The 130,916-nt window shown below is 40.9% G+C and overlaps 3 protein-coding genes and 3 non-coding genes across 17 annotated transcripts; all 6 read left to right on the forward strand.

Moving 5' to 3' along the window:
• The first annotated feature begins 19,622 nt into the window (after positions 1-19,622).
• sparc (secreted protein, acidic, cysteine-rich (osteonectin)) lies at positions 19,623-44,873 on the forward strand. 2 transcript variants are annotated; one of them, XM_034118089.1, is made up of 11 exons: positions 19,623-19,733; positions 31,180-31,245; positions 31,806-31,859; positions 36,200-36,293; positions 38,420-38,541; positions 39,044-39,164; positions 40,981-41,114; positions 41,540-41,688; positions 43,353-43,501; positions 44,237-44,310; positions 44,718-44,873. In XM_034118089.1, the coding sequence occupies exons 2-10, from the start codon at positions 31,189-31,191 to the stop codon at positions 44,263-44,265; spliced, it is 909 nt and encodes a 302-aa protein (XP_033973980.1). In that variant the 5' UTR covers positions 19,623-19,733; positions 31,180-31,188; the 3' UTR covers positions 44,266-44,310; positions 44,718-44,873. The 2 variants fall into 2 exon arrangements, with proteins under 2 accessions (XP_033973980.1, XP_033973972.1); XM_034118081.1 differs by lacking the exon at positions 44,718-44,873 and having other exon boundaries at positions 44,237-44,652.
• Positions 44,874-51,992: 7,119 nt separating this feature from the next.
• Positions 51,993-71,007, forward strand: g3bp1 (GTPase activating protein (SH3 domain) binding protein 1). The gene is given in 13 exon segments (XM_034118101.1): positions 51,993-52,119; positions 56,363-56,479; positions 58,603-58,684; positions 63,109-63,282; positions 64,274-64,364; positions 65,699-65,792; positions 65,892-66,063; positions 66,065-66,124; positions 66,862-66,960; positions 67,729-67,849; positions 68,205-68,330; positions 68,460-68,569; positions 69,835-71,007. Coding segments are annotated over 12 exon segments (1,491 nt in total). The 5' UTR covers positions 51,993-52,119; positions 56,363-56,384; the 3' UTR covers positions 70,102-71,007.
• Positions 56,675-56,801, forward strand: LOC117472777. The gene has a single exon (XR_004554958.1). It is a non-coding gene; the product is annotated as a small nucleolar RNA SNORA71 (small nucleolar RNA).
• LOC117472784 lies at positions 60,078-60,204 on the forward strand. Its single transcript, XR_004554959.1, has one exon. It is a non-coding gene; the product is annotated as a small nucleolar RNA SNORA71 (small nucleolar RNA).
• LOC117472791 lies at positions 64,671-64,805 on the forward strand. The gene has a single exon (XR_004554960.1). It is a non-coding gene; the product is annotated as a small nucleolar RNA SNORA70 (small nucleolar RNA).
• Positions 71,008-79,527: 8,520 nt separating the features above from the next.
• LOC117472452 (girdin-like) lies at positions 79,528-130,401 on the forward strand. Of its 11 annotated transcripts, XM_034117635.1 has the most exons (18): positions 79,528-79,772; positions 79,886-79,927; positions 80,114-80,148; positions 80,249-80,276; positions 80,455-80,496; positions 80,730-80,792; positions 89,534-89,596; positions 103,909-103,950; positions 112,649-112,711; positions 114,622-114,663; positions 114,897-114,959; positions 125,945-125,986; positions 126,223-126,285; positions 127,069-127,131; positions 127,310-127,351; positions 127,591-127,653; positions 129,485-129,613; positions 130,044-130,401. In XM_034117635.1, the coding sequence occupies exons 1-18, from the start codon at positions 79,535-79,537 to the stop codon at positions 130,325-130,327; spliced, it is 1,407 nt and encodes a 468-aa protein (XP_033973526.1). In that variant the 5' UTR covers positions 79,528-79,534; the 3' UTR covers positions 130,328-130,401. The 11 variants fall into 11 exon arrangements, with proteins under 11 accessions (XP_033973526.1, XP_033973552.1, XP_033973543.1 ...); XM_034117661.1 differs by lacking the exon at positions 127,069-127,131; XM_034117652.1 differs by lacking the exon at positions 80,730-80,792.
• Positions 130,402-130,916: the final 515 nt, after the last annotated feature.

Below are 130,916 nucleotides of genomic sequence, written 5' to 3' on the forward strand. Positions count from 1 at the left end.
CTTTAGAGAAGACCAGGAAATGATGGATACACGGATCGTGTTCAAATCAATAGGCACGCAATGACTCTAAATAATAATGATCACGCCACCAAACACACATTCAAACTAAAGGAACCAGCCTGTTTGGGAAATGTGAGAAGTAGAAAGTACAGGTATTTGTGTTCAACATGTAAGAAGTAGAAAGTACAGGTATTTGTGTTCAACATGTAAGAAGTAGAAAGTACAGGTATTTGGGTTCAACATGTAAGAAGTAGAGAGTACAGGTATTTGAGTTCAACATGTAAGAAGTAGAAAGTACAGGTATTTGTGTTCAACATGTAAGAAGTAGAAAGTACAGGTATTTGGGTTCAAAATGTAAGAAGTAGAAAGTACAGGTATTTGTGTTCAACATGTAAGAAGTAGAAAGTACAGGTATTTGTGTTCAACATGTAAGAAGTAGAAAGTACAGGTATTTGGGTTCAACATGTGAGAAGTAGAAAGTACAGGTATTTGAGTTCAAAATGTAAGAAGTAGAAAGTACAGGTATTTGTGTTCAACATGTAAGAAGTAGAAAGTACAGGTATTTGGGTTCAAAATGTAAGAAGTAGAAAGTACAGGTATTTGTGTTCAACATGTAAGAAGTAGAAAGTACAGGTATTTGTGTTCAACATGTAAGAAGTAGAAAGTACAGGTATTTGTGTTCAACATGTAAGAAGTAGAAAGTACAGGTATTTGTGTTCAACATGTAAGAAGTAGAAGTACAGGTATTTGTGTTCAACATGTGAGAAGTAGAAAGTACAGGTATTTGTGTTCAACATGTAAGAAGTAGAAAGTACAGGTATTTGGGTTCAACATGTGAGAAGTAGAAAGTACAGGTATTTGGGTTCAAAATGTAAGAAGTAGAAAGTACAGGTATTTGAGTTCAACATGTAAGAAGTAGAAAGTACAGGTATTTGTGTTCAACATGTAAGAAGTAGAAAGTACAGGTATTTGTGTTCAACATGTAAGAAGTAGAAAGTACAGGTATTTGTGTTCAACATGTGAGAAGTAGAAAGTACAGGTATTTGTGTTCAACATGTAAGAAGTAGAAAGTACAGGTATTTGGGTTCAACATGTAAGAAGTAGAAAGTACAGGTATTTGTGTTCAAAATGTAAGAAGTAGAAAGTACAGGTATTTGTGTTCAACATGTGAGAAGTAGAAAGTACAGGTATTTGTGTTCAACATGTAAGAAGTAGAAAGTACAGGTATTTGGGTTCAACATGTGAGAAGTAGAAAGTACAGGTATTTGGGTTCAAAATGTAAGAAGTAGAAAGTACAGGTATTTGAGTTCAACATGTAAGAAGTAGAAAGTACAGGTATTTGTGTTCAACATGTAAGAAGTAGAAAGTACAGGTATTTGTGTTCAACATGTAAGAAGTAGAAAGTACAGGTATTTGTGTTCAACATGTAAGAAGTAGAAAGTACAGGTATTTGTGTTCAACATGTGAGAAGTAGAAAGTACAGGTATTTGTGTTCAACATGTAAGAAGTAGAAAGTACAGGTATTTGGGTTCAACATGTAAGAAGTAGAAAGTACAGGTATTTGGGTTCAACATGTAAGAAGTAGAAAGTACAGGTATTTGTGTTCAAAATGTAAGAAGTCAAAGTAGAGGGGAAACAGTCCCTCTCCGGCCCCTCATCCTGCAGGAGAACAGAGGCTCATTGTGAACAGAAACAAACTCCACAGATAACAGTACAGTCACTGGATTCCTCATAGTATCCTCCCACACACACACACACACAAACACACTGCCTCTCTTCAGCGTATCTCATGGGTAATGTCCGTTTACTCTCCTCTGATGGAAGAGTCGTGGAGTTTTGTTGCTCCGGGAGAGTTTAAGTGCAGAAATCAAAACAGTCTTTGAGCAAGGCAGGTAATCCAAGGAAAGATGGTGTGTGTCTCACAGGCAGGTGCATCTGTGTCTTACTCTGCTTTAAATACACATCATTTCCTTGAATACAGACACACACCATGAGATACTATGCATACAAATATTGGCTATACAGTTGATATAATTAAATAAATATATTAAAGCAAATAGAGCGTGTTTGCTTCTTTTGCATGTGGTTGATTTGATTTTAATTATACTTGAATTTTAAACAAATCATGTGCACAGTTTATTAACATATCCTGGAAAAAGTGAACAGATGTCACTTCATTTTGATGTTAAGCCGATAAGGATGCATTCATAAGCTCACATCTAGTACATTTTAATCTAACTTTGTTGCGGTTCTTATAGGATACTCTGGTTTAGACCAAAAGAACGTATCCGGACTGTTTGCTCTCTACTTTCTACTTCTTACATGTTGAACCCAAATACCTGTACTTTCTACTTCTTACATGTTGAACCCAAATACCTGTACTTTCTACTTCTTACATGTTGAACACAAATACCTGTACTTTCTACTTCTTACATGTTGAACACAAATACCTGTACTTTCTACTTCTTACATGTTGAACCCAAATACCTGTACTTTCTACTTCTTACATGTTGAACCCAAATACCTGTACTTTCTACTTCTTACATGTTGAACACAAATACCTGTACTTTCTACTTCTTACATGTTGAACACAAATACCTGTACTTTCTACTTCTTACATGTTGAACCCAAATACCTGTACTTTCTACTTCTTACATGTTGAACACAAATACCTGTACTTTCTACTTCTTACATGTTGAACACAAATACCTGTACTTTCTACTTCTTACATGTTGAACACAAATACCTGTACTTTCTACTTCTTAGATTTTGAACACAAATACCTGTACTTTCTACTTCTTACATGTTGAACACAAATACCTGTACTTTCTACTTCTTACATTTTCCAAACAGGCTGGTTCCTTTAGTTTTAATGTGTGTTTGGTGGCGTGATCATTATTATTTAGAGTATTTTTAAACACGAGTATCTGTACTTCTACTTGAGTAAAGGATGTGTGTACTTTTGCCTTTTCTGCCCGGTGGGGAAATGTGCAGTTTGAGTGACGAGAGCAAACTCTCTGAGGCTTCCCTTCTCTCCTGGAGATTTCCTCTCAGTTTGGTGGGACTTTGGGTTTTCCACATCACTGGAAATGTTATCACGCAAATGCAAAACTTTGATGCAATCACATCGCCCTGTTCTGTCATGGAGCAGAAAGTATATACAGGTTTACTTTATCTGTACAAACACTGGTAAAAGAGATGGAAGTGCAATAACGTGGACAAAATCACAACATTAGGTAATAACGATGAAGTCATGACATTACTCAGAGGTGGAAAGTAGCTAGTTTTAGGGTACCTGTACGTTATTTACATTTTCTGCTGCATTAAACTTCTACACAGCTTAAATTCAGACGTAATTCATCTGCTTTTTACTGAACTAGATTGATTGAATAACTTAAGGTTGGATTTGCACCTTAGTGTTATTTTATTCTTTTTATATTTGCATTCTTCCCACTTTATTTTGCATCTCTGCACAGCTATTTCACTGTGGATAAATACAGTTGTATCTTATCTCATCTTTTCTTAAACTCATAAAGTGGATGTCTGATAGAGGAAACACTTTAACGGGATTATAGGATTTGATTTGAAGCTTGATAGCCACCATGATAACAGCCCTTTGTGATGCTACACATGAAAAAACTAATAAATAATCTTTTGTAACTCTTCATTTGACCTTTTGAAAAATTGTAAACTAGAAGCTGTGACGCTTATTTGCCATCAGAGACCCTTTTCATCAGAAACACATCTTATTCCTCAAAAGAACACATTTATCCTTTTTGCAATTGCTTCAGACTTATTGTCGTGGCTCCCTCTTTGTAGTATATTTAAAACCTTGCCACATTAACAGGGCCCCGCTTCTTGACTCACACGTTAAAACCGTCACAAAATAAAACTCTCTATGTGCTGATTTTTTTGCCTTCCTTTGGCTGATTTATTCACGTCTTCCATAAAATTAAACAAACATTATCGGTGTAACGTGAGGTCAAAGACTGCATCCCTTACACACAAAATGTTTCTAACACTTATTGTTAAATATTTTGTATTTGGACATGATCTTGCAATTCCCACTGTGGCCACTATGAGGCCATAAACCTCCGTACAGGTCAATCTCCCAAATGAAGTTAAACCCTCGTAGCAGGTGCAACAAAACTAACCAACATGTTCGTTGGGGAAAGATGTCGATCGAACAACAGGCTCACACAAGCCCTGAAGAGGAAAATCTGGCTGAATGAGATCCAGGAGCTGAACCACGACTTCATGGAGGCTGGTAATGTTCTCCAGCTCTGCAGGTACACGTGGCATGAAGACGTTCAGACATGTTGAAGAAAACACCAACAACACAGAGCCTTGTGATAATTGTTGTTTTTTGCCCATCTCAGCAGCGAGTACACAGACGATTCCAGCTTTGATTTGCAGTCCAAAACTTAAAGGAATACCTCAATGTGGATCAGATATGTCCGAATAGGAAGAAGAAAAAGATCAGATTGGTATGTGATAAGAAACATCTAGACTTTCTGCTATCAATATCATCTTGTCTTCACTCTGCACCTGCAAAGAGATGCATGTAATGTAGACACATTCAAACGCAGAACAGGAAGTAGACAGAGCCTGAAAAATAGATTAAAGCAGACGAAAACAGACCCTCAGGATCACATGAAAACAAACACGTATATGTGGTTTCATCTGATTAAAAAGTGAAGAAACAAGGTTGTGCTGGCGGGCTCAGTTGCAGTAGCTAAAAGACATTGTGATACGACAAAGATACCACATGGAAAAGAGTCATTACTATAATAATTAGAGCCTTTAATGTCAGGTTTTGCTGCGGGCTAATACTGCACAGTCATGATTGATGAACCTGCTAAACGGTTGTTCTTCACAATTCTGTTCCCTGCACATTAAAATAATGTGACATTTAACATCCTGTTGGCATTTAGTAGCATTACGATTAGCATGAGTCGCCCATTGTGCCTGTGTGCCTCTACAGTAGGAGATTAAACGCTCAGATAGCTATTTAGGGTTTTTGCTGAATTTGCAGATGCATGCATGAACTTGAATGAGTGAAGGCAGGGAAAAGGTGTTCTGAAATCACATTTTTAAAGAGCCATACAAAAACCCAGGGCTATCCCTCGAAGTAATCTCCTATGACTACCTGAGGATGTCATCTTTCAGGTGATATTTCAGGTGTAAGTCCATGGGACCTTAAGGCAATGGAGCTAACATTAGAAAAGGCAGCAGTAGTAAGATGGAGATTATTATACAACTAAAAGACCCAGTTTAAAAGAATGGTGCGATTTTGACCAACCCAGAAGTTAGCATCGCAAGGGCTACATCGATTTTTCCATGTGATTTTAGATTATTGCAGAAAATAACAAACACAAGTTATACACATTGTGTTCAGCAGGATAATCTCCACATAACACCACTTTATGATTTTTGAAGTTAAAAGCTAACGTTAGGCTATAACGGAACTAGAGCACGGTCACATGACTTCACGTCACCACCGCTAAGCTAAAGGTGGCTAATGTTGGGCTATAGAGTGGCGAAGTCCCTCCCCTTCCGGTGGACCTCCATGGGACCTTATTTCGGAAAAATTATGTATTGAAGTCAATGGAGAGAGAAAGATTATCTTTCGATCCCGTTTGAATTGTGCCACGAATTACACATATGATGTTTGTCAATTTAAAAGATAATTTTGCAAGTCAAAACTGTGAAGTAACACATTTGTTTGTGTGAAACGCTCAATGAACTACATCTCTGGTCAACAACACACGTCACCAAGATGGCCGTCACTACTGTCTTGTCAACAAAACGATTGACTACCCTCACTATCACCACAATGAAACACGTCCTGAAGAATGTCATGCAAAGCTGCCTGCCTGCCTTCCTTTGATTCTCTCTGAACTGCCTGGTCGTTTTAATGTTTAATGTCAACCATTTGTGCAGATAGCATGAAGTAGAGAAGATCGCTAGCGTTAGCGTTAGCATTTCTCCCCCGGGCTTAAATTGTGTATTATAGAATGATCACACCGGTGACAGTACTCTTCAAAGGGTTCACGAAATATGACTACTACTCTTACTGTTTAACATTTTGGGTTACTTAATGTTACTTCATGTTAAGGCTAATAAAAATGACAAGGCTGTAATGCTAACTAACGTGCTAGCTACTAGCTAGCTTGATCCAGACACTCCTAGTCCTTTCATCAGACGGGAAGCAAAAGAACGAGCAAGACCCATTGCTGGTATGATAACAACCTGGTACTAAGCACACAGGCATCTTGTTAAAGTTATCTTATCTTAGCCAGCGCCATATAGATAGATTATATCTATATGGCGCTGATCTTAGCTATCTCTTAGTGGAGGAAAACAATTGTGACATCACTTACGCGACTCTGGGATTTGTAGTCTTTCTAGGTACGTATTTTTCATAGTCTTATATTTCAACAGTTTTACGACAAACTGTGACTTTTTTGACATGGAAATCATTTTTTAAGATTGACAAACATCATATGTGTAATTCATGGCACAATTCAAACGGGATCGAAAGATACGTTTTCTCTCTCCATTGACTTCAATGCATCATTTTTCCGAAATAAGGTCCCATTACCCGGAAGTAAGTGGGCGTGACTTCGCCACTCTATAAAGGAAATACAGCACGGTCACATGACTTCACGTCACCACCGCTAAGCTAAAGGCGGCTAATGTTGGGCTATAAAGGAACTACAGCACGGTCACATGACTTCACGTCACCACCGCTAAGCTAAAGGCGGCTAATGTTGGGCTATAAAAGAACTACAGCACGATCACATGACTTCACGTCTCCACCGCTAAGCTAAAGGCGGCTAATGTTGGGCTATAAAGGAACTACAGCACGATCACATGACTTCACGTCTCCACCGCTAAGCTAAAGGTGGCTAATGTTGGGCTATAAAGGAACTACAGCACGGTCACATGACTTCACGTCACCACCGCTAAGCTAAAGGCGGCTAATGTTGGGCTATAAAGGAACTACAGCACGGTCACATGACTTCACGTCTCCACCGCTAAGCTAAAGGAGGCTAATGTTGGGCTATAAAGGAACTACAGCACGGTCACATGACTTCACGTCACCACCGCTAAGCTAAAGGTGGCTAATGTTGGGTGTGATGACGTTTAGTTGTCTCATTTAGACACTTGTTAGCAACCTCTGTTTTTAAATTCACCAGTGGGGTATTTACTGACGTTCTTTATGTCGTAGAACAAAACTTTAAAATCTCTTCAGCTTGTGTTAACCACAGACCTTATTTCAGGATAACATAACAACCAAACAAACATACAAAAATCCTTGACTTCGAGACGAGGGAGTTCTAAAATGTTGAGTCATTTCCGGGGCTAAGGACTCATTCCTGCAAAGCCACTCCCTGGAAATGATCAAGAATATAAAAAAGCGAACATGGCTATTATTAGTCCAACTCGATTATCATTTGTTGAGGAGCAGACTGAAGATCATTTACTTGCTCACTTGTTATAATCTAATAAAATATAAAGTTAATGGCTTCTGTTTTCCTAGTGCTTCTGCCAACTCCTCAGCTCATAAAGTACTTTCTGTTCTGCAGGAAGTGAATGAGTTTGCAAAGTAATGAGACGAAGCAGAAATGAAGATCTGCCCTGCATCAATCCACGCTGCAGCGCAACAATACACGCATTATGAGCTGAGAGCTGAAAACTGTTTGACTGCACCGCCTGCAGTGTGTGTGTGTGTGTGTGTGTGTGTGTGTGTGTGTGTGTGTGTGTGTGTGTGTGTGTGTGTGTGTGTGTGTGTGTGTGTGTGTGTGTGTGTGTGTGTGTGTGTGTGTGTGTGTGTGTGTGTGTGTGTGTGTGTGTGTGTGTGTGTGTGTGTGTGTGTGTGTGTGTGTGTTGTGTGTGTGTGTGTGTGTGTGTGTGTGTGTGTGTGTGTGTGTGTGTGTGTGTGTGTCTGATGTCAGTACACTATGTCCAAGCTGCAGGTTTTCTTCTTTTTTTTTTACACGTCACCAAAATGTCTGCAGCTGCTGCTTTGTTTCAATCCAGAGTTTCATCCTCTGTTTAAAACCCAAAATATGCTATCTTACTTTTCACTGTGTGGCAATATCAGTTTTTATTCTCTATCAGCTTCTTCCAGCTTTTATTAAACCTTAATTATGTTTTCTCCGGGTGGGAAATACAAACCAAAAGACCTCTGTTTTGAATGGATGAACATATTCATAAGACACCTTGTGCATTAAACACATTTACCCCAAATTCAACATGACATAGTTGATATCTTTGGAAATGTTGGGACCTGCAGTACAAAAGGGCTCCATTCAAGTCATGATAGTCCAAATTTACCACATCTCTCACATCATACATTACATTCCAGTTTAGTTGTATGAAAACGTGATTTAGCAAGAGACAGAATTGGCCATTTTGAGATTAAAAACGAACTTTTCAGTTCCCATTTGACTCACATCTGTATGGTCTAGGACTAAATCCATTTCTCCCAGGCTGTACACATTTTCTAACATCTCTATCCCTGAAAAACAGTATATTTGTTGTCTAGTAACTAAAATGTGCCTTCATCTGTTTGCATCTGTGGATATCTAACCACATGCAACAACAACACGGTATGTACAGATCTTGCCTTTCTGGATAATCATGTCATCCACTGAGGTTGATTTTGGACACGTATTGTGGGCGACAGCTTGTCCTTTACAAATCCCTACAAACCTGTCCAGAAGAGAGGCAGTGAGCTCATCTGCTGTGCTGTGTGCCGCAGTAATTACAGCCTGTAACCCTCCATCAGGGTTAGTTTCTGTGTGGAGACTCAGACCGACTGTTTTTGAGGAACCACCAAATCTTCCCTCGAACGCATAAACAGTCTTGCTCTGACACGTTTGAGACTTTCAACGTTGATGATACTTACACATTTTGTTCAGCAGGTTAATCTCCACATATTAACACCACTTTATGATTTTTGAAGTGAAATGTTTGGCTATGGAACTACAGCACGGTTACATGACTTCACGTAAATATGATGAATTGGAAATGGGGGACCCTGATGTAAACAAGACGAAAGTCTTTCTCTGGTCTGCATCCCCTTAACAATTGTATGTTTTGAGCTGTACTGTACTGTACCCAATATACAAGCTGTTAATAAACTTTTCAATCAATCAATCAATCACGTCACCACCGCTAAGCTAAAGGTGGCTAATGTTGGGCTATAAAGGAACTACAGCACGGTCACATGACTTCACGTCACCACCGCTAAGCTAAAGGAGGCTAATGTTGGGCTATAAAGGAACTACAGCACGGTCACATGACTTCACGTCACCACCGCTAAGCTAAAGGTGGCTAATGTTGGGCTATAAAGGAACTACAGCACGGTCACATGACTTCACGTCACCACCGCTAAGCTAAAGGTGGCTAATGTTGGGCTATAAAGGAACTACAGCACGGTCACATGACTTCACGTCACCACCGCTAAGCTAAAGGTGGCTAATGTTGGGCTATAAAGGAACTACAGCACGGTCACATGACTTCACGTCACCACCGCTAAGCTAAAGGAGGCTAATGTTGGGCTATAAAGGAACTACAGCACGGTCACATGACTTCACGTCACCACCGCTAAGCTAAAGGTGGCTAATGTTGGGCTATAAAGGAGCTACAGCACAGTCACATGACTTCACGTCACCACCGCTAAGCTAAAGGTGGCTAATGTTGGGCTATAAAGGAACTACAGACTACAGAATTCCCCTTAATGGATGTTTTACTGTATGTGTCTGTTGGCCAGCAGCAAACTGTCTGCAGCTCTGTTTAAAATGTCTGGCTGGATAAACGTCAGCCAGTAAACATGTTGGCAGATTAGCTCTGCAGTGTTAGCTGAACTAATGAATGTTGGAGACCTGACCTTTGTCTTGCAGGTCAAAGCACTCCTTGAAGAATGTCTGGCATTAAATTGAACGTGAAGAAATATAACTTCTGTGTCCAAGAAACTAAATCATGCTACCAATTATGTCTTTTATTTGGATCTTATTTAGTTGCATTCTTATGGCCGTTATGAAGTTTTCTATTTCAAATTTAACCGTACTTTGTCTGAGAGGCAATGCACAACAAACATGTCATTAACACCTTAAAAAATGTTCATATGAACAAACAAAAAAGCCCTATAAGGTAAATTGGGTGTGTGTTTATATCTTGTGTGCTGTGCAGCAGGAGGAAGCCCAGTTTAACTGAAGGCAAAACATCCATCAAAGTGAAAAGGCTCCCTGTCCCTCGGCGTACAGAAGTAATCATTTTAAGAGACGCTGTTTATAGGGGAAATAGCACTTAGAAAAAGAAGCTTTGATGTGTATTATTCGTATATATAACACACACACACACACGCACGCACGCACGCACGCACACATGCACGCATACACACACACACACACACACACACACACTCCTGTTTAAAATCCTGTGCAACATTAGAAAAGTGCTTTTTAGTTGAATCTGTTTCAGCTTGTGTGCTGCTCCTTCATTTTTAGACCTAACTCAGAAATGAGTCAGCATTTAACCACTCCCTGTGCCATTGGCTGGAAGTCAATGATTTTCAGAACGTGTTTTTAGTTGTTAGCCTGAAATATGGTCTTTGGTGAACACAAGCTGAAGAGATTTTTACGTTTTGTTCTACGACATTGTTGATAAATCGTGATCTTCTCGCTCCCAGGAAAGAAACTTAAAATAATGAGACTAATGGAGTCTCTGAAAAGGTTCAAATGGGTAGTTTAATTAAGTAACGTGGTTAAAGAGCAAGCATGGGTAAAGAATAGACAAAGCCGGTGATGTCTTCAGGGTGGCTGCAGCGAAGGAAAAAGGGCTGAGTTGTCCTCCCTCCTCTCTTTTTATCCACGTCTCGTTGTCTCCCGCTGTGCAGATAGTGGGGCTTCTGCTGGTTCGATATCGCGAGAGAACAGATGATTTCGACATTGGTATTCTCTGCCTACTTCCTTAAGCCTTTTCTCCTCCTTATCTCTGTGATGACTTTCTATTTAATACCTTATAAACAGCTGTTTATATATATTTCAGAAAACGTAATATTAGCCACATGATAACTGCTAACCGGATATGAAGGATTTTCAGAATAAAAGCTTGGCATTGATTTCCTGAGAACTTCCGGGTTTTTCCACAGTAAAACAGCTTTAAACTGACGATATGTTTTAGACTGAATTATGCTGTTTAACATTGATTTTAATTTCTAACAACATAAAACACCTTTAGCTTAGCGGTGGTGACGTGAAGTCATGTGACCGTGCTGTAGTTCCTTTATAGCCCAACATTAGCCACCTTTAGCTTAGCGGTGGTGACGTGAAGTCATGTGACCGAGCTGTAGTTGCTTTATAGCCCAACATTAGCCGCCTTTAGCTTAGCGGTGTTGACGTGAAGTCATGTGACCGTGCTGTAGTTCCTTTATAGCCCAACATTAGCCACCTTTAGCTTAGCGGTGGTGACGTGAAGTCATGTGACCGTGCTGTAGTTCCTTTATAGCCCAACATTAGCCTCCTTTAGCTTAGCGGTGTTGACGTGAAGTCATGTGACCGTGCTGTAGTTCCTTTATAGCCCAACATTAGCCACCTTTAGCTTAGCGGTGTTGACGTGAAGTCATGTGACCGAGCTGTAGTTCCTTTATAGCCCAACATTAGCCACCTTTAGCTTAGCGGTGGTGACGTGAAGTCATGTGACTGTGCTGTAGTTCCTTTATAGCCCAACGTTAGCTTTTTACTTTAGAAATCATAAAGTGGTGTTAATGTGTGGAGATTATCCTGCTGAAAGAAATTATTTGACACCCAAACAATTGAATCCCATTGGATTGGAACTTCTGGGTCAGCCTATAAAAATAGTTTATCACTGCACCACTGTATATCCAAACAAAGTCATGTTTTTGAGTGTATAATGTGGCACAGAGAAGGACATAAAACCGCAATGGTATTCGTACAAAATAATAATGTTGTTCCTTAACTTTAAGTGCACATAAGTGATTAATGGTCTTTCAGATCTCAGCCTGCAGATTGAGAAGAAAAAAACATAATTGTAGCTCCTTGTGAAACACTCAAATATACAGAGACACTACTGCCACGTTTACAGAGAGAGGAGAGAGAGAGGAGAGAGAGGGGAGGGGAGAGGGGAAGCAGACAGAAAAGGGTGTGAGAGGAGAGAGGGGGAGAATAAAAGAAAGAGTAGAGAAACAGGGAGGAAGAGAGAGGATAAGTGATGTGGGAGGAGGGTGGGTCTCACCTCCTATTCTGGTGGGAAGTAGTGGAGTACAAATACTGTGTTACTGTACTTAAGTATCAGTACTTTACTCCACTACTTATTTTTCTGAAGACTTTTTACTTTGACTTCTTACATGTTGAACACAAATACCTGTACTTTCTACTTCTTACATGTTGAACACAAATACCTGTACTTTCTACTTCTCACATTTTGAACACAAATACCTGTACTTTCTACTTCTTACATGTTGAACACAAATACCTGTACTTTCTACTTCTCACATTTCCCAAACAGGCTGGTTCCTTTAGTTTGAATGTGTGTCTGGTGGCGTGATCATTATTATTTAGAGTCATTGCGTGCCTATTGATTTGAACACGATCCGTGTATCCATCATTTCCTGGTCTTCTCTAAAGAAGAGGGACCAATGAAAACGTTGTCATGTTGCCGTTGTTCAGCATGGAAACATTCATTAGCTAACAATGACATTATTGTTCTATTAATATAAAGGGAGGTCAGGTACTCTTTAAAACAGCTGCTAGTTATGGGTACTTTTTACTGAAGTACATTTCAAAGCCCTCTTTACTTTGACTTGAGTAAAGAAGTTTAGTCAGTACTTCTACTTTCACCAGAGTATTTTTAAACATGAGTATCTGTACTTCTACTTGAGTAAAGGATGTGTGTACTTTTGCCATCTTGTTCTTCCTCCTTTTCTCTTCATCATCGGCTGGATTTGCAGACAGAATGGAAAATGCCACGTTGCCACGTTTCTTTTTTATTTCTCCCCTCCTTCCCTCCCTCCTCTCATCCAGTTGTTGTTCACATCAGCTCTGCACTGTGGGAACAGACAGAAGCAATCGAATTGTGCATGAAAGTGCATGAAAGAGAAGAGTGAGTGATGGATCTGGAGCTCGATTGCTTCTGTCTGTCAGCAGGTGTTGAATCATGACTCCTGGATGTGATGATGAAGATGTTCCACAGGGCAACGATTTAGTTGGACTTGATATTGAATATTCCTGTACATTGTGTAATCGACAAGAAGAAACTATTGGCCATTTGTTTTATGAAAGCGTGTATTGTAGAATATTGTGGTATGATGTAGAATGTTTTATTAGAAGAAAGACGGGACAAAAGGTTCAACTCCAGGATAGAGACATTCTTATGTACTTCAGGGATGATAGTATGGACACAGATCTTGTCTTTTTTGTGCAGTTAATTGTATTTTTAGGGAAATGTCATATCCATAAAAAGAAATGGGCTGACTCCAAACCAAACTTTGTACATTTCTATCAAGAATTTAAACAATATATTAGCACTATTAAAAGCATTAGGAACAAGAAGGCAATCAAAACTAATTTGATATTTAAAACACATTTAATCTGAAATATCAAAATGTATTTCTCTTTCCTTTTTTCTTTATTTACTGTATGTAATGTCTTGTTACTTTGTATGTCTGCCCCTGGACTTTGTTGTAGAATGATGTTCATGTCTCTACTTTAAAGAGTCCTCTCCTGCTGATGTTCAGGTGTATATCAGTATGTAGTGTCTCTACTTTAAAGAGTCCTCTCCTGCTGATGTTCAGGTGTATATCAGTATGTAGTGTCTCTACTTTAAAGAGTCCTCTCCTGCTGATGTTCAGGTGTATATCAGTATGTAGTGTCTCTACTATAAAGAGTCCTATCCTGCTGATGTTCAGGTGTATATCAGTATGTAGTGTCTCTACTTTAAAGAGTTCTCTCCTGCTGATGTTCAGGTGTGTATCAGTATGTAGTGTCTCTACTTTAAAGAGTCCTCTCCTGCTGATGTTCAGGTGTATATCAGTATGTAGTGTCTCTACTTTAAAGAGTCCTCTCCTGCTGATGTTCAGGTGTATATCAGTATGTAGTGTCTCTACTTTAAAGAGTCCTCTCCTACTGATGTTCAGGTGTATATCAGTATGTAGTGTCTCTACTTTAAAGAGTCCTCTCCTGCTGATGTTCAGGTGTATATCAGTATGTAGTGTCTCTACTTTAAAGAGTCCTCTCCTGCTGATGTTCAGGTGTATATCAGTATGTAGTGTCTCTACTTTAAAGAGTCCTCTCCTACTGATGTTCAGGTGTATATCAGTATGTAGTGTCTCTACTTTAAAGAGTCCTCTCCTGCTGATGTTCAGGTGTATATCAGTATGTAGTGTCTCTACTTTAAAGAGTCCTCTCCTGCTGATGTTCAGGTGTATATCAGTATGTAGTGTCTCTACTTTAAAGAGTCCTCTCCTGCTGATGTTCAGGTGTATATCAGTATGTAGTGTCTCTACTTTAAAGAGTCCTCTCCTACTGATGTTCAGGTGTATATCAGTATGTAGTGTCTCTACTTTAAAGAGTCCTCTCCTGCTGATGTTCAGGTGTATATCAGTATGTAGTGTCTCTACTTTAAAGAGTCCTCTCCTGCTGATGTTCAGGTGTATATCAGTATGTAGTGTCTCTACTTTAAAGAGTCCTCTCCTGCTGATGTTCAGGTGTATATCAGTATGTAGTGCCTCTACTTTAAAGAGTCCTCTCCTACTGATGTTCAGGTGTATATCAGTATGTAGTGTCTCTACTTTAAAGAGTCCTCTCCTGCTGATGTTCAGGTGTATATCAGTATGTAGTGTCTCTACTTTAAAGAGTCCTCTCCTGCTGATGTTCAGGTGTATATCAGTATGTAGTGTCTCTACTTTAAAGAGTCCTCTCCTGCTGATGTTCAGGTGTATATCAGTATGTAGTGTCTCTACTTTAAAGAGTCCTCTCCTGCTGATGTTCAGGTGTATATCAGTATGTAGTGTCTCTACTTTAAAGAGTCCTCTCCTACTGATGTTCAGGTGTATATCAGTATGTAGTGTCTCTACTTTAAAGAGTCCTCTCCTGCTGATGTTCAGGTGTATATCAGTATGTAGTGTCTCTACTTTAAAGAGTCCTCTCCTGCTGATGTTCAGGTGTATATCAGTATGTAGTGTCTCTACTTTAAAGAGTCCTCTCCTGCTGATGTTCAGGTGTATATCAGTATGTAGTGTCTCTACTTTAAAGAGTCCTCTCCTGCTGATGTTCAGGTGTATATCAGTATGTAGTGTCTCTACTTTAAAGAGTCCTCTCCTGCTGATGTTCAGGTGTGTATCAGTATGTAGTGTCTCTACTTTAAAGAGTCCTCTCCTGCTGATGTTCAGGTGTATATCAGTATGTAGTGTCTCTACTTTAAAGAGTTCTCTCCTGCTGATGTTCAGGTGTATATCAGTATGTAGTGTCTCTACTTTAAAGAGTCCTCTCCTGCTGATGTTCAGGTGTATATCAGTATGTAGTGTCTCTACTTTAAAGAGTCCTCTCCTGCTGATGTTCAGGTGTATATCAGTATGTAGTGTCTCTACTTTAAAGAGTCCTCTCCTGCTGATGATCAGGTGTATATCAGTATGTAGTGTCTCTACTTTAAAGAGTCCTCTCCTGCTGATGTTCAGGTGTATATCAGTATGTAGTGTCTCTACTGAAAAAGATGTTCCACAAGATGAAGGATTACTGTGAGCTCCCCTGAGGACTGAAGGTATTCCCTGGGTTCAGACTTACAGGAACTCGGGCAAATGGATATGAGTGATGAAGTAAAAATGCAAGACTCAGAGTCTAGTCATCATAAGACTTCCACTGACACATACTGAATACATGAAGACTTTACATTTATTTAATCACATTTTCATTTATTTGTATTTATTTACAATATCTTTATTTATTTTATTATTTAGTTATTCCCCTGCGTTGTCCAACAAATATCAAGCTAGCTTAAGGAAATCGTGGTTTAGGTTAAAATAAATAAGGAATTTTCCTCTAACCACAAAACTGATTCCCCTCCAGCTCCATGACTGCTGTCCGGTCTCAGCTTGACCTCTGACCTTTGACCTCTAAAAGTAGGAATAGAGAAGTGAAACAGAGGGTCTCGGGGTCAGAGAGGTGAACATCAAAGACTTTCTCCTTAAATTAGAGACCCATGAACTGCTCTCTCCTGCAGGGTATGTTTGTTTTCAACTCAAAACCTCTACTTCCTATTCTGGAAGTTGTGTGACGTCTTTATGGCCGCAATAAGACAGGTGGTGAAAAGTGTTGCTGTTTGACTTCAATACTGCTGTCTTTTATCCGGTCTAATGCCCTGAATCAGTGCCGATGTATTCAGGATTTAACATCCCAAAATACAGTAAACATGTGTAATTTGGCACGAGTGGTAGTTGTTATTAACTTTGTGATTGATAAAAACACCTAAAACCCAAAACACAGTACTGAATCAATTAAATACATCAATAAAATAACAATTAAAATACATTTTTAAATAGGTGAGTCTCTCTACCTCTCACTATATCATACAATACTGTAACGGCATGCACTTTATCTCCCCTTGGCACTGTCTAGTTGGATGCAAACTGCAATAATCTCCCAGTTTACGATACGATACGATACGATAACACTTTAATGGTCAGATCAAGTCTGAAATGCTCCTTGCATCACAGCAGCTCCATGTGTAACATCAACATAAATAAATATCAAGACACAATACATGAAAAACAATAAACAAACATTGAACATACCAGCAGGATCAGTGAGAGAAAACATGCTCAAAGAGCCTTCAGCGTGCATCTGATCTGGATTCTAACATTTCGTTGTACTTTAAAGGTCACTTATTGTGCAAAATCCTCTTCTTCATGTCTCTTCTACATCAACATGTGTCCCCTCTTCTTCATGTCTCTTCTACATCAACATGTGTCCCCTCTTCTTCATGTCTCTTCTACATCAACATGTGTCCCCTCTCTTTCATGTCTCTTCTACATCAACATGTGTCCCCTCTTCTTCATGTCTCTTCTACATCAACATGTGTCCCCTCTTCTCATGTCTCTTCTTCATCAACATGTGTCCCCTCTTCTTCATGTCTCTTCTTCATCAACATGTGTCCCCTCTTCTTCATGTCTCTTCTTCATCAACATTTGTCCCCTCTTCTTCATGTCTCTTCTTACATCAACATGTGTCCCCTCTTCTTCATGTCCTCTTCTACATCAACATGTGTCCCCTCTTCTTCATGTCTCTTCTACATCAACATGTGTCCCCTCTTCTTCATGTCTCTTCTTCATCAACATGTGTCCCCTCTTCTTCATGTCTCTTCTTCATCAAACATGTGTCCCCTCTTCTTCATGTCTCTTCTTACATCAACATGTTGTCCCCTCTTCTTCATGTCTCTTTCTACATCAACATGTGTCCCCTCTTCTTCATGTCTCTTCTACATCAACATGTGTCCCCTCTTCTTCATGTCTCTTCTACATCAACATGTGTCCCCTCTTCTTCATGTCTCTTCTACATCAACATGTGTCCCTCTTCTTCATGTCTCTTCTACATCAACATGTGTCCCCTCTTCTTCATGTCTCTTCTACATCAACATGTGTCCCCCTCTTCTTCATGTCTCTTCTACATCAACATGTGTCCCTCTTCTTCATGTCTCTTCTACATCAACATGTGTCCCCTCTTCTTCATGTCTCTTCTTCATCAACATGTGTTCCCTCTTCTTCATGTCTCTTCTACATCAACATGTGTCCCCTCTTCTTCATGTCTCTTCTTCATCAACATGTGTCCCCTCTTCTTCATGTCTCTTCTACATCAACATGTGTCCCCTCTTCTTCATGTCTCTTCTACATCAACATGTGTCCCCTCTTCTTCATGTCTCTTCTACATCAACATGTGTCCCCTCTTCTTCATGTCTCTTCTACATCAACATGTGTCCCCTCTTCTTCATGTCTCTTCTACATCAACATGTGTCCCCTCTTCTTCATGTCTCTTCTACATCAACATGTGTCCCCTCTTCTTCATGTCTCTTCTTCATCAACATGTGTTCCCTCTTCTTCATGTCTCTTCTACATCAACATGTGTCCCCTCTTCTTCATGTCTCTTCTTCATCAACATGTGTCCCCTCTTCTTCATGTCTCTTCTACATCAACATGTGTCCCCTCTTCTTCATGTCTCTTCTACATCAACATGTGTCCCCTCTTCTTCATGTCTCTTCTTCATCAACATGTGTCCCCTCTGTGTAAAGAGATTCTGAAAGTTTCAGAAACAAAGATTCTCTCTCTTTTTGTCCTGATCCATTTCTATAAAAACCTGTCTGAAAATGAGCTGATCAGATTTTGGCCACTTTATGATGTCATAACATAAAAAGCGTGACCACATCACCCCAATTCTGGCCTCACTGCACTGGCTTCCAGTTCGGTTCAGAATTGATTTTAAAATCCTTTTATTTGTTTTTAAAGCACTAAATGGGCTGGCTCTGGCCTATATAGCTGAACTCCTCCAGCGCTACACCCCAGCCAGAGCTTTAAGGTCTGCTGACCAGCTGCTGCTGGTAGTGCCCAAGACCAGGCTAAAAACCCGAGGGCACCGAGCCTTCGCAGCAGCTGGCCCTAGGCTCTGGAACACTCTGCCCCTCCATGTGAGGTCGGCCCAGACCCTAGGGGTTTTTAAATCTAAACTAAAAACACACTTCTTCTCTCTGGCCTTCTAGTCAGAGCGGAGCACGACTCCTGACTTTTCCCTGTGTTTTTTTAATTTAATTTTTTATATATATCTGTTGTAATTTATTGTCTTTTATTGTGATTGTAGTAATGTGTTTTTATTACATGTACAGCACTTTGGCTCGACCAAAAATCGCTTTTAAATGTGCTTTATAAATAAAACCTGATTTGATTTGATAACGATTTTTTGTCGTTCATTCTTTGTAACCAAATGTCTCTCAGAGGGGCGTGGGGAGGGGCTCCTTATTTTCATCTAAAGTAACAGACAGAGAATCAGCACTTTGGAAACAGGGCTGAAACAGAGGGGATTATGGGATGCTGCAATGATCTGTTTGGTGTTTCAGCCAATCAGAGACAGGCTCTGGATATATCTGAGACCTGTGATATATTGATGATAAACAGTATAATAGGGAACCTTTAAACAATAACCATTAAGTTGAATCTGATCTATTTAAAAATCGGCTATAGCATGTATATCTTTTCCTAACTTTTACATATTACATGTCACTTGTTAGACGCTTTTTTTATCCAAAGCGACTTACATACTCCATACTGTGGACAATCCCCACAGGAGCAATTTGGGGTGAAGTGTCTCAGGGACACAACGACATGCTGACTGTAGTGGGGTTTGAACCTGTGCTCCCCTGATCCAACCAACGCTCTATCCACTGCGCCACACGTCTCCTATATCATACAGCCAGTGAAAAAACGTGTTGGAAAACTTTCTAACTGCAGTTTCCAGTGCTTTCCCTGAGACATTAGACCACTCCCACCAGAGTAGAGAGAGAGAGAGAGAAAGTGGGAGTAATGGGAGGGGGGGGGGGGTAATGGAGGGGAATGTGTCTGAAACTGGGACGTCCCACTGGTAATGTCTTCTGAGTGAACAGTTGAAGCTCTTAGATCGCCCTGAACTCTGAACACTGCTGACTTCTTCTCTGCAAAGCTAACGGTAAGAGCGCTCACTCTGCAACACATCTACAGACTCTTTTAGTTTAGTTTTTCATCACACTGTGGAAACACTTTAGAAATGCCTTACTGATCTGCTCAATACTTAATGTTTGATAAGATAAAAAGCACAATAACTACAAACCTATAACACATATAGAACATATTGTATAGATAACATAGAACTGCAAGATTAACCCTGACCCTAACCCTAACCCCTAACCCTAGGTTTACTTTTTGGGGGATTTCTCTTCTGGAAAACAACCATTTTTATATATTCTTTTAAGGTATGTGTTGCCCTTAAATGACATATATTTGTCAAACAATCACATGTCTTTGCCAGTTGCAATAAATCAAGTAAAATATTCTTTTTCTGCAAGTCTGACCAAAGCAAAATCCAATCTTTTCTTGCTACAAACTGAACGCAGAATGCAACAGATTATCCAGCTTTGCTGTCCGTGGTAATTTCCCAATTGTCCACCTGGTTGAACTTATTCTTAAATGACTGACATCTGGTTTAACGAGCACCTCAGAGAGCGATCCGCCTCTGTCATTACGGCCAAAACAGCTGCGAGGGAAATCACGCCCTGCAGGTAAACAAGCTGCCATTAGGTATTGTGTGCCACATCGACAAATAGGGGAGGGGGAGGAGGCTGTGGGGTTAATGCTTTGGGGGGAGGAGGGTGAATCAGACAGAGACTCATATGCTGCTTTATTTGACATTTGAGTTGATCATCAGCTGAAGAAACTGCTGCTGTTTCTTTGTTTTTGAGCAATTTCCAGTTTTTGTTCACCCTTTCTTTAGGGTTTACCTCCATGAGCGAGGAAAAGATTAAAGAAAGACATAAATACAAGTGGAAAGAAGACTGGGTTGATGTGTTGCTGTATTTATCTTGCTTTGAGTTGATTATCTGCTGTCAAACAATGAAGAAACTGCGGCTGTTTCTCAGTTTTTGAGCATTTTCCAGTTTTTGTTCACCCTTTCTAGACGGTTAACTTCAATGAAAGTGAAATAACTGAAATACATAAATACATAAATACAAGTGGAAAGACGATTGGGTTGCTTATTTATCTTGCTTTGAGTTGATTATAGCTGTCAAACAATGACAGTTTTTGAGCATTTCCTAGTTTTTCTTAATGCATTCTGCAGGGTTTACCTCTGAGGGAATAAAGTAACTGATAGAGAGACATACGCGTGTGCATGGGATTCCAACAAAGAGCAATAGGAGTGTTTTTTCTCCCACAAATATCTCCCTCCCTGTGACTCCCCCCTCTCTCTCTGATTACTCCCGTGTTCAGGAATGTGTGTTTCCATGGGAATCGGTTACCAGCTGTTTCAGGCTCGCTGTTCGTTAGTTCAGATGCCCTCAAGTGTCGGGACGTCACTTTTAAGCTCAGCCACGGGGGAAAGGGGATTTGCTGACAAGAACGAGGAGAACAATTCCTGCTTTGGGGCCTTTTTTCTGAAAGTTTGTGCCTTTTAGTTTGAAGAAAAATGTTAATCTGACAGCAGACGAAGTGTCAAGAGTTTGTGTTTGGGCCTTTTTCCTGTTTCAACATGACAACACCAAGCACAAGCTGCAAAGAGAAATGGATTTTATAGTTTTATTCTAGCCTCAATCCCATCCAGCACTTCTAGGAGCCAGAGCTAATCAGTTTTGCGACCCACAAAAGCTCAAATTGTGGCTGAATTTGAGCAAATATATGCAAATATTGGTGTTTAAACTGAATTCAGAAGAGAATTAAGGGTAGGGTGTGTCAATGAGTAAAAAAACACCACTTTCCGAACCTGCTTTGGAAGGTTCTCCACCCCAAAAACCTAATTAATGATAAGTTAAAAGACAAAATGCTAATTTTTAAGTCCTTATCCTTTTAGATCTGATTATATTCAACCTTATTGTAATTGCCCGTCCAACCAGAAACTGCAATGAGTTGATATTTGGGTGTTTGAGCTTCTTTGATTTGCAGAATCATAACTCAAGAAGTCTTTTGATTTATATTCATCTGCTGAAGTAGGGACGTTTCTCTGACCTCCAATTAAAGAGTTTCAACACATGGAGGTACGACTTTGTAAACATTAGACCTTGGAAACAAATCCCAGTTAAAGCCTCCTGAGAAAGGACTTTAAAGCCAAGGGTCCATATTGGCATCTTTTCCTGAGTTGTTATGCATTAATGCCAAAAGTCTTCTTGTTCCAACCCTTTATTATCAATGCCATATGATGCTTGAATTGCGTAACATATTTAAATCAGAGACACTTTGTTTACTCAAGTTTGAAAAGATGGAAATACTCGATGCAGGATCTTTGGAAACGAGCATTTTAAGTAATTATGTCACTACTAGTAATTAAGTGTCTTGAGTCCAATCTGAAGCGCCTCAAAAACTCATTAGACCTTTTACTTTCCACGCTTCACACTGACTGATATGTTTGAAAGACTGTTTAAGAAAGAAAAGTGGTGTTATCTCCGTCTTTTGATTCCAGATCAGATTGGTTTTTTTGTCCCGCCTTTCAAGGAAGACTGGAGGACAAAAAGCGTCTGCTTCGGTTTGATTGAGGTAGAGAAAAGGCTGCCTAATTGTTGAGGTGGCAGGTCTGGACCAAGGAGGAGGAGGAGGAGGAGGGAGGAGGAGGGAGGAAGGGGAGGGGGAGCTGAGGATTCTGGGAAATACCGTGCCAGCTTGGCAATCTCCAGAAAAGCTCTAATCCCCCGACAGGAAGTTAGGATTGCGCTGCTGTCCAAACTTGACGTGGAGAAGAAGAGTCTGGAGTGTGAAGAGAAAGGGGACATGACATGGAAAACACTATATAACAGATATACATATAAAAGAGATGAAGTTGTGAGCCAAAAGTGAAGAAGGTGGAAAGACTGACTAAATGAGAGGGAAGCTAAAGGTGACTCAGTCCAGAAACCTCTCAGTGGCTTCAAGGCTTTTCCTTCAGGAACACCTTTGTTTGTGTTAGACATCACAACTTCACAGTTCTTCTATATATTTCAAGCCAGAGCTTTGAAAACACATCAGTTCCTGTGTGGAAGTTGGAAGTGAACACACAGCTGAAGTCAAATCATTCTTAAGGCATGTTATTAGGATGAAAAAGCTGCATTTATATGACTAGTTCATGGTTGCATTTTTCTTCACACACTGACTTGCTGGCTGGCTGCCACACTGACTTCATAAAGATGACGACGTTAAGCCTCTCACTGTTTACATACAGCAAGAAGACAGACACAGGTCGCTGGAGAGGACAAAATAAAGGCAAACCACAGATTTGAGACGTTGAATGATAACATCTAAGCAGACAAATGTGCGTTGAATAATTTCATCATAGCATAGAGGCAGGGGACGTCTGATAGCATGAGCATCAAGGTGTACAAATAGTCGTTTCATACTTTTAGCCGTAATCACAACAATGTTAAGACACGATAAAACTAGAAAGACACATGGAGAGCGCCGACTTACGCCAATGCTGTTTCCATTTGTGGAAAATTACATGATTTTCTGCCTTGCTGTTGGGATCCGCTCCAAAATGAAATACTTGGTTTGGGTTGATACACCCTTCCACCAAGTTTAATGTAAATCAGTCAGGATTTTGTTCCTAATCCTGCTGACAAACCCACCAAAACAATCAAAACAAACTCTTAAGATATAGCTGGCTTTTATTTTTAAGCAACAAAACCATATTTCCAACCTAGAGAACTCAGAGAAAGGATAGAAATACTAATATCTTCGAGGTAAACTGGCTCGGAGCAGAACGTTTTCCACCCTACAGTGTGAGATTCTTTGAAAGAAAGCAATGAGAAAGGAAAGGGGGAAGGGAGTCAACTCAGGTTACATATATCCTGACTTCGTGTTCCCTTTAAAACGCTCTTCCACTATCCTCTTCTGGCTTGGCTCTTTGTGCTCAGTTTCCTAAATGATAGGGATGGCTGGTGGTCTCTGAGACTGCTCTTTGTCCAGGAGATGTAAAGGGTTTCCCTCTGAACTCTGCAGGGGCAGACTGAATATGGCAGGTGTCTTGTTGCCAGTTGAGGCAGGCTTCATTCATTGTTCGTCTGTACGCCTTTGAAAGGTAAACGCACTATTATGTGAGTATAATCCAGACATGCAGGTGTGCCTCTAAGGAACAGGTGGCCCTCAATTTGAGCAAATACCTGCAAATATTGGTGTTTAAACTGAATTCAGAAGAGAATTAAGGGTAGGGTGTGTCAATGAGTAAAAAAACATGACTTTCCGAACCTGCTATGGAAGTTTCTCCACCCCAAAAAATCAATTAATGATAGGTTAAAAGACAAAATGCTCATCCATTAGATTGGATTACATTCAACTTCAATGTCATTGCACATACTACGAGGAAATGCAATTTGCATCCAACCAGAAACTGCATATAGATATAATAAGATAAGGAAGTAGAATAAAAAGCAACAAAGTCCATGTAGGAAAACGGTCTGAATAAAGCAAACAAGCACAGGACTTTCACCCAGAAAACTGCCATTGAACATCGAGTTATTTAGCTATTACGCCATATAAGCAAGTTACGTAACAAACGTACTTCTTTAATCCAAACCAAGATATTCTCCTGAAGCTAACCAAGAAGTTTTGTAGTCATCCCACGTTCTGAACATTGATTGCTTGTGTTGATGGAAATGTGTAGAAGTACTCACGAAAAACTCCAACATCGCTATTCGTTATATATCGTACAAATACTGTAAGTGGGCTTTTGAAGGATGCAGCTTGAATTGAAGGAGTAACACAATAGTTGCTGCAGGTTGTTAAGATAACCCTAACTCCTCAAAAATAACTTAACCGGAAAATCTGGCAATAACTTTTTACTGGTTTACATTTGCTGAGCCCGTTTTTAGAAAGTCTTTACGGCCAAACTAAGATCTCTTGACATTGTTTCTAGCACCTGTTTGGCCTCTTACATTCCTGTTAGGTCCCAAAAAGATCACTCCACCAATAAAAAACCAAATGGTCTAGAAGAGTTTCCTTTCCCAGCTAGTTGTTTTGTCAAACCACCGTAATAGACGTGCTTTGACAGAAAGACGTAAAGAAAACCCTAGTTGGCTCAAGTTCTTGGAAAATCAACCCAACCACAGTGAAATACTTCAAAACGGTTCTAATAACTTCACATTTTTAGTGAGTTTCAGTCCTTCTTTGGGTTAGAAAAACAGAGGAGTCTATGGTGCCTTAAGAAGGTATTTCATAAGCTACAAGATTCCTCCACCATGAAAGAAACGGTCCGTCTACAGAGCCCAACACAGACAGAGGAAATCACTGTCTCCTCTCAGAGTCTTTCCTTACTTATATATTGGCCTCTCCGCAGCCCTTAGCATGCCAGTGTTGTTTGTCTGCACTGTTTGCTGGCACACAGACTGCTACAGGTTGTTTTTCCAGGCCTTCATACCCGCCTGTTATGTCACCTTGGCGAGGAAGAAAGAATTCCTCTAAATCTGCTGCCTTTAAAGAGCATGAGAAGCAGGGAAAAGAGCTGGAGAAAGTGAGGGAGGTATCTGTATGAGCGGCACTGAGCAGGTTGTTTTCCTCCGTAGAGAGTTTACACTTGCTTACCTAAATAACCTACTAAATTAAATATATCTGAGGGGAAAAAGGCCCCCTTTATGAGCCTGAAGTTTCCCTCTTAGCCTCGGCCCTGTTTGATTATGAGAGCAGCTTTCCAAATCAAATAATTTGTTTTGCTGTTACGTCAGTCCGTCCTTCCTCTTCTTCCTGCATTTCGGACATCAAGTACCTCTTGTTTTTTTGCAGGTGACCTCCTCTCTTTGCGATCTGCTTCCAGTCAGACACGCTATTTTTTATTTTTGTGTGTCAGAAATCCCTTTAACGAAACTTCCCGTCAGCAGAACACCTTTTTTTTTTTTTAGTACAGAGATGTTTCCTTGTGTGCAGGTTATTTGGAGACGTCACGATCTTCGTCCTCTGCCAGGGTTTCTGTATTTTTCCACGTCTAAGCCGTAACTCATGACTTCTAGTCCCTGCAAATCCACGAAACAGTGGTCACCGTTGTCTTACCTTGAATCTGAATTTACAACTGACGGATTTGTACTTTCCTTTGACAGATGCTTCAATAATCGTGTTGGTTTTTATCACCATCTTGCTAAATACCTAAGAAGACACATTTAAAAGCAGCTCTTGTTCTGTTTAAGCCACCTTTCTCTTAATAATCTTGGTTTCTTCCAACATCTCAGGCACCATCTCTACATCAAAACATCTGCGCAGATCCTTGATGTGATATATAACTGGCAAAAATCAAAGAAAACCCCGGAAATTAAAGAACAAAAGTAGGACATAGAACAACAGATCATTTAGCCTTCAAAATAAAAACCTTAAATTTCCTAGAATCTTAAAGACATTGGTTTTCTAATTGATCCTGACATAAAATAGTGATTTCAAACAAATAATTTCAGCCTCGGAGATGACTTGGATTTTTTGTATTATCGTCCAACACATGCTTGCTTTACATCAATTACAAAACTCAAATTTGACCTTAAGTTAGCAGTACCTTATGAGCCAAAATGTCCATCTGCAGTCGTGTTGTGATGATAACACTTGCACAAACTTGCTCTCAAGAAAGAATGCTACATCTTATATAACTGGATAACACATCTGAACATGCTCTTTGGCTGTTTTGAAGGTGTCAACATAAGAAAAAAATGCACCTTGAGGCAAATATTTTTCCTTGTTGTCCAAATGATGGAAAAATATTTCGTCACTGCAGGGTTAGTGAAGCGTGTCGACACGTTCTATGCAAACGTTACCCTTTTCACTGACTCTGTCCAAACATGTTGCTCCATTCAGACATGAGAGGAGGCCCTCTTCATTTTTTAGGATGCCCGGCAACCAGCCAAGCGAACAGGTTACTCCTCCACCCCCCCACCCAAATGTCCCGTTTAGTTTTCCTCAAGGCGATGTCTTAAGAGTGTTGGCATTCACCTCCACCTTTCTGTCTGAATTGCTGTACATGTTGAAGCAAAAAGAAGAAATGTTTTCTAAAGTTTAATGTAACGTGGCCAACAGGTGCAAACGGCAGACAACACTTCCATTAGGAGAAAATGAAATAAATGAAACTCTGCAAAGAAGCTCAAAACAGAAACCAGGGGACATAAAAAAGTGACGCACACAACTGGGAGACCAAGGGACACTAAAGAGTGACGCACACAGCTGGGAGACCAGGGGACACTAAAGAGTGACGCACACAGCTGGGAGACCAGGGGACACTAAAGAGTGACGCACACAGCTGGAGACCAGGGGACACTAAAGAGTGACGCACACAGCTGGGAGACCAGGGGAGACTAAAGAGTGACGCATGCAGCTGGGAGACCAGGGGACACTAAAGAGTGACGCACACAGCTGGGAGACCAGGGGACACTAAAGAGTGACGCACACAGCTGGGAGACCAGGGGACACTAAAGAGTGACGCACGCAGCTGGGAGACCAGGGGACACTAAAGAGTGACGCACACAGCTGGAGACCAGGGGACACTAAAGAGTGACGCACACAGCTGGGAGACCAGGGGAGACTAAAGAGTGACGCACGCAGCTGGGAGACCAGGGGACACTAAAGAGTGACGCACACAGCTGGGAGACCAGGGGACACTAAAGAGTGACGCACACAGCTGGGAGACCAGGGGACACTAAAGAGTGACGCACGCAGCTGGGAGACCAGGGGACACTAAAGAGTGACGCACACAGCTGGGAGACCAGGGGACACTAAAGAGTGACGCACACAGCTGGGAGACCAGGGGACACTAAAGAGTGACGCACACAGCTGGGACGCTTGGTGACGTTCAGGATTTTAAAGCTGATCAATTGTCTCTGTTCAGAGTTAGTCTGTCTCATAACTCTAAGTGTTTGTCAGTAAATCTGAAATGACTAGGTTAGCTACGTTAGCTAGCTAGCTTACAGCAGATCTGCAGTGACATCAGAAGGAGTCATGTGACCACATTGTTAAAATAAACCCATAAAACATTTTAGGTAAGACAGTTGTCCAGCTTTATAATCCTGAACGTCACTAACCGTCCCCAGCGGTCCCACTCTTTAGTGTCCCCTGGTCCCCACATTTGTGTTTTTATATTTCCATCGTTTTTGAAAGTACAGTGCGTAGTATGTTTGGCCGTTGAAGCGTATTTACACCTGCTGGCCACCGTACTATTGTTATAAGAGAAAATTGAACTGCCATAGTATTGATTTGTTATCGCTGCCTTCGTATCAAAGCTGCAGGAATTCAAACTATTCTCAGCCTTGTTTTGTAAATCTTATTATCCCAGCTGATCTCCTGCAGTGTGCAAACTGTGTCTGCCCTCTTGCTCTTTTTTATATCGTGGCAAACGATGCAAAAACACAAGTTGAATGAAATCACAGGGAGGACTTTGATCTCTACAGTCTACATTTGAACTCACCCCTTCATACCGTACATCCTTTCATGTCAGAGATCGTTTCTGGATGTCTGGGTGGAACAGCTCACTTGAATAGAGGTGGAGAGGAAGATAACTAACATGGAGAAAGAGAGGGAGGAAGACCAAGCAATGTCACGCTCCATTCCCGAACAAAGAAGCCCTTATTTAGTGCTTCAGACGAGACGTGATAAACGATGAGAAGCAGGATGGAGGAAGAGTTTCCAACAGCGGGCGCTCAGACATCAGATGAGATGAGAGGAGGAAAAGATAGGGGGACTTTTCACAGGAAATGTGTAGGTTTTTGTATTAAAAGGAAACAGTTATTGAAATATAACGCCACAAGTTACGCAAACCTATACTATTTAAGGTAAACCTAGATCTTCTTATAAAGCTAACCAAAACGTTTTGTACTCTCCAAAGGTTCTAAACATTGATTGCTTGTATTTTAAAGAGGGGGAGTGTGTGTAACACTTTGGGATTTTACACTTTGCAGACCATTTACATGCACAGAAACCTATATAGCACCACGAAAAAGCAGAATAGGTCCTCACAACACTGAAAAAGGATTCTTAATCATTCAAAAGAAGATATGGATTTTTACTAACTTGGTTGTAAGATTGTAATAACCATTTTTTACTTACTTACTTACAACTTACTGTTATCGTTGGAAGAACATGTTCCTCATGTTGAGAAAGTACATGCAAATAGCTTTTTTCTTATATTTACTTTGTATTTATTGACTAGTTTCATCCATATGTGTTCTTTGTTCTCCTGTGTAAAACTAAAGCAAGATAGAGGACAAGTAGGAATCGCATATTAAACCAAATAGCACTGTTTTATTTTATAAAATGGCCCATGGAACTGGAACAAGTGTCCAAAAGATGCACATAAAATTGAAAATGTCCGACTTCCTGTTGGGTTTACAATATGCGTCCAAGAGGCTTTTTGGTGCGTCTCACCATGTTACATATGCCTTCCAAATTCCAGACTTGTAGGTGAAAGGACAACGAGGGGCTGCTTCTTAACAAATGTGTAAAGCAAGATAGAGGACAAGTAGGAATCGTACATTAAACCAAACAGCACTGTTTCATTGTGGAAGAAAAAGCATGTGATGGGGAAATCTAATATAACCAGCTTGTTGCACAGATGGCCCTCCTGAATTCACACATCAGGGTCAGAGTCTTTCATATCTGCGTCGAATTTACAGAATATGTGTTGAGCAAATCTGTATTCGAAGCAATTTCCCCCAAACAGAAGCCCTGTGGAAAAACGACGAGTTAAAGTATGCGGCCTCAGGTCATGGAAAAATTTAAATGAACATAAAGACCTGTTTTCCATCCAAATTGCAGAACAAACAAGTCGACCCTACAGTTTCTGAATCCTAATTTAGTGAGAGATAAAATCCCCGTCAGTGTCAGACTTTTCAACGAACCCACAAACAGCCAGAGGCGATTTCAACACGAGCTGCGAGTAAACAACACAAACACTGAGGGGTTTGTTTGGGAATCTGGAGAGCGTCCATTAGTGTGTAACGGAGAGAGTTGTGTGCACATGCTTTGGTTGTTTATTGCAAACAGTTTAGTCCCTTTATGCATATTCAGAAGTGTTTTTTGCATCAACCCTGGTTCTTATCAAACCCTGAAACCGATTGTTCTAATTTTGTATTTGAGGAAAGAGACTTACATATAGACAATGTATTCAGTTTACTAACTTTTGTCTTAAAGATTAGGTATTTTGTCCTTCTTGTTGGTAACAGGAGGTGAAATCAGAAACAGTTGAATATTGTCAATTAAATGCTTGATTTAAAAGCATTTGCTGATTCTTGAGCACTGTGGCTAAAAGACCTCAAAACCACTATGTTCTTTTATATATCATTTTCTGCGATAATCCAAAAGTCCAATGGAAAAATCCCATTGGACTTTTATTGAGGGAACTCTTGTGTAGCTAACTTTTGGGCTGTTCTACAACAATACGTCATCACTGCACCCGATATCATAAAGAAACAACATCATTAGCCGCTTTCACACCAAGTACTTTGCGGTACTTGTTCCCCGGTACTTGTTCCACCCGAACTCTTTAGTCCCTGGAACTGTCCTAGTAGATCGCGTTCTCACCGGAATAAGTCCCTGAGGGAGGATTAGGCAAATGAAGCCGCTGACGTCACTTCTTCTTCTTCTGCTTTGGGTTTACTGGCAGGCCGCAAACAACTTCACGGCGTATACTGCCACCCGCTGTACATGAGGCGCCTGTTCATCTTCCTCAGACATGATGGAGTTGACTGAAGTTGTGGTTTTTGTGCTCATGTTATACAGCTTGGTCTCATCACTCCACCGCTCCCATGTTTTCTTTTGTGTTGCCATAAGTTCGTCTCTCTCCGTTGGTGCGCTGGGCTAATGCGAGCAAATAAAATGGCGGCTTCACAAAACCTTTCGGAGTTTTTTACGGGGCGTGGTTTGCAATTCGCCCAGCCAATCATAAATTGTTAGCGTGGCCGACACACCCACGAACCATTTCCTCCTCAGGAAAGTACTACCTCTCTAGCAGGGACGATCTGGGGGCGATCTAGGGACTAGGCCCAGATCCTTTTTGGTGTGAAACCAAATCTCCCCCCCCCTATCGGCCTAGTTCGGGGGGAAAAGTAGTCCGATGTGAAAGCGCTAATTGATTCTTATTGGGTGAAAGGCACTACACCAAAGTGATATTGGATATATGTATATATAATACCCTGCTTTATATGTTGTTACTGTACATTTGTGATTCCACATGTATATTTTCTACTTTTTTTTAATGCTATTTTATTTCTATTGAGATGTTTACATTTTGGAATGTTTAATTCTAGTCTTTTCATTTTTATTGTACAATGCCATGTCTTTTTATGCTGCAACGCAAACGTTTCCCAAATTGGGATCAATAAAGTACTTCTTATCTTATCTTATCTTAACACACGTTTATGTGGCTTTGCTTAATAATGGGTCTTGTTTGTTTGAACTAGACTGTAAACATTTAATAAAAGGAAACCGTCTGTTTGTCTCCACAGACCTTCAAGATGAAGGTGTGGATCTTCTTCCTCCTGTGCCTGGCTGGCCACGCCATGGCTGCTCCTGTGAGTTATACTGTGTGTGTGTGTGTGTGTGTGTGTGTGTGTGTGTGTGTGTGTGTGTGTGTGTGTGTGTGTGTGTGTGTGTGTGTGTGTGTGTGTGTGTGTGTGTGTGTGTGTGTGTGTGTGTGTGTGTGTGTGTGTGTGTGTGTGTGTGTGTGTGTGTGTGTGTGTGTGTGTGTGTGTGTGTGTGTGTGTGTGTGTGGGTGGTCTGCCTTTGTCTTTACGAGCATGTTCCTTTCTTTGTGTGTTTTCCTGAGTGTGTGTTTGTGTTTCCACCTTCTTCTTTCCTGTGTCATTATCCATTCCCTGTGTGTGTGTGTGTGTGTGTGTGTGTGTGTGTGTGTGTGTGTGTGTGTTTTCCTTTCCTGTGTATATCTACTGGTGTGTTCTTATTATAGTGTGAACATCCAATTGCTCTCCTGTGTGTACGCTGTCCCAAAGTGTGTGTGCATTTGAAGGTGACATCATCGTCTGCTTCTGACTTCTATGAGTACCGGCAAGTGTGTGTTCATGTACACAAATTATAACGCATTAATCTCTATGTGTTTATGTGTGTTTTCCAGACTGAGGAAGCTGTTGTAGAGGAGCTCCTTATTGCCGAGGAGCCAATTGCTGAGGTCAGTCCAGATGTTCATCTGTTTAAGATTGAAGTTTATTTTCTCTCCTTAAAAGCTAAGATGAATAATGACACTAATGACACCATTACGTGACGTTTATTTATTTGTTATTCTATTACCAGCATTTTTAGGCCAGCACCATGAGGCAGAGTGTGGGTGATTTCACTACTCTGATACAATCATTGTACCTTTCCCAGATGATGCCTTCAATGTAGACTAACGCTCTTAATAACTTTTGATCTTAAAGTTCTTAAGATGGGACTGACCAAATTCTGAGTCGATCAGATGAAAACCTTAGGAGGAGTTTATTTAAAAATGGCACGTGGAACTGGAAAAAGTGTCCAAAAGTTGCACATTAAATTCAAAATGTCCGACTTCCTGTTGGGTTTACAATATACGTCCAAGAGGCTTTTTTGTGCGTCTCACCATGTTACATATGCCTACCAAATTGCAGACTTGTAGGTGAAAGCACAACGAGGGGCTGCTTCTTCACAAATGTGCAAGAGGAGATATAGAGCCATATAGCTTGCAAATATCAACCTCTTCACCAGTCCTGATACAATTGCAAAAAAGCCTACAAGCCTTTTTGGATGCTATTAGGATCTCAGCAGTTACATTGATGTCTAAAATGTAATCATAATTGATAGAAACGGTGACAAAAAACACAAAAAAATACCCAATTATGAACCAAAATCATCCTTTAAAACTCTCAAAGCTCTGTCCTGTGTATGCTGTCGTTACACTGATTGTTTCGGGAAACCCAAATACTTTAACTCTCATTGGATTTAGATTTGGCGTCAGTGACGTGTTCCTGATCCACGCAGCTGCTCAGAGAGATGATCTGATCTGTGAGATTTGTCGTTTTAAACCCTGCAGCCAAAGAAGCTTTAGTGGTTTCTTTACGTGACGGTTAATAAGCCAAAGAAACTAATTAACTTTGACGCGATCGAAACAACGCAGAATTATTGGAAACTAAATGCAAATTATGGAAAGTCAATTGTATAGGTGCCTAAAAATAATCAAAATAATCAGTTACCAATCAATACAAGAGATATCATTCCACCATGTTTTAAAGGTCACCTATTATGCAAAATCCACTACTTCATGTCTCTTCTACATCAACATGTGTCCCCTCTTCTTCATGTCTCTTCTACATCAACATGTGTCCCCTCTTCTTCATGTCTCTTCTACATCAACATGTGTCCCCTCTTCTTCATGTCTCTTCTACATCAACATGTGTCCCCTCTTCTTCATGTCTCTTCTTCATCAACATGTGTCCCCTCTTCTTCATGTCTCTTCTACATCAACATGTGTCCCCTCTTCTTCATGTCTCTTCTACATCAACATGTGTCCCCTCTTCTTCATGTCTCTTCTTCATCACCATGTGTCCCCTCTTCTTCATGTCTCTTCTACATCAACATGTGTCCCCTCTTCTTCATGTCTCTTCTACATCAACATGTGTCCCCTCTTCTTCATGTCTCTTCTACATCAACATGTGTCCCCTCTTCTTCATGTCTCTTCTACATCAACATGTGTCCCCTCTTCTTCATGTCTCTTCTACATCAACATGTGTCCCCTCTTCTTCATGTCTCTTCTTCATCACCATGTGTCCCCTCTTCTTCATGTCTCTTCTACATCAACATGTGTCCCCTCTTCTTCATGTCTCTTCTACATCAACATGTGTCCCCTCTTCTTCATGTCTCTTCTACATCAACATGTGTCCCCTCTTCTTCATGTCTCTTCTACATCAACATGTGTCCCCTCTTCTTCATGTCTCTTCTACATCAACATGTGTCCCCTCTTCTTCATGTCTCTTCTACATCAACATGTGTACCCTCTTCTTCATGTCTCTTCTACATCAACATGTGTCCCCTCTTCTTCATGTCTCTTCTACATCAACATGTGTCCCCTCTTCTTCATGTCTCTTCTACATCAACATGTGTCCCCTCTGTGGAAAGAGACTCTGAAAGTTTCAGGAACAAAGATTCTCTCTCTTTTTGTCCTGATCCATTTCTATAAAAACCTGAAATTGAGCTGATCAGATTTTGGCCACTCCTGACCTCTTAGGAATTCTTTATCTTTAAAAATACCCGGCGTCTATTTTGGAACAGTCAATATCAGGTTGTTCTATTAAATTACATTACATTTATATATATTTCTTTATTATATTTCTTCGGACTTCTTCAGGGGTTCTTATCTCCAGATTAAAATATGCATCTTTAAGAAAAGGCTATGAAGTCCATAGTTTAGATGTAAGAATACATATTTATTGCCAGGAATACACAAATGAATGTAATGGAGTTTTGGCGATTAGGCCCCGTTGTGCAGGAGTATCATTCGGGAGGGGAGAACCGATCCGATGAAACCCCCCGGGGTCTAGACCCTGGTGGTGGTGAATGGATAGTTGGGGTCGGTCTGAAGGGGAGTGGCTTAGCTTGACCCTGGTGGTGGTGAATGGATAGTTGGGGTCGGTCTGAAGGGGAGGGGCTTAGCTTGACCCTGGTGGTGGTGAATGGATAGTTGGGGTCGGTCTGAAGGGGAGGGGCTTAGCTTGACCCTGGTGGTGGTGAATGGATAGTTGGGGTCGGTCTGAAGGGGAGTGGCTTAGCTTGACCCTGGTGGTGGTGAATGGATAGTTGGGTTCGGTCTGAAGGGGAGTGGCTTAGCTTGATCCTGGTGGTGGTGAATGGATAGTTGGGGTCGGTCTGAAGGGGAGGGGCTTAGCTTGACACTGGTGGTGGTGAATGGATAGTTGGGGTTGGTCTGAAGGGGAGGGGCTTAGCTTGACCCTGGATTCAGAGGGACAGGAGGTGAAAAGGGGTGGAGGAGGGTTGCGTAGAGTCACCTGAAATGACAGCTGACAGAGGGGAGAGCAGATTGAAAAAGGTTTAGCGGAGCGCTGTGATAGGCTTGTGAGAATAGAGCGAAGTGATTGGTTAAGCTGGGGAGTGACGCCCCCGATCACTTATTGAGAGGGAGAGAGTAGTAACATGGAAATAGTAAATGAATCAGTAAAGACGGTCTTCCTGGTTGAACTTGCGCTGAGCTTCATAAGTGAAAATTATCTTGGTAAGATTTCTTGAAATAAGAAAGGACATTTAGATAAATCACATCTTGTAATTATCTAGGAGAACTTATTGTGAACTATATTTGACCAGAATCAGGAAATGTTGTGCTACATTATAAGCTGCAAATGCTCAAAAGTTTTCTGCTTTCTGATGTCAGTTGGTGATTTTCTAATAAATATGTGAAAAGTTTCATCTGAGATACAACTCAAAATAAGATGTTTTGACTTAACAAGATGATGCATTGTCTAAAAACAAAACCCTATATCTCACTGCAGTGTTACTTCTGAAGTTATTTTGTCTTATATCAGGTGTAGAGACATATTCTGACTAGATATTAGACACATATACTGGGTAAGATTTAGAGTTTTTGTAGTGTTTAAGGAATGGAATATTAAATATAACTATAAATGTACAGTGTGAGTTTAAGTCCAATTTCTGTATTAGCAAATAATGAGGGATGAACACATGAAATACTTCCAGCTCTCTCCACAGTTATTGCCTTATTAGGAGAGACTAACATCCCTTCACTTGTGTATAGCCTGTTGTAAACAATACCTAACTACCCAAATGTCCCCGTATAAAACCGTTGGAGTGAACATTCATGTGAACGTTTTATCGCTTCCTGCTCCAGAGGTCCGGCGGGACCCAAAATCCCACAGCTGTTAATTTTAGCCGGTCAGGAAGCCATTACGTTCTTCATGTCTTCACCACATGTGGATCCAGCTGCTTGCTATTGCTGGATATTATGGTCTGTTTGGACTTCAGGGAGGAACCTTCTTTAGTGGTGACTTTTCTTTTAGGAAAACCAGGGATATTTAAGCGGTTTGGTTTAAAGTGGACGTCGTGCAGAAATAGACCTGAGGACTAGAAATCAACTGCAAAGCCTGTGGAGGAAAATCTTAAGAGAAACTGATAAATGCTTCATGGACAAAGTTTGTATTTTCCAGAGATGGCAAAAGTACACACATCCTTTACTCAAGTAGAAGTACAGATACTAGTGTTTAAAAATACTCTGGTAAAAGTAGAAGTACTGACTAAACTTCTTTACTCAAGTCAAAGTAAAGAGGGTTTTGAAATGTACTTCAGTAAAAAGTACCCATAACTACCAGCTGTTTTAAAGAGTACCTGACCTCCCTTTATATTAATAGAACAATAACGTCATTGTTAGCTAATGAATGTTTCCATGCTGAACCAGAAAAATGTACTTAAGTACAGTAAAGAGGTATTTGTACTATTTGTAAAGTCTGACCTCTGACCTCTCTTGTTCCCCAGGAGCCTGAGGTCGGGGCCAACCCAGTTCAGGTTGAGATCGAAGAGTTTGATGAGGCCATCGACATTTTTGAGGAGGAACAGGCTTTTGCTGATAGTAAGTTGTCAAAACACACACACACACACACACACACACACACACACACACACACACACACACACACACACACACACACACACACACACACACACACACACACACACACACACACACACACACACACACACATTGCATCGACTTACACATTTTTTTTTTTGTTGTAATTTAAATCTTTATTGTCACATTATACATGGCAATAACATGTTGGTATATGTCTATAGGGATATGTCTGCATGTTATTATATTCTTGAAGATATATGTATCTATTAGCTGTTGTTCCAGTCAAATGGTTTTGTTTTGAGTCTTGTGTAGAGTACATTTTAACCACTTTCTGTTGAGTTGTTTTCTCTTTGATGTGGAAGATTTCTTCCACAATTGTTACCCATTGGTTTTTCGTTGGCGGTGCTTCCTTACCCCAATTCCTAGTGATAGCTTCCTCGCTGGATATTAGCAGAATTTTGACCAAATATCTGTCACTTGCAATCATTTCCTCAGTGCCTGGAGATTTACCCACATTTACTACATACAAAAATAAAGTCTTTCCCACAAACTTGTTTTGCTTACCTTGTGGGGACCAATAACTGGGTCCCCGTGTTATTGGTGGTCCCCACAATGGATGAAAACAGTTATATGTATATCACACAGCTACAGTAGTAATTCACTTTAATGTTTTATGCTTTGTTTTAAGTATTTGATTTGTATTTTCAGTCTGCTGGACAATAATAATATTCCCATAATAGTTTCAATTTACATGTTTAATTTCTTCACCACACAACACACACACACGGGCAATGTTTTTAAAAGAAAAAATAACAATAGTTTAAAAGACAAGCATAAACATGTAAATACTGATGACGGATAAAAGATGTGACAGATTGTACATTTGTTTAGTTTTTAAACATGTAAAACGTAAGTTAAATTGACATTAAATTGGTCAAAATTCAAGTGAAGTAAGACTTGTCACAGAGATGAACAACTTCAATAAAAACCCCACACAAGAGTTTGCATGACATTACATCACTGCATACACACAGAAACACACTTCTAACTAAAATAAAACCTCAAATGAAACACAAACTTCCATAAATCGTTTTCTTCTGTGACTGCAGTCATGAAAGTGTGTCTGTTTGTTTCTTTACACATCGAGCGTCTCCACACATTTTGATTTAAATCTGTGTGTCTCTCGTCTGTGTTGTCCATCTATGGTTACAGTGTTTAAAGAAACCTCAGACTGGCAAATCAAACATCCGTAATAACAGAGTGCCTCTCCTCCCTCTGTAATTATACGTTTCAGCCAAATGACTGAGCAGCAGCCGCAGGAAAACAGTCCAAATGTACAAAATGTACAAAGAGTACAAAATGTTCAGATGTGTAGTTCTGTCTGAGCGTGTTGAAGGATTTAGGTTTGTGGAGTAACAGATTACATTTAACAGGATTACGTAATCAGGATACAAAAAAGGTCAATAAAGTACTTCTTATCTTATCTTATATTATCCATTACAGTTACATACAAAGAGATGTAATCAGATTACTAGTGCAGTTCTAAAACTATGGGGATTACTAGCAGGATTACCATGTTACTATACATTTTAAAATAAAGATCAATATATTATAGACGTACTGAATACATTTTCTCTTGGTTTTCATTCAGGCTTCTTTCCTTCTTCGTTATTTTAAATATCTTTGTCTTAAACACAGTACGTGGACACCGGCTTTATTAAAAAAAAACTGTGTTTGTTTCAGTTCATGCAATAAACTGAAACAGCATTTTTAAACTCTTAGGTCAAAGTCAAAGTCAACTTTATTGTCAATTTTTCAGTTTGTGTGTACAGACAGAGAGATGGAAATGCCGTTTCCCACAATCCAGAATACAAAAAATACAAATATATATAAAAATATGTATATCCTATATATACACAATCAACAGACACATTTATACATATGCACACATTAAGACCTAAATAAAAGCACAACAATCAATATATACAAAATAACAGTTTTCTCTGTGAATGATTTCATTTGAGTTTTCTCTGCACACGGCACTGCAGGACTGGAAAGTGTCGGTCTGCATTGGGTCACACGGAAACCGTTTCCTGAGAAATAACTTCTATTTGTTTTCACAGATCCCTGCCTGGATCACCACTGCAAGAAGGGCAAAGTGTGTGAGGTCGATGAGGATAACACCCCCATGTGTGTGTGCCAGGATCCATCCTCCTGCCCCGCCTCCGAGGGAGAGTTCGAGCATGTGAGTCCTGAAGAATTCACTTCAACTCGTCTTTAACCCTATCATCTGTTTCCCCTGAATAACCTGTCCCTATCATCTGTGTCCACTTTAATTGTCTTCTCCATGATGGTTTGTGTTTTTATCGTGTTCTGTTGCTTTTACCTCTTAGAATATTTAACAAATTGTACGGTGTCCTTGGGTGTCATGAAAGCCTTAAATAAAATGTATTATTATTATTATTAAACTCAGGTTTAAACTTGAAATAGATGGTGAAAAAAAGTTGGAAATGGATGCAGCGATTTCTGATATAAAGTATTATCCTACAGAACAGAACAGCTGACAGAGAAGAGATAACATCTGATCCTTTACAACAAACACTATCTGCTCTTTTTAGGTTTTTACTAACACTGTAATCCTGCTAGTAATCCACCATTTTTAGATATAACAGTAATCTGATTACGTCTTTTGTTATGTAACTGTAAAGGAATACCGTTTAAATCCATTGTTTTCCGTCCTTCTGAAGGTTTGCGGCACCAACAATGTCACCTACGACTCTTCTTGCCACTTCTCCGCCACCAAATGCGCTCTGGAGGGAACCAAGAAGGGCCACAAGCTGCACCTCGACTACATCGGATCCTGCAAATGTGAGTTTCCTTCCTTCCAACATTTCAGATCTTTCCCCAAAGTTAAGGTTTCCCCAAAGCCCTGACTCAACACTCAGACATTTCAGATGATATGTGAAAGGTGCACAACGGATAAAAGAGTCTCATGAAAGTGCTCATAACCTCTGAATTAGTTATTTTGGTAGAAGATGCATAATTGTTTCCAACATAATTACTTTGAGTTAAACGCAAATCTACAGGAATCGCCAGTGTCAGGAGTCATAAGATAAAAGCATAGTTTTTTTAATAAAAGCTTAACAAAATAAATATATACAGGAACAAGTATTAGAAAAGAAAACAAGAACAGAAATTGATTTTTGGAGACGGAGTACTTCTACAAAAAGCTCTGTTCCCAGTTGTTGTTAAAATTGTAGATTTGGGGGAAAGTTAACCACTTTAACGTCTGGAGTTTTTCCAAAAATGTAAATAAAGTGTTGACCCACCAATATGCAAATGAAGTGCATCATCTCAGCTAATTAAAGAGGCCCTATATCACTTTTCCCTTTCCTGTAGCGTCTCATATAGGTTTTGGTGCATGTAAATGGTCAGCAAAGGCTAAACATCCCCAAGTTACAGGACTTTTACTTGTAATAAAGTTTGCTTCGTTCCCATTTGATAAAACTGCAGACTTTGTGTTAATATAATGTCTTTTGCTGGAATTATTCATTTCTTTATCTTGAGTTGCAATTTCTTGTTTTGTTCAGATTAGATCACGTTCGCTCACTGGTGAGGGATACGATCAGTTCCTGTGTATCTAGTTCAAACTCGTGTGTATGCTAAGTTATGAGTCTGCAGCCTAGCTGTGTGTGTGTGTGTGTGTGTGTGTGTGTGTGTGTGTGTGTGTGTGTGTGTGTGTGTGTGTGTGTGTGTGTGTGTGTGTGTGTGTGTGTGTGTGTGTGTGTGTGTGTGTGTGTGTGTGTGTGTGGTGTGTGTGTGTGTGTGTGTGTGTGTGTGTGTGTGTGTGTGTGTGTGTGTGTGTGTGTGTGTGTGTGTGTGTGTGTGTGTGTGTGTGTGTGTGTGTGTGTGTGTGTTCAGTGTCTCGACTCTTTGCCTTGCTGTGATTGATGGGCGGATCTTCACACTGTCTGCTGCATCTGTACAGACATGCAGGCTGCATTTCTTTTACTGTTCAAACTGAACACACACACACACACACACACACACACACACACACACACACACACACCCAAGATGAGTCAGGGCTGAAGGGCTCAGATGGAGATCAAGGTGGCGTTCAGTACAGCAGAATAAAACACAACGCAGATTATTTTTATCATCTTTTTTTTGTCGTGTTATACAAAAATTGTAATCCTACTAATAATCCCCAGTTTTCAGAAATGTAACAGTAATGTGATAACTGCATATTATGTATATGTTCAACTTTTTTAATGCTATTTTATTTCTATTTGAGATGTTTACATTTTGGATTGTTTATTTAACTCTTTTAATTTCTCTAATGTACAATGCCTTGTGTTTTCATGCTGCTGCAATGCAAACATCAATAAAGTACTTCTTATCTTATCGTATCTTATTTTACAACACACACACACACACACCCAAGATGAGTCAGGGCTGAAGGGCTCAGATGGAGATCAAGGTGGCGTTCAGTACGGCAGAATAAAACACCACGCAGATTATTTTGATCATCTTCTTTTGTGTTTTACAAAACAAGTTACACTTTTTGCGATTATCCTGTAACATATACTCCGCTGCTCCCCGAGCCTTGTGAATTATCCCTCATGTATTAAAGGTGTGTGTGTGTGTGTGTGTGTGTGTGTGTGTGTGTGTGTCTCCGCAGACATCGACGCCTGCCTGGACGCAGAGCTGAGCGAGTTCCCTCTGAGGATGAGAGACTGGCTGAAGAACGTTCTGGTGACTCTGTACGAGCGCGACGAGGAGAACAACCTGCTGACCGAGAAGCAGAAGCTCAGGGTGAGTCTGGGGTCCAGCTGTAAGATGTGAAGGATCTTTAAAGTCGCATTGCTTCTAACGAATGTCTAAACATAGTCAAATCCAGAGATGGCAAAAGTACACACATCCTTTACTCAAGTAGAAGTACAGATACTCGTGTTTAAAAATACTCTAGTAAAAGTAGAAGTACTGACTAAACTTCTTTACTCAAGTCAAAGTAAAGTATGGGCTTTGAAAATGTACTCAAGTAAAAAGTACCCATAACTACCAGCTGTTTTATTGTGTTGCACTGTTGGAGGAGCCTGTGACCTCAGATTTTCATTGTCATAACTACACTGTAGCTATGTGCAAGTGACAATAAAAGCCTTGCATTTTGAATCCTTGAATCTTGAATCTAGGGCTCTCTTTATATATGTTGCTAATGTGTCTTGCGTCTGATGTTCCAGGTGAAGAAGATCTTTGAGAACGAGAAGAGGCTTACGGCCGGCGAACACTCTCTGGACCTGCTGGCTCACGACTTCGAGAAGAACTACAACATGTACATCTTCCCCGTGCACTGGCAGTTCGGACAGCTCGACCAGCACCCCGTTGACGGGTACGTTGAAAAATCACCTTATTATAGAGAGAAATCTGTGTCAAACACACATTTATGAAACGTACACGTCTTGTTCATCAGGATAATCTCCACATATTAACAACACTTTATGATTTCTGAAGTAAAAACCTAATGTTAGGCTTTAAAGGAACTACAGCACGGTCACATGACTTCACGTCACCACCGCTAAGCTAAAGGTGTCTAAAGTTGGGCTATAAAGGAACTACAGCACGGTCACATGACTTCACGTCACCACCGCTAAGCTAAAGGTGGCTAATGTTGGGCTATAAAGGAACTACAGCACGGTCACATGACTTCACGTCACCACCGCTAAGCTAAAGGAGGCTAATGTTGGGCTATAAAGGAACTACAGCAGGGTCACATGACTTCACGTCACCACCGCTAAGCTAAAGGTGGCTAAAGTTGGGCTATAAAGGAACTACAGCACGGTCACATGACTTCACGTCACCACTGCTAAGCTAAAGGCGGCTAATGTTGGGCTATAAAGGAACTACAGCACGGTCACATGACTTCACGTCACCACCGCTAAGCTAAAGGAGGCTAATGTTGGGCTATAAAGGAACTACAGCACGGTCACATGACTTCACGTCACCACCGCTAAGCTAAAGGTGGCTAATGTTGGGCTATAAAGGAACTACAGCACGGTCACATGACTTCACGTCACCACCGCTAAGCTAAAGGTGGCTAAAGTTGGGCTATAAAGGAACTACAGCATGGTCACATGACTTCACGTCACCACTGCTAAGCTAAAGGCGGCTAATGTTGGGCTATAAAGGAACTACAGCACGGTCACATGACTTCACGTCACCACCGCTAAGCTAAAGGTGGCTAATGTTGGGCTATAAAGGAACTACAGCACGGTCACATGACTTCACGTCACCACCGCTAAGCTAAAGGTGGCTAAAGTTGGGCTATAAAGGAACTACAGCACGGTCACATGACTTCACGTCACCACTGCTAAGCTAAAGGCGGCTAATGTTGGGCTATAAAGGAACTACAGCACGGTCACATGACTTCACGTCACCACCGCTAAGCTAAAGACGGCTAATGTTGGGCGTGATGACGTTTAGTCGTCTCATTTAGACACTTGTTAGCAACCGCTGTTTTTAAATTCACCAGTGGGGTATTTGACGTATTTTATGTCGTAGAACACAACGTTAAATCTCTTCGGCTTGTGTAAACCGCAGACCTTATTTCAGGATAACTACCAAAAACACATTTTTTTTAAAACCATTGACTTCGAGACGAGGGAATCAGAAGTGCTAAATTGCTGACTAACTTCCGGGGCTAAGGACTCATTCCTGCAAAGTCACTCCCTGGAAATTATCATCAAGAATATAAAAAAGCGAACATGGCTATTATTAGTCCATCTCGATTATCATTTGTTGAGGAGCAGACTGAAGATCATTTACTTGCTTCACTTGTTTTAATCTAATCAAATATAAAGTTAATGGCTTCTGTTTCCTTGTGAATGTGAGCTTTTACTGATGTATTTTATGGCAACATGAAAGAAATACAAAGTTATTGGATAATATTTCAGGATGCATCTCACCTTACTGTATCTCTGCAGCTCACCCACTCCAGACCAAAATGAAAGGTGTCTTCAGTGTTTCTGACATATTTCATTATATTTCGTGATGCAGGTACCTCACCCACTCTGAGCTCTCCCCCCTGCGCGCCCCTCTCATCCCGATGGAGCATTGCACCACCCGATTCTTCGAGGAATGCGACGCCGACAGCGATAAATACATCGCCCTGGAGGAGTGGTCCAACTGCTTCGGCATCAAAGAGCGTGAGTATCCACCGTGTGCATGGAGAGGATCACCAAACAACAGAAACATCATGTTTAATACAATGCAAAAAGCATAGCTAAATTGCACCAAGAAGTACTTTAATACTATATAACATATTTGATTTCTTACTTTAATTGGCTAGTATACAGTTCCTACAGTACATCAGAGTTACATACATTCACTGTTAAAGACAATATGAAAAGCAACCATTGGAATATTATGTTCTTTCATGGAAAACAGAGAAAAATATCACAAGAAAAAAGTTTAAAAAGTAGTTTTTTTGGCTTAATTTTCATGCATTGGAAAAACTATGTGTAGATTTTACTTTGTTGAAATGTATTGTTTTTTTATGCGACTACTCCTTAAATAATCAAAACTCTAACAAACTTAAAAATACTTAAAAATAAGTCAATAGTTATGAATTGAATAAAATGTGTAAAATATTAATTTGCACAGATTTCTGCCCATTCTGAAGAAATATGTATGTTCTTTTAACCCTTTAATTAACTAAAAATACTTGTTTAATATATAAAATGTGATTATACATAATGATTATTGATGATTAATGAATTTGATTACATTTGTAAGATATTACATTTGGTCGTTTTTGTGCATTTTTTATGCATTAATAAGTATTTTTAACCACTGCTGTTATGCTTTATGAAAGTCCTTATTGCCCTTTTATCAGAATGTGAATTTTCTCATGTTTTTTTTTAATGTTTTTGTGTTTGCAGAGGATGTGGACAAAGACCTCATCGTCTAAGTTCCTCGCTCTACGAAAACTGCTCGTCTCTACTAACGGGACAAGGTGCTGATCCCTAAGTTAAAAGATAAATCACAGTAACGGTGCTAATTGCAAATTGTTTATCTTGTTTTTTTTTGTTTGAATAACGACCGTTTCGTAACGATACCACTAAAAAAAAAAAGATTACAAAACGTGCACAATCTGTACTAATAACCCTCACATGTTGCTAAAACCATGGTTTGTTGAACCCAGTAAAGAAAGACCTCGATGTAAATGTGTTATATATGTTATGGTTCGTTCAGGGCATTTTAATTGGACATGAATTGGATTTGAGGAGAAAAAGACTGTAAAGTGGAAAATAAAGTTTCTAAATAAATGCTTCCTCTGCTTGCTTTCTAAAAACTACTGTTGTTTAGTTCAAATCTGTGTGTTATTGTTCTTTTAAAAGTTTTTTTTTATTTTCTCCCCAGACGAGGACACGCGTGTTTACACTGATATGAGAAACAATAATGAGGATATATTGTTTTAATGAGGGGGGAATCTCGCAGGCTGAGAGTCTTTTCTCATAATTAACATGTTTCTACTGAGAGCACAAGCTTCCCATGAATAAAAGACTATGAAACGTTCTGGAAATCTCTGCATGCTTTCATATCTCTTCTGGGAAAAGTCATCTAGTGTCACATTTCTGTCTTTAAAGCTGAAGAAATGTCGTTATAAGAAGCGTCTGATCCTCGGTGGTCACTTGTTTTGCATTATGTGTCTCTGAACGCCGCCGTCGTGCAGCTTTCAAAGAGGGTCTATTCTGATGTGTGTGGTGTTCCCTCTCCTGTAGTTTGTTCTGTAGGTTTTAGTGCATGTAAATCAGGGGTGTCAAACTCAATTTCATCGCGGGCCACATCAGCATTATGGTTGCACTCAAAGGGCCGGTTGTAACTATATAAATATACATATATAAATATATAATATATATAAAATAATGTATTATATTACATTATTGCCTCTGAATTGGATTATTATCGGATAGGGTAATAATTAACTACGTCTGAAAGCAGAAGTCTAGGGCAAATAATTGCAAGTCTCTTCAGTGCGCATGTCACAAAACGAGATGCATTGTGGGACATGTAGTTTATGGGCAACCTGCTTCTGTAAAGTGGCATGTAACCGTATATTAAACGTATTATATTCTTTGCAAACTCTTGCGGGGCCACATAAAATGAAGTCGCGGGCCGGATTTGGCCCCCGGGCCTTGAGTTTGACACCCCTGATGTAAATGGTCTGCAAAGGCTACAATTCTGCTGCAAACTGATTACAATGATGCCGAATCCAGTTTAACAAGTGGTGGAAGTAGTACTCAGATCCTTTACTTGAGTACAAATAGTAATACCACAAATACTCTGCTACAAACAAAAGGACTGCACATTTATACGGCTGGATTATAAATGGTGATTTATTCATGTGAACATCATTTTAGTTTTGCAGCTAGTAAAGGTGGAGCTAACTGTAATAAGTTATACACTGCCAGGTATCTTTAGTCATTGTCATAATCTAATAGTTTATTTATTTACTTATAATTATATGAACCTGTATCGTAACAAAAGCTGCAAAATAAATGTAGTGGTGTAAATACTACGATATTTGCCTCCAAAGTTTAAAGTAGCATAAAATGGGAATTAGGAAAAGTAAAAAGTACCTCAAAAGTGTACTTGAGTAAATACATTTTTGTTTTATTCCACCAATGAGTGCCATGAGTTTCAAGATGATTATCTTTGCTTCTTCGGAAAAAGCAAAATGCCTGAAACTAAACCAAACACTTAACAAGAATAAGATCCATTAAAGTACCTTTGGAAAAAGTTAGAACGTTTTCCCAGAGAGGACAGAAACTCTTTAAAGTAGAGACACCACATACTGATATACACCTGAACATCAGCAGGGGAGGACTCTTTAAAGTAGAGACACTACATACTGATATACACCTGAACATCAGCAGGAGAGGACTCTTTAAAGTAGAGACACTACATACTGATATACACCTGAACATCATCAGGAGAGGACTCTTTAAAGTAGAGACACTACATACTGATATACACCTGAACATCAGCAGGAGAGGACTCTTTAAAGTAGAGACACTACATACTGATATACACCTGAACATCAGCAGGAGAGGACTCTTTAAAGTAGAGACACTACATACTGATATACACCTGAACATCAGCAGGAGAGGACTCTTTAAAGTAGAGACACTACATACTGATATACACCTGAACATCAGCAGGAGAGGACTCTTTAAAGTAGAGACACTACATACTGATATACACCTGAACATCAGCAGGAGAGCACTCTTTAAAGTAGAGACACTACATACTGATATACACCTGAACATCAGCAGGAGAGGACTCTTTAAAGCAGAGACACTACATACTGATATACACCTGAACATCAGCAGGAGAGGACTCTTTAAAGCAGAGACACTACATACTGATATACACCTGAACATCAGCAGGAGAGGACTCTTTAAAGTAGAGACACTACATACTGATATACACCTGAACATCAGCAGGAGAGGACTCTTTAAAGTAGAGACACTACATACTGATATACACCTGAACATCAGCAGGAGAGGACTCTTTAAAGTAGAGACACTACATACTGATATACACCTGAACATCAGCAGGAGAGGACTCTTTAAAGTAGAGACACTACATACTGATACACACCTGAACATCAGCAGGAGAGGACTCTTTAAAGTAGAGACACTACATACTGATATACACCTGAACATCAGCAGGAGAGGACTCTTTAATGGAAATTCAAAAATCAGTGAAAATCTGAGAAAGACATGTTGAAACCATGTAAAAAAACAAGTTTAGACAATCATAAAGGTGGTACAGTTACCTATTGTTGGTCTTGGATATAATACATAACATTATTATAGCCATGATCCAGCATAGCCTAAACAAAGAGACCTTAAAGCACTCAAAAGTATATCTTGTTCTAAACACTGTCATTTTAATGGTATAGTTTACAATACATGACTGATTTATGAGTTCCTTTGCTGTTAATGTGTAAAACAAAGTCTTCTGTGAGTGGTTTTTAGTGACTGTTTGACTTTAAAAAAGCTTGAAGCAGCTCATGGTCCCCTGGGAGACGCTGAGGAGAGACGGAGTTACCATCCTCACCCGATCATCCAGACCCAGAGGCAAGAATGTGAAACAACAGCCGAGGAGTCAGGAAAAAGCTCTGAGAGAGGAGCTGTAACCTAATACTGTTTACTTTATATAAGTCCTCCGCAGAGGTGGGAAGTAGTGGAGTACAAATACTTCGTTACTGTACTTGAGTACATGTTTCTGGTATCAGTACTTACTTACTCTTTCTGACTACTTTTTACTTTCTACTTCTTACATGTTGAACACAAATACCTGTACTTTCTACTTCTTACATGTTGAACACAAATACCTGTACTTTCTACTTCTCACATTTTGAACCCAAATACCTGTACTTTCTACTTCTTACATGTTGAACTCAAATACCTGTACTTTCTACTTCTTACATTTTGAACCCAAATACCTGTACTTTCTACTTCTTACATGTTGAACCCAAATACCTGTACTCTCTACTTCTTACATGTTGAACACAAATACCTGTACTTTCTACTTCTTACATGTTGAACCCAAATACCTGTACTTTCTACTTCTTACATGTTGAACTCAAATACCTGTACTTTCTACTTCTTACATGTTGAACTCAAATACCTGTACTTTCTACTTCTTACATGTTGAACTCAAATACCTGTACTTTCTACTTCTTACATTTTGAACCCAAATACCTGTACTCTCTACTTCTTACATGTTGAACACAAATACCTGTACTTTCTACTTCTTACATGTTGAACCCAAATACCTGTACTTTCTACTTCTTACATGTTGAACACAAATACCTGTACTTTCTACTTCTCTCATTTCCCAAACAGGCTGGTTCCTTTAGTTTGAATGTGTGTTTGGTGGCGTGATCATTATTATTTAGAGTCATTGCGTGCCTATTGATTTGAACACGATCCGTGTATCCATCATTTCCTGGTCTTCTCTAAAGAAGAGGGACCAATGAAAACGTTGTCATGTTGCCGTTGTTCAGCATGGAAACATTCATTAGCTAACAATGACATTATTGTTCTATTAATATAAAGATAGATAGATAGATAGATAGATCGTACTTTATTGATCCCAAATTGGGAAATTGTTTTTGTTACAGCAGCATAAAAGGCATTTTACAATAAAACAAAATATACAAGAATAGAAATAAAATAAAATAAAATATAAAATAAAATATAAAATATACATGTCAAAATACAAAATAGAAAATATACATACAGATATTATATATATATATATATATATATACAAATATACAAATATATATATATTCAAAATATATGGAATTATGGAGTATTAAATATGAAACAGATTATGTGTGAGTAAAATGTACAAGGTGGTTTTATTTCTAGAGAAACTATGGAGCAGAGAGTTCTCTTCCAGCCAGAGGTGATTTGTTGTACAGAGTTATTGCAGTGGGCAGGAATGTTTTCCAGTATCTGTCCTTGAGACAGCAGTCTGTTGGAGAAGGAGCTCCGTTGACTGTCCAGCTGCAGGTGGAGAGGATGGGTGGGGTTATCCATGATGGACAACAGTGTCCTGTTCAGTGTCCTCCTCTAAAGGGAGGTCAGGTACTCTTTAAAACAGCTGCTAGTTATGGGTACTTTTTACTGAAGTACATTTGAAAGCCCTCTTTACTTTGACTTCAGTAAAGAAGTTTAGTCAGTACTTCTACTTTCACCAGAGTATTTTTAAACACGAGTATCTGTACTTCTACTTGAGTAAAGGATGTGTGTACTTTTGCCATCTCTGGTCCTCCCTTATTTGTGTGGGTTTAACCTCCTTTTTGCTGCAAGACGTCACTGCAAACTGTTTCAAAATGAAGCTCAAACACACACCAGAACTCCCTGTACTCTGATACTCATGTGTTTCAGTGTCAGGCTACTGCCTGAATCTGCTTCATTAAAGGCAGGTTTTCCTATAAATACAATCATTTCTAACCCTAAATATCTTGGTTTCTTCTTGTCTAAGGTCACATTGTTCTGTTGTCTTACATAATACACTTCAGTAAAAAACATCTTAATGATATTTCTGTTCACTTGTATTTATCTGCATTGTATTTGATATTGAGGTAATCCAAAAGCAACAGAAAGTAATCAGGTTACATTACTTTTATATTTGAATACTCATAAGGTCACTGATTATATTTGTTTCGCAGGTAATTGGCAATTGTTACAGAATACATTTGTAAAGTAACCCTCCCATTGTGCTGTGGATGTATCTCTGCTGTAGAGGGCGACAAAAGGACAAATATATCAGCTTTAAAAAACAACAACATATATATTGTGCGAACAAATTAACGTGGGGAGGATTTAATTACATTTCAGTCTCTTAGATAGAGAGAGAGAGAGAGAGAGAGATAGATAGATAGATAGATAGATAGATAGATAGATAGATAGATAGATAGATAGATAGATAGCTAGATAGCTAGATAGCTCGCTCGCTCGCTCGGATGCTAGATCGATCGCTCGATCGCTCGCTCCCGCTTAGCTAGCTCGCTCGCTCGATCGACTCGCTAGCTCGCTCGCTCGCTCGCTCTGCTCGCTCGCTCGCTGCTCGCTCGCTCGCTCGCTCGCTCGCTCGCTCGCTGCTCGCTCGCTCGCTCGCTCGCTCGCTCGCTCGCTCGTCGCTCGCTGGCTCGCTCGCTCGCTCGCTCGCTCGCTCGCGCGCTCGCGCTCGCTCTCGCTGGCTCGCTGGCTCGCTGCTGCTCGCTCGCTCGCTCGCTCGCTCGCTCGCTCGCTCGCTCGCTCGCTCCTCGCGCGCTCGCTCGCGCTCGCTCGCTCGCTGGCTCGCTGGCTCGCTCGCTCGCTCGCTCGCTCGCTCGCTCGCTCGCTCCTGCTCGCTCGCGCGCTCGCTCGCTCGCTCGCGCTCTCGCGCTCGCTCGCTCGCTGGCTCGCTGGCTCGCTCGCTCGCTCGCTCTCTCGCTCGCTCGCTCCTCGCTCGCTCGCTCGCTCGCCTCGCTCGCTCGCGCTCGCTCGCTCGCTGGCTCGCTGGCTCGCTCGCTCGCTCGCTTCGCTCGCTCTCGCTCGCTCGCTCGCTCGCTCGCGCTCGCTGCCTCGCTGGTCTCTGGCTCGCTCGCTGGCTCGATGATGCTGATAGATGGATAGGTACTTCTATTGATCCCAATTTGGGTAATATTTGCGTTGCAGCAGCATAAAAAATGTACAGATAAAGTAAGACACTAGAAATAAACAGGACACAATATTTCGGAAATAGAAATAAAATAGCATTAAAAAGTTAAAAAAATAAATATATATAGGCTACATACAATACAAATGTCTTATTTGATTTGATTTAAGTATTATATATTGTAAAGACAAACCAATCAATCTGGGCATCTATTTTTACCATGTCAAAGATGGATTACCAGACAATAGTAGCAGGCAGTGTGTATCCAATGGTTTAAGGTAATTTATTTCAAATATGTGTGAAAATGCAACACAAAGTAAATCACAATAGACTATCAACCATAGACAACTGGAACAATATAAGGCAGACCAAAGACTGCAAAGCTATGGCACCTGAAAACTAGACAACTTTGCAAATTTGGAAAAAAAATTGGAAATGGGGAACAGGTGATCACGTGATCAGGTGATGGGAATGGCGGGACAGTGATTCCTGCAGAACAGGAAGGAGTGGCTGGATTTTTACATACTGTATGTGTCATAGAAAACAGAGAGAGAACAATGATTAAAAAACAAAGAAGAAGAAGTCTTAATGTTTGGGATTCGGCTGAAGTCGTGACCAGATAGGAGCTTAAATTAGATAAAATGAAAGAAAAACAAACCGGCATACTTTGATGAGTCATTGGCTGTGATTATATCAGTTCAAACTGCAAGTTGAGTTGTGTCGTCCCCTAGTGGCGAAATGGCTCTGGTGCACCACTTCACTGAGAATAAACACCAACTTGTATAATTTATATATTATATGTCTCTGTGCCTTTAGTATAAATCTATATTTCCGGTGCTGTAACAACATAATTTCCCAATTTGGGATCAATACAAATCTATCTATCTATCTCTCTCTCTCTCTCTCTCTCTCTCTCTCTCTCTCTATCTCTCTATCTCTCTCTCTCTCTCTCTCTCTCTCTCTCTCTCTCTCTCTCTCTCTCTCTCTCTCTCTCTCTCTCTCTCTCTCTCTCTCTCTCTATCTATCATGGAAGAACGAACTAAACTTTTTTCTCATTATTTGACTTATTTATGTTACTTGTATAGAGCCTTACTTTGTGGTCAATGATTGTTAGTCTTTGTGTTTGTAATTTTTAAGGAGTAAACTGTTTATTTTATTTGATCTCTAAACTGTATTTGCACCATTCAATGGTATTGGCTGAAAATAAGTGCCTCAAACGTTTGTAAATGACTCTTGGTTAATAAAGTATATTAAAAAAAACGTAAGAATGACCGGTGTACGCCAGCATATGAAACAATCGCACCTTCAGCCATTAGTGTAACGTGATTGGCCTTATTGAGAAAACCAGGTAGACAAAACGCCTCAGTATTGGCTATAATTCAGAATCCCTTCCCTATGTCGCTTCTGATTGGTCCATAACTCACTGGACTTTGATTTGATTGGTTGGCTGTCTCGCAGAAGGGGCGGGTTGTCAGGTTTGGTTGTGGAGCTGAAACCGGTAACCGAGCACTCCACAGCACGTTGTGAAGCCGCTACTGGTGATTCAAAGAAATCACTTGTTTCTAAATCCTCCACGTTTTTGAAAATTAACCCACTGGTAAGTCTTGCTTTTGGCTAAACTGTCATTCATTTTCGTTTAAAAGTAGCGTGTGGTTTTCCTTGTATTCGGTGGATTAGCCGGGTTCGTGGCTCCGTCTACATCCTGGAGAGGACATGATTAGCAGGGCTATGGTTGATTAATTAAACCCTCTTATGGAGTTAATTTCTTTAAAATAACCAACCGGTGATGCAGTAGTCGTGAATATGTTGCATTATCAGGTTATAGCCATCGCCATTATTGCAAAGTTTCACTTTGGTTGTCCAGAAAATACCCACCGCCCTTGTACTACATTAGCTTAATTCTAGCTCTCATTCAGTCGTGACTCCCCTCCCTCCTTTCATGCCTTTTTTTAACCGTCTTGCCCATCGACTTTTCCCTCCATGATAGATAAGTTACGATTATACTTCCCTGCACAATTTCCCCATGTCAGTTAAATGTGTCCCCTTCTACCTGGTTAATCTAGCTTTGCAGGAATGGAAAGTGGGGCCGATTCCCGGCCAGGACACGTGTTGGGGCTCCAGATCGTAGCCGGTTTCTGCCCTACTTTTCGGGCTCTATTCTCACCCAGCTGTCCCGGTTTAACTCGGTTGTGAGCCAGCTATGGTGCAATTTTAACCCAGGTTTATATCTGGACATGTTCCACTAAAAGAAGGACCACATGGCCGGTGCTGAGGGTGTTTTCAGGCCGGTGAAAAGCACCGTTTCTGCGGGCACGGCGTGGCCTTTGTCTGCATGCCATGCTTTACACTTTTTTTTTTTTTAAACACAAGCTGCTTTCTGAAATGACTGCTGCTTTATGCCCTTATAAGCACTTAATATCTCCAAATTCACTTGGATCCATTCTAGCTAAAGCAGGTGGTGTTGAGTAACTAAGTACATTTACTCAAGTACTATACTTAAGTAACATTTTATGGTACTTTGTACTTCTACTCCACTGCAATTCAGTGGAAAAATTCAACTTTTACTCCAGTAAAGGTGCAGATATAGCTAAATACTTTACTACAATTGGGAACTTATTTTGTCACAGCAGTAGGGTTATCAAGCATTTACATTAGACATATTTAAAATATAGAATAAAGTACACACATTGCACACCTGGAGTAAATCCACAAGCTACCCTGCAGTATACAAAGTCATTCAAACTAGCTGCACCTTTACCAGCTTTGAGAACACTTTCATGATCAATCATTATAAAACATATCATATATATTATTCTGAAATGGACCAATCTGCACAATGACTACTTTTACGCTACTTTCACTATATTTTGATGATAATATTTTTCTACTTTTACTTGAGGAACATTTTGAATTCAGGACTTTTACTGTAACAGAGTATTCCTACACTCTGGTACTTCTACGTTTACAACAAGACCCGAGTACTTCTACTTTTACTCAAGTACAAGATGTGAGTACTTCTACTCAAGTTCAAGATCTGAGTACTTTTAATCAAGTGTACTACCTCCATCTAAACCCCCCTCCCTGATGTTAGCAGCTAACATTAGACATGAGGCTCCTTCAGGTCGCCTCTCTAAACAGTGATCGGCTTATCCTGATGGATCACTTGATGTATGCTGCTGTGTGTGTGTGCCAGCACAACAGATGGTCCTGTGTGTGTGGACAGGTGTGGCACATAGTCCATTAATGAAGATCATGCTAGTGTGTTAGCATGTTTAAGCTTCTCTACAGCTGATAATGTAAACCTAACGCTACAGAGTTTAACATTTGATGCTAGTTTTACTCTAGACATCTATTAGTGTCCTATAATCAAAAATCAAAGGTTATTTATGCAGCTCAATAGCCCAAATTGTACATATGTCACAGGGGGCTTTACAGTTTATACAGAATACATATACGACACCCTGATGATAATGGTATCGTTAGGCCTGCACTGAACAGAGCCATTATAGGACATTTTGTTTCATTCCTATATGATCTGACTTATTGTTGGAAATGCTCACTAGCTCTCGCTCTAAATTATTCACACTAAAGTTTTGAGTAACGTTGTAGAATAAATTATAGCGGTCTAATGATGGGCAATCGACCCAAAAACAAAAGCTTTAATTTTGAAATTGGCACCTTGAGTTCAATAATATCTCCGTCCATACATTATCCTAATCATCAAATCATAATTGAATTGCTTTTGTGTGAACGTAGCTGATTGTGTTAAAGCAGCCTATGAAATCGTCTTAAATGGGTCAGAGGCTCCTGCGATGAGTCGTAGTGTTTGTGATGTCTGCCAATAATCTGTCATGTAATATATTTCACGGTAGAAACGTGTGACTCAACCCCCGTAGGATCTATGTTGCTCAACAGTTACTATGCATCCAGAAAGTGAGCCAGTAACCAAAGCATAGAATATTACCTACATTTAAGACTTTTTCGACTACCAACTCCAGGCCGAATATTATCCATTACATCTTAAAAGCATGTCTCAATATTCAAACATATTCTCCACATGTAGAACAAATGTGTGAAATCAGTGTAAACAACTCTGATCTGTCATCACTGATTAATCAGCGCAGTGTAAACATAGAGGAGAAATCAAATGGGAACAAAATGTCCTGTGTGTCGAGTTCAGGCCAGGAAACTGAGTCTGGTTTCTCCTCATCGTTCATCTGCCTTTCTACCATTCAGTATCATCAATTAAACAAACCTCATGTGGCAATTTAGGACTGGGCAGTGATTTAAATTTGATATAGACTTTCAATGGATTCATGCCATGTATCGTGTTGCACAATAACATCGCTATGTTCATAATAAGCTCAAATTTCTCAACAAAATCCAATTAAAAGTCAAATTTAGATCCTAAAACACTTCTTTATTGGTCTGCAAACTCATATATTTGTTCTATACGTCTACTGGCATGTTAATTTTGCACTAATTAAACAAGAAAATACACATTATTTCATTCACAAAGTAGTATACAAATATAGGCGTAACCATACAGTCGTGTTATATTGACTATTTCTTTCTTGAATTACCATAAAACATGCTTAAAGTGGCTATATATTAAGATTTGAAGTTACCTGTATTGGTAGATTTTGGCCATATTGATCTGCCTTAAAAATGGAAACCCATTAACATAGGTTTTAATTTGGTATTTTAAGGGTAAAGACACCAAAATAAAACAATATCCAGCTTATTTCAGTAGATATTATAGGCCTAAAAGTCTAACCTCTTCTTCAAAAAGCATACATTTATGATGTTGTATGCTTTCTAAAAGAGCATTGGGTTAATTGTAAAGTAAAAGACAGTGTAGGAAGGCTTTCTGTTGAAGTGCAATGACTGCAATTCCAGATTTCTATCCGCTCCGTATGAAAACAAACGGATAAGATCTGGGTTTGTTTTCCAGGCCGAGGGCGCTCTGTTTTCATGTGGGTGATTCCAGATGGGACGGTGAATGCATGTCAGTTTTTGTATTTATTTATTTTTTACAGATCGTACACTCCTCATACCTCAGGCTTTTTAACGCGGTCCAAAAAATATGAATTAAAAATGAGAGTTGTGTATTCTAGGCTTTGAATCAGAGGTCTAAACCCTGCTTCACACTTCTAACCGTGCGTGTGATTGGCTGTGACTTCTGTCCAATCAGACGGATGATTTTACATTTTCAGAAGTGTAATGGAAAATGCAGACTGGTGCATATGGGATGTAGTGTGGTGAGGGAATGAGTCCTAAAACTGGAAAATTGGATGCTTTTTAACACTTCCTGACCCCGAGTCTGGAAGTCAATTGTTTTCTGAGTGTTTTTGGTTGTTGGCATGAAATAAGGTCTGTGGTTAACACGAGCTGAAGAGATTTTAACGTTTGGTTTCTAACAAGTGTCTAATAGAGACGACTAAAGGTTATCACGCCCAACATTAGCCGCCTTTAGCTTAGCGGTGGTGAAGTCATGTGACCGTGCTGTAGTTCCTTTATAGCCCAACATTAGCCACCTTTAGCTTAGCGGTGGTGAAGTCATGTGACCGTGCTGTAGTTCCTTTATAACCCAACATTAGCCACCTTTAGCTTAGCGGTGGTGACGTGAAGTCATGTGACCGTGCTGTAGTTCCTTTATAACCCAACATTAGCCACCTTTAGCTTAGCGGTGGTGAAGTCATGTGACCGAGCTGTAGTTCCTTTATAGCTCGGTGTTAAGTGGTGTGAACTGTTTCAGCACTAGATGTACACAAAAGGCAGTTATCTGATTCTCTCTTGGGCTCATTATCTTCCTCTAACCCTCCTCTTCCTCCTTGCAGAGATTTCCAGTTGACCAAAGAAATGGTGATGGAGAAGCCAAGTGCCCAGCTGGTCGGGCGAGAGTTTGTCCGACAGTATTACACACTCCTGAACCAGGCGCCCGACTACCTGCACAGGTGAGAACACACATCTTTAGTTGCAGCATCCATTTTACGTTATACTAATACACATATGAGCTATACAGAGTACAAATACAGGTGCTATATACACACATTAAATAAAAAGATGACAAAACAATAATGATAATACCATAAAAAGACCGTTACAGTAATGGCAATGAAAAAAATGTACAATGACAACCCCTAAGACCATCCTGTATCGAAAGTGATCATGGCGTCCTCGTCGTCAGGTCATTGATAGTACAGGAAGATGAAGCTGGAAGCCTTTCCCGTGTTTGAAGGATTCTCCGTTCCTATCAGACCCTGGCGCTCCCAAACATTTGTTGTTCATGTGGACGTAAGAGTTAAATGCAAGTAACGCGTCTTACATTCGAGTCTTGGTTCTCACGGACATGGACTTTGGCGAGGGACGTCCGTGTTTGGTTTTTGGTCGCTTCTGTGTTTTTAATCAGAATGCGTTTCATGTAAATGTTCTCTCTGTGGGACTAATGGCGCTTTTCCACTGCAGGGCCTCGCACGGCTTAGTACGGTATAGGTAGGCCTTGGTAGGCCAGGCTCACTTTATGCTGCGTTTCCATTACAGTTTAGTAGCTGGGGCAGTAACTATAGTAACGCAGCTCAGGGCCATCTCCCAAAATCCTTAATGTCATGCACTGCTGCGTTAGCTTAGCCGATCTCCATTTAGAAAACAAGCATTTTAAAAGGTGTGTCGCCTGCCGTCTGTCTGCAGACTTGTCAAAGCATTAATTCATGGTTTTTACTAACCGGTATCAGTATGTTGTTACTTCGGCATCATTTTGAAACGTGTATTACAATTAAATCACGGTCAAATATGTTCATTTAGTTGTAGTTGTAGCTAGGGCTGTGCAATTAATCGTATTTTAATCGCAATTACGATTTTGGCCTGCCACAATTATGAAAACAACATAATCGAAAAAAACAATTATTTTGCTTTGCTTGGTTGTGACAGTGCAACATATTTGATCTAATTAATTTTGGTCTCATTTATTTGTATTTATCATATTTATATATGTTTAGTAGCTTGGGGAAGTGCGCTCCCAAATATTTGTTGATCTTGTTTATTGGTATTTATTATTTTGATATTTATTTAAATGTATCATTTATTTTTGTATTGGTTTTTCAGTTGAATTATACGTTCAGGGTAATCAACAGTTAAAAATATACTGTTCAAATTATTGTTTGTATTTGTTTTAAAGTTCAATAAATGGATGTTTTCAAAGTCAATGAATAATCGTATCTAATAATCGTGATATCAATTATTGACCAAAATAATCGTGATTATGATTTTTGCCATAATCGCACAGCCCTAGTTGTAGCCCCCTTGCCAGCGATTCTCTCTGACCATTCAGCAGTCGAGAGTGTTTACGTCACTAGTTCAGCATATTCAGCCCGGTAAGAACCTCGATTTTGGAGGGCCAGAAAAAAGGTGAAAAAGTAGCCCTGAGTCGGAACTAGCCCGAATGGAAAAGCAACAAAAACCCGGCCCGCTTAAACCGTGCTAGGCCCTGCAGTGGAAAAGCGCCATAACGGGGGTGTTCTGATTTAAAAACATGGAGGTGATTCTGGGCCGGACATGGATGTCCTTCGCTGGGGTCTATGTGTGAGAATTAAACTTGAATTTAATGTTTATATTCTGGTGTGTTGTCAATGCTCAGGTACGTGTTATTTGACACTATGAAGACGTTGTAAACATAGGAATATCTGACATGATTGTGGTGTTGGAGGCGTGTGGCGCAGTGGATAGAGCGTTGGTGTTCGGATCAGGGGAGCACAGGTTCAAACCCCACTGCAGTCAGCATGTGTCCCTGAGACACTTCACCCCAAATTGCTCCTGTGGGGATTGCCCACAGTATTGAGTATGTAAGTCGCTTTGGATAAAAGCATCTAACATGTAATGTGTTACAGACTGTTTTAAGTGACGTTCCTCGTGGTCTAAACACGACGGTTCAAAGTGTTTTGGACAGAATATTGACGGAAAGATTGTGATTTTTTTTCCTCCTGCTTTCAGATAGAAGTTAGTCAAAAGAAAAAAAAACGTCATTAAAGTACTTATCTTAAATGGTCCTGAAACTAATGAACCTTTCTGTGTTTCTGCTCAGGTTTTATGGAAAGAATTCGTCCTACGTTCACGGCGGTTTGGACAACAACGGCAAACCAGCTGAGGCTGTTTATGGACAATCTGTAAGTGGATTTATCAACAGTTTTTATACCGAGAGACTCTCTGCACTTCACTCCCACACACCAGTGAAGAGAGGAACACAAAAAACACACAGAGCGGTTTCCTGGAGCCTCCTTTGTCTGAAAAAGACATGTTGTCAGTCTCCTCTTCTTTCTGTTATAACGGCGATTTAACACTGAGTTTCGTAGACATTTGAAAACACGGTTATTTTGACTTAACATGTGTCCTTAACCTGTTGAGGGGGCTGCAGGTTTTTTTTCACGAAACTGTGTCTCAGGGCTTCTTAACATTTAACAACCTATTAATGTTCCATACTCACTTAACGGGAAGAAACTCAGCTAACTGACGATACGAACCATTTTTACCGAAACACAACACAAGTCTCACAAGAAGCGTCTAAATGAGCCCCGAGCAAAAAAATGCTACGCACTTAGCAGAGAACTCACGGTAACAATACCCTTATTACTTATCGTAACTGCACAAACAAAATATTAACTAGCAAGCTGAGATTCCACAGATTCCAGAAATATAAGTATCATCTCTGAGCGATCAGAACACGTGACAGGGGAAGCAAACACAGACATCACAACACGTAGCATTACGGAGCTTTCACGGGACATCGTCTTACCTTGGCCGTTGTTCTGATCAAAAGTCGTGTTCAATGGCATTAAAACGATAAAAACGCTTCTGAAGGTTAATCCATAGGTTAATCCAATGTGTCTGTCACTTTGAAATGATTACTGATAATCCATCTTTCCATTTTTATGTCGAAAACGGAGATTTCATATTAGCTGCTAATGATAGCCACCAGAGTGTGTCGCAGCTTCCGGTCCGGGGGCATTCTGGCTGCGCAGCACTCATTCACCAATGGGTAATGTTTAGATGGATTTTAGGAACTTCCCTTCGATTCTATTGGCTCTAACGGTTAAAAAGAGCTGTCAACCATCAAAATCGAGCAAGGGAAGCCAGAGATATGGAAAATCCACCCAAATGACCCCAGAAGTGTTTTTTTTTTCTAAATCTCTCTTAAAAAGGTCAAATGTCACTTGTTTTACATCAATCTTGATACAGGGTACTTATTATGTTATAGTTTGGATTCCTAAAGCTTTTAGTCTACTAACCCATCATTCAAGGGTGGTTTTCACTATAAGTAATGTTTTCTTTTTTTGGACGGACACTATAATTTACATTTTTTTTTACTATGTTCCATCTGAATTTACATTAAAATAAAAAAAATCTATATTGATTCTGACTTTTATACATCCAACTCACAGGTTTATCATTGCTTTGAGAACAAATATTATTAATTTACATTGAACAATAATGATAATACCATAAAAAGACCGTTACAGTAATAGCAATGAAAAAAATATACAATGACATGACAGAAGACCATCCTGTATCGAAAGTGATCATGGCGTCCTCGTCGTCAGGTCATTGATAGTACAGGAAGATGAAGCTGGAAGCCTTTCCCGTGTTTGAAGGATTCTCCGTTCCTATCAGACCCTGGCGCTCCCAAACATTTAGAATAAAAGATTAAACAAAGTGACTTTTTTAGACGTGAAGACAGTGTTTGTTGTTCATGTGGACGGAAGAGTTAAATGCAAGTAACGCGTCTTACATTCGAGTCTTGGTTCTCATGGACATGGACTTTGGCGAGGGACGCCCGTGTTTGGTTTTTGGTACATCCAACTCACAGGTTTATCATTGCTTTGAGAAAAAAGATTATTAATTTACCCCTTTTTAGAAGTGAATGTCATTTTCGAGCCTGAAACCTGAAAAACAGGCTCAGGGCTCAACAGGTTAAAGTAGGTAGTTTCCTTTGCCTGTATCTCTTCTTAAAGGGGACCTATCATGCAAAATGCACTTCTGTACGTCTTTTCTACATGAATATGTGTCCCCGGTGTTCCAGGGAACTCACCAAGTGTCAGAAAACACAACCCTCTCTATTTTCCTCCATATCCAAATCTCTAAAAAAGGGGCTGCAACGGATCTGATAAAAACTGATCCAGATTTGAACACTGTCCTGACGTCAGGACGGTGGCGCTACGGCTATTGGGCCGACTCCACCAATCAGGAGGAGACAACCACGGCCATTGCCGTTCGAAAGCGCTGGAGACGCTGTAGTACATATGCCAGGCCAGTAGGTGGTGCTGTTCTCACTGAATCAGCCCTTGCTAAAACAGAGCTAACATTTTTCAAATTGAGCGAAATGAGGCATGGCTAAAATGCATGATCTGTTTGGTATTTTAAAAAAAAAGTATAAATATGCCTTATATAGGTATGGTCCTACACTATATTATTATAATATAGCATGATAGGGCCACTTTAAATAAGATCTAAAATGAGTAAAGGACAAATATAAGCATACAGTCGTATTTGACTTTCTTTCTGGAATGACCATAAAACAGGCTAACTTTAGCTATATATCAAGATTTGACGTTGCCTGTATTGGTAAATGTTTGCCCATATTGCTCCGCCTCAATAGAAATCCAATAAAATAGGTTTTTAGAGTAAACGCCACCAAAATAAAACAATATCCAGTTCTTTTCAGTAGATGTAATGGGCCAAAACGTACCCAACCTCTACCAAAAGCATCAATTTAAAAACGCTCATAGTGAGTTTCGTAGACACTTAAACACGGTTATTTTTACTTATCATGTGTCTTTAAAGTAGGTTGTTTCCTTTGCCTTTATCTCTTCTTAAATGAGACGTACAATGAGGGAAAAGTGTGAACTGAAGCAATATTAGCGGCAGAGACAGTGTGCCATGACATAAAATCACCAGTAATATATTGTACGATTTAACAATGTGTCACGGCATTATAATACGAGTTTGTTCATCAAAAAAGCATCACACTTACTGAGAAGTTAGTCAAAACTGTGCGTCTCAATGCCGGAAAAACCCATCGTCAGCACTACGACAGCAGCAGAAATATAGAAAAACGCATTATTTTGCAAAGATATCAATATTTTAAGGCAATATCACCAACGTCTTATATCCAGCAGTGCAGAATAAAGTGAAGTCCGCACTGCTGCTGCATTTTTAAGTGGTATATAAATGTCTAATACTTGGAAAAAGCCAGAGCAGCAAATCTTCTTGACGTGCATTATTAGATTTCTCTGAATGTGTTGAATGTGCACTTTTAAAAAAACACAGGTTACAATAAAAGCATCTAAAATGAAACTCTTCTGTCCTGGTTGTTGTTGTTGTTGTTGTTGTTGTTGTTGGGAAATGTACTCTTCCAATATCAGAGTCCACATGATAACAAAGGTACCCCAACTGTAGCTGTGAACATGACAGGATGTATGATTACCTAGAAGAGCATCAGGACTGTTTGAGGCATATGATAGCTATGTGATTAACATGATGATTCAGCCTCTATGGAGATAGACATATGACAAGCATGCTCATTTCTGACGTGGAGCTAATCTGAAGTAAACATTGAATACTGCTTTCTATTCCTCCATCTTGTGACTGTGTAACTCCCTCTCTTGGATATCAGCATGTGAAGGACACTGTTCAGGAACTAGTTGATGCTCTGTATGTGATGACTACTTCCATTCTGGAGAGGATCAGGAATACATGGATCCTGAGAAAAGGTCCAGATTTTGAGAAAGTCAGAATTTGAGATTTTGAGAAAAAGTCAGCATTTTGAGATGTTAAAGGTCCCATGTCATGCTTTTCTGGTTATCACCCGTCCTCTTGTGTTATGAAGGTTTTTCTGCATGTGAACGGTCTGCAGAGTCACAAACCCTCAAAGTGCACCCTGTAGCGAGTAAAACTCTAACACAGAAAATACCTGTCTATGCTGCCCCAGAACGCCTCGTTGGGGATTTCTCATTTTCCATTGTTTACTTCTTGGGTATAGTGACGTATTTCGGGTATATAGTGACGTAACCTAACGGCTCCGCATATTGGTCCATTTCCGCGGAGCCGTTACGTTTGGACCAATCCGCGGACTTCCTCACACACACACACACACAGCGGGACGTTGCGAGGCTCCCAGCCAGGCTGTGGGTGTGTTTCGCGCTGGGTTTCGCTGTGTCTCGCTGTCTCTCAGACGTCCACTGGGCTCACAGGGAGGGGGGGGGGGCAGGAGCTCCAACAAGCCGTTTAGGACAGAGAGTGGATACACATACTATACAGAGATGCTGAATGAGAAACCAATGTGAGTTTGGAAAATTGAACAATATTAATCTATTTTAGTAGACCTCAACAATGGAATTATGATCAGTAGAAATGGCCATGACATGGGACCTTTAAGAAAAAGTCAGAATTTGGAGATTTTGAGAAAAAGTCAGAAACAATGTATGATTACCTACAATAACTGGTATTCCTCCATCTTGTGACGGTGTAACTCCCTCTCTTGTATATCAGTTGTATATACTTTCCATTGATTCCCTCTCTCTCCTCTTTCCCTCAGGAGATCCATAAGAGGGTAATGGCTCTGAGTTTCCGCGACTGTCACACTAAGATCCGACACGTTGACGCTCACGCGACGCTGAACGAGGGCGTGGTGGTGCAGGTGATGGGAGAGCTGTCCAACAACATGCAGCCCATGAGGAAGTTCATGCAGACCTTCGTTCTGGCACCAGAGGTCAGTTTAACACTTCAAATTCAATCTCAAAGGTTTGGTAACACTTTATTTGAAGGTTCACTTATTCACTATCAACTAGTGTTCGTTAACATATTAGAGTCAAACTACTTGCTTATTGGTTATGAACAAGACTTCACTTTAAAAAAGGGAACATATTCTGAGTTAGAAATACGTCATTTTGAGTTATTTTGACACAATTAACACTTTTAGTTTCATGTCTTGTTACCTAAGAATAGATCATATTTGTTAGGTGATATTATGGGAGAACTACTATTCTTGTGGTACTGCTGCTTTATTAGGCCCATATTGAGCAGAGTATATTACAGGGTTCTTACGGTCATTAAAAACCTGGAAAAGTCATGGAAATTCAAAACGCTAATTCCAGGCCCTGGAAAAGTTATGGAAAACAATATTTTTCCCAAAGTCATGAAAATGTAACTGAAGTTGCATCAAATATAATTTATATTTGATCTAATCGCCAAAATAGTAATACTATGATGATAATAAATACTGTATAGTAATGAAACGTAAAATGGTATTTTGCTGGTGAGAGATTTTAGTTGCTTTAGCCTGTAGGAGCTAGTAAGCCGATTTGTTTTAGATGTTTCAGACCTTATTTTCCTGTTCCATGTTAAAATAAACCATTTTCAGTGGTACCGCTGAGACAGAGTAATTTTTTTGGTCATGGACAAGTCATTGAAAATCATTGGTGAAAAAGTGTATGAACCCTGATGTAAATAGAATATGATATCTACAAGAACAGAATGTGAAATAATGTACATTAAGACTAAATTAAATACGGTTTATTGCGATAACTATTTATATAAGTAAGTAGATTGCAAGATGACAAACAGATGAATGTTTATCATGGCCTTCTAGACCCTTTACAGTCAGGGTTTGGCATCCTTAGGTTGAAATACATGTGTATTTTTGGGTGTTTTCTTGCAGGAAACGTTGATGTAGTGTTTAACGTTATTTGTTCGTCCTGCAGGGAACTGTTGCGAACAAATTCTACGTTCACAACGACGTGTTTCGTTACCAAGACGAGGTGTTCGGAGACTCCGATTCAGAGCCTCCAGAAGGTGAGAGAACGCCCATCTTTTTAAATGTTTCTTAGGTTATAATTGTTGATGCTTCACCAGGTTTCTCTTTCCTGTTGCCTTGTCTTCTCCTTTTTAGATATGATCCTTTACCTTGCATTATTTGGCTAAAGATGGTTACTTCAGAGTTGTTTTCTTTAGAAATGTCACAACGTGTATAAACACCGTAGCATCTTAGATTTGATTGGTCTTTGTACCTCTCAAAGAGCCTCTCAATGTTTGTGAATATTAGGTGAAAGGTACATAAAGAAACAAAACCAACGTGAGGTCAAAACAGGTCCACGGTTCCTGCAGCTTATTAAGCCGACCAGTTGTGCTGTCAGTGCGTTTCTGGTGTGCAAAGGCTGCACACAGTGAATCTTTGGTTTGTGTAAGAACTCAGCTGGGAGGTGCTGAGTGCTTTAAGGGACCACTGAGACAAAAGAAAAATCTATCTATCTATTTATCATCTATCCATCTATCTACCTACCTATCTACCTACCTACCTACCTACCTACCTACCTACCTATCTACCTATCTACCTACCTACCTACCTACCTACCTACCTACCTATCTACCTATCTACCTATCTACCTATCTACCTATCTACCTATCTACCTATCTACCTATCTACCTATCTACCTATCTACCTATCTACCTATCTACCTATCTACCTATCTACCTATCTACCTATCTACCTATCTACCTATCTACCTATCTACCTATCTACCTATCTACCTATCTACCTATCTACCTATCTACCTACCTATCTACCTACCTACCCTACCTACCTACCTACCTACCTACCTACCTACCTACCTACCTACCTACCTACCTACCTACCTACCTACCTACCTACCTACCTACCTACCTACCTACCTACCTACCTACCTACCTACCTACCTACCTACCTACCTATCTATCTACCTATCCATCTATATATAAAATTATGTATTATATTACATTATTGCCTCTGCATTGGATTATTATCAGATAGGGAAATAACTTCCTAAATAACTCCGTCTGAAAGCAGAAGTCTAGGGAAAATAATTGCAAGTCTCTTCAGTGCGCATGTCACAAAATGAGATGCATTGTGGGACATGTAGTTTATGGACAACGTGCATCTGTAAAGCCGCATGTAACCGTATAATAAACTCATTATATTCTTTGCAAGCAACATAAAATGAAGTCGCGGGCCGGACTTAAGTTTGACACCCCTGCTATAAAGCGTCATGAAGTGTTGCATTGTGGGTTTCTTGGGATAGTTTTCAGAGTTCAATAGAAATGGGGTTATTTTTGTTTTCCTGGTCATGTTTTTATTGTTTGTGTGTTTCCAGAGTCTGAGGATGAGGTGGAGGAGATCGAGGAGAGGATCCCCTCCCCCGACATCGCTCAGGAGGACTCGGCTCCTTTCTACGACCCCACACCCTGGTGAGGATCTTTGACTTCCTGTTAGGGCTTTATCTGAGGTTGTGGAGAACAATTGTCCCCCAAAAAAATCAGTAGAATCAGCAGATATTTTCCTTCCAGTTCAGAACCGACGGCCCCCGGAGACGATGAGGAAGTTGCAGCGAGTCCAGAACCAGAACCTGAGGAGGAGAAGGAGGTCGAGGTCGTGGAGCTGAAGCCTGAAACGCCGCTGGAGACGCAAACGGAAACAAACACATCGGACGAGCAGACGGAGAAAAGCCCGGCCGCCGCCCCCCCCCACAGCTGAACCCATCACCACCGAACCAACACCTGCCGCTCCAGAAGAAAACAGGGTACGTCTGAACATGGTGCATTGGAGGGAAATAGTTGTGCACAGAGGATGTATTTGTGTAGTCCGATCCAGAAGGAAACATCTCCCTGGTTCCCTCCACCAAAAAATCTATTTCTCCACTTGATTTTGGATTGTTGCAGAAAATGACAAACGTTTATGATCCTTACAAGTTTAGTTCATCAGGATAATCTCCACACATTAACACCAGTTTATGATTCCTGAAGTAAAAAGCTAATGTTGGGCTATAAAGGAACTACAGCACGGTCACATGACTTCACATCACCAATGCTAAGCTAAAGGTGGCTAATGTTGGGCTATAAAGGAACTACAGCACGGTCACATGACTTCACGTCACCACCGCTAAGCTAAAGGTGGCTAATGTTGGGCTATAAAGGAACTACAGCACGGTCACATGACTTCACGTCACCACCGCTAAGCTAAAGGTGGCTAATGTTGGGCTATAAAGGAACTACAGCACGGTCACATGACTTCAGGTCACCACCGCTAAGCTAAAGGTGGCTAATGTTGGGCTATAAAGGAACTACAGCACGGTCACATGACTTCACGTCACCACCGCTAAGCTAAAAGAGGCTAATGTTGGGCTTTAAAGGAACTACAGCACGGTCACATGACTTCACGTCACCACCGCTAAGCTAAAGGTGGCTAACGTTGGGCTTTAAAGGAACTACAGCACGGTCACATGACTAAATGTCTCTCTCTCTCTCTCTCTCCCTGCAGCAGTTCTCCTGGGCGTCCGTCACCAGTAAGAATCTTCCTCCCAGTGGAGCCGTTCCAGTTTCAGGGGTCCCTCACGTCGTCAAAGCCCCCACAGCACCGGTACGTCTCCTAAAATATCTATAGGATGTGATAATCTGACAGTAGTCTGTATGATTTCAGTCTTTGAAGAACCTGTTAACGCAACTATGATTTCTAGTTTTTGCTACGAGATGTAACATTTACAAAGATAAAGGAGATGTTATTTTCAAACTGAGGCTGGGTTACACTTCCAAAACGTAGTTTGATATCTTTGAGTAGATATGAAGCCAGCAGGTCACACACTTCCCTCACTGGCTGCACCTTTTTATGATGATTATCAAAGTTATATCCCTCCCGTCTCCCAGCAGAGAAGCTGCTCTGTTTCCGTTTCTAACAAAGTGTGTGTGTGTCTCTGTTTCTAACAAAGTGTGTGTGTCTCTGTTTCTAACAAAGTGTGTGTGTGTCTCTGTTTCTAACAAAGTGTGTGTGTCTCTGTTTCTAACAAAGTGTGTGTCTCTGTTTCTAACAAAGTGTGTGTGTGTCTCTGTTTCTAACAAAGTGTGTGTGTGTCTCTGTTTCTAACAAAGTGTGTGTCTCTGTTTCTAACAAAGTGTGTGTGTCTCTGTTTCTAACAAAGTGTGTGTCTCTGTTTCTAACAAAGTGTGTGTGTCTCTGTTTCTAACAAAGTGTGTGTCTCTGTTTCTAACAAAGTGTGTGTGTCTCTGTTTCTAACAAAGTGTGTGTGTCTCTGTTTCTAACATAGTGTGTGTCTCTGTTTCTAACATAGTGTGTCTCTGTTTCTAACAAAGTGTGTCTCTGTTTCTAACAAAGTGTGTGTTGTTGTTTCAGCCGAGAGCCGAGGTGAAGTCAGAGACTCAAACAGCAGCAACGAGACCACAGAGAGACCAGAGACCGAACAGAGAACAGAGACCAGGAGGACCTCCACCAGTACACAGAGGACCCAGACCAGGTACACACACTTCCTAAACACAGTGTTTCCCCTAGGAGTCATAGCCTAGTACATAAAGTGGCAATGTCTCAAGATTTAGCAAAATACACCTTTATAGAACATACAGTAACACAAATACTACAAATCCACATAGCAATCAAAAAGAGCACACTTTATTTTTTGGTACCTGGCTGCTATTTGTATATAGGGGAAACACTGCACACACACTTCATAAACACACACTGGTTAAACTGCCTCTAATTAAGGCGTGAGGTGCACATTGTTCTTGCATCCTGATTACGTCATCTCGTTTCATGTACTGTATGTATTCTATATTCTCTCACGGTATTTGTCCCTCTCTCTCGTATTGTTTCAGTGCGGGAAGGAGAGCAAGGAGAGACGGAGAGTCGGCGCGTGGTTCGATACCCCGACGCCCAGCAGCTGTTTGTGGGGAACGTTCCTCACGATGTGGACAAGACGGAGCTCAAGGAGTTCTTTGAGCGTAAGTCTCACACATTACGCTTTAACAAAACACTTAACATTGAAGATAAGATAAAGGACCTTTATTAATCCAGTTGCTTTACCTGTGAGTGAATTAAACATGCCCCCCCCCCCCCCCCCTCTTCTACAGAATATGGTACAGTCCTGGAGCTGAGGATCAACAGCGGAGGGAAACTTCCAAACTTTGGTTTCGTGGTGTTTGACGACTCTGAACCCGTTCAGAAGATCCTGAGCAACCGGGTGAGACGAGTACTCACAATAGTTGTTGTTTAATGTTTAACTGGATGCTGCATCATTTATTTGTTTAGAAACCACTTTGTGAAACACCCAGAGCTCCTTTCTGTTCAGTCTGCTCTGTGATAGTTGTTGTTCCTCTGCTGCTATTTTATTGGAGTTATATATTGAGTTTAAAACTAACTTTACCATTGTTACTTAAAGGTGGGGTAGGTAAGTTTGAGAAACCGGCTCGAGATACACTTGTTGTTATATTCCATGGAATGCTCTTAACATCCCGATAGCAATGAATATCTGAAGTGCTTTGACAAAAAATCCATAATAAATATCATCTGTGGAAGCTGTAGTACTGTAAAAAGCACGACCAATCATCTGAGCCGGCCCGGCTAAAATAACTGGATGGCCTACCTGCCTGTCAGCCTTCCATCTGTGCACAAACTTATCTCGTGCCCTCATTGGTCATGTGTGCGTTCGTGTGTGTTGGAGGAGGGGCTCTGTAAGGAAGTGGAAGATTTTCTCCGGTTGTGTATTTTCAAATTCTAGCGATCTCGAGCTGGTTTCTCAAACTTACCTACCCCACCTTTAAGCTGCAATAACTTTTTGATATCAATTGTTGTTTTGCACCTGTATTGCAAGAAATGATACCATCGAAGCATTTGGTTAACAACATAAGCAGGTGCTAATACAGGTGAAAAGTGCAGAGGGAAATACATCAACACAGATTGCAGGAAATAAAACGGATAAAAGATTTACTTTCTGCCCGTTAAGTTATCCAATCAGAATCCTTTGTTCAACCAAACAGATTGAAATAACATGAATCAGCTGTGTTTAGATCGGGGTGACTTTGGCGTACATGTAATTGAGTTTTTTGAATGTTTTAAACACATTAGAACAAACATTTTTGAAACTTCACCAGAAGTACATTTTTCTTTTTCTAAGAAAAAAAACTCAGCAATCTGACTTTTTAAAAATCCTGAAATCAGGTTGTTTTCTGGAGAAAAAAACGTTTATTCTAATTTCAAATTTAAACAAAATAATGACCAGGTTTTTTGTTATTAAAGTTTTTATTTATGAACATACATGCTACATAGCTCACATGGTACAGCATACAGAAACAGGAAGGTCAGGCTACAAAACATGTGAGTTAAGTGTTCCTTAAATTAGATTACCAATCAGACCCGACAGCGATCATAAAATAACAACAACCGATGATTAGAATAAAAGACCAGGTTTTAATCTTTATCCCTTATTTTGTGTGTCCTCCCCCTCAGCCCATAATGTTCCGAGGCAGCGTGCGTCTGAACGTTGAGGAGAAAAAGACCCGTTCGGCTCGGGAAGGTGACCGACGGGACGTCAGGCCTCGAGGTCCTGGGGGTCCTGGAGGTCCTAGAGAGAGGATCGGAGGTGGAGGAGGAGGCGGAGGAAGAGGAGGAGGAGGAGGCCCCCCCACCCGAGGAGGCATGGCACAGAAACCCAGCTTCGGCTCTGGACGAGGAGCGGGGCCCAGCGAGAGTCGCTACCCCAACCCGCGCCAATAAAAGGCTCTTTCAGCGGCCCCCCCCCCCCCCAAAACCCCTCCAACCTGAGTTAGATTTACTCTCTGGATTCAACTGCAGCAGGAAGCAATCGGACGACAAGATAAACGTATTACTTTACATCGTAGGAGTACAAAAACATGAGTCCAGTCATTTTAGGACACACACACACACACACACCAACACACACACACACACACACACACACACCAACACACCAACACACAAACACACACACACACACACCAACACACACACACACACACACCAACACACACACACACTGGTTCTTCCACCTGAGTAACTTATCAGTTTTGGTTGAGAGCTCTCCACATCCCCCCCCTGAAGATGGCTTCTTCCTCTTCCTCACCCTCCTCTTCCTCCGCCTCCTCTCTTTTTGTTTACCCCTCTCTCCTCCTCCACCAACACATGTATTATCTGGACTTTTTTTTTTGTCTTTATTTTTTTAGTTTTTTCCATTGCTGAACTTGAATTCATTAAAGAAACAAACACGCAAACACACGAGAAAAAGGGTAAATACTACTTGAATTGGGGATTAAAAAACCCAGAGGTTAGGTTTTTTCGCGTTCTCTCTCCCTGTTTCTTAAAGGAACGTGTACTTTACTGCTTGGGCAATCCTGTGTATTGCTGCCACCGTTGTACCTGGCGATGGATCTGTCTTATCTTTTTATTCTATCAGGTCAAGAGCTGAACTGTCGTGGTTTTTATTTGAGTAATGTTGGCTTGTTAAACATGTGACAGACGGACATCCGAGCGGAGCGTGTTTCAGATCATGTATCAAAAATCCTGTCAGGCTTCTTTACCGATGCACTTCATTTGTCATCACGTTTAAAACAAGCTCACCTGCCGATGAGAGAACTAAATTAAAAGTGATTTACTGTTTTAAAACCTGTCGTCTGTTTCGTGGTGTGTTCACTGTCTTCTCTGGTACCGGGGAAAATGGGACTTCAGCAGAATCGGAATCAGGTTTGTCACCAGGTAGGTTGACAAGTACGAGGAATTGATTTGGTGTCATGGTGCGTACATCAAAGTAAAACAAGAATTAAAAACACAACTAGAAAAATAACAAATCTAGTAAAACAACAGTATTTACATAGAAATTGGCAAAAACAAAAACAGATTGTTGTATATTGTGTGCATTAATGTATATTAAAAACACTCAGGGATGTGAACGGGAGAACTTGTACTTTAACCTATAGGCTACTTGGAATATTTTATGAATTGTAAGGTGTCCTTGGGTGCTTTGAAACATAATTAGTTATTACTATTAATTATGTTTCAGACAACAATGTCCAATGAACATATAGGCATGATATGTCCCAACCACTTTTTGAACGTATAATTTATAAATGTTTTCAGAAATAGCGTGCACAAAGAAATGTAATAAACTAGAACACTTAGTGTCATGATCTGCAATTTGGACATGTCAGTAAACCTTTCATATCAAATGTGCTGCAGCAGGGCGCGGGCACTTTAAAAGAAGTAAACTATAAATAATTCCTCCTTACTCCACTGACGCTAAAATTACTAAAAATAATGACGATGTTTGCCTGAAGTAAATGTTGTCTTTTTGCTTTATTTTCTTGTCAGAGAGTACCAGAATGCGTAGTTTACATGTTTACACTTTTTGAAATGACCAATTATTTAATAGTACTACTTATAGATGTTCTGAAAAATAGCGCATGCAAAGAGCTGTTGGTAGCCTACTACTTTACAATAAGACTACCCTTTATAAAGGGTTTATAAATAGGTTATTCATTTAGGTTGTAAACACTTTGTTAATCATTAAGAACCATTTATAAACCAGTTCTAACATAGTTTTCATACATGGCTCACTATTTGGCAAGAGAACTAAGCCTTATAGCCTATTGGCTACTTAGCGAGAATCAACTCAGTGAGCAACAGATACCAAGGATGCTGGCTGATGACGACAAAGTAAGCTAAGTCGCCAATATAAGACTTAGCAGTACAGATAAATATGGGCTCACTATTTGGCAAGCATCCGGTCACAGTTGCCCTGTTTATCATGTCTTATAAACAGTGGCGACTGGTCATTACCTAGTGTCAGCAGAAAGTATTACAAATAAGGATTACAAAAAAAAAATATTTTAAGATCATGTTTAATCATCTGATTCGTCTGTACATTGCTGTTTTAGTCAGTGTTCTTCTAATTAGTGTCTACAGTCACAGTGTGTGCCTATTGAGCTGTTTAGAGCCATGTGGGACAAAACCTGATCATGCCCCTCCCTCTCACTGTCTAAGTGAATGGTGACTGTAAAAACTACACTGCGCATGCTCAGAGTATTTTCCTATTTAATGTGTGTGGCAAAAAAATAATGACCATTGTCACTACCCGATCTGTCCCCCTGCCCGATCTGTACTGCGCATGTGCGAGATGCTTCGCCATATTGGACAACTACATACGGCAACTCTACTAGGACACTTGACACAGTGGCTTTTGGCAAAGCAGAAAAAGAACCGAGAGAGATTATTGTTATTACAACAACGTGACTTCACTATTATTTAACAACTCTTTTTATTGGGTTCTTTTATTTGGGGTTAAATACATTAGGCGCGTTCACACCAGAGTACTTTTCCCACAATAGTTCATCAGAACTACGATATATTTGCGTTCACACCAAAAAGCCCCAGGAACTAAAGTAGTTCAAATTAGTTCGCCCGACCCGCTTTTCAGTCCCTGCTAGAGAGCAGGGACTGTTGTGGGAGAAAATAGTTCGTACGTCTGATTGGCTCTGCGGAATGCAAACCACGCCCGTTTGACTCTGAATTTTTTTTTGTAAGCGGCCATTGTATTTGCTCGCTTCGGCCAGCGCACCCGAAGAGATTACTTTTGTGAAAGCAGTTATTATAGCAACACTAAATAAATCATCGGAGCGGTGGGGTGATGAGGATGTGACGGCGCTTCTGGCGATTTACTCGGAGGACGCGAAGCGCCGCATTCAGAAGCTTCTACTGAATGCAGTTTCCGTGGCTCAGCAAAGTTAGCAGACCTGGCAAAGTCATGTCGGGACGACTACGAAGGTAAAATAAAATACAGGCACTGCACTGTTTTAATCTGCACAATACTGGTCTTAGATGTACTTCTATTTGCTCAGTAGATCGAGCTAGCCATGCTAGAACTTGCTATCATAGGTCCAAGCTGGCTAACAACATCTAGCTAGCTAGCTATTCTCAGCCGTGTCCGCTATGAACACGTTTTGACTTGTGAATAAGTGTGCAATGTTCTGTAATTTGCTTCACTAACTCATGGCACTAATCGTGTGTTTCAGGCGAGGTGTTTCTCTCAGGATTAGAAACTAGTTTTCCCCTCCGGGATAAAACGATAATATAACGTTAGCAATTAGCATGCTAGCTGGACATAATGCTACCTAGTTGCTATAATTTCAAGTCATTTGCAACATTCATTCTACATGTTAATGGTAAAAGCTTAAACAGTTGATTACCTGCATGCCACAAAGACTGATGTTCTAATATTTTTGCACATTTAAGTAGAAATGTAATTGAAATTCTATTTATTTTTCCTTTTTTTTATTGATTGTTATAATTGTACTCAGCCATGTTATGTTAGATGTCAATCCACTTACACTGTAACTACTCTGGCCTTGAAAGAAGGTTACACATCTAACTGATGTCCACTAATCCCTATAAAACAAAGTTCAAGCATACATTAAGCACAAAACAATAAATAAGGGCACTTTGATATTTATTTTTTATTTGATATTATTTGATCCTATCTTATCTTCTACTTTACACCTGCATTTTGTACACTGTCCCTGCCTGCACCATGTCCAATGTTGGACAATGTTGTCTCGTTGTTGCGATTAAACTGATCTTGTCTCTTGCATATTTCACCTTAGGAAAGCGGGCACGCGATGACAGCTTCCTTGACACCATCATGGCGATGGACCGCCGTGCCATGGTCAGCAAGGAGAATGAGGACCTGCGTGCCAAGGAGATGCACGACGAACGGCTGCTGCATTCACACAAGGCCCAGGAATCGAGGTGGAGCAACAAAATACCTTTCTGGCTGGGCTTCTGGCAGTGCTAAGCGAGCTGATTAAATCCAACAGGCCTTCAATACAAAAATTAAGAAAAACTTGTCGTCGTTGATAAACTGTACAATGACTTGTTGGGAGGCGTGTGGTGCAGTGGTCTGGTGCGTTGATGTTCAGATCAGGGGAGCACAGGTTCAAACCCCACTGCAGTCAGGATGTCGTTGTGTCCCTGGGCAAGACACTTCACCCCAAATTGCCTACACCTGGGACAGTTAATTTTGTATTATTGTGATTATATATATATATATATATGCCACTGTTATTAATACTGACACCTAACTTTGCACTAAGGTTTGTCTGCTGCTGAGCCTACCTATTGTTATTATATATATATATATATATATATATATATATATATTGCCACTGTTATTATATTGTTTTGATACTACTGACACTACTGATCTGCTGCTGATAAATAAAAGAGAACCTACATGCACGGCACTAGCGTCATGACTGTCTTTGTTTAAACCAGCAGCAGTGCAGCGGTACACAGACTAACCTGTGTGTGTGTAACGTAGTTCTTCAGGTGTGTATGCTTAACATGTATGTATTTATCACAGTAAAGATGGTATACAAAAGCTTTTTAAAGAGCTTTCAACCTCATCCCATTGTCTTTAACACACATTTAACATAATAATATACTCATATTAATATACAAATATACAGTATGAGTACTGTTTTGATACTGACATTTAATCTTTGCACTAAGGTGTGTCTGCACTATTGTAATTGTGTCTGTTGACTGTGGTAAATAAAAGAGAGAACCAAATGCACTGTACAAAATATCAGCTTTATTGTCAATTTACAATTTCCATGCTGTTCAGATGCCTCAAGGGCTGTGCACGTGTCTTGCCCCGCGGCGATTTTTTTAGGTTGCGTCTCCCCAACGTTGCTTCCAGGCGAATACAGAGGAGTTGAAAAGAGCCCTTGGACATTCGGAAATCTTTGATCCACTGCACATTGGTGTACGTTGGCACCACCTCCCACCAGGCCGATGTTCTATTGTTCACCCAGAGAGAGCGCGGGACACGACGCGTTCCGTAGTATTCGCATATCTGGAACACATACAAAGACACAAATTAGCCCTACATAACTCCATCAATCCTACATTAGATAGTATTAATGTGATTTAATGAACGTACCATTGCTGTTCTTTGGGCGTGATAACGGCCATCATCCTCAGCTGTCCTACGGCGGAACATGTCCATAGCGTGTGCTTTCATCGTCCAATCCTTTTGTAAGGCTTCTTAACCGCCTTCGCCTCCGACTCAGCATTTCTATTGCATTTGAATGGTCGATCTGTATTTGTATTTGTGGCTGAGTTATTGGCTTAAATAACTCAGTTACGAAGCTGTATAACACGACCACCAAAACGTCAACTCCATACCGTGCCTGAGGTCGGAAGGTAAACAGAAGCATACAGCGGAAGCGGAAGTTTTTTTTCTTCTTCTTCTCTCGGTTATTTGGCGAATTGCAACTTTAAGGTGCATACCGCCACCTACTGTACTCGCCGTGAAGTTGTTTGCGGCCTGCCAGTAAACCCAAAGCAGAAGAAGAAGAAGTGACGTCAGCGGCTCATTTGCCTAATCCACCCCCAGGAACTAATTTTGGTGTGAACGCGATATGCTTTAGTTCATCAGAACTAAAAGAGCTCTCATGAACTTAAGTTCTCATGAACTATTGTGGGAAAAGTACTTGGTGTGAACGCCCCTAATGTCAGAATAAGTGAGACATGGATTTAACTTCTGTTAGACAGCTATATGCCATACATTTTTGCATACATTCACAGTAAATATTTATTCAGTATGATAGTATCATACTGAATAAATATTCAGTATGGGGGGGGGGGGGGGGGGGGGGGGGATGACACCAGGGCTGGTTCTGACCAATTTGCTGCCCTAGGCAAGATTTTAGCAGGCAATGAAAAACCTCTACAAAAGACCAATACACTACAAACAGAGAAACTTATTGACATGGTGGAGTGTCCAATAATATCGTCTCAGGAAGAAAGGCTTTTTAATGCTTATTAAAAATAGCAGAAAAACATGCTTTCTTGTACTCAGGAGGGGACATTGACAGAGGATTACTGTGAAGTACATAGTAAAAGTACTTCATAGTACTTGTGGGAGTAGTTTCACTAGTACTGAGTCCAACAGTGTCAAACTCACAAAGAATTAATGGCAAAAATCCTTTTTTAACAAACTTAACAGAAGTGGCTTGATTTATAATATTATCACTGTTCCAAGCACATGAGTGCTTTTGTTTTGAAATCACTTCCGTGAGTTTCGCCCTGCCCCTCGCTCCAATGACCATTAGACCATTTAGTAAGGTAAAAAGCAAAAAGCAAAAACGTCTCTCAGACGCTCTTCCGTTTACTTGTTTGATAAAGAAAAACAATTGGACGGTAGATACACGGATTATGGTGCTAGCATGAAATAAAGACCACACAGAATTTGGATTAACAAAGAAATGCGAATCAAAAGTTGCAAGAATTTCATTCGAAGCTACTCTACTTAAAAGTAAACTCAAATAAATACTCTAAAATTACCCAAAAAAATGCGGCAATGATGTTTGTCCTGTTAGCCTGAAGTAAATGTTGTCTTGTTGCTTGATTTTCTTGTCAGAGAACCAGAATGCTTAGCTTGCATGTTAAAATAAAACATCTATTTTGGGGGTTTGCAAACATCATTTTCATGTGAGTGTGCATTTTTTTCGCTCTGGAAAACACTCGTGTTCAAGACTCTTAAACAACGACTGAGGGCTTCTTCAATAATTGTCCCCTGGCCACACAAATGGCAAAAAGTGAAGAAATGTGTGTGGCCTTAAAGGTGGGGTAGGTAATTCACTTCAGAAACACTTTTTGTTATATTCCATGGAATGCTCTCAACATCCCGATAGCAATGAATATATTAAATACTTTGACAATAAATACATTAAAAAATGTCATCTGTGGAAGCCGTAGTACTGTAAAAAGCACGACCAATCATCTGAGCCGGCCCGGCTAAAATAACTGGATGGCCTACCTGCCTGTCAGCCTTCCATCTGTGCACAAACTTATCTCGTGCCCTCATTGGTCATGTGCACGTTCGTGTGTTTTGGAGGAGGGGCTCTGTAAGGAAGTCTGAAGGAAGGGGCAGATTTTTTTCGGCTGCATACTTTCAAATTCTAGCGCACTCGAGCTGGTTTCTCCATTCTTACCTACCCTACCTTTAAGGGCTATAGAGTGGCGAAGTCCCTCCCCTTCCGGTGGACCTCCATAGGACCTTATTTCGGAAAAATGATGTATTGAAGTCAATGGAGAGAGAAAGATTATCTTTCGATCCCGTTTGAATTACACATGATGTAAGTAACACATTTGTTTGTGTGAAACGCTCAATGAACTACATCTCCGGTCTCGCACAACAACACACGTCACCAAGATGGCCGTCACTACTGTCTTGTCAAAAAAAGGATTGACTACCCTCACTATCAGCACAATGAAACACGTCCTGAAGAATGTCATGCAAAGCTGCCTGCCTGCCTTCCTTTGATTCTCTCTGAACTGCCTGGTCGTTTTAATGTTTAATGTCAACCATTTGTGCAGATAGCATGAAGTACAAAAGATCGCAGATGCTAATGTAGCGTTAGCGTTAGCATTTCTCCCCCGGGCTTAAATTGTGTATTATAGAATGATCACAGCGGTGACAGTACTCTTCAAAGGGTTCACGAAATATGACTACTACTCTTACTGTTTAACATTTTGGGTTACTTAATGTTACTTCATGTTAAGGCTAATAAAAAGGACAAGGCTGTAATGCTAACTAACGTGCTAGCTACTAGCTTGGTAGCTAACTTGATCCAGCCACTCCTGGTCCTTTCATCAGACGGGAAGCGAAAGAACGAGCAAGACCCATTGCTGGTATGATAACAACCTGGTACTAAGCACACAGGCATCTTGTTAAAGTTATCTTATCTTAGCCAGCGCCATATAGATAGATTATATCTATATGGCGCTGATCTTAGCTATCTCTTAGTGGAGGAAAACAATTGTGACATCACTTACGCGACTCTGGGATTTGTAGTCTTTCTAGTTGCGTATTTTTCATAGTCTTATATTTCAACAGTTTTACGACAAACTGTGACTTTTTTGACATGGAAATGATTTTTTAAGATTGACAAACATCATAAGTGTAATTCATGGCACAATTCAAACGGGATCCAAAGATAAGTTTTCTCTCTCCATTGACTTCAATGCATAATTTTTCCGAAATAAGGTCCCATGGACCGGAAGTAGATGGGCGTGACTTCGCCACTATATAGGCCTACTGGATATGTGGCCCTAAAGAATCTGCTCCATTATCTGTACCAAATGCACATTGATGCCACCAAATGACACAATAACAATAGAAAGTACTACAAATAAATAAATGGACATCTTAAAATATTAATATATACACAACATTTTTTTGTACAAATATCCAACCTTCAAATTCATATTTTAAATCAATATTGCTCTACACACTTGCTAAAGAAAATTTGTATGGTAATCTCAGTTCATAGGGCTGCGTGAGTATGGCCAACAGCATGTGAGTACATCTGTTACAACACGGGTCGGGTCGCTTGGCGGCACTCTCTGTGTACACACACTCACACACACACACACACACACACACACACACACACACACACACACACACACACACACACACACACACACACACACACACACACACACACACACACACACACACACACTCTCTGCACGTGCAGCGGAGTCCGGGCGATGCTGCTCCTCCAAGGAAGAGACACGTTCACTAAGCCCAAAAAAGTATATCCGGTCACTGAGATCTGCTATTTTAAAGTAAAGTCAACACATAGCGACCCTAAATAGTCTATATTAAGAACAAGACCATTTTTAACGTTTTTTTGTAAACATGACAAATGTGCGTGGGTGATGACGTCAGAGCATCGTCCTATGAGCCCCGGACAGCCCCGGCACAATTTAACCCCTCGACACTACATACAAATATGAACCTGAAAATGAGCAAAATATGTCCTCTTTAGTACAAGTCTAGGAAAACAACCCTTACACACTGAGAACAAAATACGGAAGAATGCAGTTTAGCCATTACATTTACTTTTGAAAGCATAATAAGCTATATTCAAGGACAACATTCAAGTTGTTGTTTCCTTTCAAATCAGGTTAATGTCCAAGGACGTTTGGGTGTTTTTCACATTTGTTATCAAAGACATCTGCTGGATTGTCACGTGCCTTGCCAGTGACCTGTTTAACGTGGATATAAAGACGGGAACAGAGCGAGACGTGTCACACTTCTCTGTCTGAACAGCGATATTTCAGAATGAGGAGAGCTGCAGTTTTTCCGGCGTTGCTGCTCTGTCTGCTCTGGACGGGGGCTCAGGGTGAGGATGGAGGGGGGACAGGGAAGAAAGAGGGGGAGCTTGATATCCAAGGAGCCCAGGATCAGAGCAGCAGTCAGACCCAGGTGAGCACTGACGTCTGGGCTGAGCTGAAGGAGCTCAGAGACATGGCCATCGAACACAGGATCAAGATCCAGAGTCTGGAGCAAGACAACACAGGTGACACAGCTGACATAAAACACACTGAGAGCCACGTCACGCTGCACTGATACAAGCAACCATCATCACTGACACTCTTCACTTTAAGGACTCATCTGTTGTTTTTAACCAAGCCACACAGGTCAGACTGACAGCCAGCGAGAGCAAGAATGCAGGTACATATTTACATATGCTGACTTATATGTTCATGTACAATAATGTTTGTGACAGAGCTCCACAGTGACATCTACAATAATACTATTTATCTGAATAAAGTGTCCCCACCACTTTTGAAAACAAAGTGACGCCTGTGCCAATGAGTGTGTGTTTTAATCCTAATTAAAAACCTAACATGTGTTCAGTTCTAGAGTCCAGGATGAGCTCCAGTGAGAAGGAGGTGGAGGAGCTCCAGAGAGAAGGAGGTGGAGGAGCTCCAGAGAGAAGGAGGTGGAGGAGCTCCAGAGAGAAGGAGGTGGAGGAGCTCCAGAGAGAAGGAGGTGGAGGAGCTCCAGAGAGAGATCACAGGTGAGAAACTATTATTAAAAAATAAAGATTGGCTGCTTTATGTAAAAAAACAGACGGTGAATTTAAAAGTGAGTAAAGAGAAGTAAATTATATGTTTAACAGAAATAGTACGAACATATTGATGAGATATTTTGTGGTTGTTTATCAGCTGTTAACCTGCTCTTTCTCTGTATTGCAGATCTCCTGGCTCGAGTCACAGCGAGTGAGAATAAGAGCACAGGTAGGAGTACAAAGTCATCAAAGAAGAAAAGGAGAAATGACTGATATAATTATATTTTTTTATAAAAACGTTGGATTTGTTTGCCGTTTTAAAGGCAACAAAATATTGCAGTGAATTTGAAAAGTGAATATTTAGTATGGTAGAACATTATTTTCACATAAGATCTGCAATAGTGAAATTGTAAATAAGAGACTATAACTTTATTTGACTAAAACAATGTTAAACTTGTTCAGCTTTAGAGTCCAGGATGAGCTCCAGTGAAAAGGAGGTGGAGGAGCTCCAGAGAGAGAACGCAGGTGAGAAACAGAAACTATAGAGTGGTGCAGGAATGAGTCCTAAAACCAGGAAGTGAGTCAGCATTTCACCACTTCCTGTTCCCTCGTCTCAGAGCCAATGGGATCTCTCCATAGGATTTTGGAAAATAGCTGTAAATAGGGTCTGTGGTTGAGACCAGAGATGGGGTCGTTACTAAAAAAAAGTAATATATTACACTACTTCGTTACTCTCTACATAAAGTAACTCGTTACTTTACTCGTTACTTTACTCATCACTTTACTCGCAGGGCCGGCCCGCCCCTCCCTACAGGCAGATCACGCAGACTGCTAAAGTTTCAAATGTTCTCTTTAGTTCAGTTTCCATTGTCGCATAAGACTGATCCAGATAGCTCTGACCATGGCTGTCCTCTGTCTCCTGCTATCTGTATTTTGCGCAGTATATCTCTGAACGATGCGATGGTGATTCCACTGTGCAAATGGGCAACATTACCTCTACTATGAAGGATGCTACAAGCCTGTCCATCTCTGCTTTGGTTACCGGTCCTCCAAATTCTAATTTTTGCTGCTTCGGAGTCGGCGGCTGCGCACTCACAACATCCTCACTCTGGGTTCGGGGGTCCTTAGCTATTAGCTTCACCTTAGCATGTGTTCTTTGCAGGTGTTTGTTGAGGTTTGACGTGGTGTTTACAGCAGTGGATAACAGCTTCTGGCCTGGACACAGTTTGCACCTCACCGTCACATTCCTGTCTATTCTTCGGACGAACTCAAAATAATGGGCATACCTCCAGCCCTCGAAAGTTATCGCTGACTCAGCCATGTTTATGCAGCACTGCAGGTGGAGATGTGGACGCGCAAGTCGCGCAGATTACGTACATATAAACCTGCGGCGGAAACCCCTCTTGTCTGTCAGTGTGATTATGACTGATTTTATAAAAGTAACGAAGTAACGCGTGTCGGGGCAATGTTAGTAACTGTAGTGTGATTACTGAATTATAAAAGTAACGCGTTACACTACTCCGTTACCGACAAAAGTAATATTATTACAGTAACGTGTTACAAAGTAACGCGTTACACCCAACTCTGGTCGAGACACATTGAAGAGACGGATCACGTTTTGTTCTACGACATTAAATCCATCAGCAGTGACCCCACTGGTGATTTCTGAAGAGTTGACGTGTCTGAAAAACGATGGTTGTTACCAAGTGGCTGAATAGGACTACAGAAGTCGTGGAGGACGTTGTACGTCATTACGCCGAACACGTAAACACTCCTCTAAGTTTGTTTGCCCTGTTCTGCTTGAAAGCAAGTACCTGCCTCCTGCAGACTGTTCAAACAAAAGCTTCAACTTGTACCATTTAGAATCTGTATGTTTGAGTATGGATCTTAAGTTGGCGTGACGTTGAAGTCGTGCTGCTGGACTCGGCTGTAGTTCCTTTATAGCATAACGTTAGCATTTTGCTTCTGGAGATTAGATTTATGATTAGAACATTATAAAAGTAGGCTAGACAAAACGTGCATTTATCAAACAGGCTCGTTTTCCACAGACCTTATTTCCAGCTATTTTCCTAAATCCTATGGAGAAATCCCGTTGCTTTTTTGTCGAGGGAACCAGCAGCTTACTTCAGGGTAAATACGTCATCCCTGCACCTCTCTATTATGAAGAGTGAAAATGTTATTTAATGAAAGGAACTGATATACTGAGGAGAATATTAAATATCAATCTCTGCTGACTATCAGAATCCAAACCACTGACTTTCTTAGTTTAATAGACAGTTTGTGAATGAGTTCTCATCTCTGTGTGCTTCCTCCTCTTTCTCACAGACCGTCCTCAGGTGGCGTTCTCAGCCGGTCTCACTGATGCAGGATCAGTCGGACCCTTCAACACTTCAATCACACTGAAGTACAGTAAAGTCTTCACCAATATCGGCCAGGCCTACAGCCCAACTACAGGTACTACACACACACACACACACACACACACACACACACACACACACACACACACACACACACACACACACACACACACACACACGCGCACACACACACACACACACACACACACACACACACACACACACACATACACACACACACACACACACACACACACACACACACACACACACACACACACACACACACACACACACACACACACACGCGCACACACACACACACACACACACACACACACACACATACACACACACACACACACACACACACACACACACACACACACACACACACACACACACACACACACACACACACACACACACACACACACACACGTGACTGTACGTTTTCTTAAGAGTTTTCTTAATGACACCATTAAAACATCTCTTAGTGTTCCTACAGTTGATCATGGTAGAAAGTAGAACCAAGTCAAGAGCTCCTACGTGTTCCTTATTAAAAAACCCGTCCTTTACGGGCCGTCTCCACAGCAGCGTTAAAAAATCTTGAAACGCTTCTGCCCATTCACTTTGAATGGGGTGACGTCACTTTGCCTCACTTTTCGCCGAAATGCATTGTGGGCAGGCGAGCGGAGATTCTCAGGATTTTCAGGATTCAAAGTTGAACAATGTTCAACTTTTGAAGCTGAGGTGGAAGCGGCAGCCAATCAAATCCCGTGTACGCAAATCTGACCGTTCAAGCTCTAGCCAATCAAACCGCGTGTATGCTGGGAGTGACATACCGCAGGTCATTTCCTCATATTCCAAAAAATGGAGGAGAAATTAGCGGTAGGGAATCAATCACCCGGTGCTTTATGACCAGACCCTATTTACCTACCGGGATACAAACCGGAGGAGCCAGGCATGGAGGGAGGTGGCAGAGACTGTGGTAGCTTTTCGCCCGTTTGGGGAGTTTATATCCAGTTTACTTCGGGCTTTTTTGCTTCGTATGTCGGGGGCGGGAGATTCATGTGATTGGTTGTTGGTGCCTTGCTTGCAAAAAATCCCCAAGCTTCAGATACGCCCACCTCCAAGATTTTTTTAACGCTGCTGTGGAGACGGTCCGTAAGTCCTGCTGAAGCTCCAGAAACAATCTCCCCTCACTGACCTTCTCCTCTGATGCAGGTATCTTCACAGCCCCCGTCAGAGGAGTCTACTACTTCAGATTCAACGTGTGGGAGGACCGCCGTTCATTTTGGACCGCTGTTGAACTCTTTCACAACGACCTGATAAAGATGGGGCTTTATGATTACAATGATGGCTCTGGCTATGTCTCTGCGTCTAACTCAATGGTTCTTCAGCTGGAGAAGGGAGATGTTGTCTACATCGTTCTGCCCCCCAGCTACGCCGTTTGGGATGATGCTTTGAATCGCATGATTTTCAGTGGATTTCTTCTCTTTCCTCAGTGAAGCCCACTGTAAAACACCCACTGCATTACGTTTCAACATTACATATTAATAAAGAAGTGAGTTGACTCAATTTATATAATTGTTTGTGTTTATTTTTGCTTGGTTACATGAACAAGAGGCATTCATTACCATAACAACGTTTTCTACGGACACTATAAGAGAAACACTTTAGCAGTGCTGTTGTTGTCCAAACCCTCTAAACTGAGACCAAGTGAAGACCAAAGAGCTCTCCAGTCTGTGCCCTGACGACAGAAGTGAGACCCCACCCTGCATGACACAGATATGAAACATATATAACATTAAAAACAGAGACACTCCTCAAAATGATCTGTCATATCCACAATCCCAGAAAAACTCAAATGTCTTCATTCACCTGGTTGCTTGCCATATATGCTTCCAGTATATGTTTGTGTATGAATGTTATATGAGAAATGTAAAACAGAGTTGACTTGTATGTCCGGGAATCTTCCTTTCTTTTCTGACCTCTTTGTCAGAGACAGAAACTCATCAAAATGAGGTTGATTCTGAGACCAGACCTTCAAAAAGGGTTCTTGTGACCAAGACAAACTCAAGTCCCAAAAACTCTGCATTAAAGTGTTAATAAATACAAAAAGACGTCATATTTTCTTTTACAAAGCATGACTATATTATTTGAATCCATCCAAGCTAAAATCCAGTCTGTTAACATGTTAAATGTGCACAGAAGTGTTCTCACATCAGTATTGTACTTAATTAGCTTTAATAGGGATAGCTTGGTTTAATACAAGTTTGAGAAAAATAAACACACTGAGAAAAAATATGAAAGAATGCAGCTTAGCCATTAAATAAGTTACTTTTGAAAGCTTACATAATGAGATATATTCAAGGACAACATTTAAGTTGACTTTTTTTTCACATGTGTTATCAAAGACATCTGCTGGATTGTCACGTGCCTCGTCAGTGACCTGTTTAACGTGGATATAAAGACGGGGACAGAGCGAGACGTGTCACACTTCTCTGTCTGAACAGCGATATTTCAGAATGAGGAGAGCTGCAGTTTTTCCGGCGTTGCTGCTCTGTCTGCTCTGGACGGGGGCTCAGGGTGAGGATGGAGGGGGGACAGGGAAGAAAGAGGGGGAGCTTGATATCCAAGGAGCCCAGGATCAGAGCAGCAGTCAGACCCAGGTGAGCACTGACGTCTGGGCTGAGCTGAAGGAGCTCAGAGACATGGCCATCGAACACAGGATCAAGATCCAGAGTCTGGAGCAAGACAACACAGGTGACACAGCTGACATAAAACACACTGAGAGCCACGTCACGCTGCACTGATACAAGCAACCATCATCACTGACACTCTTCACTTTAAGGACTCATCTGTTGTTTTTAACCAAGCCACACAGGTCAGACTGACAGCCAGCGAGAGCAAGAATGCAGGTAAATATTTACATATGCTGACTTATATGTTCATGTACAATAATGTTTGTGACAGAGCTCCACAGTGACATCTACAATAATACTATTTATCTGAATAAAGTGTCCCCACCACTTTTGAAAACAAAGTGACGCCTGTGCCAATGAGTGTGTGTTTTAATCCTAATTAAAAACCTAACATGTGTTCAGTTCTAGAGTCCAGGATGAGCTCCAGTGAGAAGGAGGTGGAGGAGCTCCAGAGAGAAGGAGGTGGAGGAGCTCCAGAGAGAAGGAGGTGGAGGAGCTCCAGAGAGAGAACACAGGTGAGAAACAGAAACATCATAAAAAGGGAAATGTTGTGAATATTAAGATACAAAGACATGTTTTTGTGTAAAATACAAAAGTGAGAAAAGAGAGGTGAACAGAATCAGATGAACATACTGATAAGATATCACGTGTGGTTGTTTGTCAGATAATGAGCTGCTTTGTGTATTGCAGATCTCCTGGCTCGAGTCACAGCGAGTGAGAATAAGAGCACAGGTAGGAGTACAAAGTAATCAAAGAAGAAATGGAGAAAATACAAAGTTGTTGTTTTTTTCATAAAAACTGTAAATGTGTTCCCATTTTTAAAAGGCAAAAAGCGGTCTAGACAACATTCAAGGTTCAAGGTTCAAGGTTCAAGGTTCTTTATTGTCAATCTGACATAGCTACAGAGTAATTATGCAGTTGAAAATCTTATGTCACAGGCTTCTCCAACAATGCAACATAATAACATAATAACAATAAGAGCATGAGCAATACAAAAATAATAATAGTTATAAAAATGAAATAAAGTTATGATGTGGAATAGTGCAGTATGAGTCTATATACAAGTTATTGGAATGATATATATATATTAGGTATTAGATACATACTACTGAGTAGCAGTTGAATGTTTGAAGTTGTTTCAACAGTTCAATTTTTTAACAGTCTCACTGCCCGCGGGAAGAAACTGTCTCCGAATCTTCTTGTCCTTGCCAGGATGCTGCGGTAACGTCTGCCAGACGGCAACAGAAAGAACAGTTTGTGGCTGGGGTGATGGGGGTCTTTGATAATCCGTAGTGATTTCTTCCTGAGCCGCTGGGAGTAAAGGTCCTCCATGGATGGCAGCTCCGTCCTGGTGATGTGCTGTGCAGTTTTCACCACCCTCTGTAAAGCCTTACGATCGAGGTCGGTGCAGCTGCCGTACCAGGCCGTCATGCTGCCAGTGAGGATACTCTCTATCGTGCACCTGTAGAAGTTGCAGAGTATCCTGGAATCCATTTTGAACCTCCTCAACCTGCGGAGGAAGAAGAGCCGCTGTCGAGCTTTCTTGGTGATGGTGGTGGTGTGAAGAGACCATGTCAGGTCCTCAGTGATGTGGACCCCAAGGAACCTGAAGCTTTTGACTCTCTCCACCGTAGTCCCATTGATGGCGATGGGGGCGTGTCCCTCTCCCTGCTGCTTCCTGTAGTCCACAATCAGCTCCTTTGTTTTGCTGATGTTGAGATGGAGGTTGTTCTCCTGGCACCAAGATGTCAGGTTTTCGACCTCCTCTCTGTATGCCGTCTCGTCATCGTCTGTGATCTGGCCGATGACGGTCGTGTCATCAGCAAACTTCACGATGGTGTTGGAGCTGTGTGTGGCCACGCAGTCGTGGGTGAACAGGGAGTAGAGGAGAGGGCTGAGCACGCAGCCTTGAGGGGCACCGGTGTTGAGGATCAGGGTGGAGGATGTGATATTTCCCACCCGCACTGCCTGGGGCCTGCCCGTCAGGAAGTTCAGGATCCAGTCGCAGAGGGCGCTGTTGAGCCCGAGGTCTCTGAGCTTGATGGCCAGCTTGGAGGGCACAATGGTGTTGAATGCTGAACTGTAGTCAATGAACAGCATTCTCACATATGTGTTCCTGTTCTTCGGGTCCAGGTGTGAGAGGGCAGTGTGGAGGGTGAGGGCTATGGCGTCGTCTGTGGACCTGTTTGCTCTGTAGGCAAACTGCAGGGGGTCCAGAGATTCAGGGAGGGAGGAGGTGATGAATAATTTGACTAACCGCTCAAAGCACTTCATTATGATGGAGGTGAGTGCTACTGGGCGGTAGTCGTTGGGGCAGGTGATGATTGTCTTTTTGGGGACAGGAATGATGGTGGAGTGTTTAAGACATGTGGGGACTACAGACTGCAGCAGGGACCTGTTGAAGATGTCTGTGAACACCTCTGCCAGCTGAACTGCACACACCCTGAGAACACGGCCAGGGATGCCATCAGGTCCAGGAGCCTTGTGTGGGTTAACCCTTTTAAAGGATTTACACACATCTGCCCTATTTAAAACAAAAGGGCAGTGTAGCTCCTGGTCCCTCTGTACCTCCACAGCCTGGCTGCTCTCAAAGCGTGCAAAAAAACTGTTTAGCTCATCTGGGAGAGATGCGCACGCAGACACTCCCGCAGCACCCCCCGCTGCTCCTTTGTAGTCAGTCATTGTCCTTAGTCCCGCCCACATATTCCTAGTGTTACAGCCTTTGAAGTCAGATTCCACCTTCTCTTTGTACTGTCTCTTTGCATTTTTTATTGCTCTCCGGAGATCATACCTAGACTTCCTGTACTCCTCCAAATCTCCCGCTGTGTGCGCGAGAGTGCGCGCTTTCAGTTTGCCGCGCACCTCACCGTTTACCCAGGGCTTTTGATTTGGGAATGTCCGTACAGAAACCTTCGGTACCACGTCATCGATGCATTTCCCAATGTAGCAGATGACAGTGTCCGTGTGTGTGTTGATGTTATTGTCCTCAAACACACTCCAATCCGTAGATGCAAAGCAATCCTGCAGTGCTGAATCTGACTCCTCGCTCCATCGTTGTACTGTCCTTGTTATCGGTCTGTCCCTTTTAAGTTTCTGCTTGTAAGCAGGCAACAACAGTAGTGAGATATGGTCTGATTTGCCGAAGGGAGGGCGAGGGAGAGCCTTATATCCATTCCGGAAAGGGGAATAAACATGGTCCAGTATGTTTCCCCCGCGCGTCGGGAAGTTGATGTGTTGGTAATATTTTGGCAAAACCTTCTTCATGTTGGCGGTGTTGAAATCTCCGGCCACAACGAACGCCGCATCTGGCCGTGAAGTCTCGGTTTTATCAATAAACCCAAACAGCTGATCGAGTGCCGTGTTGTTGTCGGCGAGTGGCTGCGGCGGGATATACACTGCTGTTATCACAACAGATGTGAATTCCCTCGGCAGATGGAAGGCCCGACATGAGATCATGAGGTGCTCTAGCTGTGCGGAACAGTCCGATGAAATAATCTTCACATCTGAGCACCAGTTGTTGTTAGTCATTACACACACACCGCCTCCCTTACTTTTCCCCGAGTTTGCAGTCCGGTCCTGACGAAAAATAGAGAATCCGTCAGGGACAATAGCGGAGTCCGGGATAGCGGGGTTGAGCCAAGTCTCAGTGAGAATTAACACATTACAGTTCTTAATGTCCCGTTGAAAAGCAATCCGGCTTCTGAGTTCATCTAGCTTATTTTCAATGGATTGAACATTAGCCAGAAGAATACTCGGAAGAGGGGGCCGATTCTCACGTTTTCTCAGTCTGACCAGCAACCCGGCCCGGCATCCCCGCTTTGTCTTCTTCTTGCGTCTCTCAGGTAGAACAGCAACAGGTAGCCATGGTGAATCTCCATTGTCTGTCGGAGGGTTAATATTGTCCACGAAGTTTCGCAATTGGAAAAGTTCCTCTCTGCTATATTGTATGACAGAGTAGGTGCGAACCATGTTAAAAGTAAAACGGCAAAAGTAAAAGAAATATGTACAAAATACGAAAATGGGCAAAGTTGGAGAGGAGCACAAAGACGATGCGGCCATCTTCACCGGCGCATAACATTTGAAAGTGAACATTTTAGTATTGTAGAAACATTCTTGAATACGCGGTTTGTAAAAATGACAAAAACTGAAGACAAATGTTGACCATCATTTATTTTTTACAATTTTTAAATGTGTTCAGTTCTAGAGACCAGGATGAGCTCCAGTGAGAAGGAGGTGGAGGAGCTCCAGAGAGAGAACGCAGGTAAGCTATCTGAGTTAACCCGTATGTCAGGGGTAGGCAAGTAAGTTTGGCCGTGGGCCAATTTTTTGCTGAGCCACAAGATGGCGGGCCAGAACATAATCAAAGCCTAATTCAAGGAATTGATTTTGGTAAGAGGGCGCAGCGCCCCTGTTCCCCGGTTCAGAAAAAACTCTGATATCGCTGATAACCCTCCCCATCAACACTCTGATGCGCAGTCAGATCCGCTGATTGGTTCACTGATGATATAGGCGCCCAATCCAGAGCCTCTGGATAGACCCGCCCAAAGGGAGGCTCGTCGTCTCTAGCCCCATTTCAGTCCCATGTTAAAAGTCAGGGCTATTATCTGTATTTTAACAGACTTATCTTTTAAATTGAGGTGTATTTATTGTTCTCTTCAAAGTTTATTTTTTTCTGAAATTTTAGGGAGGATGGTCCTCCCTTTCTTCAATGGACGAGCCTCATACAAGTATTTTACTCAAACTCAATGTATTTAATAGTTAAAGGGGACCTATCATGCTAAATGCACTTTTGTACGTCTTTTATACATGAATATGTGTCCCCGGTGTTCCAGGGAACTCACCAAGTGTCAGAAAACACTACCCTCTCTATTTTCCTCCATACCCAAATCTCTAAAAAAGGGGCTGCAACGGATCTGATAAAAACTGATCCAGATTTGAACACTGTCCTGACGTCAGGACGGTGGCGCTACGGCTATTGGGCCAACTCTCCACCTATCAGGGGAATGTGGGGTTGGGCCACGGCCGGCCATTGCCGCTCGAAAGCGCTGGAGACGCTGTAGTACATGTGCCAGGCCTGTAAGTGGCGCTGTAGTCTGCCACAAAAGCAGCGAAGAAGACTTCCCGCGCATGGTTGCCATGGTTACCCTTCTGTTTATTCTCCGCTGTGGCTTTTGTTCTCCCTCCCCGAGGCAAGCACTGTAATTCTCTCCGTTTAGTCCACCAGCAGATGACAAACACCCACCTCTCCGCCTCTTCCAAGGAACGAGGGGACCGTGCGGCAGAGTTTCAGTTAGGTTTTCTTTCGCCGGTCAAGATGTCCGTTAAAGTTAAAATCTTCCGGACAGAACTAGAAAAATAACAAAAAATATAGTAAAACAACAGTATTTACAAAGAAATTGAATACAAATCGGCAAAAACAAACTGATATTGTTGTATATTGTGTGCATTAATGTATATTAAAAACACTCAGGGATGTGAACGGGAGAACTTGTACTTTAACCTATAGGCTACTTGGAATATTTTATGAATTGTAAGGTGTCCTTGGGTGCTTTGAAACATAATTAGTTATTATTATTAATTATGTTTCAGACAACAATGTCCAATGAACATATAGGCATGATTTCACATGTCCCAACCACTTTTTCAACGTATAACTTATAAATGTTCTGAGAAATAGCGTGTACACTTGTTTAGTGTCATGATCTGCAATTTGGACATGTCAGTAAACCTTTCATATCAAATGTGCTGCAGCAGGGCGCGGGCACTTTAAAAGAAGTAAACTATAAATAATTCCTCCTTACTCCACTGACGCTAAAATTACTAAAAATAATGACGATGTTTGCCTGAAGTAAATGTTGTCTTTTTGCTTTATTTTCTTGTCAGAGAGTACCAGAATGCGTAGTTTACATGTTTACACTTTTTGAAATTACCAATTATTTAAAAGTACTACTTGTAGATGTTCTGAAAAATAGCGCGTGCAAAGAGCTGTTGGTAGCCTACTACTTTACCATAAGACTAAGCCTTATAGCCTATTGGCTACTTAGCGAGAATCAACTCAGTGAGCAACAGATACCAAGGATGCTGGCGGATGAAGAAGACGAAGTAAGCAAGGTAGCCAATATAAGACTTGGCAGTACAGATAAATATGGGCTCACTATTTGGCAAGCATCCGGTCACAGTTGCCCTGTTTATCATGTCTTATAAAAGCTTATTAATGATTTATAAAGTGTTCACAACCTAATTAATAAGTGAATTACAAACTATTCGTAAACACTTTAGTATTGTAAAGTGGTACCGAAATGTTATAAACAAGAACCCTGGTTTAGTTTCAAGATCTGCAATTTGGACATGCTAGTAAACTCTTAATATAAAATGTAAAAACTTGCAAATTAATTTGGATATAAGAGACGTCGTAGCTAGCAAGATAACTTTAGCATTTATTAATAACTTGGGACTTGTTGGAGTTTTACTTATGGTGAATAATCCGTGTATCTACCGTCCAATTGTTTTTCTTTATTAAACAAGTAAACGGAAGAGCGTCTGAGAGGCGTTTTTGCTTTTTACCTTACTAAATGGTCTAATGGTCCTTGGAGCGAGGGGCGGGGCGAAACTCACGGAAGTGATTTGAAAACAAAAGCACTCGTTTGCTTGGAACGGTGATAATATTATAAACAAGGGGAAACGAGGTGAATTTAGCGATCACAACGAAAACGGCCAAGACACACATTGAGCCCAGAAAATGAATGTTATTAAGGGCTGTAAATATAATAAGCCTGTGTCTAAAATGGACAACATTGTTAGGAGATTTAAACTATACAGCGATTCTGCTCTGCGGTCACTCAGCCGTCTCTCTCTTTTTTCAATTCAGCTGCTCTTCATTTTTTGTCCTGCTATATTTGATGATCGATACAAATATTTGTTATCATAAGTTCTTAATAAAACTGACACTGTTGGACTCGGTACTAGTTTGACTGCTACCAGAAATAAAATGATCACTTTTACTGTGTACTTTGTGAGTAATCCTCTGTCAGAGTCCCCTCCATAGGAGGCTACATAATGCATGTTTTCTGCTATCTTTGAGGAATGATACAAATAAAATGTTACCATTAGTTCTTAATGATATTCATACTGTTTGACTGCGTATTAGTTAGCCTGCTACCAATGTAACGTCCGAGGTGTTAAGGCTTCAAGAATACTTCTGTGTAACAAAAACTCAGGAACTTAGTACTTTTTGGAGCGTCACAGATAGCGTCTCCGTTTATTAATCGTCGAGTCACACCCAAGCGGCAAACTCTGGGGAAGAGCCGGGACGCCAATACGGAAGTGCCACAAACTGCAGTTCATATATTGGCCGATAGGCGATGACTGCAGAAAGGAGCAATTTCCATAGACCCCCATGTTAAAATGCCCAATTTCACAGCAGAAAAAAAACGTTTCTAGCCCTGGATGCAATAAATATTATTATGTATATAGTTAGATTCCACCTTCATGATTATGAATCTGTGAGTGAATTGTTTTCTAACATGACCCTTTTATTTATATTAGGTCTTAAAGTTTTTGCATAAATTAGGGCGTGGTCACATTGAGTGACAGCTCTGTCAAGTGACTGCTGCTGTTAGCTTCTTGTCTCTCTGCTAGCTGCTCCGTCTCCGTGAAGCTACAGGGACTCTGCCTGCCCAGTTCATCCAGGGAACACAACTTGACCCCGGCCGTGTTTGTTTGTTCTTCATGCTTATATATCGGACTATTGTGACTCGCTCTGCGGTTAAAACAGACGGTGCATGAATGCCGTAAGTGATATTCGAGTACTTTATTTATGTGTTTATGATTTCAATCAGCTACGTAATGAATGTTAAGGTTTGGGTTAGCGTGTAAGCGAGTGGTAGCTACATCGGTGCTAACGGTGCTAATTTTAGCCTCCAAGTTAACTTAAAACCATAGACTGTATATATAAAGGTTAAAACGAAATAGACAAGTGTTAAGCGTTAAGTGGGATAATACTGTAGAACAAACGGCTTCTGTTTGAGGTTGATAAAATAAGGTCATCCTTGTAACTTAGAGAGATATTTTATTATGTAGGTAGGAACTGTATGCATCGCTAAGGTTAATTTAAATTGGCTATGCTCAAGTATGTAGACAAGCTAACGTCGAAGTAGTGTATGTGAAATCAACGTCACAATAAGATGTGTGTATATTACAATTATTAATGTCATATTTCAAGATGATTACTTAGATATTACAATATGGTTGGTTGAGCTGGAGTTCATTATTGAGCTTACACGTTAACATCACAGTCATCTGAAGAACGAACCCAAACCTTGTTGTTTTTATTAATTGCGTTACCAAATTGGTATCAAATAAACAGTAAGCATTGGTAACACAACTTCCAAAGTTACAGTAAAATAAAAAGGACCCTGACTCGGGCAATACACAATCCAACATGTTCAACAGAAGAGAATAAGTTATATTGTTTGTACACATGGTTCTTTACATATATATCTGTTTGTTTAAAGTGTCCAGGTGATGCAGACAGGCTGGACCAGAGAGTGAGAGACAGAACTGGACTCCTCACAGCAGTGAACTTCAGCACAGGTACAAATACTCTTTTTTCATACTGTACAAAGAATCAAGAAAGATATTGGTTTAAATAAATGAAGTATTGACTTTAATACACTGATATACATTCCATTAAACAATACTAAATACTAGATCACCTACACATCAGTGAAGTTGAGGGTTTTTTCCATGCAAAGGGTTACATTTAGATGTTAACAAGCAATATGACTGTCAGCTTTCTAATTTAAGGTATTGAAGGCAAAGATATTTAACGCATAGTGAGAACTGCTATTTATCTCTCAATATTGTCTGTATAAAAACGTGGTAAGTTATTCTTTCAGTGAGACAACAGAGCAAGCTTGTTTTAATAACAGTTAAATATTATTTTGATAATAAAATAAATGTCAATGTTGATGAATTTCATACTGTTCATTCATAATCTGATTGTCTTAGTAGCTCATTGTTGAAATAAAATAAAACATTACAATTACAAAATAATTATATCTACAGCCCCTAAACACAAACACACCTCTTTCATCAATAACACACTTGTTCTGCAATAATATGTTTTATGTTTCCTGTCATTTTTGTTAGGAAAGGACATGCCTGAAAGACACGACTCAGCATCTCCTCTTTCTCTGAGGGTCAAGAAGAACATCCAAGAGGAAAATTAAAAGCTGATGTTATGAGATGTTAAGACCAGTACAGGACATTCACTAAGAAACTATTTTTATTGTGAAAACACAGTCAGCTGATCGAATGCACCTATTTACACATCTACACTCCATCAGCTGATTATTTCTATTTGCCTCACTTCATGAGCTTCACAACATGTACCTTGTACCGCAGAGTTTGCAACGCAAATAAATGGGGCCAATCTTCAGTCAGATGTGAATGTGTAATCTAACATTTTCAGTAAGAATAATGGACAAAAGGAGTGCAAATACAAATTCAATTTATTGAAATGTGAACCAAAAGTTAATCAAACATGTTTTAAATAAAAAGCACATATGGACAGAAGGTGTAAACCTATTAAATGTATAAGTAAACACATTTAGTCAAATAAAGTGACAGACTAGGCCTGATCAGGTGGTATCAGCTATGCATGGGCTCCTCCATCAGGTCTGGTCCTCCTCGCAGAGGAAAGACCCTCAGTCCTCTCCGGCCAAAGCAACAGACAGGACGTCCATCACACGGAGGTTTCTCTCTGAAGTGAGAGGGGAAAAATGAAAATAATAAATGCTTTAGACAATAAGAAATATAAAAGTGAACCGTTGAGTTGCTCAGTTTTTTTAGATTGTCAATACTATTACTGTATAACTAATATCTCAGGTTAAGAGGCACCTTCAAATAAAGATTGGTCTTTAAAAACATTTTGTCTTTTTAATTGTTTGTCTAAAGTCAAGGATCTAGAACTGGTACTTGTAGTTTTAATGATACAGTCTGGTTATAATGCTGTTTGGAGGAGGCTTCACAGGTAAGAGCACTAACTAGCTATCATCACATGTACCTTAGCTTAACTTAAATGTATTAAACGTATAATTAAGTGATGGCAAAATATAAATAACTAATGTCATGCAAACATATTAATATTTGCTTGATTCCAGTGTTGAATTTAGCACATTGCATACAAACGTTAAGGGATTTTAAGATTCTGAAGTATTATGCTAAAAACTCAACTTAGATTATTATTTATAGTTTTGCTGAATAGTCTCATGTCCGCTTACCTTAGAAACGTAAAATGCGACGGCAGTGTGCACATGGGGAGCATGTTAGCTTAGCTTCTTAGCTTGAGCTAGCTCTGTTACTTCCAGCTCGGAGGCAGCAGGTCCCGCCTCGGCTCCGCCTCTTTGCCCTTATTTGGAGCAGCCGGGAGTGGAACTCTGACGTCACTGTCGAGCCGTTAGTGGCCGACTCCGCCTACTAAGGGCTTCTCGGCAACTCTGCAGAATCCTATGGGTGACGTCACGGACCCTACGTCCATTTATATATACAGTCTATGGTCACACCACACTCTCCCTCACCACTCCAGGACAGACTGCGCATGCTCACAACACATGACCTCTCAACCCAATGCTTACACTAACAATACATTGAAGTACTTTTACTGTGTATTTTTTCAGTAATCCTCTGTCAGAGTCCCCTCCATACTGTACATAATGCATGTTTTCTGCTATCTTTGATGAGTGATAAAACATTTTTGTTACCATTAGTTCTTAATGATTTGATACTGCTGGACTCGGTAGTACACCTACTACCACAATACAATTAATTACTTCTAGTGTGTTGTTTAAAAAATCCTCTGTCAATGTCCCCTCCTGAGAACAAAATCAAGCCACTTCTGCTAAGTTTGATGAGGGAAAAAAATATGTTTGCCATTAGTTCTTCGTGAGATTGACACTGTTGGACTCAGTACTAGTGAAACTACTCCCACAAGTACTATGAAGTACTTTTACTGTGTACTTTTTGAGTAATCCTCTGTCAATGTCCCCTCATGAGTACAAGAATGCATGTTTCTCTGCTATTTTGAATCAGAACTTATATTGTTGGACAGAGTATTTTAAGAGGATATGACATGGTATCAGCAATACTTCCAGTCAGTACTCCGGCAGCAGCATTTTTCCACCTTGGAAAGTCTTTAGAGACTGGCCTTCAGCAAAGTGACAAACCCTTGTGACTCTTGTTGGCCTCTTATGGGGCTGCTGTCTTTTAAATAGGACTATTTCTCTACTCCTAGTTCATTCCTCTCAGATTCTTCCATCAGTCCCAGTCATTGCATGTCAGTCAATAGAGATTCGAAAAATGTGTCCAATTCAACAAAATGTTTTTTTGTGAGTGAAGGCCAGAGCTAAATTATAGAGTGTTTGATTGTGTAATTACAAGGTGAGAGAAAAAAATTCCACATCCTCCTATGAAACGTATTTTATTTACTTTTCCACTTATACTTACTTGTAATAAAACATTTGCATGTTGAACTGCTGGATATCTTCCCCAGCCTCAAGGAAACACAATAAAATAAATGGATTCATAATTTTTTTTTAATTATAAAAATGTATAAATTAATAATGTTGTGTGCCAACATTTCAAATTGAAATATAAAATGAAAAAAAAGTTTACTTTTTAAATGATTTCTCACAAAAACCTTTCTAAATTAGAGTAAATTGTAAAAAAAAGTTTTAGTCAATATACGTTTTTCTGCCTAAAATAGTTGAAATTGAACGTAAACTATATCTAACACCACATGCATGGCAATTAACCCATTTTTGCCTGCTATTTAAATTGACTTTGGTTGAAGTTAATAACAATATTGATATTATATAGATAGATATATAGATATATAGCATACCATTGATGCAGTCTTTCTGAACACTTTTAGAATAAAATACTGCAAATGAAGAATATTTTAAATGTTCTGCACAGATAGTGCCTTAACTTACATTTGAAAACACGTGGCAACTTTATTAATACAGCAGTTGAAAAGATTTGTGGAAGGATACATTCTTCATGGGCTTCAATGGCTCTCTAGTAAAGGGTGTTTTATGGTTGCTTGTAAAATCCTCAGATAGGGGTTTGTTTAAATAACTAGTGACATTTTAATAAATATTGCAAAAAAGGGCTCCAAAAAAGGCATATATATATAACCAGGCCGGCTTAGCCAGTGTGTATTTCTTCAAGCACCACAAGATTCAGAGTTTATAAAGTACAATTCTTGGCCATTGATTGTGTCATTTCTCCAAACACATACAGTAAAAATGCCTGTTTTGAAGCCTTAAAATGGTGCAGGAAAAGGACTTTACATTGGGTTATACTTAAAGACAGGGCTATTCAGTTAAGAGAAGAGAAAAAAGGAAAGCAAATTGTTATAATGGGTGATGTAACATTAATGACAGACATAATATGAGGTCCTTGGCACTCAGACTCTAGAGGGGTCATTTTGTGATCATGGGGCATCACCCTTACAGCATCAGGACAATATCATATGGAGTCAGACACTGGAAGTGTGCTGGAGGCTGATGCGTTGACTGCAGGGGACTGATGGAAGGATGAGGCTGATGAGACTGAAGAATCTGCGAGGAACGAACTAGCGGCTGAGAAATAATCATATATTAAAAGACAGCAGCATCATAAGAGGCCAACCAGAGTGACAGAGTGTGTCAGTGTGCTGAAAGATATTTGTGACCAGCTATCCAGGCCAGACTCTAAAGACTTTCCAAGGTGTAAAAATGCTGCTGCCGGAGTACTGACTGGAAGTATTGCTGATAATATGTCCACCATATCCTCTTCAAATACTCTGTCCAACATAGCCGTGGGAACATGTTTCAAATGGGGGGTGCTGTGGGGATGACACCAGGGCTGGTTCTGACCAATTTGCTGCCCTAGGCAAGATTTTAGCAGGCAATGAAAAACCTCTACAAAAGACCAATACACTACAAACAGAGAAACTTATTGACATGGTGGACAGCTTATATAAAAAGGCTTCAAATGCATTTAGTACTCAATGAACATGTTTGATTTGGGGGGTGGACGTCACATCCTCTAGGGGGGTCCGGGGTATGCCCCTCCGGGAAGATTTGTTTTAGCATTTTAAAGTAAAATGCTTCAATCTGGTGCACTTTGAGCAGAATTATTAGAGACTAGATCCAGGGGGTACAACTCTAAAACACCCAGATGGAAAAGATCGGTTTACATTTTAATAATCAAATAAGTATGTGAACATAACCAATAACCCATAGCCAATAACAAATAAATGTAACTTATTTTATTTTTGTTGTTCATTCACATCTTATTTTACCTTAACATTTATTTATTTATGCATCTTTTTTAATCTCTCCAGTTTTAAATGATATTTTTGGTTTACTGTCCTATAGTATACATTGGAATGATTTCAAACCTGTTGTTATTTATCCTAATAATTATAAAGGAGTGCCTTGGAAATATTTGTTTACATAAATTGTGATCAAAACGTTTGAGACCCACTGAGATAACTTAGACTGTGAACTATCTAAACCCTCAGAGTCCTTTACCTCACTGAGCCTCTCAGTCTGACAGGAGAGAGCTCTCCTCCACATTATTGTAGAAACAGCTTCTTTTATCCGTTAGCGCAACAGAAGCTAACAACAAGCAGTATTAACCAGTGCATGAAGTAAAGTAAAAATAATCCATTAGAAGTCAAATCCTAATAGATCATATTATTGTTTAAAACCTAAAAAGACCTCCTTACATAGATGTTCTTAGTAATTGACTGTGGGTGTCCTAGCCTCCTGCTTTATGAAGAATAGGACGTGTATTGTTAACCTGAATATATACACTATATTTAAAGTAATTCAGCCACTTCAGGGGACCATGGGACTCACATCAGTTAGCATCAGAAGTAAAAAGGCAAAAGCGTTTAAAACTACCATTTATCAAAGTATTTTACTTAGAAAAGCTGCAGTGTGACCCACATACTTTAAGAGTGGTGTTTACAGAGTCAATGTTACCCAACACAAGATCAAAGGTTCCTGTTGAGCTACACCTCCCTTTCTGGTCCCATCTGCCAAATATTGAAAAATAACCCAATAACCCAATAACCCAATAACCTAGATAGATTTATTGTTTTATTCCGGGATGGTGAAACTTTAGAAGATCCAATACTGGACGAGTAGATTATATTTCCCACTCATGGATTTAGGCATCCATAGCCGAACATGTTTCAAATTCTGACCAATTTGCTGCCCTAGGCAAGATTTTAGCAGGCAATGAAAAACCTCTACAAAAGACCAATACACTACAAAAAGAGAAACGTATTGACATGGTGGAGTGTCCAATAATATCAGTCTCAGGAAGAAAGGCTTTTTAATGCTTATTAAAAATAGCAGAAAAACATGCATTCTTGTACTTAGGAGGGGACATTGACAGAGGATTACTGGAAATGTACATAGTAAAAGTACTTCATAGTACTTGTGGGAGTAGTTTCACTAGTACTGAGTCCAACAGTGTCAAACTCACAAAGAATTAATGGAAAAAATCATTTTTTCCCTCATCAAACTTAACAGAAGTGGCTTGATTTATAATATTATCACTGTTCCAAGCACACGAGTGCTTTTGTTTTGAAATCACTTCCGTGAGTTTCGCCCCGCCCCTCGCTCCAATGACCATTAGACCAATTAGTAAGGTAAAAAGCAAAAACGTCTCTCAGACGCTCTTCCGTTTACTTGTTTAATAAAGAAAAACAATTGGACGGTAAATACACGGATTATGGTGCTAGCATGAAATAAAGACCACACAGAATTTGGATTAACAAAGAAATGCGAATCAAAAGTTGCAAGAATTTCATTCGAAGCTACTCTACTTAAAAGTAAACTCAAATAAATACTCTAAAATTACCCAAAAAAATGCGGCAATGATGTTTGTCCTGTTAGCCTGAAGTAAATGTTGTCTTGTTGCTTGATTTTCTTGTCAGAGAACCAGAATGCTTAGCTTGCATGTTAAAATAAAACATCTATTTTGGGGGTTTGCAAACATCATTTTCATGTGAGTGTGCATTTTTTTCGCTGTGGAAAACACCCGTGTTCAAGACTCTTAAACAACGACTGAGGGCTTCTTCAATAATTGTCCCCTGGCCACACAAATGGCAAAAAGTGAAGACATTTGTGTGGCCTTAAAGGTGGGGTAGGTAATTCACTTCAGAAACACTTTTTGTTATATTCCATGGAATGCTCTCAACATCCCGATAGCAATGAATACATGAAATACTTTGACAATAAATACATTAAAAAATTCATCTGTGGAAGCCGTGGCGCTGTAAAAAGCACGACCAATCATCTGAGCCGGCCCGGCTAAAATAATTGGATGGCCTACCTGCCTGTCAGCCTTCCATCTGTGCACAGACTTATCTCGTGCCCTCATTGGTCATGTGCACGTTCGTGTGTTTTGGAGGAGGGGCTCTGTAAGGAAGTCTGAAGGAAGGGGCAGATTTTTTTCGGCTGCATACTTTCAAATTCTAGCGCACTCGAGCTGGTTTCTCCGATCTTACCTTCCCTACCTTTAAGGGCTATAGAGTGGCGAAGTCCCTCCCCTTCCGGTGGACCTCCATAGGACCTTATTTCGGAAATATTATGTATTGAAGTCAATGGAGAGAGAAAGATTATCTTTCGATCCCGTTTGAATTGTGCCACGAATTACACATGATGTAAGTAACACATTTGTTTGTGTGAAACGCTCAATGAACTACATCTCCGGTCTTGCACAACAACACACGTCACCAAGATGGCCGTCACTACTGTCTTGTCAAAAAAAGGATTGATTATCCTCACTATCACCACAATGAAACACGTCCTGAAGAATGTCATGCAAAGCTGCCTGCCTGCCTTCCTTTGATTCTCTCTGAACTGCCTGGTCGTTTTAATGTTTAATGTCAACCATTTGTGCAGATAGCATGAAGTAGAAAAGATCGCCGATGCTAATGTAGCGTTAGCATTAGCATTTCTCCCCCGGGCTTAAATTGTGTATTATAGAATGATCACACCGGTGACAGTACTCTTCAAAGGGTTCACGAAATATGACTACTACTCTTACTGTTTAACATTTTGGGTTACTTAATGTTACTTCATGTTAAGGCTAATAAAAAGGACAAGGCTGTAATGCTAACTAACGTGCTAGCTACTAGCTTGGTAGCTAACTTGATCCAGCCACTCCTGGTCCTTTCATCAGACGGGAAGCGAAAGAACGAGCAAGACCCATTGCTGGTATGATAACAACCTGGTACTAAGCACACAGGCATCTTGTTAAAGTTATCTTATCTTAGCCAGCGCCATATAGATAGATTATATCTATATGGCGCTGATCTTAGCTATCTCTTAGTGGAGGAAAACAATTGTGACATCACTTACGCGACTCTGGGATTTGTAGTCTTTCTAGTTGCGTATTTTTCATAGTCTAATATTTCAACAGTTTTACGACAAACTGTGACTTTTTTGACATGGAAATGATTTTTTAAGATTGACAAACATCATACGTGTAATTCATGGCACAATTCAAACGGGATCCAAAGATAAGTTTTCTCTCTCCATTGACTTCAATGCATAATTTTTCCGAAATAAGGTCCCATGGGGCGGAAGTAGATGGGCGTGACTTCGCCACTATATAGGCCTACTGGATATGTGGCCCTAAAGAATCTGCTCCATTATCTGTACCAAATGCACATTGATGCCACCAAATGACACAATAACAATAGAAAGTACTACAAATAAATAAATGGACATCTTAAAATATTAATATATACACAACATTTTTTTGTAAAAATATCCAACCTTCAAATTCATATTTTAAATCAATATTGCTCTACACACTTGCTAAAGAAAATTTGTGTGGTAATCTCAGTTCATAGGGCTGCGTGAGTATGGCCAACAGCATGTGAGTACATCTGTTACAACACGGGTCGGGTCGCTTGGCGGCACTCTCTGTGTACACACACTCACACACACACACACACACACACACACACACACACACACACACACACACACACACACACACACACACACACACACACACACACACACTCTCTGCACGTGCAGCGGAGTCCGGGCGATGCTGCTCCTCCAAGGAAGAGACACGTTCACTAAGCCCAAAAAAGTATATCCGGTCACTGAGATCTGCTATTTTAAAGTAAAGTCAACACATAGCGACCCTAAATAGTCTATATTAAGAACAAGACCATTTTTAACGTTTTTTGTAAACATGACAAATGTGCGTGGGTGATGACGTCAGAGCATCGTCCTATGAGCCCCGGACAGCCCCGGCACAATTTAACCCCTCGACACTACATACAAATATGAACCTGAAAATGAGCAAAATATGTCCTCTTTAGTACAAGTCTAGGAAAACAACCCTTACACACTGAGAACAAAATACGGAAGAATGCAGTTAAGCCATTACATTTACTTTTGAAAGCATAATAAGCTATATTCAAGGACAACATTCAAGTTGTTGTTTCCTTTCAAATCAGGTTAATGTCCAAGGACGTTTGGATGTTTTTCACATTTGTTATCAAAGACATCTGCTGGATTGTCACGTGCCTTGCCAGTGACCTGTTTAACGTGGATATAAAGACGGGAACAGAGCGAGACGTGTCACACTTCTCTGTCTGAACAGCGATATTTCAGAATGAGGAGAGCTGCAGTTTTTCCGGCGTTGCTGCTCTGTCTGCTCTGGACGGGGGCTCAGGGTGAGGATGGAGGGGGGACAGGGAAGAAAGAGGGGGACTTTGATATCCAAGGAGCCCAGGATCAGAGCAGCAGTCAGACCCAGGTGAGCACTGACGTCTTGGCTGAGCTGAAGGAGCTCAGAGACATGGCCATCGAACACAGGATCAAGATCCAGAGTCTGGAGCAAGACAACACAGGTGACACAGCTGACATAAAACACACTGAGAGCCACGTCACGCTGCACTGATACAAGCAACCATCATCACTGACACTCTTCACTTTAAGGACTCATTTGTTGTTTTTAACCAAGCCACACAGGTCAGACTGACAGCCAGCGAGAGCAAGAATGCAGGTAAATATTTACATATGCTGACTTATATGTTCATGTACAATAATGTTTGTGACAGAGCTCCACAGTGACATCTACAATAATACTATTTATCTGAATAAAGTGTCCCCACCACTTTTGAAAACAAAGTGACGCCTGTGCCAATGAGTGTGTGTTTTAATCCTAATTAAAAACCTAACATGTGTTCAGTTCTAGAGTCCAGGATGAGCTCCAGTGAGAAGGAGGTGGAGGAGCTCCAGAGAGAAGGAGGTGGAGGAGCTCCAGAGAGAAGGAGGTGGAGGAGCTCCAGAGAGAGATCACAGGTGAGAAACTATTATTAAAAAATAAAGATTGGCTGCTTTATGTAAAAAAACAGATGGTGAATTTAAAAGTGAGAAAAGAGAAGTAAATTATATGTTTAACAGAAATAGTACGAACATATTGATGAGATATTTTGTGGTTGTTTATCAGCTGTTAACCTGCTCTTTCTCTGTATTGCAGATCTCCTGGCTCGAGTCACAGCGAGTGAGAATAAGAGCACAGGTAGGAGTACAAAGTCATCAAAGAAGAAGAGGAGAAATGACTAATATAATTATATTTTTCTATAAAAACGTTGGATTTGTTTGCCGTTTTAAAGGCAACAAAATATTCCAGTGAATTTGAAAAGTGAATATTTAGTATGGTAGAACATTATTTTCACATAAGATCTGCAATAGTGAAATTGTAAATAAGAGACTATAACTTTATTTGACTAAAACAATGTTACACTTGTTCAGCTTTAAAGTCCAGGATGAGCTCCAGTGAAAAGGAGGTGGAGGAGCTCCAGAGAGAGAACGCAGGTGAGAAACAGAAACTATAGAGTGGTGCAGGAATGAGTCCTAAAACCAGGAAGTGAGTCAGCATTTCACCACTTCCTGTTCCCTCGTCTCAGCCAATGGGATCTCTCCATAGGATTTTGGAAAATAGCTGGAAATAATGTCTGTGGTCGAGACCAGAGATGGGGTCGTTACTAAAAAAAAGTAATATATTGCACTACTTCGTTACTCTCTACATAAAGTAGCTCGTTACTTTACTCGTTACTTTACTCATTACTTTACTCGTTACTTTACTCACAGGGCCGGCCCGCCCCTCCCTACAGGCAGATCACGCAGACTGCTAAAGTTTCAAATGTTCTCTTTAGTTCAGTTTCCATTGTCGCATAAGACTGATCCAGATAGCTCTGACCATGGCTGTCCTCTGTCTCCTGCTATCTGTATTTTGCGCAGTATATCTCTGAACGATGCGATGGTGATTCCACTGTGCAAATGGGCAACATTACCTCTACTATGAAGGATGCTACAAGCCTGTCCATCTCTGCTTTGGTTACCGGTCCTCCAAATTCTAATTTTTGCTGCTTCGGAGTCGGCGGCGGCGCACTCACAACATCCTCACTCTGGGTTCGGGGGTCCTTAGCTATTAGCTTCACCTTAGCATGTGTTCTTTGCAGGTGTTTGTTGAGGTTTGACGTGGTGTTTACAGCAGTGGATAACAGCTTCTGGCCTGGACACAGTTTGCACCTCACCGTCACATTCCTGTCTATTCTTCGGACGAACTCAAAATAATGGGCATACCTCCACCCCTCGAAAGTTATCGCTGACTCAGCCATGTTTATGCAGCACTGCACGCGGAGATGTGGACGCGCAAGTCGCGCAGATTACGTACATATAAACCTGCGGCGGAAACCCCTCTTGTCTGTCAGTGTGATTATGACTGATTTTATAAAAGTAACGAAGTAACGCGTGTCGGGGCAATGTTAGTAACTGTAGTGTGATTACTGAATTATAAAAGTAACGCGTTACACTACTCCGTTACCGACAAAAGTAATATTATTACATTAACGTGTTACAAAGTAACGCGTTACACCCAACTCTGGTCGAGACACATTGAAGAGACGGATCACGTTTTGTTCTACGACATTAAATCCATCAGCAGTGACCCCACTGGTGATTTCTGAAGAGTTGACGTGTCTGAAAAACGATGGTTGTTACCAAGTGGCTGAATAGGACTACAGAAGTTGTGGAGGTCGTTGTACGTCATTACGCCGAACACGTTAACACTCCTCTAAGTTTGTTTGCCCTGTTCTGCTTGAAAGCAAGTACCTGCCTCCTGCTAACTGTTCAAACAAACGCTTCAACTCGTTCCATTTAGAATCTGTATGTTTGAATATGGATCTTAAGTTGGCGTGACGTTGAAGTCGTGCTGCTGTAGTCGGCTGTAGTTCCTTTATAGCATAACGTTAGCATTTAGCTTCTGGAGATTAGATTTATGATTAGAACATTATAAAAGTAGGCTAGACAAAACGTGCATTTATCAAACAGGCTCGTTTTCCACAGACCTTATTTCCAGCTATTTTCCTAAATCCTATGGAGAAATCCCGTTGCTTTTTTGTCGAGGGAACCAGCAGCTTACTTCCGGGTAAATACGTCATCCCTGCACCGCTCTATTATGAAGAGTCAAACTGTTGTTTAATGAATATAACTGATATACTGAGGAGAATATTACATATCAATCTCTGCTGACTATCAGAATGCAAACCACTGACTTTCTTAGTTTAATAGACAGTTTGTGAATGAGTTCTCATCTCTGTGTGCTTCCTCCTCTTTCTCACAGACCGTCCTCAGGTGGCGTTCTCAGCCGGTCTCACTGGTGCAGGACATGTCGGACCCTTCACCACTCCAACCACACTGAAGTACAGTAAAGTCTTCACCAATATCGGCCAGGCCTACAGCCCAACTACAGGTACTACACACACACACCACCACACACACACACCACACACACACACACACACACACACACACACACACACACACACACACACACACACACACACACACACACACACACACACACACCACACACACACACACACACACACACACACACACACACACACACACACACACACACACACACACACACACACACACACACACACACACACACACACACACACACACACACACACACACACACACACACACACACACACACACACACACACACACACACAACTGTACGTTTTCTTAATGAAACCATTAAAACATCTCTTAGTGTTCCTACAGTTGATCATGGTAGAAAGTAGAACCAAGTCAAGAGCTCCTACGTGTTCCTTATTGAAAAACCCGTCCTTAAGTCCTGCTGAAGCTCCAGAAACAATCTCCCCTCACTGACCTTCTCCTCTGATGCAGGTATCTTCACAGCCCCCGTCAGAGGAGTCTACTACTTCAGATTCAACGTGTGGGAGATCCGCAGTTCAGTTTGGACCTCTGTTGAACTCTTTCACAACGATCTGATGAAGATGAGGCTTGCAGATTACAATGATGGCTCTGGCTATGCCTCTGCGTCTAACTCAATGGTTCTTCAGCTGGAGAAGGGAGATGTTGTCTACATCGTTCTCTCTCTCAACCACGGCGTTTATGATGATTGGCAAAATCGCATGATTTTCAGTGGATTTCTTCTCTTTCCTCAGTGAAGCCCACTGTAAAACACCCACTGCATTAAGTTTCAACATTACATATTAATAAAGAAGTGTGTTGACTCAATTTATATAATTGTTTGTGTTTATTTTTGCCTGGTTACATGAACAAGAGGCATTCATTACCATAACAACGTTTTCTACGGACACTATAAGAGAAACACTTTAGCAGTGCTGTTGTTGTCCAAACCCTCTAAACTGAGACCAAGTGAAGACCAAAGAGCTCTCCAGTCTGTGCCCTGACGACAGAAGTGAGACCCACCCTGCATGACACAGATATGAAACATATATAACATTAAAAACAGAGACACTCCTCAAAATGATCTGTCATATCCACAATCCCAGAAAAACTCAAATGTCTTCATTCACCTGGTTGCTTGCCATATATGCTTACAGTATATGTTTGTGTATGAATGTTATATGAGAAATGTAAAACAGAGTTGACTTGTATGTCCGGGAATCTTCCTTTCTTTTCTGACCTCTTTGTCAGAGACAGAAACTCATCAAAATGAGGTTGATTCTGAGACCAGACCTTCAAAAAGGGTTCTTGTGACCAAGACCAACTCAAGTCCCAAAAACTCTGCATTAAAGTGTTAATAAATACAAAAGGACGTCATATTTTCTTTTACACAGCATGACTATATTATTTGAATCCATCCAAGCTAAAATCAAGTCTGTTAACATGTTTAATGTGCACAGAAGTGTTCTCACATCAGTATTGTACTTAATTAGCTTTAATAGGGATAGCTTGGTTTAATACAAGTTTGAGAAAAATAAACACACTGAGAAAAAATATGAAAGAATGCAGCTTAGCCATTACAGATGTTACTTTTGAAAGCTTACATAATAAGATATATTCAAGGACAACATTTAAGTTGTTGTTTGTTTTAAAATCTAGAAAATCAAATCAAATCAAATCAAATCAGGTTTTATTTATAAAGCACATTTAAAAGCGATTTTTGGTCGAGCCAAAGTGCTGTACATGTAATAAAAACACATTACTACAAATCACAATAAACGACAATAAATTACAACAGATATATCTTAAAAACAAAATAAAAATAAAACACACGGAAAAGTCAGGAGTCGTGCTCTACTCTAACTAGAAAGCCAGAGAGAAGAAGTGTGTTTTTAGTTTTGATTTAAAAACCCCTAGGGTCTGGGCCGACCTCACATGGAGGGGCAGAGTGTTCCAGAGCCTAGGGCCAGCTGCTGCGAAGGCTCGGTGTCCTCGGGTTTTTAGCCTGGTCTTGGGCACTACCAGCAGCAGCTGGTCAGCAGACCTTAAAGCTCTGGCTGGGGTGTAGCGCTGGAGCAGTTCAGCTATATAGGCCGGAGCCAGCCCATTTAGTGCTTTAAAAACAAATAAAAGGATTTTAAAATCAATTCTGAACCGAACTGGAAGCCAGTGTAGTGAGGCCAGAATAGGGGTGATGTGGTCGCGCTTTTTGTGGCCAGTCAGCAAATGTGCAGCAGCGTTTTGGACTAGCTGTAAGCGTTTAATTGAGGCCTGGTCCATACCCACATACAGAGCGTTACAATAGTCCAGTCTCGAGGTTACAAAGGCGTTAATAACCCTTTCTAAGTCATTAAAAGATAAATACGACTTGGTTTTGGCCAATAGTCTTATTTTAAAAAAGCAGGATTTTACTACGGTGCTGACCTGCTTGTCGAATTTAAAAGTGTTAGTGAAGGTCACTCCAAGGTTCATGACCGAGGGGAGGATGTTTTTTTTGATAGAGCCCAGAATATCAATTGGAGATGCTGGAGGTTGCGGTCCAAAAAAGATGACCTCAGTCTTGCTCTCGTTGAGGTTGAGAAAGTTTTTGCTCAGCCAGGATTTTATCTCTGCTAAGCAGTCCATCAACTGCTGTAGTGATTGTGTGACATTTGCTTTGAGAGGCAGATAGATCTGTACATCGTCGGCGTAGCAGTGGAAGGGAATGTTATGTTTTGTGAGAATTGAACCTAGGGGCAGTATGTACAGTAGAAAAAGGATGGGGCCCAGAATCGAGCCTTGGGGAACCCCACAGGTAAGAGGGGCTTTGGCAGAGGAGAAGGCACCTAGCTGCACTGAGAAGCTACGGTCTGTCAGGTAGGACCTGAACCATGCAAGGGCAGAGCCTGTGATGCCAGCGGACTGTTCAAGCCGTGACAGCAGGATGCTATGGTCCACAGTGTCAAAGGCAGCTGTCAGGTCTAACAGCACCAGGACAGCCGGGCTACCTGAGTCGGCGGCTAGGAGCAGATCATTAAAAACTCTTAAAAGGGCTGTTTCAGTGCTGTGCATGGGTTTGAAGCCAGACTGAAACTTTTCATGGATTCCATGGATGGTTAAAAAAGACTGCAGCTGGGCGTAGACTACTCGCTCCAGGGCTTTTGATAAAAAAGGTAGCTGGGAGATGGGCCTAAAATTTGCGAGAATGGAAGGGTCGAGATTTTTCTTTTTAAGGAGTGGCTTAACCACGGCATGTTTGAAGGCAGCTGGGACACATCCTGAGGTAAGAGAGGTGTTTAAAAGTAATAAAATACTTGCTCCAACTGAATCAAAAACATCTCTGAGAAGGCGAGAGGGAATGCTGTCTGAGATGCAGTTTGTCGGCCGCAGGTGCTTGACTACATCCGAGAGAGAAGAGAGGGATACAGGCTCAAAGTGGTCGAGGACAGCAGGGCACAGAAAAGGAGCAGGATCTGGGGTAGCACTAGTGTGGGCTAGCCTAAGAGCAGATACCTTTTCAATAAAAAATGTAAGAAACTTATCACAGAGAGTAGTCGATGGGACAATAGAAGAAACATCACAGGGATTAATGATAGAGTTGAGGACATTAAAAAGAACCTGAGGTTTATGGCTGTTTTTGGAGATGAACAGAGAAATGTGCTCTGTTTTGGCTGCTTTGACTGCCGTCTGGTAGTCAGAAAGGCAAGCACGAAGGATTTCTAGGGAGACATGGAGTTTATCCTTTTTCCATTTTCTCTCTGCACGCCTGCAAGCGCGTCTGAGAGCACGAGTACAGTCATTGAGCCACGGCTCTGATAGAACTTTGGTGCGTCTAAGCGTGAAAGGAGCAACAGAATCCAGTATTAGTGTGCATGTCGAATCAAACATGGAGATAAGCTCATCAGCATTAAAAGCACAGTTCACATCTAATTTACAGATCGGAGAAGCATTAAAAACATCAGAGAACTGTGAGGCAGTCAAGGGGTTAATCGAACGCAGACGACGCGCCGGGGCACGTGATTCGACTCCTGCGGAAGGAATGGAGGTTGTAAACAGAACCGGTAAATGGTCTGAGATACGCGTTGCTGCACATATTTCATCCACAGATACAGACAGTCCAAACGATAATACTAAGTCCAAAGTGTGTCCTTTTTCATGTGTTGGGCCAGCCACGGACTGAACGAGACCAAAAGAATCAAGGAGATTTAAAAAGTCCCTAACCAGAGGTTTGGACTCGCAACACACATGGACATTGAAGTCTCCGGAGATCAAAACACGATCATATTTCACCATGATCCCGGACAGAAAGTCAGAAAAGTCATTTATGAAATCCTTATTACACTTTGGCGGACGATACACGACTGCGCAGAGTATAGGCGAGGCCGGGTTCAGTTCAAAAAGCTGCAACTCAAAGCTGGCATAGCTAGTTACAGGGTGAAGCAATCGGCATTGGAAGCTAGCTCTAAACACTGATGCTATGCCCCCACCATGGCCAGTGGCACGGGGGGAGCTGAAGAATGTACAGTCAGGAGGAAGAAGTTCAGAGAACGGTGTATACTCGCCAGCGTGGACCCAGGTCTCCGTCAGGAACATAAAATCCAGTTCACGAGAAGTGAAGAAGTCGTTTAGCAGGAACGTTTTGTTTGCTATCGACCTAGCATTGAGCAAAGCCATGCAAAGTTTTCGCTCCGGGCTTGCCGAAGGTGTAGTGCGTCTCAGCTGACAAAGATGTGCGTGTTGAACGCCGCGCGGGCCGGGAGCAGTCAGTCGGGCAGGAGGAGCTGCCAGCGGCCCCCTCAGAGTCCGGAGCTCCGGAAAAACGGGGCGAATCCACCGATCCCTCACATGGCGTGCAGCGGGAGGACCATGACATCCGAGGCGTGGATAATTCACAGAAGAAGCCGTCAGGTATGCCTTCAGATGGACCAGTGCACCACCACGCTTTCCCCGTCGTCGAAAGCGCTTTCGGCGAGGCAGGATGCAGTGTGACCTGCGTAGGTAAGTGGGGATATCCGACAGTAGAGGGGGGGGGGGACGATTTATGGTTGCCAGATGTAGGTTTGGGCAGCAATATCAACTCCAGTGAGGGTCTGAGGTGGAGGAGAGCTTGGCGATCATAACGAGCAGAGCAGAGACATTCTGACAAACATAAAACAAAAACAGGATAGCTAAAGGTAGAGAGCTGAGCGAGCGGCGAGCCGACACAGACGCCATCTTGAATCACGTCACGTGAATGACCTACGTCTCAGCTACTGACCGTTTGAATGTCCATGGACGTTTTTTTCACATGTGTTATCAAAGACATCTGCTGGATTCTCACGGCCTCGTCAGTGACCTGTTTAACGTGGATATAAAGACGGGGACAGAGCGAGACGTGTCTCACTTCTCTGTCTGAACTGCGATATTTCAGAATGAGGAGAGCTGCAGTTTTTCCGGCGTTGCTGCTCTGTCTGCTCTGGACGGGGGCTCAGGGTGAGGATGGAGGGGGGACAGGGAAGAAAGAGGGGGACTTTGATATCCAAGGAGCCCACGATCAGAGCAGCAGTCAGACCCAGGTGAGCACTGACGTCTGGGCTGAGCTGAAGGAGCTCAGAGACATGGCCATCGAACACAGGATCAAGATCCAGAGTCTGGAGCAAGACAACACAGGTGACACAGCTGACATAAAACACACTGAGAGCCACATCACGCTGCACTGATACAAGCAACCATCATCACTGACACTCTTCACTTTAAGGACTCATCTGTTGTTTTTAACCAAGCCACACAGGTCAGACTGACAGCCAGCGAGAGCAAGAATGCAGGTAAATATTTACATATGCTTACTTATATGTTCATGTACAATAATGTTTGTGACAGAGCTCCACAGTGACATCTACAATAATACTATTTATCTGAATAAAGTGTCCCCACCACTTTTGAAAACAAAGTGACGCCCGTGCCAATGAGTGTGTGTTTTAATCCTAATTAAAAACCTAAAATGTGTTCAGTTCTAGAGTCCAGGATGAGCTTCAGTGAGAAGGAGGTGGAGGAGCTCCAGAGAGAGAACGCAGGTAAGAAACAGAAACATCATAAAAAGGGAAATGTTGTGAATATTAAGATACAAAGACATGTTTTTGTGTAAAATACAAAAGTGAGAAAAGAGAGGTGAACAGAATCAGATGAACATACTGATAAGATATCACGTGTGGTTGTTTGTCAGATAATGAGCTGCTTTGTGTATTGCAGATCTCCTGGCTCGAGTCACAGCGAGTGAGAATAAGAGCACAGGTAGGAGTACAAAGTCATCAAAGAAGAAATGGAGAAAATACAAAGTTGTTGTTTTTTTCATAAAAACTGTAAATGTGTTCCCATTTTTAAAAGGCAAAAAGCGGTCTAGAGAACATTTGAAAGTGAACATTTTAGTATGGTAGAAACATTCTTGAATGCGCGGTTTGTAAAAAGGATAACAACTGAAGACAAATGTTGACCATCATTTATTTTTTACAATTTTTAAATGTGTTCAGTTCTAGAGACCAGGATGAGCTCCAGTGAGAAGGAGGTGGAGGAGCTCCAGAGAGAGAACGCAGGTAAGCTATCTGAGTTAACCCGTATGTTGTGTTCGGGTCTCCCATGACCCGTTTCAAGTTAAAATTATATAATAACTACGCTCTAGTTTGTTGTATCTGAACGAGGCTTCATGATATCCTCCACAACAGCTATATAAACACTACAAAACTGATTTTGACCATTTTAGACAAGTCTGAAGGTCTCCAAAAAAAAAAGTGTATAATTTGGTGTTCGGGTCTGGGGAGACCGAGCAGCATGTTGTGGGTCACTCAGGGTCAAATTTGGCCCAATCAAGATTCATCTTTGACTTTAGACACCCCTCCCCCACCCACTTCATCCACTGTAACAATCATTTAAAACTTTTTTGGGGAGATTGTATTCTATTAGTCTATTATAGTCAGATAACATAATGATCCACTGTCTTCCCTATAGGAAATATAATGAGTGAATTAAATCACATGTTTTACTTAAATATGTGGTGTAATGTGTTTTGGGTCATAACATTAAATTTAGGGCTGTCAGTCGATTAAAATAGTTAATCGCAAATTAATCGCACATTTTTTATCTGTTCTAAATGTACCTTAGAGGGATATTTTTCAAGTTTGTAATACTCTTATCAACATATGAGTGGACAAATATGCTTTATATGTTTGTTTATTATCATTTGAACAATGACAAATATTCTCATGAATATTAAACACAACAACCTCTGAACATTACAAATATTCGCCTCAATTCAACCTGGAACCTCTCTCATGCAATAATACTGTGTGTGTGTGTGTGTGTGTGTGTGTGTGTGTGTGTGTGTGTGTGTGTGTGTGTGTGTGTGTGTGTGTGTGAGAATGTGGAGACACTGTGATGGATCGTTGAGCTATGTGCAGCTCAAGGCATATATGCTCGAACGGGAGCTGCCTGGACGCTGCAATCATGTTGCGCGCACTATCCGTGCTGAGTGTGCTGACTTTTCGTACAATGTCCCACTGTCTGGCTACCTGCATAAAGTCAAGTGCTCGGCGCAGTTGTCGGCGAAATGTCGCTCCTCTGTTTTCATTGAAACAGCTCCTTATATCCGTTAGCGCAGCTAGCTAGCACCAGATGCTAACAACAACAACAACAACACGTAAGGTGTGCCTCGCTCGAGTCGCGCCACACATACACACACCCTCCCGGTCCTCCCGATGGCCAGTCCGGGCTTGCCGGTGAGCGTGGAAGTGTGGTCTGCCACAAGCGGGCGGCAGGAGCGGGGCTGTCAGCATCAGCTTGTCGATGGTATTTTAAACTCGATGCGCTCTGAAACTACGGGGCGGCCGAGGACAAAAAATACACATGCGTTAATCGCGTTAAAATAATTAGTGGCATTTATTAACGCGTTAACTTGACAGCCCTAATTAAATTACAACAGGATTGTACGGTTATGAATGCATTAGAAGTTAGTTATGATGTAGTTAAAACAATATTGGATGATAGTCATTATTTTTGAGTGTTTTGGACCGAGATAAATCATGGGTCAAAATTGACCCGTGAGCACCATGAACGGTAACAGCTTTCGAACACAACACAAGGTTAAAGTGAACTCTTTAGTGTGGTAGAAAACGTGTGTCAAACTTTCTAATATGTAAAAGTGACGGAAACTGAAATAAACTGAGGATGAAAACCATATTTTACTATAAACATGTTAAACCTGTTCAGTTCTAGAGAACAGGATGAGCTCCAGTGAGAAGGAGGTGGAGGAGCTCCAGAGAGAGAACGCAGGTAAGAAACTATTATTAAAAAATAAAGATTGGCTGCTTTATGTAAAAAAACAGATGGTGAATTTAAAAGTGAGTAAAGAGAAGTAAATGATATGTTTAACAGAAATAGTACGAACATATTGATGAGATATTTTGTAGTTGTTTATCAGCTGTTAACCTGCTCTTTCTCTGTATTGCAGATCTCCTGGCTCGAGTCACAGCGAGTGAGAATAAGAGCACAGGTAGGAGTACAAAGTCATCAAAGAAGAAGAGGAGAAATGACTAATATAATTATATTTTTCTATAAAAACATAGGATTTGTTTGCCGTTTTAAAGGCAACAAAATATTCCAGTGAATTTGAAAAGTGAATATTTAGTATGGTAGAACATTATTTTCACATAAGATCTGCCATAGTGAAATTGTAAATAAGAGACTATAACTTTATTTGACTAAAACAATGTTAAACTTGTTCAGCTTTAGAGTCCAGGATGAGCTCCAGTGAAAAGGAGGTGGAGGAGCTCCAGAGAGAGAACGCAGGTGAGAAACAGAGGCCGTTTCTCAATCGCGAGGATATTGGCTTCCAAGCCAATATTTCAAGGATGCTACGTCATCGAGGGCCGCCGAAGGACTGTTCCAATCTCCAGCATACTTGGAATTCCACCGAGGCCGCGTCCTTGGTTTGAGGGAAATTTCGAGGATGCACATGGGTAGACTTTGCGTCCTTAAAATCCCCACAATGCTTTGCGCATGGACCAATTTCCCCAAATCTGTGGCGGAAGATGTAAGGCGGGCCTCTCATATGACGCACACCTGCACACTTGCTAGCCTGTTCCACTCTTTGTTTTCCGAATGCCAGGAAGTATTCTTGCCTTGCTTCTGAAGCAAGATGCTCGGCTCGGCTGTGCTACCAAGCCAGCATCCTCGCGATTGAGAAACGGCCAGAAACTATAGAGTGGTGCAGGAATGAGTCCTAAAACCAGGAAGTGAGTCAGCATTTCACCACTTCCTGTTCCCTCGTCTCAGAGCCAATGGGATCTCTCCATAGGATTTTGGAAAATAGCTGGAAATAAGGTCTGTGGTTGAGACACATTGAAGAGACGGATCACGTTTTGTTCTAGGACATTAAATCCATCAGCAGTGACCCCACTGGTGATTTCTGAAGAGTTGACGTGTCTGAAAAACGATGGTTGGCGTGACGTTGAAGTCGTGCTGTTGTACTTGGCTGTAGTTCCTTTATAGCATAAGTTAGCATTTTGGTTCTGGCCATTAGATTTATGATTCGAACATTATAAAAGTAGGCTAGACAAAACGTGCATTTATCAAACAGGCTCGTTTTCCACAGACCTTATTTCCAGCTATTTTCCTAAATCCTATGGAGAAATCCCGTTGCTTTTTTGTCGAGGGAACCACCAGCTTACTTCAGGGTAAATACGTCATCCCTGCACCGCTCTATTATGAAGAGTGAAAATGTTGTTTAATGAATATAACTGGTATACTGAGGAGAATATTACATATCAATCTCTGCTGACTATCAGAATCCAAACCACTGACTTTCTTTTGTTTGTGAATGAGTTCTCATCTCTGTGTGCTTCCTCCTCTTTCTCACAGACCGTCCTCAGGTGGCGTTCTCAGTCGGTCTCACTGATGCAGGACATGTCGGACCCTTCACCACTGATATCACACTGAAGTACAGTAAAGTCTTCACCAATATCGGCCAGGCCTACAACCCAACTACAGGTACTACACACACACACACACACACACACACACACACACACACACACACACACACACACACACACCACACACACACACACACACACACACACACACACACACACACACACACACACACACACACACACACACACACACACACACACACACACACACACACACACATACACACACACACACACACCACACACACACACACACACACACCACACACACACACACACACACACACACACACGTGACTGTCAGCGTTCTTAAGTGTTTTCTTAATGAAACCATTAAAACATCTCTCAGTGTTCCTGCAGTTGATCATGGTAGACAGTAGAACCAAGTCAAGAGCTCCTACGTGTTCCTTATTTAAAAACCCGTCCTTAAGTCCTGCTGAAGCTCCAGAAACAATCTCCCCTCACTGACCTTCTCCTCTGATGCAGGTATCTTCACAGCCCCCGTCAGGAGTCTACTACTTCAGATTCAACGCGTGGGAGGACCGCAGTTCAGTTTGGACCATTGTTGACCTCTATCACAACGACCAGATGAAGATGAGGCTTGCAGATTACAAAGATGGCATTGGCTATGTCTCTGCGTCTAACTCAATGGTTCTTCAGCTGGAGAAGGGAGATGTTGTCTACATCGTTCTGCCCTCCAACTTCGGCGTTTGGGATATTTCTCATAATCGCATGATTTTCAGTGGATTTCTTCTCTTTCCTCAGTGAAGCCCACTGTAAAACACCCACTGCATTAAGTTTCAACATTACATATTAATAAAGAAATGTGTTGACTCAATTTATATAATTGTTTGTGTTTATTTTTGCCTGGTTACATGAACAAGAGGCATTCATTACCATAACAACGTTTTCTACGGACACTATAAGAGAAACACTTTAGCAGTGTTGTTGTTGTCCAAACCCCCTAAACTGAGACCAAGTGAAGACCAAAGAGCTCTCCAGTCTGTGCCCTGACGACAGAAGTGAGACCCACCCTGCATGACACAGATATGAAACATATATAACATTAAAAACAGAGACACTCCTCAAAATGATCTGTCATATCCACAATCCCAGAAAAACTCAAATGTCTTCATTCACCTGGTTGCTTGCCATATATGCTTACAGTATATGTTTGTGTATGAATGTTATATGAGTCATATGTTCTTTTACACAGCATGACTATAATATTTGAATCCATCCAAGCTAAAATCAAGTCTGTTAACATGTTTAATGTGCACAGAAGTGTTCTCACATCAGTATTGTACTTAATTAGCTTTAATAGGGATAGCTTGGTTTAATACAAGTTTGAGAAAAATAAACACACTGAGAAAAAATATGAAAGAATGCAGCTTAGCCATTAAATAAGTTACTTTTGAAAGCTTACATAATAAGATATATTCAAGGACAACATTTAAGTTGTTGTTTGTTTTAAAATCTGGAAAATGTCCATGGACATTTTTTTATAGACGTGTTATCAAAGACATCTGCTGGATTCTCACGGTCTCGTCTGTGACCTGTTCAAGCCTCCTGTTATCCTCAGATTGACTTTACACCCTTTATCCTCGGGGGTCAATTTGACCCCAGTAGTTTAAAACTCAAGAAAATGATCATATTCCACATTTTAACCAAAATGTATGTCCCTGGTGCTTTAGGTATCTTAGTTAACTACCTAAATAACCATTTAAATAAAACATTACCCCAACCATCCCCCCTACAGACCCCTTTATACATCCAGAATTCAGAATAAAATAGCACTACACCCCTGCAATGTGTGTGAAAGACAATAGACTTTACAGCATGTTTTTTGAAATTGAAGTTGCGTTGGTGTTTTTGTGTTTGTTGTTGACGGCAGTGTGTGCCCCCCTGTGGTAAATGATTGCCCCCCCATTCGATTTGTTCTAGAGCCGACCCTGCGTGAGTGTGCATTTTTTTCGCCGTGGAAAACACGCGTGTTGAAGATTCTTTGACTCTCTGAGATCAATGGCTTCTTCGATAATTGTCCCCTGGCCACACAAATGGCAAAAAGTGAGGACATTTGTGTGGACAAAAAAAATAGGTGGCGCACCATACAATGCAGTTTTACTTCCAGGGGTTAAATTGGGATTTGATATGTGGGGGGGCTCTGTTTGGAGGTGCGAGGGGGGTGTCTCATTATTTGACCTTAAAGGTGGGGTAGGTAATTCACTTCAGAAACACTTTTTATTATATTCCATGGAATGCTCTTAACATCCCGATAGCAATGAATATATGAAGTGCTTTGACAATAAATACATAAAAAAATGTCATCTGTGGAAGCCGTAGTGCTGTAAAAATCACGACCAATCATCCGAGCCGGCCCGGCTAAAATAACTGGATGGCCTACCTGCCTGTCAGCCTTCCATCTCGTGCACAAACTTATCTCTTGCCCTCATTGGTCATGTGCGCGTTCGTGTGTGTTGAAGGCAACCCGGTATCACAGCAAGACGTGAACATGTGACGATTTACCATGCTGGGAGACGTGAACATGTCACGATTTCGTCCCTTCAAATGTGACAGTTACACAGTATTGTTAACATGGCCCAACCAGTGGAGAAATACCCGGAAATGCCAAGCAAATGCTCTACCACGACGGTCGGTTGTTATTGTCAATATTAATATAATAATTATTAATTTATTAATAGTCACACTCGATTTCGCCGATTTTCTTGTTGCCCCAGCTGGTCGACACCTCTTTTAGCAGAAACAAAGGCTACATTAATGTATTAAATCGATGTTAATCCATGTGTGTGGTTGTGGAATTAACGGACGTGAAGTTGTGTGATTACGTTGCCAGGCAACAGCTTGGGTTCATGTTAATTTACAAACTCTTCAACAACAACCCTAGTTATATTTAAAAACATTTTAGAAGGCCTCACGAAATACTTTAATGTAAATTAAAATTAAAATGTGAAGGAATGTGTGTATAACAAAATACATCCGCCATTAACAATACCGGAAACAGACGTAGCTTTGGGGGTATCTACATATAAATATTAAAGGTAGGGTAGGTAAGTTTGAGAAACCGGCTCGAGATACACTTTTTGTTATATTCCATGGAATGCTCTTAACATCCCGATAGCAATGAATATCTTAAGTGCTTTGACACAAAATCCATACAAAAATGTCATCTGTGGTCCGTTTCATATACATGTAAATAAAATCCAAATACAGAAAAAAGTTTTACATATGTATTTTTGATCCTCACATATTTGTTTTCCGTTTCAAACCGCTGCACCTACAAAAACAACTCGCTTTCTGTGCATGGATCGCTGTGCATTCGTGTGTGGGTTTTTTGAGACTCCCCTGACGGTCACCCGATTCGTACTTGTAATTGTTTCTATCTATAGCCAATCAGATGTCTCCTCAATTCTAAGCCAATCACATGAGCGCGCCCCCACGAGGGTATGATTTCTTGCGTTCATGACGTAGCGCTCCATGTACGCATTTTGCGCTGTCCGGAGCTGACAGGTCCATGGAGCCTGCCTGAATCTCAGGACACTTCCACTCTCAGTACATTGTCACTTTTCGAGCAGGAAATGCATGCATATACAAGCCTTTATATTATTAAGGTACAGTGCCACTTTCCGAACCATTAATGAATGCTTGTGTACACAAAAACGGCAGGCAAAACCGTTTTAAATGTGTGTTTCCTGTATGGCGAATACAGCTGCTTTATTTATGTCTGTATGAAGTTGTTGTGAGTGTGGAGGGAGCAGCTACAGGTTAGCTTAGCCTAATCGATCAGTGCACTACGAAGCCAGTGCTAGACAGTGAACTGTCAACGGGGGGAGCCCCGCCGGTCATTATCGGCCGATATTCACTCTTAATAGTTTGATCGGTGCTCTCTATAAAGGCCGATCAGGAGAGCTGGATCTGATCGATATGGACATAAACGCGAGTGAAGTTTTAGCGAGCTGCATGAGAAATTGACGGGCTGTCAGGAGAGAGGGAGGGAGAGAGGAAAAAAGAGATGATCCTTACTCCCGTGTTATTAGCCATATCCGGTCATAGTCCGGTAATTACCTGCTAACGGAAACTCTGCTACACAATTCTACTTCTTATTCTTATTATTATTGAAACATGACCGGTAAGTTTCAAATTTGTCCGGTAAAATTAATTCTGTCCGCGGAAACCCTGCTCCGGACTGCGCAAAATGCGTACATGAAGCGCTACGTCATGAACGCAATAAATCATACCCTCGTGGGGGCACGCTCATGTGATTGGCTTAGAATGAAGGAGACATCTGATTGGCTATAGATAGAAAAAATTACAAGTACGAATCGGGTGACCGTCAGGGGAGTCTCAAAAAACCCACACACGAATGCACAGCGATCCGTGCACAGAAAGCAGTTTGTGTTTGTAGGTGCAGCGGTTTTAAACGGAAAACAAATATGTGAGGATCAAAAATACATATGTAAAACTTTTTTCTATATTTGGATTTTATTTACATGTATATGAAACGGAACACATTTGTGTGTGCATTGACAAACACAAGTGTGAATCCTTCTGTGTGCATGTGTGTATTATGAGACTGTTCTGAGCCCATAATCTCGAGCCGGTTTCTCAAACTTACCTTCCCTACCTTTAAGCCTGACAAAGTACTAATATATTGCTTTCCTGCAATGTTAACTACTGTATGTTTAAGCACTTATTTTAACTGATATTATACATATGTATTATACTCTTATAAGATGTATGTAGATAGTATAAGAAATGTGCAGAATACGACAGTTTAATGGTGGAGGTATACACACATATTGATAGATGTCTTGTAATGCACTGTTGAGGAACCTGCGACCCAAGTTTTTCATCTCTGACCTTGTCAGGTATTGAACATTCAATAAATAAAGAACACAGAATTATCAAATATAAAACACAGAATTTGTGTGATTATACTAAATGATTTACAAATAAACACCACTGCATATTTACAACTGTTACACATGCTGCTGTAAAGAAAAAATGTGGAGGACCCATTCAAATCCAGTTTTGGATAGTCTGCCGTGGTTTCATCCCATTTCAATGTGCTGTTTGACACTCGGCGTAACCCTCGGCGCACTGCCACTCAAACATCCAATCAAAGAGCTTGAGGACTAATCACTGGGTTTGTCAAGCAAAGTGGAGAGAAGACTTACTTCCGGGTGTAAAATTCTCTAAAGCAACTACTATGAGCTGCTCCGACACTCGGTCCTGACGGACTCCAAAAGTCCGACATTATACAATCAAACAAATAAACACAAGGATAATTATGTGTTATTGTTGAGTAAATAACAGTGTGTGGTTTAGAAAAGAATACAAAATTAGAAGGAAAAAACGATGAAACAATACAGATTTCAGTTTTCTGAGCCCCTACTCTCCCCCTAACTGACGGCAACAAAAGTCAGACATTATTCAATTAAAATAAAGAAATAAACACAATAAGTGTGGCTTGATATTGAGTTAGTAAAAGGTTGATAAACGCTGTGAGAATGGATCTGCGGAGAGCATTTCTCCGCGATCCCAACTCGTCTATTACCAATGTTCAGGGAGCTCTATGCAAGTCAATGGGACTCCCTGATAGTTGAAACTTGATGCTAAAGGGCCCCCCCTTGCGTTGGAAAGTGACGTCAGGGACCCTGACATAATGTCAACATAGGCCGAGTTGGGAGTGAGAATGTGTTGCATAAACACCCTATCCCAACGTGCATTGCGGCTAAAACATCCAATCACCGAGCTGAGGATCTTGCCTACGTCTGTTTCCGGCATTGTTAATGGCGGATTTTTTAATACACACATTCCTTCACATTTGAATTTGAATTTACATTAAAGTATTTCGTGAGGCCTTCTAAAATGTTTTTAAATATAACTAGGGTTGTAGTTGAAGAGTTTGTAAATTAACATGAACCCAAGCTGTTGCCTGGCAACGCAATCACACAACGTCACGTCCGTTAATTCCACAACCACACACATGGATTAACATCGATTTAATACATTAATGTAGCCTTCGTTTCTGCTAAAAGAGGTGTCGACCAGCTGGGGCAACAAGAAAATCGGCGAAATCTCCACTGGTTGGGCCATGTTAACAATACCGTGTAACTGTCACGTTTGAAGGGACGAAATCGTGACATCTTCACGTCTCCCAGCATGGTAAATCGTCACATGTTCACGTCTTGACGTGATGCCGAGTTGGTTGGAGGAGGGGCTCTGTAAGGAAGTCTGAAAGAAGGGGCAGATTTTTTTCGGCTGCATACCTTCAAATTCTAGCGCACTCGAGTTGGTTTCTCCATTCTTACCTACCCTACCTTTAAGGGCTATAGGTCTACTGTATATGTGGCCTTAAAGAATCTGCTCCATTATCTGTATCACTATCAAATGCACATTGATGCCACCAAATGACACAATAAAAATAGAAAGTTGTAGTGCCGAGAGACGGGAGTCGGAGGCGGTGTATCGAAGGTACTAAGTTAGCTTTATTGAGCATCAGAAACACACATGTTACCAGCTTGAAGCCCGGGAAGACCAGAAAGGAGGGCACACAGTAAGTACAGTTAACATATATGTCCGTGCGGAACAATACCCCCAACCCATAGTTCCATGAGTGAATTATGTCAATCACCACACAAGCCCCCCCAGAATTCAACCATGGACACAATCCTCGCGTCCGGGAGGAAGCGCCACAGGGGCCGAGGAGGGCGGGGCCGCAGGCGAGGGCAGGGGCAGGGGGGCCCCAACGAGGGCGAGGGCATCCCCACCGGAGGGTGGGGGGCAGGCCATGGGAGGACGGAGGACACCTGTCCCCGTGTCGCATGACCCTGAACGGGCCTTCGGAAGGGACCACAGCAACAGGATCAGCCATGACTCCGGATCCCGGCGTATGTAGACACCAAAAAGAAATTTGGGGAAGCTGGGTTATTGGGAACATGAGAGTACACAGGTACAGACAGAGAGAAGGAAGAAGTAAGGTGTCCCCCGACAAACTAAGCCTATAGCAGCAAAACTAGGGGCTGAATCTAATCAGCCCTAACTATAAGCTTTATCAAAAACGAAGGTCTTAAGCGTACTCTTAAAAACGGATAGGGTGTCTGCCGCCCGAACACAAACTGGAAGCTGATTCCACAAATGTGGAGCTTGATAAGAAAAGGCTCTGGCTCCCATTGTACTTTTAGAGACTCTAGGAACAACCAACAACCCTTGGAACGCAATGCCCTAGTAGGACAGTAGGGTATAATGAGTTCTTTAAGGTAAGATGGCACCTGCCCATTAACCTGTTACGCACGGCCCCCCCGGTACCGGGCGGATAAACGCGTCATTTGCAGGAAGCAACGTCTAAGGAATCTTAATATTTAATAAACTATGAATGTTTTATATCCATGTAACGAGAAGAAACTCAGCTAACTGATCTTTTAATTTTTTTTTTTCAAAAAAACCCACAATGCTTACACTCAGCCTCTGAATTACCCACGAGCGAAAAAATGTAACCTAAAACGGCACTTAAACTCACAATAACTCCCTTATTACTTATCCTAGATGCACAGCCAACCACTCGTTTTGGGTCTCCTGGAGACACTGAATCTAGTGGTGCCCACCTCAACACTCAGTGATAAACATTTGCGACACTATAAACGAAATTGTACATCATAACATGTGGAGCTAGGTAGCTAGAAACGCTAACATGGCTTACCTTGGTCAAAACTGGTCTTCAATGGCATTAAAACGATAAAAAAACGATGCTGCAGTTAATCCATAGGTTAATCCAATGTATCTGTGCCTTCTTTGAAATTATTTCTGATAATCCATAAGCAATAAAACTGCTTTTTCGTTTCCAAATGCCAGAGCTAGAGATAGGTCCACTCTGCTGCACATTTACATGCGTGCAGCCCCCACCTTTTCTCTTCACAACGTGTGTGTGTGGGAGCCTCCCCCTTCGATTATATTGGCTCTAACGGTCAGAAAGAGGTGTCAACCATCAAAATCGACCAATGGGGGCCAGAGATATGGAAAAAAAAAACATTTTCACCCAAATCACCTCAGAGGTGGGGTGGTTTTGGCTAAACCTCTCTAAAAAGGTCAAATGTCACTTGTTTTGCATCAATCTTGATACAGGGTACTTATTATATGTTGTACTTTGGATTCCTAAAGCTTTTAGTCTACTAACCCATCATCCAAGGGTAGTTTTCACTATCTGTAAAAAATAATTTTTGGACGGACACTATAATTTACAGTTTTTTACTATGTAAAATCTGAATTTTCTTTAAAAATAAAAAACATCTATATTGATTCTGACACTTCTACATCCAACTCACAGATGTAACCTTGCTTTGATAAAAGAAATTATTCATATAATCCTTTTAGAAGTTAACTTGTAGTCATTTGTTTTGGGCATGTCATTTTCGAGCCTGAAACATGAAAAACAGGCTTGGTGCTTAACAGGTTAAGGGCTTTGTAGGCGAGAAGAAGAATTTTAAATTCTATCCTGTATTCTATAGGGAGCCAGTGTAAGGCAGCCAGAACAGGAGTAATGTGGTCCCTTTTCCTAACTCTGGTTAGTACACGTGCTGCAGCATTTTGAATCAGCTGAAGCGACTTAACTGACTTCTTGGTACACCCTGATAATAAAGAGTTACAATAATCCAGCCTTGAAGTAACAAGTGCATGGACTACTTTCTCTGCATTGTTTTGAGGCAAGATATGCCTGATGTTTGCAATGGTTTCATTGGTTGGTTCAATGGTTGTTGTTTCCTTTAAAATCAGGTTAATGTCCAAGGACGTTTGGGTGTTTTTCACATGTGTTATCAAAGACATCTGCTGGATTCTCATGTGCCTCGTCAGTGACCTGTTTAACGTGGATATAAAGAGGGGAACAGAGCGAGACGTGTCACACTTCCCTGTCTGAACAGCGATATTTCAGAATGAGGAGAGCTGCAGTTTTTCCGGCGTTGCTGCTCTGTCTGCTCTGGACGGGGGCTCAGGGTGAGGATGGAGGGGGGACAGGCAAGAAAGAGGGGGACTTTGATATCCAAGGAGCCCACGATCAGAGCAGCAGTCAGACCCAGGTGAGCACTGACGTCTGGGCTGAGCTGAAGGAGCTCAGAGACATGGCCATCGAACACAGGATCAAGATCCAGAGTCTGGAGCAAGACAACACAGGTGACACAGCTGACATAAAACACACTGAGAGCCACATCACGCTGCACTGATACAAGCAACCATCATCACTGACACTCTTCACTTTAAGGACTCATCTGTTGTTTTTAACCAAGCCACACAGGTCAGACTGACAGCCAGCGAGAGCAAGAATGCAGGTACATATTTACATATGCTGACTTATATGTTCATGTACAATAATGTTTGTGACAGAGCTCCACAGTGACATCTACAATAATACTATTTATCTGAATAAAGTGTCCCCACCACTTTTGAAAACAAAGTGACGCCTGTGCCAATGAGTGTGTGTTTTAATCCTAATTAAAAACCTAAAATGTGTTCAGCTCTAGAGTCCAGGATGAGCTCCAGAGAGAAGGAGGTGGAGGAGCTCCAGAGAGAAGGAGGTGGAGGAACTCCAGAGAGAAGGAGGTGGAGGAGCTCCAGAGAGAAGGAGGTGGAGGAGCTCCAGAGAGAGATCACAGGTGAGAAACAGAAACATCATAAAAAGGGAAATGTTGTGAATATTAAGATACAAAGACATGTTTTTGTGTAAAATACAAAAGTGAGAAAAGAGAGGTGAACAGAATCAGATGAACATACTGATAAGATATCACGTGTGGTTGTTTGTCAGATAATGAGCTGCTTTGTGTATTGCAGATCTCCTGGCTCGAGTCACAGCGAGTGAGAATAAGAGCACAGGTAGGAGTACAAAGTCATCAAAGAAGAAATGGAGAAAATACAAAGTTGTTGTTTTTTTCATAAAAACTGTAAATGTGTTCCCATTTTTAAAAGGCAAAAAGCGGTCTAGAGAAAATTTGAAAGTGAACATTTTAGTATTGTAGAAACATTCTTGAATACGCGGTTTGTAAAAATGACAAAAACTGAAGACAAATGTTGACCATCATTTATTTTTTACAATTTTTAAACCTGTTCAGTTCTAGAGACCAGGATGAGCTTCAGTGAGAAGGAGGTGGAGGAGCTCCAGAGAGAGAACGCAGGTAAGCTATCTGAGTTAACCCGTATGTTGTGTTCGGGTCTCCCGTGACCCGTTTCAAGTTAAAATTATATAATAACTACGCTCTAGTTTGTTGTATCTGAACGAGGCTTCATGATATCCTCCACAACAGCTATATAAACACTACAAAACTGATTTTGACCATTTTAGACAAGTCTGAAGGTCTCTAAAAGAAAAAGTGTATAATTTGGTGTTCGGGTCTGGGGAGACCGAGCAGCATGTTCTGGGTCACTCAGGGTCAAATTTGGCCCAATCAAGATTCATCTTTGTCTTTAGACACCCCACCCCACCCCCTTCATCCACTGTAACAATCATTTAAAACGTTTTTGGGGAGATTGTATTCTAATAGTCTATTATAGTCAGATAACGTAATGATCCACTGTCTTCCCTATAGGAAATATAATGAGTGAATTAAATCACATGTTTTACTTAAATATGTGGTGTAATGTGTTTTGGGCCATAAAATAAAATTACAACAGGATTGTAGGGTTATGTACGCATTAGAAGTTAATTATGATGTAGTTAAAACAATATTGGATGATAGTCATTATTTTTGAGTGTTTTGGACCGAGATAAATCATGGGTCAAAATTGACCCGTGAGCACCATGAACGGTAACAGCTTTCGAACACAACACAAGGTTAAAGTGAACTCTTTAGTGTGGTAGAAAACATGTGTCAAACTTTCTAATATGTAAAAGTGACGGAAACTGAAATAAACTGAGGATGAAAACCATATTTTACTATAAACATGTTAAACTTGTTCAGTTCTAGAGGCCAGGATGAGCTCCAGTGAGAAGGAGGTGGAGGAGCTCCAGAGAGAGAACGCAGGTAAGAAACTATTATTAAAAAATAAAGATTGGCTGCTTTATGTAAAAAAACAGACGGTGAATTTAAAAGTGAGAAAAGAGAAGTAAATGATATGTTTAACAGAAATAGTACGAACATATTGATGAGATATTTTGTGGTTGTTTATCAGCTGTTAACCTGCTCTTTCTCTGTATTGCAGATCTCCTGGCTCGAGTCACAGCGAGTGAGAATAAGAGCACAGGTAGGAGTACAAAGTCATCAAAGAAGAAAAGGAGAAATGACTGATATAATTATATTTTTCTATAAAAACGTTTCTCACAAAAATTTGTTTGCCGTTTTAAAGGCAACAAAATATTGCAGTGAATTTGAAAAGTGAATATTTAGTATGGTAGAACATTATTCACATAAGATCTGCAATAGTGAAATTGTAAACAAGAGACTATAACTTTATTTGACTAAAACAATGTTAAACTTGTTCAGCTTTAGAGTCCAGGATGAGCTCCAGTGAAAAGGAGGTGGAGGAGCTCCAGAGAGAGAACGCAGGTGAGAAACAGAAACTATAGAGTGGTGCAGGAATGAGTCCTAAAACCAGGAAGTGAGTCAGCATTTCACCACTTCCTGTTCCCTCGTCTCAGAGCCAATGGGATCTCTCCATAGGATTTTGGAAAATAGCTGGAAATAAGGTCTGTGGTCGAGACCAGAGATGGGGTCGTTACTAAAAAAAAGTAATATATTACATATTACTTTAAAAAAAAAAAGTAATATATTGCACTACTTCGTTACTCTCTACATAAAGTAACTCGTTACTTTACTCGTTACTTTACTCGTCACTTTACTCGCAGGGCCGGCCCGCCCCTCCCTACAGGCAGATCACGCAGACTGCTAAAGTTTCAAATGTTCTCTTTAGTTCAGTTTCCATTGTCGCATAAGACTGATCCAGATAGCTCTGACCATGGCTGTCCTCTGTCTCCTGCTATCTGTATTTTGCGCAGTATATCTCTGAACGATGCGATGGTGATTCCACTGTGCAAATGGGCAACATTACCTCTACTATGAAGGATGCTACAAGCCTCCATCTCTGCTTTGGTTACCGGTCCTCCAAATTCAAATTTTTGCTGCTTCGGAGTCGGCGGCTGCGCACTCACAACATCCTCACTCTGGGTTCGGGGGTCCTTAGCTATTAGCTTCACCTTAGCATGTGTTCTTTGCAGGTGTTTGTTGAGGTTTGACGTGGTGTTTACAGCAGTGGATAACAGCTTCTGGCCTGGACACAGTTTGCACCTCACCGTCACATTCCTGTCTATTCTTCGGACGAACTCAAAATAATGGGCATACCTCCACCCCTCGAAAGTTATCGCTGACTCAGCCATGTTTATGCAGCACTGCACGCGGAGATGTGGACGCGCAAGTCGTGCAGATTACGTACATATAAACCTGCGGCGGAAACCCCTCTTGTCTGTCAGTGTGATTATGACTGATTTTATAAAAGTAACGAAGTAACGCGTGTCGGGGCAATGTTAGTAACTGTAGTGTGATTACTGAATTATAAAAGTAACGCGTTACACTACTCCGTTACCGACAAAAGTAATATTATTACAGTAACGTGTTACAAAGTAACGCGTTACACCCAACTCTGGTCGAGACACATTGAAGAGACGGATCACGTTTTGTTCTAAGACATTAAATCCATCAGCAGTGACCCCACTGGTGATTTCTGAAGAGTTGACGTGTCTGAAAAACGATGGTTGTTACCAAGTGGCTGAATAGGACTACAGAAGTCGTGGAGGACGTTGTACGTCATTACGCCGAACACGTTAACACTCCTCTAAGTTTGTTTGCCCTGTTCTGCTTGAAAGCAAGTACCTGCCTCCTGCTAACTGTTCAAACAAACGCTTCAACTCGTACCATTTAGAATCTGTATGTTTGAATATGGATCTTAAGTTGGCGTGACGTTGAAGTCGTGCTGCTGGACTCGGCTGTAGTTCCTTTATAGCATAACGTTAGAATTTTGCTTCTGGCGATTAGATTTATGATTCGAACATTATAAAAGTAGGCTAGACAAAACGTGCATTTATCAAACAGGCTCGTTTTCCACAGACCTTATTTCCAGCTATTTTCCTAAATCCTATGGAGAAATCCCGTTGCTTTTTTGTCGAGGGAACCAGCAGCTTACTTCAGGGTAAATACGTCATCCCTGCACCTCTCTATTATGAAGAGTCAAAATGTTATTTAATGAATAGAACTGATATACTGAGGAGAATATTACATATCAATCTCTGCTGACTATCAGAATGCAAACCACTGACTTTCTTAGTTTAATAGACAGTTTGTGAATGAGTTCTCATCTCTGTGTGCTTCCTCCTCTTTCTCACAGACCGTCCTCAGGTGGCGTTCTCAGCCGGTCTCACTGATGCAGGATCAGTCGGACCCTTCACCACTCCAACCACACTGAAGTACAGTAAAGTCTTCACCAATATCGGCCAGGCCTACAACCCAACTACAGGTACTACACACACACACACACACACACACACACACACACACACACACACACACACACACACACACACACACACACACACACACACACACACACACACACACACACACACACACACACACACACACACACACACACACACACACACACACACACACACACACACACACACACACACACACACACACACACACACACACACACACACACACACACACACACACACACACACACACACACGTGACTGTCAGCGTTCTTAAGTGTTTTCTTAATGAAACCATTAAAACATCTCTTAGTGTTCCTGCAGTTGATCATGGTAGAAAGTAGAACCAAGTCAAGAGCTCCTACGTGTTCCTTATTTAAAAACCCGTCCTTAAGTCCTGCTGAAGCTCCAGAAACAATCTCCCCTCACTGACCTTCTCCTCTGATGCAGGTATCTTCACAGCCCCCGTCAGAGGAGTCTACTACTTCAGATTCAACGTGTGGGAGAACCGCGATTTAGTTTGGACCGCTGTTGAACTCTATCACAACGACCAGAGAAAGATGAGGCTTTCAGATCACAATGATGGCTCTGGCTTGGTCTCTGCGTCTAACTCAATGGTTCTTCAGCTGGAGAAGGGAGATGTTGTCTACATCGTTCTCTCTCTCAACTACGCCGTTTGGGATGATTCTCATAATCGCATGATTTTCAGTGGATTTCTTCTCTTTCCTCAGTGAAGCCCACTGTAAAACACCCACTGCATTAAGTTTCAACATTACATATTAATAAAGAAGTGTGTTGACTCAATTTATATAATTGTTTGTGTTTATTTTTGCCTGGTTACATGAACAAGAGGCATTCATTACCATAACAACGTTTTCTACGGACACTGTAAGAGAAACACTTTAGCAGTGTTGTTGTTGTCCAAACCCCCTAAACTGAGACCAAGTGAAGACCAAAGAGCTCTCCAGTCTGTGCCCTGACGACAGAAGTGAGACCCACCCTGCATGACACAGATATGAAACATATATAACATTAAAAACAGAGACACTCCTCAAAATGATCTGTCATATCCACAATCCCAGAAAAACTCAAATGTCTTCATTCACCTGGTTGCTTGCCATATATGCTTACAGTATATGTTTGTGTATGAATGTTATATGAGAAATGTAAAGCAGAGTTGACTTGTATGTCCGGGAATCTTCCTTTCTTTTCTGACCTCTTTGTCAGAGACAGAAACTCATCAAAATGAGGTTGATTCTGAGACCAGACCTTCAAAAAGGGTTCTTGTGACCAAGACCAACTCAAGTCCCAATTTATCTGAAT

Source organism: Trematomus bernacchii, unplaced genomic scaffold (genome assembly GCF_902827165.1).
Source record: "Trematomus bernacchii unplaced genomic scaffold, fTreBer1.1, whole genome shotgun sequence".
Lineage (NCBI taxonomy): Eukaryota > Metazoa > Chordata > Actinopteri > Perciformes > Nototheniidae > Trematomus > Trematomus bernacchii.

Coding starts and splice junctions, on each gene's coding strand:
- sparc (XM_034118089.1), top strand. CDS start 31,189: ATGAAGGTGTGGATCTTCTTCCTCCTGTGCCTGGCTGGCCACGCCATG. Junction 36,294..38,419: donor GGAACAGGCTTTTGCTGATA/GTAAGTTGTCAA, acceptor TTGTTTTCACAG/ATCCCTGCCTGGATCACCAC. Junction 41,689..43,352: donor GACCAGCACCCCGTTGACGG/GTACGTTGAAAA, acceptor TTCGTGATGCAG/GTACCTCACCCACTCTGAGC.
- LOC117472452 (XM_034117635.1), top strand. CDS start 79,535: ATGAGGAGAGCTGCAGTTTTTCCGGCGTTGCTGCTCTGTCTGCTCTGG. Junction 80,149..80,248: donor TGAGCTCCAGTGAGAAGGAG/GTGGAGGAGCTC, acceptor AGAGAGAAGGAG/GTGGAGGAGCTCCAGAGAGA. Junction 127,352..127,590: donor GAGTGAGAATAAGAGCACAG/GTAGGAGTACAA, acceptor AAACTTGTTCAG/CTTTAGAGTCCAGGATGAGC.